Genomic DNA, 144179 nt, shown 5'->3' with positions numbered 1-144179 from the left:
TGGTATCAAAGATTAAGATCCACAATTACCTGAAATGGCAATTAAAATACTCTTTTCCCTTTTTAACTACATACCTGTGTGCAGCAAGATCTTCATCAAAATAACATACAGTAGATTGAAAGCAGAGAAAATTTGAGATATGAGAATCCAACCATCTGAAGACATCGAGAGAATTAACAGTGGCATTCTTCTCATGAATTTGTTTTTTAGGATATATAATTTCCCATATTTAAAAATATGCTAGTTACATTAATAAGTAAAAGGTTAATAGTATTATTTTATATCAGTAAATAATCAAATATGTTGAAATTATCAGTAATAATTTTTAATGTGGTGGTAAATGTCAGTACATATAACTCATATACACAAAAGCCCTTTGAGGTTCTCAGCAATGAAATATAAAGAAAGTCCTGTTAATAAAAAGGTTGAGAACTGCTTGCTGAAAAAATCTAATGAATGAACAATGAGACAACAAGGTAGTTGTCATAGAGTGTTTGAGATAATACCTTGGACATCTTTTGTTTTTACCTTCTCACCATTGAATTCTTGCTTTTTTGGTAGAAGAACACCAGTTTTGCTGTGAAGAGCCATACTGCTTCTCTGTTTTAATTAGAGTTTATCTTAACTCCTAGCTGAGGGATAGACATTCTATCTAGTCATAGCCAATAAATATACTCTATAAGCCCATTTCCTCATCTCTCTGCCAGAGTGATTAATCGAAAATGAACATAAGCCAATGAGATTCAATTCTTAGACTTTTTAAGGAAACATTGGAGAAGCAGCAGCCTGTTTGTGTTGGGGTTGATAAAACAATAGGGTTTTGGTCTAGAACTGTCACTGGCATCATTGTCAACATTTGGAGACATCTTTCTCAGGATGAAAGCATTGCAGAGGAAAGTAGATGGTGTGAGGCATAACTTTAATTCCATCATTTTTGCACCTGGTCCAAGCCATGTCAATTTTGTAAGAAAGTAAGTTTTTAGTTTGCAAAAATTTGATTGAGATAGATTTCTCTCACAACTGTAAAGATTCTATTCAGTATTCCTCCAGAAAGAATCATAATCATGATTAAACAACTATATGCTTCATTTAAGGAAGAAATTTATGACAATCAGTATTTTACCAGTAAGGGATCAAATGGTAATTTAAAAAATTTTTATTTTAGTTTTATTTATTTATTTATTTATTTATTTATTTATTGTCGCCCAGCTGGGGTGCAGTGGCGGGATCTCAGCTCACTGCAACCTCCACCTCCTAGGTTCAAGCAATTCTCTTGCCTCAGCCTCCCAAGTAGCTGTGACTAAGGGCAAGTGCCACCAAACCCAGGTAATTCTTGTATTTTTAGTAGAGATGGGGTTTCACCGTGTTAGCCAGAATGGTCTCAATCTCTTGATCTCGTGATTCGTCCACCTTGGTCTCCCAAAGTGCTGGGATTACAGGCATGAGCTACTGATGCTGGACTTTGTTGTTGTTGTTGTTTTTGTTCTTGAGACAGAGTCTTGCACTGTCTCCCAGGCTGGAGTGCAGTGGCATCATCTTGGCTCACTGTAGCCTCGGGGTTCAAGCAATTTTCTGGCTCAGCCTTCCGAGTGGCTGGGATTACAGGTGCACACCACCATGCTGGGCTAATATTTGTATGTTTAGTAGAGACAGGGTTTCCACATGTTGGGCTGGCTGGTCTCAGACTCCTGACCTCAGATAATCCACCCACCTCAGCCTCTTAAAGTGCTGGGATTACAGGCAGGAGCCAACACACCCAGCCTGTATTAGGTAATTTTGGTGTTGGAAGAAAACTTGGAAAATAAAGGGCTTAACATCTTGTTTTAAAGGTAAAGAAACTGAAATTCAAAATTTTCATGTGATTTTCATATCCCTAATTAGTGGTAAAGAAAGAAATGAGTTCATTGTAACTATACATATGTATAATTATCCAATGACAGTGTTTCAGTGATTGTACAGCTCTAAAGCAGTCCAAAAAATGCTGGTGGGCTGAGCTATATGAGTTTTAGAGACCTATATAATTTCAAGATTATACAAGTAATATTAAAGCAGACAAAATAAAATGGAGAGTTAAAGGAATGATTCAAAAATTTATGGCAAAGCCTATAATTGAAAATTAAAATATAATGGTTTTATTTAAGCAGGCAATTTTGGCTCAGATCTATACAGTCTTGGCTTCATATTATTTATTTTGGTCATTAAAAATTCAGTTCTAGGGATTATTCTTAAGAAAATGTTTAGATTATACTCGTGTGTGTGTATGTTTGTTCCATGTTTAATGTAACATACACTGTAATGCACTTTTAGCAAATTTAGCCATTTTCCTGAATTTATACTCTATATTGAACTATTTTCCAATACATAAGATTTTTTCTAGACAGAAATTTAGGAATTACTTCTTTCATTCTATTAGTTTAATGTGGATTGCCTTTAAATCAACACTAGTTTAACTTAAATTGTGTTATGCATATGTAAATCAGTCATACATTACTGGACTGAAATATAGTAGTTTAAGGATTTTGCCAATTCATGCACTAGATAATGGTATTTCAGCACATATTATTTTATTTATATTCTATTGCCTTGCATTCTTCCTTTTATGCACCTCTGATTTGAATATAATTTTCAATAAATTACAAAGGAACTAATTTATCTTTTGACAAACACATTTTATTCTTCCTAGATATTGATCATTTCAGTGAACCCAATTGAAATTTCACTAAATTAACTTCAGTCTCTTGAAAGGAAGGGCCTTAGGTTCTTTACAAAAGTCCAGTATAGACAATTTTTCTACTCACTGAAATATGATATCCTCCAAGTACATGTATGCTAACCTACAAAAAGACCATATATATTTTCTATTTGAAAACATAAGAAACATAACATATTCAATGAAATGAAAAAAAATAAGGCTTAATACCTTAGGGCACAAATTTAATTTATTTCAGGTTTACCCAGCAATGTTACAATTCTATTGATGAAAGGTGAAGCTCAACTTTGAAGATACAGTTTTGGTAAATCACATTGAGAAAAGAAAAAAAAAAAAAGCCAAGGAAGAGGACAGAGGGTGCAAAAATGCCAGTAATTCTTTGTGTTTGGGTATTTCTTCATTTATAGCAATGGTTCTCAAACTTAGAAATTATTTAAGGGTCATATTAACATGGGGTGTATAAATGAACATCCTGACACAGTGTGCTATAGTGAGAGCCTGGGAACCTGTGTTTTTGACAAACACACTTGGGAATTCAGATGGAGAAACTTCAGTGTTACATTGGCAAAACGAATTTCTATAGTTCATATATGAACTCCAATTGAATCATATAAATTACGTAAATTAGTATTCTAACATTCAGAAAGGTAGTAAAAGGTATTCAAGAAATAATTGCCTAAATGAATGTCAATTCTATGTGCTTGATTTGCCAAACCCTTCAATGGAAAATAGAAGAAATAAACAAAACAAATGAGAGTGAGAAAGAGACTCCTTTGCTTAAAAAACATGAAATACCTTTTCCTCGTTTTAGCGACTTCTAAGACTAAATCCCTTATAAATTGCAGTTGTACTGTAATTGATTTCATTCTTAACAAAATATCAAATCCTCTTGGAGAAAAACAAAGGAAAGTGAGATTAGCTAAGGAAACAGAAAAAAAAAATTCTATTTCAATGATTAAAATTTATGCCTCAGGAATTAAGCAGGCTTGATGCTTTCCTGGATTTACAGCATTTCATTTGTTACTGCCATTAGCTTTAACTGCTTTGGGAAAATTTAACAACAGAGCTATAGCATGGCTTACAACCATCATGAGTTTCAAAGTTTCAAGAGCATGCAAAACATTTCCTTGCAAACTCTGCTTTAATAGGATTACATGGATAACTTCTTCGAATATTTATTTCTGCTACAAATCAGGCAGGACACATTTTAATGACATATTTAAAATGTTGTCATCTAGTGGCTGAAGACAATGGCATTTAGAAACGTGTACCTTTTTAAAAAGTGAATTGCAAGCTTTAAAACTTTCTTGAAAATAGAAAGCTAATTCCAATATGCATAGTGTCTTCATTCAACAAATTGAAAAGCAAAATTTATGAAATAATTGTATTGAGTATCAGTTTAGCAATGCATTTGGAAAGATGAGATTAAACATAACCATATAAGCATAAAGCAAAGTGATCTTCCTAATATTTCACAATATTTGCTATAAAACATTTTTCACTTCTGAAATGACAATTATGATACACAGTAGGAATGGTATCTCTCTCAGTTCTCATGCATAAAAAATAAGCTGCCAATACATAATTAATGCAAATAATGAAATTGGAACAAGATCCCAGGCCTTGTTCAGATTAATGCCAATTGCCTGAATTGTACATGTTCTTAAGATTTTCATCAGATTTTGATTGAATTCCATTAATGTTTTCCTACTTAAACATTTTCAATCTAAAAAATGATGACATGATTTAAATGTAGGCATTTAAGTGTGTGTGTATGTGTGTGTGTGTGTATAATTTTAAAGTCTAATAACTTGCTGGAGTTTACAATCAACATGGAGGTGGCTTGAATAAAGTTGCTAACTAATGAACAAGTAGTTGTTAATGTGAATCTGTGTGTGCTCATCACTCTCCTGAAGGACATGTATTCAGCTTGAGTTTCAAAGCTAATTGGAAGTCATGGTAGGTTGATACATACTGGAAATAAGGCTAATATTGCCATAGCATTTATTCCTATTTTATTAATTTTGTAGTGAAGAAATATCTGAATGTTCTCTCTCTAAATAGTACGTTTCTCATTACATGAGTGAACCACAATATTTATGGAAAATTGGCCAGTATTTGAATAGCATCCTCATGCCTTTATAATTAAAATCCTGCTTCTAATTAAAATTGGAACAACCATTATTCAAGAGTTGTAATGTAAAGAAAGAAATTCTAACAAAATAAAATAAATAGACTTTAAAAACAGAACTGGAGTTTCTAATGCATATTTTTACTTTTTCTTTTTACTAAATTTGACTTCTAAAATACATGTTTATTCATCTATTTAACCACTATTTAAGTGCCCACTTGTATTAGTCAGCTTCATTGCTAAACGAACAAGCCAAACTCTGAGTGTTTTACAATAATATTTATTCCCTGCCTCAGTATGTGTTGGTGACTGTAGGTTATCTGTGACTACTGTGGCTGTGATTCATTCAGGCTGGCTGTGCTCCACAATTCTTCCATTTGAAGACCAAGGCTAAAAAAGAGGACAACGCTTAGGACATGCCTATTCTTTTGGCAGTGGGAATTAGCAAAGAGATTAAGAAAAACTCTACAATCACATTTCAAGCTCCTCTTCAGATGGAATGTATGTCAAATTGGCTTACATTTTATCAAGAAAAATATGTCACAAATTAAGCCAATACTACAAGAATGTGATATGTACTACTGAGATGGGTGTGTGGTAGAATAAAGGGATGCAAATGTGTATTTGCAAACACTAATCAATCTACCACAACACTGTGGGTTCTTTCATATGGCCATTTCCCTAAAGACAGTTTCAGTGTAGAATAGGTGGTTTCCAATCAAAGCAGACATGTATTATTCGAAAAGCTCTCCCTTTAGATTTATCCTATTATACTATTTGTATTCTGGACATGTTTATTTCAGAAAAATTTAAATCTTATTTCTGTCTGTGATTTTATGTAAGCTATGTATTCTACCAAATTCCTCATTGCAAATAATTTCTGTTGCTGATTCAAGTTGTATTTTCATAAATTATTCTAATTCTATATATGTGAGACAACCCAAATTTAGAATCTCAACCAGAGAAAAATCAAAGCTGATTTATGAGAATGAAAGCTTATGCATTGTCACAACATTAGGGGAAGGCTGAGAGACATTAGATCACTCCTAAGTCTGAGTCTCTTTTTGCTGCTCCAGGATGAGACATTTTGATGACTTCAGGCCAGCTACTGCATCCCACCTCACCCACACCAGCCAGTTTGAACAGCACCTTTTCAAGCTTCCCTCAAAGGGTAGTCTCACTAAACTAATCACAATTGGTCTGTGTGTTAGCATCCAGGTAGAGCTACAAGTAATAACACTTTGTCTAGGGTCATTAATTGTTATGGGAACTGATGGCTTTGTAATGTAATAAATCATTGTTTACTCATTAGAGATTACTGCTGATATTTTTTTTTTTAACCAGGAAATGAGAAACCAGGATTCCGCCAGAGCTTCTGTCTCCAACATGGGCACAAATCAATATAATCATGTCCAGCTCCACCTGATAAACCCTGCTTCATTCTCCCTTGCACCTTGATGAGTCCACACTTCTGCTTCTTAATGTGTTTATTCCGTTTAAATTATCAAGATTACACCCATGTCTCTTGCTTTATTTATTTTATTTAAATTAACAAAATTCTAGATGTCATTGAAAGATATATCATGTTATCCATTAAATCTGATGAACATCAATTTAATAAAAGAAATATTTTAACTCCTTTCTGGGTTACAAACTCAGCCAGTAACCACTGTCCTCTATTTTGGCTTGTGTAAAGACCTTGATATTGGTGACTCAATCACCCGTTGATGTAAATAATTCTTCCTGTACTCTTTTCACCAAGTTGTCAGGTCTGGCCCTCACATACAAGACAAATCATGGGACAGAGATTTGTACCAAATTTTACATGTATAAACCTTAGTGAAGCCAAGTAGACTTGCCAGAGTCTCACAGATTACCAAGAAATTGAGAGTGTCAAATTATGTTAGTTATGGATTACTCATTCTTTCAAATTCATTTTGTTAATTTGTCTCTAATTGCCTCATAGATAAATTTTTTAATCTTAATTTTTTGTCTCTCTCTTCATACATTGTAAGTATATTCATAAAACATACATATGATGATATATGTTTTTGTTTTTCACAACTTAAAATTATCAATAATATCCATTTTATGTAAGTTGATGGTCATCGGGCGTTATAAATAAAATTTCACCCCATGACATTGATTTCTTTTTAATTTTAGAGGAATAAATTATCATTTTCACAAAAATATCACCAAGTATTTTAATTTTGTTTTATTTAATTATGTCTTTCTAAACTGTAGAAAGGACTTAATAAAAGTGTTTAATACTTGGTAAAAATCTTTTTTTTTATTGCATTTTAGGTTTTGGGGTACATGTGAAGAACATGCAAGATTGTTGCATAGGTACACATGTGGCAGTGTGATTTGCTGCCTTCCTCCCCATCACCTATATCTGTCATTTCTCCTCATGCTATCTCTCCCCAACTCCCCAGCCCTCACTGTCCCTCCCTTATTCCCCCCCGACAGACCTTAGTGTGTGATGCTCCCCTCCCAGTGTCCACATGTTCTCATTGTTCAACACCCACCTATGAGTGAGAATATGCGGTGTTTGATTTTCTGTTCTTGTGTCAGTTTGCTGAGAATGATGGTTTCCAGGTTCATCCATGTCCCTACAAAGGACATGAACTCATCATTATTTATGGCTGTATAGTATTCCATGGTGTATATGTGCCACATTTCCCTGTCCAGTCTATCGTTGATGGGCATTTGGGTTGGTTCCAGGTCTTTGCTATTGTAATACTTGATAAAAATCTTAAAAATTAATTAGTAAAATGGAAACATAAATGTTGCACTGACTCCTTTCAAAGGTATTAAGGTTAAATATATTTCTTACATCAAATTATCAAGAAAAAGCCAATTTAAACAATAAAATAATTTTCCAGAGTTAACAATAAGTTATATAATATTCATTGCTAATTATGGTGTTATAAAATGTAGATTACTAGTATATGGTATTATTTAAAGGTCATATTTTCTAACAACAATTTGGCTATATGTATCTGAAGTTTGAAAATACTCCTACATTCTGTCCAATTCTACATTGAGTAATGTATCCTAAAAGAAAGTTATATCCACCAAGTTAATTATGGAAGGAATTTTATGTTAATAAAGCAAAATATAAAATTACAAATTCATACATAGATGTAAGCTGCTCCATGAAGTAGGGGTCACATCATTATCTTCATATTTATAATTAAAGCCACCTAACTAACTAGAAGGATAGGCTGATACTAGTAATTTTTTTCAGGTTTTGCATTCCTTTTCTTTGATTAGATCATATACAAATTTGGGGAATTTTGGACTCTGGCTAAAAAGAGGATGTTTCATCTGCCTCTAGCCTGTTTCATTGGAGTTGCCCTCATTTCTCACAAACACAGATCCACAAGCAGAAACATATTGATATCTTTCTTTTTTTTTTTTTTTTTTTCAGATTTTTTAAGATATGATAGCTGTGGCAACAGAGTTGTTCAAACTCAACCTTAGGGCTCCTTATAAAGGACTTTTAGCACTTTTTGCAAATAGGTAGCACTCTTTGCAACTAGATTTTACTAACACCCCTGAAACTAAGTTCAAGGCAGTGACCCCACTAACAAAAAGAGTTAAACCTTTTTAGACTGAAGTCTATTCTCTGTTTTTGTCTTTATCCTACTTCATTTCTCACACAATCCTGGGAATTCAAGTTTCAAGGGATTGTGCTGTTTCCCATTCAACCATCAGAGCTCCATTTGGTGCTACAGGGGATAACCAGGTGATATAGACAGATCTGGATCCTGAAGCCCTTTACTCTTCTTCAGCAGGAATATGAAGACTCATTCTTAAAAGCCCTGTAGCTGGATCTCTTTTTTCTTCATGCTGTGTCAGTTAGTCAAGGTTCTCTAAAATTTGTTGAATGTTTCCTCTAAACTGCACTAGTTTTCTGTTGTTTAACAAATTACCACAAATTTAGCAGCCTATATTGGCATTCATTTATTATCTCACAGTTCCCATTGGCAGGGAAGCTTTTGTTCAGAGACCCATACACTGAAATCAAGATGTTCACCAGGGCCGTAACTTCATCTGGAGCTTGGCATCCTTGTCCAAGACTATGTAGGTTATTAACAAAATCAGTTACTTGTGATTGTAGGACTCATGTCTATTTGTATCTGTTTTTTTGCTGGATGTTTTCTGGGGATCACTCTCAGCCCTTAGAACTCACTAGATGGTTGCCCTCATGGGCAGTTCACAACATGTTTGTTTGTTTTCTTCTAGACCAACAGGAGAGCATCCCTCTGATACTTTACCTTCTTTAAAAATGCTCATCTAGATAAGTTAGGCCAACCAGGATAATCTCTCTTTGGAGTAACTCGTACCCAATTTACTATTAGCCAAATTATGAGAGTGCTTTCCCAGCATATTCACGGGTACTTACCAAAATCAGGAAGAGTAGGCTATACAAATCAGGGAGCAGAAATCTTGGAGACCATACTGGAATTCGGGCCAATGTAGTATATACCCTTTGTCTGAATCAATTGTCTCATTGGATTTTGCCTGTTTTGTTTTGTATTAACACATAAATTGTTACTCTATCACCTTATGGAAGGTTACATTACACTAAAATATTATTAGAGATAATCCCTAGGTGATGAGATTTGGGGTAAGTATTGCCATTTTCATTGCACATGTTTGTTTTGTATGCTTTAATTTTTAGCTTTTATCAGCAGTTGCTGGTATACATTTAACACTGTGTTTCTCAAAATTCAAAGCCCTGATTTGGAGCATTTGTTGATTTCTATGGTGTAAATACACCATGGTCAATTCCAGGCCACCAGTATGTTACTGAATGCACAGTTAGCAGAAAGTACATACACTCTATTGACACTGGCAAACTACCATGACCAGCTACAACATATCTATTATTATTGCATTTATTATAAAAATGAATTATTTTTGTTTTAGAATAAATAGACTTTTTTTGGATAGTATTTGGATATGATAGAACTTTACGTAGAAGTGAAAGTTATTGAAATAAAACCTAGGAATATATCAAATGAGCAATACTAGCTTTTACATATATTCTATCTGAAAGACAATAGATTTTTGCCTAATTGATTACATTGATTCTTGATTGAAGCAGTTTAAATGCATAGTAATTAACAGTTCAATCATAGGATTCTCCTGAGGACTCAAACATCTTGCAGTAGTCTAGCACACTTAAGAAAGAAAAAGTCTAAGTTTTCTGTAAGTAAAAGAAAATTCTTCTTTTAAATCAATATAATCAACAGAAATACTATTTTAAAACATTAAATATTTTTACTTTTATTAAACATTAATTATTTTATAAATCACAATAGTGTCATAACATCTGAAGACAGAAAAACAGGGTAAAAAGAAGTATAAAAATATATAATTTGAGATCATTTTAATAAGCACATAAAACTAAGAATTAAGATAATGATGAATTTGGTACTCAAAGATTAAAAAAATTGTAAACAATGGGACAAATGTTCAGCTACTTTTTAGGAAAGAGATTTTTAAAACATGGAAGGAAATTACTAATAGTAAAAGGCAAACTGCAGTTTTATTGAATTCACCAAATATGTTCTATCAATATTCTGCTAATATGTCAGATTTACTTTAGTGAGAGTAGAATATTCCATTGATGTGAAGACAGATACAGAATCAAAGAATAGGTCTCTATTCCTAAGTAGAGACATTATCAAATCCCTGAAGTAGAGGCTTAGCTGTGTGTAATCATTTGTAAATTAAAAAGAGATAAATTTCAGGAAATGATAAGATCAAATATTCCTCCCTAAAGGGTAAACAAGTTTACAGACTGTGACTGGCATACTCAGTATTGTTTCCAGGAATAGAAGCATAATCAGTCATTGTATTCTAAGCACTCTAGACTAAAACTTGGTGCAATCTATAAGCAGGAAATAATTTGGGGAAATGTGGATAAACAGCGTCCAAAAATGAATAATGAGAATGTCAAGTCAGGAGGGACTAAGAAAAAACTACTCATCATGGATATGACTAGAGAAAAAAGATAACATTTCAAATAAGCAATGAGTTATTCAAACCCTTTATAATTCATGGGGAAAATGGTATGCTTGAATCAGATTAATATTAACTGAAATCTATACACATTTCTAAAGTTTTGAAAATGAACTTAAAGATGTTCTTCCAATCAAGTCCTTTATCGAATCATTGAAGCTACTGGTGCTGTGACAACTTTCTGGTCACTCACAATTGAGAAGAAAGTTCTTGTCAGTTATCGGACGACAGTCACTTGGGCAGCCCTGAAACAACAACAACAAAATGCTCACAGTCTTGCCTCTTGTGAAGATTATTCACTGGCATTAACTCAAGGTCATTTCTGAGTTTTATTTACTGCAAACCCTCTCCAATTCCCTTATTTTGTAAATTGTGATTACATCAGCATCTCCCTGTTGTATATTCTATTATGTCACAGGAAAATGGAATCTAGCATCTGCCCCTTATCCACAGAAGGGACATTCCAATACCCCCAGTGGATAGCTGAAACCATGGATAGTACCAAACCCTATATATACTATGCTTTTTTCCTTATACATATATACTTATGATAAAGTTTCATTTATAAATTAAGCACAGTAAGAGATTAACAACAACTCTTAATAAAATATAACAATGATGTCAATATGACAGCATTCCTATTCTTGAACTATGGGGCCACTATTAAATAAAAAAAGGTTACTTGAACATAAGCACTGTGATATGGTCATAGTCCATCTTATGACGTAGACAGCTATCAATATTGACTAGTGAGTAGGGAGCATCGAGAGCATGAATACACTGGAAAAAGGTGGATTAATGTCCTGGAACATAGCAGGACAGCACAAGATGCCATCATACTTCTCAAACCTGTGTGCAATTTAAAATATATAGGTTTTTCTGGAATTTTCCATTTAATATTTTCAGACCATTGTCAGCCCCACATAACCAACGCCATGGAAATCTAAACTGTGAATAAGATAGTAATATTATACACTTTCCAGAACTTTGATTCACTGGTCTAGCATCAATTGAGTTTCATTGCTGGTAACTTGTAGATCATTTATTGCCTGCCTTTTTCTATGGCCAAATTCTTATTTTAGTGAACTGATCCCAGCCGTGTCCTCTAAGGCCTAGCCACTATTTTTGTACCCAGAAAAGCATCCTGTCTCTGAAAACCAGCCCCCATTTTTGCACTTTCTTCTCTGAAAATCCTGGGAGCTGTTCACTGAATCCTTTCTGTGAATATTTTTGAAGACTCTTTCTGTTCATATTGCTCATCTAATTGTATCTTTCATATTGTTCATTACTGAAGCATCCTTTGTTGACTCCTGCAGGTTTATTTGGCCTTTATATGCAATATTGTTCTTGGTTTAGCATAATCATGACTTAGTGGTACACAATTATTCTTTACAATTTCCTTCCACAAATTATACAAACAAACTTGGGATTCAGGATAGTGGTTGGGTAAGATTCACATATGCTCTTTACAGAAAATTAAAAGGGCCAGGCACAGTGATTCACATCTGTAATCCCAGCACTTTGGGAGGCCAAGGGGGGAAGATCACGAGGTCAGGAGTTCAAGACCAGCCTGGCCCAAATGGCGAAACCCCATCTCTACTAAAAATACAAAAAAATAGCCGAGGATAGTGGCGGGCACCTGTAATACCAGCTACTTGGAGGCTGAGGCAGGAGAATCGCTTGATCTTGGGAAGCAGAGGTTGCAGTGAACTGAGATCATGCCATTGTACTCTGGCCTGGGTGACAAGAGCAAGACTAAATAAATAAATAAATAAAAGCAGTAGACATACTAGATAATTTTCTGATCAAGCTCATTTTAATACAGGCTCATATTTCAGAGCCAAAAGTTGATTTTGAAGACTTGAAGTAGTCTTAGAATGACAGGTGTAAGACAGGGAACTTATGGCAAAGAAAAATACACTAGAAGTACCCTTCTTGCATTTCAACAATTTAATCCCAATGATGTTAACACTGAGCAAAATCCTAAAGTTGGCAAAGCCATGTTTGGCTTGATTCTACTGATGTTTCACAAGCTCTCAGCTCTCAAGATACATGCTATTCACAAAGTACCTGGGCTTGTTCCTTTCTTATAAGACTCCCAACTGCAGAGAAGAGGAATCCCAGTTGAATAGAATTCTACCATGGAATCCTGAGGGGCACCTGAATAAAGGGTGAAGAAACATTCAAGCCTAAGGGATTGGATGGGCCCCTCTGCTTTTGCTGTCATTCATTCTACCTGTTCTATTGGTTGTTATCTCTAGTTAATGGTCTATGAGGGCAGGATCTGCATTGCCATTTATTACCAATTCTTTGTATAATATATGACCTACAGACTGGCGTACAAAGGAATATCAAGTCTAAGAAGTTATCTAGCCCTATTCACAAAAATTTTGACAATTCTTTATATCATGAGAAGTGAAAATAAATCTAATACCCATGAAAGTTGAGCATGAAATCTGAAAAAAAAAAATCTTCTTGTCAAAAACTTCAGCAGGGTTTGATGTAAAGAGAGAAATAAAATATGATATTTGATAAGATGTTAGTTTCATTTTTAGACAAAATATTTTAATTTTGGGTCACATACAGAATGAGAACCATAAAGTCCTCATGTAGTTAGAAAACAGCCAGAGAATTAGAACATTACTGAACTCTGCAGGATAACAAATGATAACCCTGAGGATATAACTAAATGTGAATAAACAATACCTCAGACAACCTTTATAGTGACGCACGACATAAAAGGAAGCTAAGATTATATGTAATGCATATTTATGAAAATTTCATAGGAATACATGACATGGGTAATTAAATGTAATGTTTATCTGGCATTCTTTAGCAAATCTAAAATTGTTAGAACAAACATAGTGGGCAATAAGAAAGGTCTTGTTTACCAACAAAGAAAAAGAAATTAGAATAAGACTGTACTTGGAGAACATAAAGTTGTGTTTTGAGGCCCACTATGAAGTTTATGAGCTGAAGAGATAATATCATCAGATGGATTTTAAATTGTTTGGCTCAAGAGACAAATAAAGACCCTAAATTGTTTGTTGTGCTTGGTACTGCCTAAGCCTTTGGAAAAGAGAGATCGATAAAAGAAGCAAACAACCAGGGAAAGAATGAGTGGGGTTGTTAAGAGATCTAAGTCGAAAGTTAGTGACAGATAAAGTTGATAGTGCTGTATAAAAGCAAAGAAAAAATTCAGCTTCCACATTCACTATGTTCACAAATGTGGAAGTTTTAAAAATACTATGGCATTTTTTTTGTGCAGCGTCCCTAATATTTTTAAAATGACCATTGAATAAAATTATATAATATTTAAATGGTTTAGTTATGATAACTGTAAATGTTGGAAGAAAGACTACCAATGCAATGTCTGGTTCACCAACATTGACTTCCATGAAAGAATAATGAGCTCAAAATCTCTCTCCAATTGGCTTCAGCTCTGCAGCTGAAACACTGTTCTTGTTACGGCTGGCAGCTGATTGTAGCTGCTGATTGCTAAAGTTTCCCATAAGAAAACTGGTGCCTGATGCCCTGGTGGATTCCCAGGAATCATGTATGCCGAGAACATTTTGATGCTGCAGAGGGAAAAGAGTGAAAAATGAATTGTAAAATAACCTACTTATAGTGAACAAAGTCGAATGACTCAAATACTCACATGAACTGTTGATTCAAACCACCCAGTAAGGCAGAAACCAGGTAAACACATGAACATTCCTAGAAGTATTATCAAAAAAATTAAAAAATAAACCTCCTATCTAATTTCAAGAGATTAAAACTATCTTCCTTTTAATAAAACCGAAAATTGTTGTTTAGGTTTCCGATGTCTATTCTCAGGATTTCCAATGCTTCTACTCATACTTATTTTGCTCTCAAAGTAAGTTTTACAAAGACAGCTGTCCTTCAGGTCTACTCCATGTTACTCCAGCAGTCGATTATTTTTTTATATATATATATTTTTTGTAAGATGGTTTTGCTCCTGTCACCCAGGCTGGAGTGCAACGGTGCGGCCTCGGCTCACTGTAACCTCCACCTCCCAGGTTCAAGTGATTCTCCTGCCTCAGCCTCCTCCCAAAGTGCTAGATTACACTCATAAGCCGCCACACTCTGTTGACAATTTTTTTTTATTGTAATGGCCACATTTGCCACAATCGATCACTCATTTTTCATGAAACAGTTTCTTAGCATGGCTGCGGGAATAATCGTCAACCTCTCCTTTATCCTCACAGGCATGAGCCACCACACCCTGTTGACAATTTTTTTTTAATATAATGGCCACATTTGCCATAATTGATCATTCATTTTTTCATGAAACAGTTTCTTAGCATGGTTGCAGGAATAATCATCAACGTCTCTTGTTTATTCTCATAGACCAGTCATCTTCAAACTCCTTTGCTGGCTTCTCAACTCTTTGACTTCAAATATTAGAAAATGTCAAGTCTTAGTTCTTGAAAGTATTCTATTTACGTAAACACAAGCCCAAGCTTATTCTATTCAGTCATATGCCTTTAACAATCATCTGTGTTCTGCTCAGTCACAAAATATGTATCTCTGGACTGCTTTCCTGAACTCTAGGTTTCTGTGACCAATTGCTTAATCGGCTTTGGGTCTCAAATTTAATATCTGTAAATCTGAACTTGAATCCTGCCCTGCCCACAGTCTTTTCTATCTTAGTAAATAGCTCCATCTTTCAATTGCTCAGGTTATGGGCCTTAATGCTATCCTTGATCCATCTCTTTCTCTTAAAGCTCACATCCAACCCATCAGGCAAACCTTCAGAATATACCCAGGATCACTTCTCACTGCCTACTTGGTGATACCATAGAACATGTTCCTATTGTCTCCTGCCTGAACTATAGCACATCTTGTAACAAGTTTCCCTACTTCTGCCTTCATCTTTCTACAACCAGAATAGCCCCTACTATGGTGTGGGTCTATATCCCCACTCAAGCCTCATGTTGAATTATAATCCCCAGTGTTAGAAGAGGGGCCTGGTGGAAGGTGATTGGATCATGTGGACAGATTTTCCCCGAGCTGTTCCCATCACAGTGAGTGAGTTCCTGCAAGATCTGGTTGTTTATAAAAGTGTGTAGCACTTCTGCCTTCTCTCTCTTCCTCCTTCTCTGGTCATGTAAGAGGTTCTTCTTTCCCCTTCACCACCTGCTATGATTACAAATGTCCTGAGGCCTCCCCAGCCGTGTTTCCTGGACAGCCTGTGGAACTGTGAGCCAATTAAGCCTCTTTTCTTTATAAATTGACCAATCTCAGGTAGTTCTTTATAGCAATGTGAGAATGGACTAATACAGCTCCTGTTTTAAATGTTCCGGTTACACTATTTCTTTGATCAAAACTCACAGGTCTTTCTTTCTGATGTAGAGTACAATATACGCCCCTTATAATACAATTTGGCCTCATATTCTACAACTCTGCCCTTTGACTGCTTGGCTTTTGAGTTGCATAGGACACATTACAGTTTCCCAAATGCTACAAAGCCAGGAATTACACATCAGTTTTCCATCTACCCACAATATGTTTTCCAAGATATTTACATGGCCCGGATCCCCTAGTTCTTAGGTTTCAACTCAGAGAGGCCTTTCCTTTTTATTATTTATAAAATGACATATTATACTTACAAACATCTAACGGCCTGCATATTCATATATTTATTTTCCTTGTCTGTCTCTCACATCAGCATTAAAGTCTGGGAGGACAAAACGTTTTTGTTGGTCTCCCCTTAATTGTACTCACTGATATTCCTAGAACCAAGGACAGTGCCTAATAAATAATATATTCTATATGAGTATGTATTCAATGAATGAATGAATGCATGCGTGAATAAATGAGTATTGACTCAGCACAAGGGTGAAAATGTGCTCTGTATCTCTTCTTCTTTTGTTTTATATTAACTTTTTAAAATTAGAAATTAAAATATTATTTTATTAAATGCTTACTACATACAAAAGAAAAATATGAAGAACAATCAAATACTAGTTTGACTTGTAGTCAGATGAGTATCAGACATCATCTTTATTCTTAAAGTAACTTGTGGTCCCTTTCTGATTTAAATTTCCCCCCTTAAACTTAAAAATAACTACTATTCTAACTTATGTCTTTATCGTGTCTTGCTTTTTTCCATCATCTATATAGTGAGCTTCTAAACAAAATATTAGAGTTTTCATTTTGCCTACTTATGTAAATTAAATTTTATAATATGTATTTTTACAATTTGTCTTATTTCACTTAACATGTTTTAAAGATTTTTTTGTCTATCGATTTGTTACAGTTTGGCTGTGTGTCCCCTCCAAATCTTATGAAATGTATCCTCCCACATTGTAGGCTGGTCTAGCGAGAGACACTTGGGTCATGGGGGTGGAGCCATCACGAGTGGCTTGGTGTTCTCCCCATGGTAACGAGTTCACATGAGAAGGCAAGATTTAATTGTTAAAAATAGTCTGGAGCATCCCCCTTTCTCCCTTTCTCCCTCTTTCACCATGTGACATGCCTGCTCCACCTTTGCTTTCCATCATGATTGTAAACTTCCTAAGAGCTCATCAGAAGCTGAGCAGATGTGGGTGCCATGCTTGTAACAGCCTGCAGAACCATGAGCCAAATAAATCTCTTTACTTTATAAATTGCCCAGTCTCATGTATTCCTTTTTTGCAACACAAAATGGACTAACACACTGTTCATGTGTTCAAATATTTCTCATCCTCTTTGTTGCCCACCATTCTTCACTTTTAGATATATCAGTGAGCAAACAAAGAAAGATTCTAACATCATAGGCATCTCATTCTAACAGAGAAAGACAAATGGCAATAAACACAGTAAGCAAAAGAAGTAAGATAAATATGTAGTATATCTCAGGTGAAAATTGTAAAAATATGTAGAACAGAGAATAGGTAATCAGCAGGATGATGAATTCATAGAGGGAAGAAGGGAGTTGACTATATTAAATAGAGTAGCCTGGAAATTTTTAGCAAAGATTTGAAGAAAATAAACAGGCTTACGGATTTATAGGGGAAAAAAACATTCCAAGCAGCAGAAACAACTAGAATAAAGAAATTTCTGCAAAAGTGTGACTGCCCTATTTGAGGAATGGCAAGGAGGCTGGTATGGCTGGAGTGGATACCAAGAGAGACATAAGGAGAAGAAATCAGAGACTAAATGTGGCCCAGAACCCATAGAGCTTTGTAAGCTATGGTAAAGACTTCAGGCATTTCTCTGAGTGAAATGGAACTGCAGCATTTTGAGTGGAGAAGTGACATGGTCTGCCTTATATTTTAAAAGAATTTCCCTGTTGCAACAATGAAAATCAATGGTAAGTGAAAAAGATAAAGGAAAGTATGAAAGCAGTTTCGATGTTATGAGCCTGAGAGAATTTCTTGGCAAATTGGATGTGTGTGTGAGAGAAAGAGAGAAATCAAGAATGGTTCCAAAGCTTTTGCCCAGAATAACTGAAGGATGCAATTTCCATGCACCGAGGCAGTTACACCTATCACAGTTCCATTTAACACTGGCCTATGTAGAAAGCTGATGGATCACAGGGAATGATAGTGGCCTATCATGAGCTCTATCAAGAAGTGTCTCCAATTGCATTTGTTCCTTAATGGAGATAGGAAATATAGTTCTTGACACCTGGAAAATTAGCTATCAAGCTGATTAATGCACCTTTTTCTCAATACCAATAAACAAAGAGCATCAGAAGTCACTTACTTTCAACTAGCAGTGTACAACTGCACTGTTTTGCCACAAGGCTTCATCAATTCCTGGGCTTAACTCCATAATTTAGCTCAGTGTGACCTTAATTATCTTGCTTCCTATAGGAAATCATGCTGGTCCATCCATTGATTGTCTATGCTGATAAGTATATTGATTGGTAAGTACTAGATATACTAGATACCTTGAAAGATACATGCACATTAGACAGCGGAAAATAAACTGAAGGACTTTTAGGTTTTTGCCACTGAAATACATTTTTCGGCTGTTCACTTGTCTTGAGAATGTTGTAATGCTTTCTCCAAAGTGTAAAATAAGTTGCATCTTTGACTCCTTAACTCTAAGAAAAAGGAACAATTCATACTGGACCAATTCGGATATCCTTAACTCTGAGAAAAAGGAACAATATATACTGGACAAATTTGGATCATACATATACATATACATATACAAACATACACACACACACACACACACACACACACATAAATGCTGCTGCAACCAATTTACTTAGTAACCCACAAGTCTGAGAGCTTTGAGTATGATTGTGAAAAATGTAGGCCTTCCAGCTGGTTCAGCTCTAGTGCAAGGAGTGTTGCCACTTATGCTTAGGATTCATTGAATTCAAGAGTGTGTAATGTGCCTCTTGTCAGGCTGTAATACTCTGTGGACACTATGTCAAACACTGGTGGAGAATTGCACTGCGAACCAATGGTGTTTGGGAGGAGAACTCATGCTCTCTGAGTTAAGAATCTGAACTTCTCATACTGAACCCAGTGTCATCTCATTCACCAAGCCATAATGTTGGGCATGTCCAGGATTGTGTGGAAGAATCATACAGAAGAGGCCCAGGAAGTAAAAGTTCCTGATTCTGATATGAATATTCAGTGTGAATGAGGAACTCTCAATGATCAGTTATTTTTAAAAAGACTTATAAATGTCAGCCATTATTTTTACTATGTTAACTTTAGTGCTTGCTCATTGAACTTGTTAAATAAGAGATTAAAAAAACGTGTTTTGCATGAATTTTCCAAAAAGTATCACCCTCCACCCTCTCTGGCTTCTCCCTGACCTTCCTGTTTAATCTGACTGCAGGCATGGCTGAGTACCTGATCTACCAGGAGCAAAGATCAGTGTTCAGCCACCTGGTGATAAGCCAGCCACATTGGATCTCTTTTATCATGGAGAGCACAATAGACAGAATTTTTCTTCAGTGAGTAGATTCTTATAGTAGATACTGATTTGGGTTTTCTGCCTAATTCTGTCAGGCATAACTCTTCAGTAATTAGAAAGCTGTATTTATCATTACAATGTACTATACAATATTTCTTCTGACTAAGGAGCTCAGCATATATAGAAAGAAGAAAGGCAGAGGGTTGATGCCATAATATTCAATGATTTTCCGTATTATATACCCCATCACCCAGAAGTAACTGACCAAGAAGAAGAGTGAAATATTAATAACTCAGTTATGATCACAGCTAATTGTGAGGCTGAGACAGAGAATCGCTTGAACCCGGGAGGCGGAGGTTGCAGTGAGCCAAAATCGTGCCACTGTATTCCAGCCTGGGCAACAAAGCAAGAATCTGTTTCAAAAAACATAAAATAAAACAAACAAACAAAAAAACCTCAGTTATGGCGGCTGTAGATAGAAGACAATACTTTGTGAGATTGAACTAATAAACGAAAGGATGCAGCCTCCACTATATGATGTTTTTTCTTCCTCAGCCAAAATAAATGGACCTGGGAACCTAAAAGTGAAATGGGGAATGGTACATCTATTTCACCTAGTGATCCATCAATGCTGATAACAAATTTATGCACAATGTGCTCTGCTATTTTATACCTATTGAGAAAATAATATTTCCTCTTTTCCTTTAAACTGATAAGATGTAGTATTTAAATACTATATAATTTCAAGGAAAAAACAAGTATTTGTTTATATAATAAACCTGAATATCACCATTTTGGTAACGTACTTTCTAGGAATTTACTCTCTAAATGTCTAAGTGGAATTGGCCATTTTATTTCTTTATTGTTCCTCCTGTGTTAAAATTTTTATCATTAAAATTTAGGCAACACTTAACTTATAAAATTAATTAAGGAGTATTCCTTCATTTTCTCTTCTTTGAAGGAATGAGGTTAAAGTTGAAATTACTACTTCTTAAATGCAAAATGTCCTATCAAACCATATGAGCCTTTTTTATTTGTTGATTTTGAGAAAATATTTTTAATTAGTTAATGAGATTAATAATTATATTATTCAAGTTTTCTACTACTTCTAGTTGAGTAAAGAAATCTGTTATCTATGTTAATATTTCCCAAATTTATTGGCTTATAATTGCTTATAAGAGTTTCCTATTTTTTTATGTTAGGTTCATATACTTGTATGTCCTCTGTTTGCTCATGTCTTGTTCATATTTGTTCCATATGCCTAATGTGTCCCAGACTTTCACCTTCTAAAATGTTTACATATGCAAACACACAACCATTTATACAATCTATCACTCACACCAAAACCTACTTCTCACCTTTCACAAACACCTTTAAAAGGCAGGGAACTTTGTTGGATCCTATGGTAGTTCTATTTTTAGAGGAACCATTATGATGATTTTCATGGTGGCTGCACCATTCTATATTCTTTTCCATAATGTATGATGATTGCAGTTTCTCCACAACCTTACCAACACTTATCTTTTGCTTTTTGAAAATAATCATTCTAATAAGTGTGAAGTAGTATCTCCTTATGATTTTGGTCTGCATTTTCCTAATGATTAGTGATGTCAAGCATTTTTTCCAATCCCTGGTGACCATGCGTGTGAGACCTTTGGAGAAATGCCTATCCAAGTCCTTCACCCATTTTTTAAACAGATACTTTCAGGGTTTTTTGCTCATTTATTTGTTTTTGCTATTGAGTTGTAGGTGATTCTTTTTTTTTTTCCCATTTATTTTATTGCATTTTAGGTTTGGGGGTACATGTGAAGAACATGCAAAATTGTTGCATAGGAACACACGTGGCAGTGTGATTTGCTGCCTTCCTCCCCATCACCTACATCTGGCATTTCTCCCCTTGCTATCTCTCCCCAGCTTCCCACCCCCCACCGTCCCTCCCCTATTTCCCCCCCAACTGACCCCAGTGTGTAGTGCTCCCCTCCCTGTGTCCATGTGTTCTCATTGTTCAACACCGGCCTATGAGTGAGAACATGCGGTGTTTGATCTTCTGCTCTTCTGTCAGTTTGCTGAGGATGATGGTTTCCAGGTTCATCCATGTCCCTACAAAGGACCCAAGCTCATCGTTTTTGATGGCTGCATAATATTCCATGGTGTATATGTGCCACATTTTCCCTATCCAGTCTATCGTCGATGGGCATTTGGGTTGGTTCCAGGTCTTTGCTATTGTAAACAGTGCTGCAATGAACATTCGTGTACAAGTGTCCTTATAGTAGAACGATTTGTAATCCTTTGGATATATACCCAGTAATGGGATTGCTGGGTCAAATAGAATTTCTATTTCTAGGTCCTTGAGGAATCGCCACACTGTCTTCCACAATGGTTTAACTAATTTAAACTCCCACCAACAGTGCAAAAGTGTTCCTGTTTCTCCACATCCTCTCCAGCATCTGCTGTCTCCAGATTTTTTAATGTTCGCCATTCTTACCAGCGTGAGATAGTATCTCAATGTAGTTTTGATTTGCATTTCTCTGATGACTAGTGATGATGAGCATTTTTTCATATGTTTGTTGGCCTCACGTATGTCTTCTTTTGTAAAGTGTCTGTTCATATCCTTTGCCCACTTTTGAATGGGCTTGTTAGTTTTTTTCTTGTAAATCTGCTTTAGTTCTTTGTAAATTTTGGATATCAGCCCTTTGTCAGATGGGTAAACTGCAAAAATTTTTTCCCAATCTGTTGGTTGCCGATTCACTCTAATGATTGTTTCTTTTGCTGTGCAGAAGCTGTGGAGTTTGATTAGGTCCCATTTGTCTATTTTGGCTTTTGTTGTCAATGCTTTTGGTGTTTTGGTCATGAAGTCCTTGCCTACACCTACGTCCTGAATGGTTTTGCCTAGATTTTCTTCTAGGGTTTTTATGGTGTTAGGTCTTATGTTTAAGTCTTTAATCCATCTGGAGTTAATTTTAGTGTAAGGTGTCAGGAAGGGGTCCAGTTTCTGCTTTCTGCACATGGTTAGCCAGCTTTCCCAACACCATTTATTGAACAGGGAATCCTTTCCCCATTGCTTGCTTTTGTCTGGTTTGTCAAAGATCAGATGGTTGTAGATATGTTGTGTTGCCTCTGAGACCTCTGTTCTGTTCCATTGGTCTATATCTCTGTTTTGGTACCAGTACCATGCTGTTTTGATTACTGTAGCCTTGTAGTATAGTTTGAAGTCTGGTAGTGTGATGCCCCCCGCTTTGTTCTTTTTGCTTAGAATTGACTTGGCTATGCGGGCTCTCTTTTGGTTCCATATGAAGTTTAAGGTGGTTTTTTCCAGTTCTGCGAAGAAGGTCATTGGTAGCTTGATGGGGATAGCATTGAATCTGTAAATTACTTTGGACAGTATGGCCATTTTCACGATATTGATTCTTCCTAACCATGAACATGGAATGTTTCTCCATCTGTTTGTGTCCTCTCTTATTTCGTTGAGCAGTGGCTTGTAGTTCTCCTTGAAGAGGTCCTTTACATTCCTTGTTAGTTGTATTCCTAAGTATTTTATTCTCTTTGTGGCAATTGTGAATGGAAGTTTGTTCTTGATTTGGCTCTCTTTAAGTCTGTTATTGGTGTATAGGAATGCATGTGATTTTTGCACATTGATTTTGTATCCTGATACTTTGCTGAACTTGCTTATCAGTTTCAGGAGGTTTGGGGCTGAGACGATGGGGTCTTCTAGATATACAATCATGTCGTCTGCAAATAGAGACAATTTGACTTCCTCCTTTCCTATTTGAATGCCCTTTATTTCTTTTTCTTGCCTGATTGCTCTGGCTAGAACTTCTAATACTATATTGAATAGCAGTGGTGAGAGTGGGCATCCTTGTCTGGTGCCACATTTCAAGGGGAATGCTTCCAGTTTTTGCCCATTCAGTATGATATTGGCTGTTGGTTTGTCATAAATAGCTTTTATTATTTTGAGATACGTTCCATTGATACCTAGCTTCTTGAGTGTTTTTCGCATAAAGGGCTGTTGAATTTTGTCAAAGGCCTTCTCTGCATCAATTGAGATAATCATGTGGTTTTTGTCTTTGGTTCTGTTTATGTGGTGAATTACGTTTATAGACTTGCGTATGTTGAACCAGCCTTGCATCCCCGGGATGAAGCCTACTTGATCATGGTGGATAAGCTTTTTGATGTGCTGTTGCAATCGGCTTGTCAGTATTTTATTGAAGATTTTTGCATCTATGTTCATCATGGATATTGGCCTGTAGTTTTCTTTTCTTGTTGAGTCTCTGCCGAGTTTTGGAATCAGGATGATGTTGGTGTCATAAAATGATTTGGGAAGAATTCCCTCTTTTTGTATTGTTTGGAATAGTTTCAGAAGAAATGGTACCAGCTCCTCTTTGTATGTCTGGTAGAATTCAGCTGTGAACCCATCTGGACCTGGGCTTTTTTTGGGTGGTAAGCTCTTAATTGCTGCCTCAACTTCAGACCTTGTTATGGGTCTGTTCAGGGTTTTGGCTTCTTCCTGGTTTAGGCTTGGCAGGAGGCAAGTGTCCAGGAATTTATCCATTTCTTCCAGGTTTATTAGTTTGTGTGCATAGAGTTGTTTGTAATAATCTCTGATGATGGTTTGAATTTCTGTGGAATCTGTGGTGATATCCCCTTTATCGTTTTTTATTGCATCTATTTGGTTATTCTCTCTTTTCTTTTTTATTAATCTGGCTAGTGGTCTGTCTATTTTGTTGATCTTTTCAAAAAACCAGCTCCTGGATTTATTGATTTTTTGAAGGGTTTTTTGTGTCTCTATCTCCTTCAGTTCTGCTCTGATCTTAGCTATTTCTTGTCTTCTGCTAGACTTTGAGTTTTTTTGATCTTGCTCCTCTAACTCTTTCAGTTTTGACGATAGGGTGTCAATTTTTGATCTCTCCTTGTTTCTCATGTGGGCACTTATTGCTATATATTTTCCTCTAGAGACTGCTTTAAATGTGTCCCAGAGATTCTGGTATGTTGTGTCTTCATTCTCGTTGGTTTCGAAGAACGTCTTTATTTCTGCCTTCATTTCACTGTTTATCCAGTCAACATTCAAGAGCAAGTTGTTCAGTTTCCATGAAGCTGTGCGGTTCTGAGTTAGTTTTTGAATTCTGAGTTCTAACTTGATTGCACTGTGGTCTGAGAGACTGTTTGTTACGATTTCCATTCTTTTGCATTTGCTGAGGAGTGATTTACTCCCAATTATGTGGTCAATTTTAGAGTAGGTGTGATGTGGTGCTGAGAAGAATGTATATTCTGTGGCTTTGGGGTGGAGAGTTCTATAAATGTCTATTAGGTTTGCTTGGTCCAGGTCTGAGTTCAAGTCCTGGATATCCTTGTTAATTTTCTGTCTGGTTGATCTGTCTAATGTTGACAATGGGGTGTTAAAGTCTCCCACTATTATTGTGTGGGAGTCTATGTCTCTTTGTAAGTCATTAAGAACTTGCCTTATGTATCTGGGTGCTCCTGTATTGGGTGCATATATATTTAGGATCGTTACCTCTTCTTGTTGCATTGATCCTTTTACCATTATGTAATGTCCCTCTTTGTCTCTTATTATCTTTGTTGCTTTAAAGTCTAATTTATCAGAGATGAGAATTGCAACTCCTGCTTTTTTTTTGCTCTCCATTTGCTTGGTAAATCTTCCTCCATCCCTTTATTTTGAGCCTTTGTGTAACCTTGCATGTGAGATGGGTTTCCTGGATACAGCACACCGATGGGTTTTGTCTTTTTATCCAGTTTGCCATTCTGTGTCTTTTGATTGGGGCATTTAGTCCATTTACATTTAGGGTTAATAATGTTATGTGTGAATTTGATACTGCCATTTTGGTGCTAGCTGGCTGTTTTGCCCTTTAGTTGAGCTGGTACTTTGTTGTTCCTTTATATGTGTAGAGCCTCTTTCAGGAGCTCTTGTAGAGCTGGCCTGGTGGTGACGAAATCTCTGAGTACTTGCATGTTCCCAAAGGATTTTATTTTTCCTTCACTTATGAAGCTTAGTTTGGCTGGATAGGAGATTCTGGGTTGAAAGTTCTTTTCTTTAAGGATGTTGAATATTGGCCCCCATTCTCTTCTGGCTTGTAGGGTTTCTGCTGAGAGATCTGCTGTGAGTCTGATGGGCTTCCCTTTATGGGTAACCCGACCTTTCTCTCTGGCTGCCCTTAGTATTTTCTCCTTCATTTCGACCCTGGTGAATCTGACGATTATGTGCCTTGGGGTTGCTCTTCTTGACGAATATCTTTGTGGTGTTCTCTGTATTTCCTGGACTTGAATGTTTGCCTGCCTTGCTAGGTTGGGGAAGTTTTCCTGGATAATATCCTGAAGAGTATTTTCCAGCTTGGATTCATTCTCTTCGTCGCATTCGGGTACGCCTATCAAACGTAGATTAGGTCTTTTCACATAGTCCCACATTTCTTGGAGACTCTGTTCATTCCTTTTTACCCTTTTTTCTCCAGTCTTGCCTTCCCGTTTTATTTCATTGAGTTGATCTTCGACCTCTGATATCCTTTCTTCTGCTTGGTCCATTCGGCTGTTGATACTTGTGCATGCTTCACGAAGTTCTCGTGTTGCGTTTTTCAGCTCCATCAATTCACTTATATTCCTTTCTATTTTGTCCATTCTTGTTAGCATTTCGTCAAATCTTTTTTCAAGGTTCTTAGTTTCTTGGCATTTGGTTAGAACATGTTCTTTAAGTTCACAGAAGTTTCTTACTACCCACCTTCTGAAGTCTGATTCTGTCATTTCATCACACTCGTTCTCCATCCAACCTTGTTCCCTTGCTGGCGAGGAGTTGTGATCCCTTTTAGGAGGAGAGGTGTTCTGGTTTCGGGTGTTTTCATCCTTTTTGCGCTGGTTTCTTCCCATCTTTAACGATTTATCCACCTGTCGACTTTGTAGTTGCTGGCTTTCAGATTGGGGCTCAAATCTTTCAGATTGACGTTCTGTTTGTTGATGATGAGGTTATTTCTGTTTCTTGGTTTTCCTTCTGACAGTCTGGCCCCCCTGCTGTAGGTCTGCTGAGGTTCACTCCAGGCCCTGCTTGCCTGGGGTTCACCTGAAGCAGCTGCTGAACAGCAAAGGTTGTCACCAGTTTTCTTCTTCTGCTATCTTTGTCCCAGAAGGATACCCGCCTAGTGTCAATCTGATCTCTCTTTTATGAGGTGTCTTTTTGGATATATAGGGGTGAGGGAGCTGCTTGAGGAGATGGTCTCATCTTTATAAGAGCTCAAATGGTGAGCTGCGAGCTCTGTTGTTCATTCAGAGCTGCTGGGCAGGTACTTTTAGGTCTGCTGCAGCAGAACTCATAAATTGCTTTTTGTTCCCAGGTGCTCTGTCCCAGGGATTTAGGGCTTTATTTATGAGTTTCCGTTATCCTGCCGCCGCCTTTTTTTTTTTTTTTTTTCTTCAGACCTGCCCAGCCCAGCAAGGAGGCAGCCTAGTCACTGTTGGCCTATAGCAGCTTTGCTGAGCTGCTGTGGGCTGCGCCCCGCTGCCGAGTGAACTTCCCTGCAGTCCTGTTTATATGGGTGTAGTTAGAACTGCTTTGGCGATGGTGGCCCGCCTTTGTTGGGGCGGAGTCTCTGCTGTGGCGGGTTGCCTTGGCAAGGGCGGGCTGCCTCGGTAATGGCTGACGCCCCTCCCCCACAGAGCTGGACTGTCCTGGGTTCAGCTGCGCTTGCTGTGAAACTCTCAATTTAGAGTTTCTGGTTGCTGTTCTTTTGTGAGGGTGAGACCAGCCAAGCCTGATCGCCTGGCTCCCTGCCTCAGAGCCTTTTTTAAGTTGGTGTTCCAGTCGCCTGTTGAAGAGGCGCCGGGGTCTGTTTGTTTTCCCCTGCAGCCACTCACTGCGCTGGCTTAAACAGCGGCACTGAGGTTTGTGGCGCTTTTTTTTTTCTTTTTTTTGCCCTGGAATCTCCTGTCCCGGTTCTCTGCTCAGTCCCCTTTTTGAACCAGTGTATGGGCAACTTCCCGTGGCTCCAATCGCCAGCCTAAAGGGCCCCCGGACCAGTGTATTTTGTACGGAGAACTGCGGCTCTGGGGCGCCGACAAAGCAGCCGCGAGGGGCAAAGCAGCCGCGCTGGCCGGGGCTGGCCGGCACAGCCGCGCTGGCCGAAACAGCCACGCTGGCGACCGTGGAGCACCTCTGCCCGGGAGTTTCCTAGTCTGTGGGCAATAAAAACCCGGCGTGCACTCACCCTCTGCGCTTTCACTGGGAGCTGCAATCCTGAGCTGTTCCTAAACGTCCATCTTGGATCAGTCCCTGTAGGTGATTCTTATAGGTTTTAGATATTAATATCTTATCAAATAGATTGGTTTGCAAATATTTTCTCCCATTCTATAGGTTGCAATTTCACTCTGCTGACTGTTTTCTTTGTTATATAAAATTTTTAGTCTGGGGTAGTCCAACTAGTCTAATTTTGGGTTAACAAAAAGAAGAAAATCCTGTGCTTGTGGTGTCAAAAAAAAAAAAAAAAATCATTGCCAAGACCAGTGTTAAGAAGTTTTTCCCCTGTGTTTTCTCCAAGAAGTTTTACAGTGTCAGAACTTACATTTACGTCTTCAAACCATTTTGAGTTGATTTTTGTGAATGATATAAAATAGAGATCCCATTTTATTGCTTTGCAGGTAGGTATCTAGTTTTTTCAGCACCATTTTTGAAATGACTATCCTTTTCCCATTGTGTATTCTGGACACACTTGTGGAGGACTAGTTGACCATATATGCACGTGCTTATTTTTGGGTGCTCTATTCGGTTGCATTGGTCTATGTGTCTGGCTTTATGCCAGTATCCCTCTGTTTTGATTACTCTAGCTTTGAAATCAAGAAGGGTGTTATCTTCAGCATTGTTCTTTTTTCTCAAATCACTTTGTCTATTTGGGATCTTTTTTGTTTCACATTAATTTTATAATTGTTTTTTTTTCTATTTCTGTAAAACAAGTCTTTTGAATTTTGATAGAAATTGCATTGAATCTGTAGATCACTTTGAGTAGTATAAACATTTAGACAATATTAAGTCTCCCAATCTAGAAACAGGAGATATCTTTTCATTTGTTTGTATCTACTCTGATTTTCATGTTTTATAGCTTTCAGTATGCCAGTGTTTCACTTCCTTGCTTATTTCTAAATATTTTATGTGTTTATGTTATTATACATTGTATTATTTTGTTAATCTCCTTTTTGGATGGTTCATTTTTAATACATAGAAATACTGGTAATTTTTGAATGGTGATTTTGCTGAATTTGTATATTAGTCGAATAGTTTTAAGGTTTTTCTTGTGCGGTGTCTTCAGGGTTTTCTATATGTAACAGCATGTCTTCTGCAAAAAAAAGACAATATTGCTTCTGAATATGGAAATCATTCAAACATATATTGACAGATAAACAGATTTTTAAAAAGTGGTATATACATTTAGTGGAATATTACTCAGCAATTAGAAAATGGAGGAAGCTCTAAATCTTATGAAAATGTGAATGAACCTAGAGGACATTGTGCTAAGTGAAATAACCAGTCACAGAAGGATAAATACTGGATGACTACACTTATATGAGGTATCTAAAATAGTCAAAACTCACAGAAGCAGAGAATAGAGTGGTGGTTGCCAGGTGTTTGGGGAAAAAGGAAGTGTGAAATTATTGCTTGGTGGGTACAAAGTTTCACTTTTCCAAGATGGGTAAGTTCTAGGTATCTTCTATATAACATAGAATCTATAGTTAATAAAATATTGTGCATTTAATTTTTGTGTGTGTGCATGTGGGTAAGATAGAAGTCCAATTTCATTCTTTTGGGGGTGGACATCCAATTTTCCCCACACTATTTGTTGGAGAAACTATTCAACAACTTCAACCCTGTCACCTATCCTGTTTGTTAAAAGTTGAGATCTCATGTTGCATTCTTACCACCAACACACACACACATACAGGGAGAAGAACATGGGGATAAATTTAAGATGATTAATATGTTTAATACCTTGATTGTATGACAATATCATGTACACATGCATATGTGCAAACTCATAAAAATGTGTACATTAAATATGTGCAGTTTGTGTGTATCAGTTATACCTCAACAGCAAGTTTAAAAGCTATGGTATAGTATGAGCAAAAATATATTATAAGTTTGGTCATATAATGCTACATTAAAAACTACATGGTGGAATAAGAATGATCTGTTGAACTGCTTCTTGGGATTCTGTAGGTAGGCTGGAAGATTCCTATTGTTGATTTCTCTTAGCCTACTCATGTGTCTGCATTTAACAAAAGGGTTGCATAGACTGGATAGCCTAAGATGTTTTCACTCACATGCTTGGCAGTTGGCTGGGACATGTTCATTCTACTCTGTGTGGCCTCTCTTCTATGCTGGGCTAAACTGTCTTCCTATATTGACATTTAATTTTAGCATTCTAAGGGGTAAAGGTATAATTTGAAAGACCTCTGTGGCCTAGGCTCCAGAACTTGTCATTTCTACTACATTGTATTGATCAAAACAATTCACAAAAAATACCCTAGATTCAAGGAGTAGGGAAAAGTCCTTATCTATTGATGGGAGAAGTTGCAATAAAACTATGGCATTATTTAATCTACTACAGTCTGCCTTCTCATCACAATTATTTATATACCCCCTATATGGAAAATGTGTTCACCTTTCCAAATATCCCCAAAGTCTCAGAAACTCATAGCATCATGCTTGAGGATTTTAATCTTCTAACCTGCATTAGGTCTGGGCGACGCTTCTCAGATGTAAGTTCTCTGATGTTATTTATCTTGAGAGATCTGTGAAATAAAAAGACAAGATATCTGGCTTCCCATCCCCTAACATATAATGGTGAAACAGGAACAGAACTACAGTCTGTCATGTTAGACATTGTCATTTTTTTAAAATGCAGGGTGAAAAGGAAGAATATAGCAGTCAGTGGCCTACCCCATTCCAGCTCTTCTGAAATTTAGCTGGGCATGTGCCATCAGCTCTCTCTACTCTTAGAACAGGAAACAATACTTGAGGATGATTTATTTTTTCCTCAGTTCTTGGTTCTGTTCTCTGGGCTTTGGGCTTATGACCTACGGCAACGGCTCAGCCCTCTAGAGACATTCTTCCTTTTAAAAAACAAGATATGGCTTATGTTTGAAGTTGGGTAGTTTTTCCAGAATCATCTGTTCATTTTGATCTGTCACTATTTCTTTTATCTCAAGTTGATAATGTTTTTGTTGTACCTTTATCTTCTAATCTTCTAGTTTACAATGACATTTCCTCCATGATCCAAAAATTACATCCATAATTTATATTGAGGCAGATCTTTTTCTACTTGAGCAGTGTGTGAAAATTTTAAGGTATAATGCCTTGCTATGGTTTCAATGTGTCCGTCCAAAATTCAGGTGTTGCCAATATGATAGTATTAATATGTGGGGTCGAAAAGAAGTGATTATGCTATGAGGGCTCCTCTCTTGTTAATGAGATTAAGGCCTTGCTAAAAGAGCCTTCACTCAGCATTTGCTTAGTTTGCTCTTCTGCTCTTCTGCTATGTAAGGATATAGCAAGAAGACCATCACTGGATGCTTTTGCCTTGATTCTGGACTTCCCAGTTTCTAGCACCATGAGAAATGAATTTCTGGTATAGTAGTACCAAAAACAACAAGAACAAAAACCACAGGCAAACAAACAAAAACTAACACACATCCTTATGATTCTATGATTCTCATAATAACTTTTTTTTTTCAGTTGAAGGAAAAGGTTCAGGGTCTACTAAGTAGGAATCTTAATTTTCTAAATTGATCTTAACAGCATGAAGCCATTTTTTATTTTGAAGTATCTCTTATGAAGAAAAATAGAGAAGAGAAACAGGTTTATTTTCCAAGCCAGAATATGTAATGAGTCTTCTGAAAATTTCCCTTCCTCCTTGAATTTCAGTTTATCTCTGCATTCTCATATGTTATCATATAAAGTTGTCAGATGCCAGTTTACAGTTTTGACATCTTATGTGCAAATTCCCTTGGGCAGATTCACAAATTTACTGGGTACATTTCTTATCTTGTAAGTGTTTCAGGTGGCATTATTGTAAATTATTCTTCTATTACATGTTACAGGTCACCTTTTCTCAAGCCTTCAATAGCAATAGATACTCTGAATCCACTTACTTTCTCTTTGATACTTTTGTAGTCTCTTTCTACTACCTACTCCCCAAACCAAGGCCATATATTTTAGACTTTGTAATGGCAGCAACCTATTTTTAGGGACAAACTTCTATATCAATTATTGTTGCAAAACACTCTACCTCAAGCTAAGTGGTTTAAGACTACAATTATATATTGATTCTCAGGATTCTTTGCCTTATCTCGGTGTGTCCTCTGCACTTTTGGCTTGGTAGAAGGTGTATTGTAGCTTCAGTACATCTTCAAGAATTAGCTCTGATTCTCTTTCTTTAATAGGCTGGACTAGATCCTTACATGCTGTTTCAGGATAATAGTTCTAACATGGTAAAGGTGAAAGTTGCAAGGTCTTTTGAGGGCTAGGTTCCAGAATTCAAGTATATTCTATGGGTTAAAGTAAATCACAAGGTCAACATAAATTTAAGATAATGGAGAAATAGGCCAGGTTCGTGCCTATAATTCCAGCAAGTTGGGAGGCCAAGGCGGATGGATCAACTGAGGTCAGGAGTTCAAGACCAGCCTGATAACGTGGTGAAACCCCATTTCTACCAAAAATACAATAAATTAGCTGGGTGTGGTGGTGCGCACATGTAATCTCAGCTACTCAGGAGGCTGAGGCAGGAGAATCTCTTGAATCCGGGAGGCGGAGGTTTCAGTGAGCCAAGATCGCACCATCGCACTCCAGCTTGGCCAACAAGAGAGAAACTTTGTCAATAAAAGAGAATGGAAAAATAGACTCTATCTCTGGATAGGGGGCACAGCCAATGCAAAAGACTATACAAACTGAAAAATACTTTGTGCTTATTCAGAGGAAACATTTGGAGCTAACTGCCCAAGTTCAAATTCTGGCTCCATTAATCATGGTACTACTGTATTCTTGGATTAATTTCTTAGTTTCTTTCTGGCTTAGTTTTATCATCTCTAAAATAGAACTAATAATTCTACCTGCCTCATATGGTTATTATTGTGGATTAAATGTGAAACTGTATGTAAAGTGTTTACAACAGGGCCTGATATACTGTAAACACTCTGAAAATGCTTACTCGTTTTATTCCACTTGTTGCTTCCACTTCATTATCTCCCATTCAGTCTTGATTCTTTTGTAGTAATGCTGCTCCTACTATTTTGCTGAGTCAGATTCTGTAAAGGTCATCAGTCATCCCCAGATATGTTGAGCTGCTTTATCATAAGTTGTTAATAATACTCTATTCCTCTGGAAGCATTTACTAATGTTCCTGACTGCTCTATAGCAGGACCTTCCAAGGCCTCCTGTTTCTCTTCCTACCCTCTCATTTTAATTGTTCCCCAACGTTCTATCCTTTTGTCCATTTTCCTCCTTTGTTCTCTCTCACTGGCCAATCTCATCTAGCCCCATTGTTGAAATAATCAACACATATTAATATCATGTAAATATCTATCTTTCTCAATATTACTTCAATTTCTAGCTGTTCACTTGGTATCTCAGCCAATATGATATTCAAATCCACTAAAAATTTGGTGTTAAACTATATTGCATTCTGTAATCCAGTCATGAGAATCTGCATAGTCATCAATGCTATCACCCAAAGTTGAAAAATCTTGTTTACTTTTTTCCTGTTACTCATTCTATACAGCTGCCTAGTCCACATCCAAAACATCAGTCATGGTAACGTTTCTCCATTGGACTATTAGACCCCATCATTGGTCTTTCCATCAACACCAATGACTCATCTTCCCCTCTGTTGCTTCAGTTATTTGTGTATATACCTCTACTTGAAAGTTTTTATTAAAATTCATTGATTGTACAGTTAAGATGAAAAACTGGGCCAGGTGCAGAGGCTCATGCCTGTAATCTCAGCACTTTGGGAGGCTGAGGCAGATGTATCACGAGGTCAATAGTCCGAGACCAGCCTGGCCAACATAGTAAAACCCTGTCTCTACTAAAAATACAAAAGTTAGCAGTGTGTGGTGGTGGCGCCTGTAGTCCCAGATACTTGTGAGGCTGAAGCAGGAGAATCACTTTAACCTGGGAGGCAGAGGTTGCAGTGAGCTGAGATCACGCCATTGCATTCCAGCCTGGGCAACAAGAGCAAAACTCTGTCTCAAAAAAAAAGATGAAAAACTGGCCAGGTGCAATGTCTCATGCCTGTAATCCCACACTTTGGGAGGTGGAGGTAGGAGGATTGCTTGAGCCCAGGAGTTTGAGACCAATCTGGGCAACATGGTGAAACCTAGTCTATACAAAAAAACATACAAAAAATTAGCTGGATGTGGTGGTGAACTCCAGTAGTCCCAGCTACACAGCAGGCTGAGGTGGGAGGCTCACCTGAGCCCAGGGATATCAAGGCTGCAGTGAGCCATGATTACTCCATCGCACTCCAGCCTGGGCAACAGAGGGAGACTCTGTCTCAAACAAACAAATAAAAAAGTTGAAAACCCTTGGGGGAAATTAAATCTCCTTCATGGTCTGTCCTCACCTACGTTGCAACACTCTTTCTCTACTCGCGTCCCTTCCCCTCTGTCTTTATTCTAGTGGGATAGGTATATACATGCCCAGCTCTGATTGTTTCTAATATTGTCTCAGTCCCAAGTTTCTTTCATTTTTTACTCTTTATTCTATTCTGCCTGAAATATATTTCTCTGCCTCCTGCACTTCTTCTTTGAGTGTGTGCAGATTAAATATCACACAATAGAGTGTAAACTCCCTGAGAGTAGGAGAATTTTTAATACACTTTTGTGCACATGACACCTAGCAATGTGTTTGTCTTGTAGCATGCTTGAACACTGGATTTTAAGTGGGTGAAAAACTCTTGGTAGAGAGTCCTTTTATCCTCAGTGGTCATTTGTTTCCCCTCTTTATTCTCAAAGCACTTCATGCTTCTTTCAAAGTTTTTATGGTTGCTTACTTGAATTATAGTTAGCAAAGAATATTCTGTCTTATCCACTAACTTCTGATTTTTTCCATGGGCAGAGGCTGAGTTTTACTCATCCTGACATTGCAGTGTTTAGTATATAACGCCGCACACGTATTGCTGAAGAAATGAGTGAATGACCTGCCAGCCACATGTCCTGGAGTTCACCAATTATTTCTTTGGTCACTGAGTTGCTGGCCACCACAGCGACCAGCACCTCAGTCATAATCCTTATGATGTTCTTCTCTTTCAATCACTGATAATAAGAAAGCATTAAAATAAATACATAAAAATATTAAATAATTGAATTTTATAGAAAATAGTGTTTGAGTACATGTGGTAATAATAACAGAAGTAGTAAGTTAATTAATAAGTCAGTGCCAAAATCAAAAAGCACATAACTGAATGTGTGAAGTAGTAATTTATTTTATGTGAAAATACTAAAAATATATGGAAATATTTAATAATAGTATTATTTCGAGGTGTTGGAACAATAATTATAAAACTAAAATCAAAATAATGTATCTAGCCTTGCAAACTGAAGCTCTTGATATACGTATTAATTGAATATAATTTTAAAAACATTAAGGGCTGAAATTGCACATTTAGAATATTGCGTAATTTCATTCAGCCTTCTTTTAATGTGGAAATCAATGAAAACAAATGTTAAACTTATGTATAAAAAAAGAAATTTAAGCAGAATGCTTTTGTTTTAATCTCAGAAAATGTGTTCTCATAGTGTTCTCATTGGGAATACGATAACTGTATTTGTATAATCTTGAAAAGAAAGAAATGGGTGATGGTCAAAAAACTCTCTTGATAGTTGGGCACTGTTAATTTAAAAGCAGGAAGTCAGGGATTAAAGTTAATGAGGGGGTGAGCTTCCATAAAATGTAGCTAAACTGTTTAACACAAAAGCTGGTAGAAATATGGAAAGAGCGTACTAGAGGGAGCAATAGAAGAAAAGGCTGTAAATCAGTCTATAAAAAAGAAAAGAGCAAAAACAGAACACCCTTTTAGAGGAAATGAGAATCACATAGTTTCATCATTTGATAGATTAGAGCAATCAAAGGGAAGGGAATTGCCAAATTCAGTCATTTGATAGATTGGAGGAATCACAATAAAGACATAAAGGTAAATTTGTATTTCTCATGAGGACAATTAAAGTGGATTATTAGGTACTCCCATGGCTGTTAAATATTATGTTGACTTTAATTTTTCCCTGGGTGCCTGAGAATGTGTCTTTTCTGATCATAGAAGGAGCGAAGTTACTTCTAGTCCTTTTTTTTCAGACTGCCTGGAAGTCAAAACTGTATTACTCTCTAGGAGCAAAAAGCCATTTTCAGAGTTAGTAGTTGCTACAGCAGTAATAAAATTTTCACTACCCACATAGAGTAAATTGAGTCGAAGTTGGACAAGACCCTCAGGTAGAAGTAGTGAAGTAATCTGCAAAAAGAATCATTTCATTTCATTTCTTTTTTATTTATGCAGTTATTTAATAAATATCACATGCCTAGTGGGAAGTTAGTTTAGCCTGTCATAATTCAGTGGTTAAGTGTTAACATTGAATATAGTCAAGAGCTTGAAAAACCAGAGATTTTCAAGATTATCAGGGTTCTTGAAAGATTTTCAAGTCCTTATCTGGGCTTTTCACAGGAGCTTTTTAACATCAGTAATATTTTAAAGGTATCCTTCTATAGCACATATAAGATGCATTTATGCAGCATCAAAACATGTTTCAGTCAATTCTAATTATACTTTGTTTTAAACTGGCTGGTCTTGTGTAATGAATATAATTTACATAGAATGTGTAGGAAGCAGTTCAATAGTAAACTCCTGAGTTCCCATCGTTAGAAAAACGTTGACAATTAGAATTTAGGAGATCTTGCAGAATCAATGACTTTTGCACTGTATGAAAATTGTGTGAGGCCATATTCTACCTGAAAGCAAGTTTTTTCCTGCTGAAGCAAGATATTCTCCTTGTTCCCCTTGTGGGCTGGAACTGGAGTACATGGGCGCTGGCAGGGGCAGAATTCACTCACTTGAACTGGCTATGCTCAACCTGTCACAGGAGGGAGCACGTAGGTGAGCAGGCGCAGGAGCCAGGGCAAGCACTTCTGGGCACTGGCAGGAAGAAATTCCAAACCAGCCCGTAACAGCACATGAGGGAATGTCCATGACCCCTGAAGCCCTAGAAAGAGTGTTACAGTCAGTGAGTGCTCGTTTGGCTTTGCCATCCAAGGATGGTTTAAGTGTTCACAGCTCAATAAAGGGTCAGTGTGACAACCCTGTCCATCCACACCTGAGTTCTCATCTGGTGTCCAGGAGGAATGAGGTCGCAAAAATTGGAGATGGCAAATGTGGCGGATTTTATTGCCAATAACAGTGTTTCTCAGCAGGAAGGGGAGCTGAAAGGGGGACAAAGTGGGGAGGTAATCTTCCCCCAGAGTTCAGCTGTCCCCAGCTGGACTCCTCTCTGAAGCTATGCCATTAAGCTATCACTCTGAAGTTAAGCTGGTTCTCTCCAAAGTCCAACCACAGTCTCCAACGTCCAGCTGCTTCTCCTTTTCTCTTCCCTCTGACCACGGAGCCTGAGGTTTTTATGGGCACAGGATGGGGGGATGGGGTGGGCCATGTGTGGCTTTGGAAAAGGCAACATTTGAGCCAGAAAACAGGAATGTATGTTCTTACTTGGGCCACAGTTCCAGGCTTAAGAGTGGGGCCGTCACCAGGCACCCACCCTCTTCTGCCCAGAATTTCCATGCCTCCTGCTGCTATCACTGCCAAAGATAAGATAGACTATAAAACAGTTATCATCAGAGAGGGCAAACTAGACATCATGAAGATAAAGAGACTTATGGTGCAGCACAGTTTAGATTGAGACTAGTCATCCCCAGGTAAGAGAAGCACTCTAATTACATGAATTTCCTGATCATGGAAGAAGAAAAGTCACCTCTCTCTACGTCATCTATTTTCATTATACAGGGAGCATGAAATTTAGGAATATTAACTTCCACAGAATACAGTAGATATAAATTGTATTTCAGCTGTTAACATTGTGCAATTGCAAAAGACAGAACATTTTGCAATTGGTAAGGAAGCTTGGTAAACAGAGATAGTAATTCTACAGACTAACTTGAAAGAAAGAAAGAATCAGAATACAATGAATGCAGTAAGTTAAAATGGGAAGAGAGTAGAACGACTTATGTCAACTACATATGAGTAAATGTTTTACCAGAGTTTATGAGGAAGGATCAGAAATTAACCCATGTATTATATTATATAGGTAATTATAATCTATGTGTAATTGTTTCTGTATGTCTCTTCTTCTTTACTATTGAGCCCACAAATCTCATTCTGCAATTTATTCATTTATTTTTTTGAGATGGAGTTTTGCTCTTGTTGCCCAGGCTGGAGTGCAATGGTGCAATCTTGGCTCACTGCAACCTCCGCTGCCGGGGTTCAAGTGACTCTCCTGCCTCAGCTTCCTGAGTAGCTGGGATTACAGGCACCTAACACCACACTAGCTAATTTTTGTAATTTTAGTAGACATGGGGTTTCACCATGTTGGCCAAGCTGGTCTTGAATTCCTGATCTCAGGTGATCTGCCTGCCTCGGCCTCCCAAAATGCTGGGATTACAGGGTGAGCACACCACCCAGCACTGTAATTTATTTTTAAAATTAATTCCTTTGAGTAAAACAACCATATTGATTTGCGTAAGTATCTTGGTCAAGTGAATTTGAACAGGCAGCTGTAATCAAGGTTTTACTGCCAAGTCTTATCAACCTAGGTGAACAGTTCCTGTACCTACTGATACCTACCTAGGGCTTTTTCCCATCAATGTATGCGTTAACTTAGTTCCAACTTTACCTTTTTTTTTCTTAGACAAAAGATAAGAGAGGAATCTTTTCTTACTGTATGCCGTGGCATATCCATATAAACCCATATACAGTTATATGCTGACATGCTTCATGTAAATCCTCATAACAATTCCGTTAATTGTGTTTGCTTATTTCTACATGGATGATATGGAAATCTTGTCTATATTACACATCTGAGCAACTTCACACTGTATCATTTTTATATTTGCAATTATAAAAATAATATGGCTGATTTAAAATATGTTAAAATTTGGAAATATGTTGAGGAAGAACTAAAAGTTCCCAAGTGAGAGCTCTCTAATTCCCACTGTCTTGGTCAGAATAAGCTCTAATGTTAAGTGTATGTGTGTCTTTCAAGTCTTTTAATCTATTTAAAAAATATTTCCATTCATTTTACAGATGTGGAAACTGAGGCATAAAGAGATTAAGTAACTGACCCAAAGCCATACATTTAGTAAGTCATGGAACTGATAATTAAACAGGAACAGCTTGTAAAAAAGAGTTGTTTTTAACCAACTGTTTTATACTTACTGTTTGTCTCATATTTAAAATTTTATGAATTTATTTTAATGTAAGTATTTATACTATCCTTAATGCTCTGTGACATGATGTTTACGCTTAACACATTTTGCAGATAAATAAAATAACCTATTTATGTTATTTCCAATATTCAAACGTTATGCCAAGTAGGTGTCTACCATGTATAATTTCACCATGTAAAAATTAATGAGCACATAGGCTGTTAACACTTTTGACTTAACTGAAAAGTTTTCAAGTGAGTATCTTTGTACAAACATTTTTTGAATATATAGGTACGAGTCTGTTTGTAGAGTAAAATTTTAGAATGAAGAATTGCTGTCAAAGTAGGCATAACTTTTATTTGACTTTCTTGAGGAATTAGTGTATCAGAGCTTGTTTTCCCAATTTTTCACCAATGCTTAATATTACCAATTATTTCTAACATTTTGTAAAGCTAATTTTTAAAAATAAAAAGAAAATAAGATTGTAATTTTTCTTTTACTTGTATTTTCTTGGTAATATATGAGAATGTTATTCATTCATAGACATATAAATTATTCGAGTTTTTCTTTTCTTGAAAAATTTGTATCTGTGTTAATTTCTATAGTTCAACTATCTCTTAAAATTTTTTGGAAGAACTCTTTATCTTTTCTACTAATACTTGGTTTGCTGTGTACCAACACATGCATGCTATAAATATGATTTCCCCACCTAATCTACCTTCTACTTTATTGATGATTTTTGTGTTTGCTTTTAGTATTCATGTGCAGTGAAATTTGTCAATCATTTCTTTATATTTGGTTATATATATTCCCATTCACATAAGGGAGATATCAAAAAACCTTCATGGATATGGTAACAGTGTAATTTAGTTTATACACATAAATATAATTTATTCACACCAAATGGTATTCAAGAGGAGGATTCTGGATATAACTCACTACTTAAGCAAAGAAACAGAGATAAAAAGTTGCCTGGTACATTCAGGAAAAATATTAACCATTTGATGTGCTGGAGCTTAAAATGTAAAGTAGCAGTAGTAACAGATGAGGTTGAAAATGATATTGAAAGAATTATGTGCTATACTAAGGCACTTCAAAATTGTGCCTTATAGCAATAAGGAACCATGTGTGGGTATGTGAAAAGGTCATATTTGCATTTAATGGAAGACCCTGAAACTGTCAGAGGGATAAATTTGAGAAAGTCATATTGACGATAAGGTGGTGATCTAAGGAGCTATAATAATAGCCAGATGATGTTCACTCAAAACTAAGGTGCCAGTAGTTGGAAATTGGAAGGGGAAGAAATAAGGTTATCTGTACCTAGAACTAAAAAGGTACTAAATTAAAAAAAAAAAATCAAACAAATAGCTCTTTTTTGTTGTTGTTTTAACCTTTTAGTCTAACGAAAATTGTAATTCCTAAAGGTCTTTAGGAATTTTAAAGATATATTTAGGACTCTTTAAAAATCCTCCATATTCAATAATATATCAAAGAAAGTTCAAATCACTGTGTTATTTTCAGTTCGCAGTGTTTGGAAAGCTTATGTTACCTCATTTGGTAATATTTTGCATAATGTTACACATGCGATTTGTATTTGATTTATAAATAGACACATATAAACTCATGATTTTTTTCTTAATCATTAGTAAAAGGGAAATTGGCATTTTCTGAATCTCTACTATGTAAGTCCACTATTTACTTTATATAGGCTGTCTTCAGTATGAAGACAACACTATGGGAAAGTTATATAATCAAACGTAACTATTTGACACAATAAAGTTTCAGAAAAGTGAGAAAACAAAAGATATTGAATTTTAATCTAGATCTTCAGTTTTATAATAAATTGTTTGGCCTAATCAATAAAGCCTATATACCTGAAATTTAAAGTTTTAGCTTGACTACTTTAATCTAATAATACTTAGTACAAAAAATAGCAGTCAAAATAATTTCCAATTACATAAACTTATTTTTAGGTTCACAAATCTGAAAAATAGGAGGCATTTATTTTCAAAAATATATTTCTACTTTTTCTAGCATTTTTCCATTTGAGAAACTAAATGATGTTAATCTCTTGTTTTGAATTCAACCAAGCACAACACAATGTAACTTGAAGCCACATTATCTTGTTATTTATCTCCAGGGTAATAACAGAACAAATAAATAAATAAAAATATTACATTATTTCTAAACTGAGTAGCATCATATTTTACATCAAAGCACTTTAGAGTTGGAAGTTAATTATATATGAGCATAAAAGTGTGAGTGATGACTTTTCTACTTTATTCTTAAATTGATTTTCTTGGTATGATTATACATGTCCTCTGGAATATATACATAAAACAAATACAAACATCTAATTGAGTAGTAATTTTTACTAACATTAATAAGTTAATTCTTTCAGAGGAAAATTTCCAGTATAAACTTAATGTGTCTTGGGTTCAAAATGTTAATACTTTAAATTAATTTCATGACTTACAGCATTAACAAACTATGTGTGAGTACTCTAGATCACTGCTGACATATTCCCTCCCATACTGAATCTACTCTGCTATGTTTGGCAGTCTGTGTCAGTCCCTAGTTTGATTGGTAGAGCATCCATGTTTTTCCTTGTCATGAGGTTTCTCTAATCAGTCTTCAAATTTAATAAACTTTATTGCACCTGGAAATAAATAACATCATGTAGCAGTTTTGTCTTAAAATAGATCACACCTAAGCTATGAAACAGAAGCATGTTTTAGAGCTTAATATCTTCTGTTCTGATTGGCGGAATTTATCTAATTTTTCTTAATTTGCATGAAATATGCATATATACAGGTGTAATTAAGCAGTTTTAAAATCAATTTTAGCTCCGTTTGAATGATATTAATAGACTGTTGCTATATCTCGTAAGGGTTTGGTTTTACATATATGAAATATTTTTTCCATATCAATGGGGCTAGATTGACATTGCATTTTTTATTTAAAGAATCAAAACAATTTATGTACTATTTAGCCTTTCAGAAGATTTTATCTTAATCTCTATTTTTTCTTTAAGTTTTTTGGGAGGAGTGAGTGATTTTTTTATTTCTCCTGATCAACTGTTGGTGAGTTATTTATTTATTTTATTGTACTTTTGGTTCTGGGGTACATGTGCAGATCATGCAGGACTGTTGCATAGGTATGTACATGGCAATGTGGTTTGCTGCCTACATCCTCCCATCACCTATACCTGGCATTTCTCCCTGTGTTAACCCTCTCCAGCCTCCCCACCCCTTACTGTTCATCCCTTAATCCCTCTCAACAGACACCAGTGTGTGATGCTCCCCTCCCTGTGTCCATGTGTTCTCATTATTCAACACCAGCCTATGAGTGAGAACATGCAGTGTGTGATTTTCTGTTCTTGTGTCAGTTTGCTGAGAATGATGGTTTCGGATTCATTCATGTCCCTATAAAGGACACAAACTCATCATTTTTTATGGCTGCATAGTATTCCATGGTGTATATGTGCCATATTTTCCTTGTCCAGTCTATCATCGATGGGCATTTGTGTTGGTTCCAGGCTTTTGCTATTGTAAACAGTGCCTCAATGAACATACGTGTGCATGTATCTTTATAATAGAAGTATTTATAATCCATTGGATATATACCCAGTAATGGGATTGCTGGATCAAATGAAATTTCTATTTCTAGGTCTTTGAAGAATCACCACACTGTCTTCCACAATGGTTGAACTAATTTTCACTCCCCACAACAGTGTAAAAGTGTTCCTATTTCTCCACATCCTCTCCAGCATCTATTGTTTCCAGATTTTTTAAGGACAAATTAAAAATATAATTAATTTTAAGACTAATAGCCGTTCATGTATTAAATGCTGCTACCAGTCCAATATTTGTTGATTTTCTTCTGACATTTATTTAACATGTTTTAAATGTTTGTATCATATAGTATTTGGTAAGTATTTAATAATATAAATAATGATGTGAATATGAAGTACAGCAAGGTAAAGTACTCACATACTTTACTTGGTCAAGGAACAATGCATATCACATTAGACCTTTTCCATAATCACTTTTTATCCAGATACAGAATACATTATAGGAGAAAACACAGGAGAAGACTGACTGATGTCATCTCCATTACCATCCATTTCCAAAAAGGGTGGCTGGCTGATTTGTTTTTTGAAAACAACTTGAACATTCTTCTCTCATTTCAATTGGAAAGGAGTAAGGTTAATTCACTGAAACCTGTTTTTTGTAGTCAGCAAATAGAATTGTAAATGACTTTGACAAAACAACGTAAGTGGCATGGAAGAAATGTTGCCAGATTGCTCCCAGTCAAGGGGAGGTTTGAGAAATAAGGAGGGGAAAAAAAACCAGACAGGTAATACGTAGAAGTGGCTTTGAAAGAATGGCAAAACATTTAAATTTTGTATTAAGCTAGAGAGACATGAAAACTTTTTTAAAGTGAAAAATTTTGAGCACATTGATAAGCAGAAGGTTGTAAGTCATTGGTGACAAAGATATTTTAGATCGAGCAGAAAAAAAGAATCATTGGCTAGAGCAAAATTCCTGATTCTATAAACTGGAGCAGGACTCATAGCATTTCATAGCATTGGGATATGAATTAACCTTCAACATGGAAAGAGGGATTCCTCTTTTGATTTTATAACAAGAATATCTTAGTCATCTACTTTAATATCTTTAAATCAGAAGACAAGGACAGCTGAGGAAATAGAAAGTCAAGTTGGTGAGAGTCTCCACTGTACAGATGAGAATTTCTTAAAATAAATATTGTTTTCATTTTTTAAAAATGAGATTAATTATGTCACACTTAAAATATGCTACCAAGACTTAAAGAGTAAAATCTCCCAATATTTTATTATTTAAGTTTATGACCTCTTCACACTTCCAATGCACACTTTTTATTTTCTTTTGACTCAGCCCAAATATTATCAAATCAGAATGGAAAAATGAGTTATTTGCTGCCACATGAAATGGAAAGAACTTTTTCTTGTATTTTTTGAAAGAATTTTCCTAATACATGTTTTATAAAATTTAATTCTTGACATCTTTCTTTTTTACTTTGAATTTAATTAAACTTTCCTTGAGATGGTGACATTTTTTCTTTAAGAACTCATTTTCACTCACTGGGAAAAACCTCAATCTCTCCCAGAGTGAGTATGGTTTCTCTCCTTAATGGAATCTCAGTATATGTAATCTATTTTCAGGTTCTAAAATATTTGTTTGTCCTTATTTAAGTTTGTTACCTATTTTCAGACATTATTTAAAGCATTTGGTGTGTATGGTTCTATTACTTACTTGAAGATACTTAGTAAAAAAGCAACATACTGAGAGCTGATTTAGTGCCTGTTTTGTGATATGAGGTCTGAGCCTGTATAGCTCAGATCAATTTCTCTAAGTTTATTTTGAAGGCAACTAGAGAAGTTTTAAGAAAATTTTTCTAAGCAAATTTTATGTCACCCATTGTGGTTACTAATCAACACTTTCTATGTCTGATAAGAATGATTTCAGTATAAGAATAAATAATAAAGGCCGGGCATGGTGGCTCACGCCTGTAATCCAAGCACTTTGGAGGCCAAGGCAGGCGGATCACCTGAGGTCGGGAGTTCAAGACCAACCTGACCAACATGGTGAAACCCCGTCTTAAAAAAAAAAAAAAAAGAAAAGAAAAAGAATAAATAATAAAGCAATCCAAATATACAGCCCATAAAATCATATTAGAATTTGCAGCTGACATCAGGTATATTTACACTCAGTTTTTCTTCTCTTCTTGGGACAGAGCAACAAGAGATTGGTACAAAGGCTGTGTCTATACATCTTGTAATTTCCATCCACTAAATCCAGTGATCTAGATGGTTTAACATAAACACAAAGTATTTAAATTGTTTGATTTTTAAAAATGCAACAGACAACCAAACTATTTTTTTTTGTTTTAAAGGCATTCAGAACAATATGCAGATGACAGTGAATATCAAGTTGCATTTTATGATATAAATTCAAGTGACTTTTGCTTGATAGAGCTCAAGTTCTATTATAAAAATCTGGGGCATGGCAGGCTCCCTAATTCCTGGCTATCCTTTTTATCTCTTTTGCTTTTTTCTAAATGTTTTGGTTTTGATGTCCCCCGTCAGCCCTAACTTCAAAGAAAGAAATAAAAATCTTGTTTAAGAAAGTATAATCATCTTGCTGGAATTTTAGAGAAGACAGAGGCTCTTTAGAAGTAGGACATCTTAAAAGTACATGAAAAAAATTACTTGAGTTTTAGCCTAAGGCCATATTTCTATGTTTCACTTAATGATTAAAGAATAATTTTAAAAAATTATTTTAATTGTATTTACAAATTGATTCCTAAAGACTTTCACATGGCTTGATATTGAGGGTTCAACATAAATGTGAGCCTTTCTAGTCCATCTAATCTGTGATTGTACCCTCTGACCCTGACACATTATAAATTATAACTTCCTGTTTCATTTTATTCATGGAACTATTGCCAAAGTTGTTATATTTATCTATGCGTTTATTATCTTAGTGTCTGTCTTCCCTATCTAGAATAAGATTTAGCAGCCTTACCTGTTTTTAAAAAATCTATTATATGGTGATAATAATTGTTGAATAAATAAGCAGATGACAAATATTAACATGTTTTTGAAAGGGGACGATAAGTGCTAATATTTATTGTGCACTTAACATTTGCCAATAACCATTTCAAGCATTCTATATGTATTAACTTATTCATTCTTCACAATTACATTCATGAGGTGAATACTGTTGTCACCCACACTTTATAGAGGATTGTAGAAAGAGTAAGTAGCTTGCCACATGCCCCACAACTGGTAAATGTAGAGTAAAATTGACACCCAGCAGGCTTTGGGGCCCATGGGCTCCAGTGCTGTGTGGTATGCTGTGATAATTTTGTTTCTCCTACCACAGGAACATTTTCCATGTGCTATAGATATCTGCTTATAAGACAGTGTTAATCTAAAACTGCTCTATATTTTAACATTTAGAAAATAACATCTTATCCCAAGAAATTTTCATTGTTAAAACGGAAAAAATTGTCGTTCAATCGTAAGATTTCTGAGAATAATGTTTGATAAAGTAAGTTGTGATTTACTTCACCAATAGTTGTTAAAGTTTAATAGGTTCTAAAATGCTAGTATCAGTTTCCATTGCCATAACACTGAGATGGGATATGTTCAATACAATTTTTAGAATATTATTGGAAAAAGATAGAGTTGATGACAACTGTAAGCTTTAATTCCAGCTCTGACATTTATAAACCTTATGGATTTATATGAGTAACAATCATTTTAAGTCCCTCTGAATCTTATTTCTATTTTCTTTATAAAGGTTGTAATGATGTCTGACTTGTGAAGATCAAATGAGGAACATGTAAAATGACTAGCACAATGCCTGGTACATAACAGACACTCAGCAAAGATTAGATGCTGTGGCTTTTCTTAGATTCTATTTACTAGGAAAAAGTAAATGAAGAGTAAACTCTTCATTATATATAGCTTATTCCATTCTTTTAGGATATTCAGTCAGTCAATAATTGAGCTGTTTCATAACTAAGACAAAACTATCTGTGTTGATAACATGGAACAAACTAGATAGTATCTTTGTCTTTGTGGAGATTACATTCTAGTAGGGACAAAAGACATTTAAAAACGAATCATAAAGATAAACATATTACATAATGTGATGTAATTTGAAGGAAAATGTTATAGTGATTAAAAGTGTGCTGGGGAAATAGAATATCTCTACTGAGGTACAGGATGCTGTTGGTGATTCAATTCGCTTAAAGAAGGTAGTGTATCAGGGTTATAACCACTCAGCTACAGGGTGGCCAATACTTCTAACCCTCAGGCTACAAAACTAGGATTTGGTATCTATTTGAAATACTGATAAACATCTCAAAATTAACATGCTAATTTTTTTTCCTTATTTATATTGTCCTTTTAACCTTTCAATAAACGACTCTTACATCTACCCAGTTATTTATACAGTAAGCTAGGAAGAAACACTTTTGAGAATGCCCCATCCCTAGCCTCCACATCTTAGCTTTTACCAAACCTCAAAGACTTTCTCCAGTACATATTTCTGATAGGTTCTGGGACTGGAGATCTAGGCTGTGGCAAGATCTCCAGTGGATCTTGGAGTATGGATCAAGCCCTATAATCCATGCTAAGTATTTGAATTCCATTTAAAAGGAGATAGAACGCCACTTAAGTCTTATAAGCAAAGTAGAACAATATTTAATTTATATTTTTAAGATAATACTTTGCCTACTATGTAAATAATGGATTGGAAGAGGTAAAAAAATAGAAGACAGAAGACTGGTTGGAGGATATTGCAATAGTCCCATGGAAGAGACTGTTGTGGCTTAAGGGAGCAGCTGTCATGAGGCTGCAATGTTATCCGTTAGAAATATACATTGGAGACAGTCTCTGGGGCTTGGTAAAAGATTACATGGGGTGGTTGGGAATAGGGAAGTGGTTAAAGCTCCCCTCTTAGCCTCCTGCGTAAATAACTGGGTAGGCAAACGAAGTATTTATTGAAATATTACAGAGAGAGTATAACTAAGGAAAAGGAAAAAGCATGTTAATTTTGATATGTTTAAGAGTAATTCAGATGGATGTCAAACACTTCTCTTTTTGTAAATCTGAATGTTAGAAAGAGTGGTGTGAGCTGGAAATAAAATTTTGGAAAACATTAACTTACCTATAGGAAGTGGTTACAGACATGGGAGTGAAGAGACTATTAGGACCATAATATAAACTGAAAAATGAAATAGTCAGGGACTTGAGTCTTATCTTTGGTTTCTTACAGAAGACAACTCAGAGACAAGGATTTAAGTGTATGTAGTTTATTTGGGAAGAGCTGGGAACACTGTTAGGGGAGGGAGAAATAAGACAGGGAAGATAAAGCAGCCAATAAAAAGTTGATTATTTAAACCTGCTACAACTTTAGAGCTTAATCCTATGCTTCATCCCTTAGAAATAAGGTAAAACACATACCCCAGAATTACCATATGGAGGGGGCATAGGAAGTAGGGTATTTTTAAAACAGTTTCAGTGAGGTATAACAAAAAAATGTACATAGTGTGTGCAATTTGATGAATTTGGACATATACATACACTCATAAAATTGTCATCACAATCAAAGTAAACTTATCCCTCACTTCTGACAGTTTCCTTGTGCCCTTTTTTACTTTCTATTGTTTGTGTTGTTGTTTTTAAAATCACAATATGATATTATCTTACATCTGTTAGATTGGCTATTAAAAGAAGATAAAAGGAGAAAGGTAGCAAGCTTTGGCCAGGATGTGGAGAAACTTAAAACTCTTCAGCATTGTTGAGAATGTAAAATTGTGCAGCCACTGTGGAAAACAGAATGCAGTTGCCTTAAAAATTAAAAATACCTTATGATCCAGCAATCCCACTTTCTAATATACATCTAAAGTAAATGAAATCAGTATGTTGAATAAATATCTGTAATCCTGTATCCATTAAAAAATTATTCAAAATATTCAAGATATAAAAACCGAAATATTTATCAATGAATGAATTGATAAACTGTCTTCAATTTAGGGTCTATAGTCTCCAGAATGAATATCGAGTGTATTATACTGAGTGAAATAAGCAGGCACAGAAAGACAAATACTGCATAATTCTACTTACATGCATAGAAGCAGAGTAGAATGGTGTTTGTTTTGACAGAGGAAATGGGGAGTTTTTGTTCACTGGGTGTAAGTTGTTTTTTTTTTTAACTTTTATGTTTAGGGGTACATGTGCAGATTTGTTATAGAGTTTAACTTTTATCACAGGGTTTTGATGCACAGATTATTTCATTACCCAGATACTAAGCCTAGTGTTCAATAGTTACTTTTAATTCTCCTCTCCCTCATCCCACCTTCCACCTTCAAGAAAGTCTAGTGTCTGTTTATTCCCTTTGTGTGTCCATGTGCTCTCAGAACATGTGGTATTTGGTTTTCTATTTCTGCATTAGTGTGCTAAGGATAATTGACTCAAATCTCATCCATGTTCCTGCAAAGGACATGATCTTATTTTTTATGGCTGCATAGTATTCCATGGCATATATGTACCACATTTTCTTTGCCCAGTCTTCCATTGATGGACATTTAGATTGATCCTGTATCTCTGCTACTGTGAATAGTGCTGCAGTGAACATACACATGGATGTTTATGATAGAATGATTTATATTCCTTTGGGTATAAACTGGGTATAATCCCAGTAATGAGATTGCTGAACCAAATTATACTTTTATTTTTAGCTCTCTGAGCAATCACCACACTACTTTCCACAATGGCTGAACTAATTTATAGTCCCACCAACCATGTGTAAGCATTCACTTTTTCCTGCAACCTTATGCATCTGTTATTTTCTGACCTTTTTAATAATGGCCATTCTGACTGATGTGAGATGGTACCATTATGGTTTTGATTTGCATTTGTCTAATAATCAGTTATATTGAGTTTTTCTTGTAACATATTTGCTGGCTGCATGCAAATCTTCTTTTGAAAAGTATCTGTTCATGTCCTTTGGCCACTTTTTAATGGTTCTTTTCTTATTTTCAAATTTCTTGTATTTCTCATGTTCAAATTTCTTAAAAACCTGTTTACTTTCTAAATAAAAAATAAACAAATAAATTTGTTTAAGTTCCTTATATATGCTGGATACTAGACCTTTGTCAGATATGTAATTTGTAATTATTTTCTTCCATTTTGTAGGTTGTCTGTTTATTAATACTTTCTTTCACTGTGCAGAGCTTTTTAGTTTAATTAGATCTATTTGTCAATTTTTGCTTTTGTTACAATTTCTTTTGTTTTCTTTGTCATGAAATTTTTACTCATTCCTATGTCCAGAATGGTATTGCCTAGGCTGTCTTCTAGGGTTTTTATAGCTCTGGGTTTTACATTTAAGTCTTTAATCCATCTTGAATAAACTTTTGTATATAGTGTAAGGAAGGGGTCCAGTTTCAATTTTCCGCCTACAGCTACCCGGTTATTCCAACACCATTCAGTGGGTATAAATTTTCAGTTATACAGGATGATTAAGTTTTAGAGATCTGCATAGGCGGGTGTTGAACAATGAGAACACATGGACACAGGGAGGGGAGCACTACACACTGGGGTCAGTTGGGGGGAAATAGGGGAGGGACGGTGGGGGGTGGGAAGCTGGGGAGAGATAGCAAGGGGAGAAATGCCAGATGTAGGTGATGGGGAGGAAGGCAGCAAATCACACTGCCACGTGTGTTCCTATGCAACAATTTTGCATGTTCTTCACATGTACCCCAAAATGTAAAATGCAATAAAATAAATAAATGGGAAAAAAAGAAGAATATACTGCCTATTATTAGCAACATTATAATGTACACTTAAAAATGTGATAAGATGATAGATCTCATGTCAATCATAAAAATGGAAGAAAGAAACTATAGTATTCTGTCACTAGGATATATGCTCTCAAGTGTTAATTACCTGATATTCTCTTTCGTTGCAGGTGAGTAAAGCGGCCTTCTTTGTTTTTAAGGATATTGAATTACCAACAGACATAGTTTCTGATCAAAACAAGTGTTGTTTTGGCTCTTCATTCAAAGTGAGTGTTTAGGAAATTAGGATTGCCAGATAAAATACATGGAATATTTGGGATATATTTATACTAAAATATTATTTGTTGTTTATCTGGATATTTGAATTTAACCAGTCATACTTATTTTTTGTTTTGTTTTGTTTGCTAAATCTTACAACCCTCATTGAAATGAGTTGAAGGGTAAATGGAAAGAAAGTATTTGTGACCTCTGAGAGCCTATATTGGCTATGTGTGGAAACAGAAAGGTAGAGAAAAAAGAAACTAATTTTTTCTGTGTGTTGAATAGGATATGATGATAGGAAACATGCAGTTAAGAATGAGATGTAGAAGAAAGACAGGGAAGAGCATAATAGATGAGATTAGGAAAGGTTTCAAGGCATTTGACTCAGTGGATGAAGATGAGTTGAGTTTTGATTGGAGGTAAGACACTTGCATGGTAACATAAAGGATGTAGAGAGTAAAAAAGATACTTAAATAAATGAAGGAAAGTGCCAGGAATTTTGCTAATGGAAGCAAGAATTCCATAGACATAGTGAAATAGTGGAAATGTTTTGGAGACAGGGAAAAAGGGAAATATGGGACTAGGGACGGTATAGGGCAGTGAGCTGATAGATGTCTGATTACCAGAAGAGCTTGCACTGTAGAAGGGGAGTACAGTAAACAGGAAGGGGAGACAAAATACATTCAGATTGGAAAGGGTGGGCTTTAACCTAATACAGCAAATATGCTCACTAGTAGAGTGAAAATCTTTTTAAAAATAACATTCTCAAAGGTGTATCCACACATACAGATACACATATTTATTATCTACTTAAAGATAGGTCATTCAGACAAAATTAAAATACTTTAAATTTTTCAGAGGTTAATATTTTTTTCAAGTTAAATATTTTTTAAAAATTGATAAGTAAAATCCTCTCTAAATATATTGTAAATAAATTAATATCTTCATGAAAGCTTTTAGCTTATTTAATTTTTTAGCAATTTTACTATATACACTTCTAATGGGTATTTAACTCTGGTAGAATTAACTATTGATTTTGAAATACAGAGTGAGAGTTGATAGGAAGTAAGTTAATGGATATAGTTATATAATGACCAGTTGAGTAAATCTTTCTGGACATAAAACATAACAGATTCTACTTACTATCTTTAAACTACAGAGGTATAACCATAGTTATGTCCTTTGGGGTATGATTAATGAGCTCTGTCTTTGGTTGTATTAAGAATCGAGTGAAAGTTTAACTACCAAAGAACACATGCATCACTCTAAGAGGAAGCTGCACTGTGTACAGTTCCCTTGGCGATAGTAGAGAATCTTAAGAAAAATAAGCACTGAAAAGTCAATAGTTGGATGTCTTCTAGGTAAAATAGCCAACTTACTGTGTAATAAATCATCGTAAATTGAAAACTAGAAGCAAATTATAGATTATTTTTTGTTTTAGGCATAAAAATAGTTTATTAGCCAAATGATGCATCCTAGTCTGAAAACTTTATAAAGGAAAAAAAATGGCAGTTCAATAAAAATTCATCAGGAATTATTCTAGATCTTATTTACAGAGCTCTATCTTTATCTTAAAAAAAATAAAATAAAAAATTAAAAAACAGAAAAATATGGAAATGTGTCAACATGTATTTTTCATTTTTATATTTTGCATGCTGAAATATTCTCTGCAATTAAGAAATGTGGCCTATATATGATGTATTTTTAAGCCAAATATCATATTATTAATAAAATATTTAAAAAATTATTCTTGACACCTATCAACAAAATACTTTTGCCATACTATTCAGCCAGAATATTTTTTCTCTAGTAAATAGTTCTTTCAAATGACTTTTGAATAATTGATTTTTACTGCTTCTACCACCAGATATAATAGCAATAAATAGATTAAGCTGTAATTTTAGTGAATCAGCCTTCCAACAAAACAAAATATAAAGTTATACTAGATTAAAAAAAAACTCTACTGTTTATGTATACCAAGAAGCCATCAGGAGTTGAAAGTGTTATTGATACACCCTATTGTGGGGCTTTCATAGGCAGGTGGCATCTAACTTTGGTTTTCAATATTATTTTATCTTTCAGATATCTATAATCTTTAAAATCAATTACAAACAAGGTAATCAAAACATCCTGTATATAACAAATCAATCATTTAATTATATGACATTTTTAAAAAGATGAGTAATTTATTTATTGAACACACACAACCCCTTTTAACCCAATTATTGGTTTAATAGGGAAACCATGTCTAAGTTCTCAGTGATGGTGACCATTTAACTTCACATCTGCAACTAAGGGAAAATTCACATGCTAGCTCAACCATGCTTAAGACAGGACTGCACAGTTGTAAATTACAACTGAAGTTGAAATATCTACTATGACTCATTCGCTTTTCTCTCTCAGACTATCAATGAAATATTATTTTCTTGAAGTACAAGAAATTGTACTTCAATTTTTTAATTTTTCAAAAATCATAACTATGATGGCTATGTAAAGTTGGGAAATTCAGAGTATTAGAATACCAAGACACTAAGTAATAATTGTTGATAAACTGCCTATTTACTTTCTTCTATGCTTGATAATGCATTTTTCATCTATCTTATTGTTCTCTTCAGTCTCTGATATGGTTTGGCTATGTTCCCCCCATATCTCACCTTGAATTTTAATAATCCCCATGTGTCACGGGCAGGGCCAGGTAGAGATAATTGAATCATGGCAACAGTTTCTCCTGGTGGTGAATAAGTTTCAGGAGATCTGATAAATGGGAGTTCCCCTGCACAAGCTTTCTTACCTGTCATCGTGTAAGTCATGTCTTTGCTTCTCCTCTGTCTTCCACCATGATTGTGACGCCTCCTCAGTCATGTGGAACTGTGAGTTCCATTAAACCTTTCTCCTTTATAAATTACCCAGTCTTGAGTATGTCTTTATTAGCAGCGTGAGAACAGATTAATACAGTCTCTATTTAACTTATTTAATAAACTATAGTATTTTAGTGTGCTTACTTCAAAAAAACTTTTATTCAAATCATGATTAGATTTTATGTGACGAATAAGCTACCTTGACATGTCCTTGTTTCATATAATCGTGTTATTTATTATTACTTCAACGTAAAATCCATTGTAAGTATGTATAGCAAAAGTCAGGTTTTGACCATAAGGAGCCAATAGAGAGATTAAGAAGAAGGGAAAGGCTTTGCTTTAATGATCTTAAAGTGATAAATTTAGTTTAACTAGAAGATGACATCAAATACTTTTCTGGTTTAGAAAATAAGACTGCATCAGACTAAGGATGACAATTAATTAGATGTCAAAGTTCAGTTGGTTTTGTCAATTGGGAAAGGAAGAGGAAAAGTAAAGTCAGGGTGTTTATTCTCTGCATCCCTTCCTGAAGGCCTATCTGTACCTGCCTGGATCCTTCAAATGCTCCCCTGTGCACAGCTTCCTTTACCCAATCATCCTGGGTTGACAACGTGTCCCTTCTGTTGTCCTCTTATGCCTGCTGCCTCTAGCCCGAGGTTACTGCAGCATTTCTTGTGGTTTAATATACCCAATTCCACCTTTGTAAATAGTTACTTTGTAAATGAACCCTCTTTACATTTTTAAAATTTGAGTATGGTTTTTATTCCTTTTGGGACATACAGCTCTTAATTCTTTTGGCAATTGTTTTTGAGAGGCATTTGGATGGAAGGGAAGTATATTTGTGGTAGAACACAAATATCAAAGATGTATAAGCAAAGTTCAACCTTATTAAATTATTCAGATCCTCTGTATCTTTACTTTTATCCATTTAATCTATTATGCTCAAAGACCAATAGTTCTGTGTTTAAGTCTCCCTATACATTTATGTATTTGTTCATTTCTCTTTGAATTTCCAACTGTTTTAAAAATAGATGTTATTACCATATATTTAAATATACAGAGAATCTTGATTCATAAATCCTTATTATGAATATTAGTTTGACTTTTCCTCACCTTATTTCCATTTATTTCTCATAGATATGTAATTTCTTTTGGTATTAATATTTATATTCCCTTCTTTTTTTATCTTGACTTGTGTGTATTTTTCCATACTTTTAATTTTTAGCACATTTCATCTTTAGATTTGTCTCTTGTAAGTAGCAAACACTCCAAAATCCTTTCCTTCTTTTAACAACAATAAGAACAACAAATACTTACATGAGGTTGCTATGTGTAGGCACCATTACAAAGCTGTTTCTTATTTATCTAAGTGAATCACCAGGACCCTATGGGTGGATATATTATAATCCTTTTACAGGTGAGGAAACTTAATCACAGAATTTAAAACAATGTCCAACGCAAGCAAGCATTAGAACAGCTTTGAACCCTCAGATTATCTGATCCAGTGTTCTTAGCCACTATGCTATAGTTCTGGTCAGAATCAGAAATTTAAATCAAAGGATGCCATATCTGATAAATGTGGTCTTATACCAATCAATGATATTGTTTTGCCTTTTCTTTCAGTGACCATAGACAAAAAATATATCATATTTTAGCTTCTGCTATTTAAGGGGAATTTGATGTGTTCTTATTCTGTCTTTCTCAATTTAGACTGTGTTAATTTAATTTGGGTTTCTAGGAGCACGAAGTAATTATTTTTAATAATAATATATTAAATATTATTTAAATTGCATTATTTCTTTCAATAATTCTTTTGCTTTTTTGCTTCAGTTTTCCTCAAGATTTTCATCTATCCAAAAGACCTATATTGAAGTATTTCCAGTGTTCATCTTCTTTATATTCTTTGTTTCTAACAGGGTTTTTAGTGTTATTTTGTTTTTCTTATAGGTTATTTATGTAAACATATATTATCTCTACCTATATGTCTATATCTATATAAATATCTAATATAATTGGAAAATAATATAGATATACAGAAAGTAATAGAGGGATATATTCTTATTCCTTATATATTTAATAATCAATTCCCATTGGCCTTCACATAAACTATATGAGAATGAATATAGAATTTTCAGAATATAAACACATTTTCTCAAAATTCGATGTTTCTCAAAATCAATATCTTTTCATTCACCATTTACTATTCAAAGGGAAAGTCTAACACTGGTCAAGTTTTTATTTGTATGCACTTTGGATTTGAAATTTTAGACAGGTAAAATTTACCTTAATTTTTCAAGTACATGAAGAGGTGTGGGATTTTTTTTAAATTATGTTAGAAAAACTATGAATATTGGGAAATAAAAATATTTTTTTATGTCAGGAGGATTTTGCATACTTCAATTTATTCTGGATTATTTTTAAATGACCATTTTAAGGTCTTTTTTTTTGTATTCCCTGTCTATTAAAATTTTGCTTATTCCTTTTTTTAAATTGCATTTTAGGTTTTGGGGTACATGTGAAGAACATGCAAGTTTGTTGCATAGGTACACGCATGGCAGTGTGATTTGCTGCCTTCCTCCTCTTCAACTATATCTGGCATTTCTCCCCAAGCTATCTCTCCCCACCTCCCCATCCCCCCGTCCCTCCCCCATTTCCCTCCAACAGACCCCAGTATGTGATGCTCCCCTCCCTGTGTCCATGTGTTCTCATTGTTGAACACCCGCCTATGAGTGAGAACATGCAGTGTTTGATTTTCTGCTCTTGTGTCAGTTTGCTGAGAATGATGGTTTCCAGGTTCATCCATGTCCCTACAAAGGACACAAACTCATCGGTTTTGATAGGTGCATAATATTCCATGGTGTATATATGCCACATTTTCCCTGTCCAGTATATCATCAATGGGCATTTGGGTTGGTTCCAGGTCTTTGCTATTGTAAACAGTGCTGCAGTGAACATTCGTGTGCATGTGTCCTTATAATCCTTTGGATATATACCCAGTAATGGGATTGCTGGGTCAAATGGAATTTCTATTTCTAGGTCCTTAAGGAGTCTCCACACTGTCTTCCACAATGGTTGAACTAATTTGCACTCCCACCAACAGTGCAAAAGTGTTCCTATTTCTCCACATCTTCTCCAGCATCTGTTGTATCCAGATTTTTAAATGATCGCCATTCTAACTGGCATGAGATGGTATCTCAATGTAGTTTTGATTTGCATTTCTCTGATGACCAGTGATGATGAACATTTTTTCATATGTTTGTTGGCCTCATGTATGTCTTCTTTTGTAAAGTGTCTGTTCATATCCTTTGCCCACTTTTGAATGGGCTTGTTTGTTTTTTTCTTGTAGATCTGTTTTAGTTCTTTGTAAATTCTGGATATCAGCCCTTTGTCAGATGGGCAGACTGCAAAAATTTTTTCCCATTCTGTTGGTTGCCAGTTCACTCTATTGACTGTTTCTTTTGCCGTGCAGAAGCTGTGGAGTTTGATTAGGTCCCATTTGTCTATTTTGGCTTTTGTTGCCAATGCTTTTGGTGTTTCTTAATAGCACTCAACAATATATATCTGTAAATTGTACCCATAAATTTGTAAATGAGCTGTGGCTCTTAATGCAAAATTTGACTCTAATGAATCTGATACTAAATACGCACATTTCATGAATGTTGCAGATTGCACATTCTGACAATGAGTAGTTAGGTCAACACATGTTTATTCAGAATGAAGTAATAATGGATTATAAGCCATATGTAAATATAGACAGTGATCTCTACAATAGACATTAATAAGCTACCTGGTTATACAAAGAATCAGGGTCAGCTCAACTTTCTACTTCTTTCTCCTCAAATACAAGACAATAGATAATACTCAGAGGTATTATTTATTACAATAAAATGATAGATCTTCTAGGACCTAAAGTATGATCATTTGTTCAGAAGTGGGTTCATCTTTCTTCCTACTTTCTACCTAATGGAAAACATACATATCTAGAGTGAAGACGCTGATGAGACCTTTAAATTATTATTTTTTTAATTATTATTTTTTTTACCAAGTTAAGGCTTATATACATTGAACTGTTATCATTTTGTTCTGAAAAATAAGTAGTCCATATCTGAATTTTAGAAGAAAAATCTAGAACATTCTCTGAAATTATTATTATTCTTAAAAATAACCATTGCACACGATTAAATGTTTTTTTTCTGATGCATAGCTGTGGGAATCTCAGATCTTGCTCTAATACTTGAATGTATTTTTTCAGCTCTTGAAATAACACACAGAAATTATGAATACATAGGATGGCTGTCATAGATCAATATATAGTAAAACATTAACATAGCATGATTGTTTATAATATATATGGTTAGATTTCAATTTATAACAAGTTGCAAATAAAAGTCTACAATGAATGCAGATCTTGAATAAAATGCTGATTGAACTCAATGAATAGCTTTTGTGCTTTTAATCTTGTTTACTATGCCATGCAATATATATATATATATATATATATATATATATATATATTGCATGGCATACACACTCACACACATACATATATGTGTGTGTACACATATATATATACACACAGAGAGAGAGAGAGCCATAAAAATGATTGGGTACAATATTACATAAAGAGACTTAATCAAAGTTAAACATTTAACTTAATATAATTTTCATTTGTATATAAATTAATGCCAAGAGACTAAATATAATTGAGTATATAAAATGTAGTGGGCTTTTGTTGAAAACATTCTACTTTTGAAAAACAGTATTGCTTGACTAGGATAAATCCTAAAAAATCGATTGCTGTTCAATGTGTGGCTTGTGCAATAATCACTGGTGTGGGTGTAAATTTTTGTAAGCTTTGAAACCTGTATATTGAATGATGTGCTGTATAATTTCTAAGAAATCTTGGAAGTTTTTCTGATCTTAATTTTATGTACCTACTCCCTTAGACCCAAGCTCATAAATTAGTTATTTCTGTGACTACTGAACTATATATTTCCAGTTATTTTTATCAGGAAGTTTCCCACTACTTTCAGGAAGCTGCTCGCTATTACTCACTGCCATCATCTATATCTGAAGAATATCACTTGGCCATTTCCAACAATTTAGCATAAAATAGCAGAGTGGTGCAGCAACAGCAATACATACATACAGTTAATTAATAAAAGCTTGATTATTAATTTGGATAATTTGTTGTTTTTAGGCAAGAAGTTGAATGTATGTGGAAAATAATTATTATAATGATGAATCTAGAAAACTAATATAATCTGGAGGAAAATAATTGAAAATGAAATTTACTGGAATCAGTTGATTTGAGTTCTGAGTAAGATAAAAAGATTATTGCAGAGGAACATTGAGCAAAAGAGCAAGAAGAATGGATGAACATGGTCACAATATTTGGTTGGCATCATGTTTGGCAATACTGACATTCAGGATGGGACCACAGCAATGAGAGCCTGAGATGGAGTAGCGGTGATAGTGGGGCCAGAGTGTAGAATGGGTCATCCATGTGGATATAATATTATTTCAAGCACCCTATTTAGTATCCGTTCTCATTGTATCTAAATCCCACTTACTTTACTTGCCTCTAATTTTTAGGCCTCTACTACACCTTTCTCTAAGTCATCTATGTTGGAATTTGGTTGCATTTCTTTGTTTAAATGCAAACACTATTAAAGTGAATTCTTAATTTTTTGGATGTTTTTTATTTTGTTTATCCTTTGAGAATAAGCTTTCTCCAGTGGCTGTCTGTAGATTGTATGTTCCCTTTCATTATTTTCTAGAGGATGCCCTCTTGTGTAAAAGCCATGTTGGGTTTGCCTGTTTCTTCAGTCTTACAGCCAGATAAGCTCTTTGTTGTTGTTTTTGTTGTACTGCGTTAATTCTGAAAAGTGCACGCAACTCTCTCTTACAGGAAGACTTCCTGACTTAGTTTAATTTTAAAAATTCATTTTCTCTGTTATATTAAATTGTGACACATTCTGTGTTACCCTCTTTAATATTCCTTTGGCCGTAATAGTTCAGAGATTTTACCATTTAATTACTTCCTCATTTCTATCAAGAGAATTAAATTTGCTCTACTGAATGGTTTCACTGTTTCCTTCAAGCAACACCAAAAATTGCACTGAATAATTTTGTTGCAACAAGATCTCATCAAGTTACTGAAATTCTTTATTATTTTTGGTATCATTGCTTTCTGTAATACTGATGCTTTTTATGGCTTTAATTTGGGACAACTATCAGGAAACATTATATTTGATAAAACTAAGATAGCCAAATAGATAAGAAACCAAATTAAGAAAAGTTCTGAATTAAAAACAAAATGATAACTATATTCCTGGTAAAGAAATTAAGTATAATGAAAATAGAGCTCACAAAATTATCCTTCTGAGAAACAAATCTGATTAGGTTACTTTACTGGCTTTAAGAAAAAATACAAAGGTTTCCTATGGCCTAGAGCAGTTGTCTATATATCATTTTTTTATATAACTGTATTAGTAAAACTATGTTGAAGAAGCATTTCCAATACATGTGTAGGCATTTAAAATTAAATTATAGCCATACATTATTCTACAAATATACCTGAATAATATAACCATTTTAAATGATTTTTTAAAGTACAAATAAAAGTTTTTCCCCCGGCCACATTCTAGAGGTTTCTCTGGCATAAACCCTGACATACAGCCAGTGTCCTTTGACAACCATGGACAACAGATGTCAGCAAACTATGGCCTGCAAGTAAACTCCAATCTCTCCCTGATTATATAAATAAAGTTTTATTGAACAAAGGCCATGCTTGCTTTTTTATACATTGTGTATGGATGCTTTCACACTGCAACAGTAAATAATTAAGGGACCACATGTCCCACAAAGGCCTGACCTAACTTCTAGATAAAAGTTCTATCTTCTATTCTGTCAGCTCTAATATTCCATTTGCAAATATCTACAGTTCCAGTGTTAAGGTATTCCTTGTTGCTTTCAGAGTATGCATTTGTCACACAACTGCAACTTTGGACATATTTTTTATCCCTTTGGAATGCTTTCATAAAAGTCTTTCATTTAGTTCTTTGTAATGTTTCTTATTTTGAAGAAAATGTCTCTTACTTGTGATTTTTATGGGGCTATCAATTGTGGTAAACAAACTTTGTCTGATTGATTATAAAACTTAAACTAGGCAAATGTAACTCTGTCTCAGGAATTTGAATCTCATGTAGAAATTTAGAGAGAGAGAAAATGCAATTACAGTAGTTAATCAATGGTAGTGCCCTAATTGAACAGTTCACAAAATCCCACCATTGCAATCCTGGAAATGTCTTTATTTACATCTTTCACAAGTTCTGGTAATTTAACTCTTCCTTTGATTTTGCAAAATATGTACTATCCTTCTAATATATTTATGCTTTACTTAGACTGGCCCTTTTCTAATATTATTTATAAATGCAATCAAGTCTATTTGGATCCAATTTGCCCATTAGAATTTACCCAGGCTCTTGCAAGAAAGTTACCAGTAAGAAAATTCAGCATATATAGCTTGCCATTTAATTATTTTGATAAAATTTTGGACCAATTGCAAGTTACAAGAGACACTAAAGAATTCTGTTTTCTGTAGATGCTTAATTTTACACATTTGGAAAAGGTGTGGAGATGGTCAATGTTAATCGTAGTTGTAAAACCCGTTTACTTACTGTACATCAGATATTGGATTGAGAGAATCACTGCTACTGAGTAATCAGAAGAAAAGCTAGTACAAATTATTTAAAGACAACCTAGCAAAGGATGGTTTTCTGTAATCTTCAAATAGCTTATTCTTAAACAAAGTAGCATATACCAGAGGTCTGCAAACTTTTTCTTCAATGGGCCAGATAGTAGACATTTTTAGCTTTGCAAGCTATACACCATCCAGCTACTCAGGTCTGTTGTTGTAATACCAAAGTAGTCATAGACAGTATATAAATGGACATTCATGGTTGTGTTCCAGTGAAACTTTATTTACAAAACAGACAACGTTCTATAGTTAGTAACCCCTTTTATAGACCAGAATTTGTGTCCCTTGCTAGGCTTCTTTCGCTGAGGTGTCAATTGTTACACATTGTTTTAATGTGATTTGAGTTCATTTGTTTATGAACTATAGTTCATATACAAATATGAACACCATAGTGGACTGAACAAATAATTTGAGGCCCCATTCTGCATCAGATAACATGTTCAAGCTCAGACCATGCTTTAAATCGGTGTAGAGGAAAAAGCCTGTGTCCCAAAGCATTATCAAATGTAAATGATTCCTCACATAATGCACTAGAGAAATGTCTATTAGGAATCCAGATGTACAAAAAGATTACCTGATGGCAATAAAAATCTGAGTTCTGATTTTTCTTCTGAAGGTTTGAATGTATGCATCTTGGAATCTATATTGATAGCCACTCTAAAAACCATCCCCAAGGCCTTCTTTTCCTTTACTCTATTAGAAGTTTACTTTGCTTGTTTTGTGGTCTGTTTGTTGGCTTTTATATCTAAACAGAAATACGAATATAGATTCATAAACTTAATAAAATGTTTGTATGATTTTATCTTGAAATGCACTATTATGACACTTTTCAAACTTGACAGTCCTTAATGAGGCAAGAGCTAGAAGCAAAAACAGTAGTTAAACCTGAGCCTTGAAATTTTATGAAGCCTTCAGATTTGCTGGTATGCTTTGAGAAGAAGCCTTCTATCACGGTTGCTTTTACACTCTGATCTTGCCATTCAAATAATGAATGGAAACAGACTGAGAAAAAGCTATATTAAGGGTCAAGATGAGGGAAGGAGTAATTGCTTTCAACTTCATTTCAGAATAATGTCTTATCAATAATAATTGTAAACAAGAAGTTTTCAGCCTTTAAATAGTCAAACACAGAAGCCTCTTCTTTGAATCTATGAATAGTATTCTTTCGTTTTAAAGATTATCTTATAGCTGTAATCAGGTTTTAATTTATTTGATAACATATTTTCGATTGTTTCCATTGTCATCATTTTCTTTCTGACAAAACAGTTCCCATCTTATTTACTCCTGTTTTGTACCTTATTGATTTGTTGTCCTTGAGCAGTATATATGTGGGTAAATTGCAATTCCTTAGTTCATTATATTGTTTTGTTGAGCTTATAGCCTTAATTTTTTTAAGAATAATTTTTGTTTCTAGCAGCTTATGAAAGTAGTCAGACACATGAGCTACTATGTTGAAGCCTGTCATCTAAATGTATATCTGTCTTGTTCATTGGGCATAGAGATCAGGGTCATTGCTAAAGGAAAAAAAATGGTATGTCTTCTCTACTGAAGAACGCAATTAATTTCCCTCCAGGATTTACTGTCAGGTGTAAATAAGAACAAGATCAACTCCAGAGAAATGGAAAATTCACAGTAATGATTCTCCTTCATTTTATAAATAATCAATGTATGCTTTGGTGTTACATGGTGGTTTTCTTTTCACTACCTGTCTTTCAAGTATTTACAAAAAACTTTGATGTAAAAGCAGTCAACATTAAAATAACAACATTTTATTTTATTGTAACGTCCACAAATAAATCTTAAAAAATTCAATTTTAGTATATTTTTAACATTTACAAATAAGCTCAGAAACAAAAATGTCCTATAAGCCAAAAGAAGAAAATTCAAAGCCACTATATTAAACCTGAAAATAAATTACGCAATTACAGTTTATTGTCCTAAAAAGTAAAACAAATGCTAAATTTAATTAGAATAACATATGCAGTCACATTCTCAGTGTCATTTCTTACAGGAACATAAAATTAAGTTATTATTGATACCACATGGGTTAGTAATTAGAAATTGTTTAAGGAAAACCCCCAAAATGGTTGTAACCATGCTCATATAATACTGCAAATAGCCTTCTAATTGCATAGCTCACATTCAGGTTAATTGTGGTACAGGCATTGGCTTAGCTGTTCTACTGTGAAGTTGATATCTGTAGTAAACATTGTATAGTTCAAGATTAAGTGTTACTTGTTACTATAGATTCTAAATGGCTCATTATAGGTTAATTAAATGTTTCTTTGATATATTAAGCTTCAATATTATTTGGAAGAATTTTCTTTTTTTGTTGTTATCTTAATATAATTATTAATTTTGTTTTAATACAAAAACATTGGTGGTCAGGAGGCTGAGCAAAATGGCAGCCTGCCATCCCCTTTACATGCTCTGCAAGGACACCAAGTTCCCAACTATCTACACAGAAAAATCAACTTCATTAGCACCAAAAACTAGGTGAGCATTCATAGTATCTGGTTTTAACTTCATGTCATTGAAAGAGGCACAGAATACATAGAAAAAAAAAACAGTTCTGAATTACTGATGCTACCACACATCCCCAACCCCACCCCACCCCTTGCAGCAGTGTTGTGGAAAGAGCATCTCTAGGTTCTGGGGGAAGGAGAATATAGCAATTGTGAGGCATCAAACTCAGTGCTGTTCTGCCGTAGCAGAAAGAAGAACCAGACCAAACCCAACTGATACTCTCCCATGGAGGGAGCATTTAAATCAGCCCTAGCCAGAGGGGAATCATCAATCCAAGTGGTCCAAACCTGAGTGCCTATAAACCTCGCCACTGAGGGCTACAGCACTCTACATCTCAAATAAACTGGGAAGGCAGTCTAGGCCATAAGGACTGCAACTCTTAAGTAAGTCCTAGTGCTGAACCAGACCCAGAGACAATGGACTGGGGGTGGGTTTGATGCAGTTGAGATTCTGAGACATCTGCTGGAGCAGCCAAGGCAGTGCTAGCATCACTCCTACCTTAATTCCATGCTGCACAGCCTGTGGCACCAAAAGAGACTCTTTCCTTTTGCTCGAGGAGAGGAGAAGAAAGAATGAGGAAGACTTTGTCTTGTATCTGGGATATCAGCTGAGTCACAACAGGATAGGGCATTGGTCAGAGACCTGAGGCCTCCACTTGAGGCTCTACCTCCCAGATGAGATTTCTAGACACACCTTGGTCAAGAAGGGAACCTACAACCTTGAAGGAAATAACCCAGTCCTGCTAGCACTCATCATCTGCTAACTGAAGAGCCCTTGGGCCCCGAATAACCAGCAGTGACACCCAGGTATGACATTGAGGGCCTTAGGTGAGCAGCCAAAACTTTCTGGCTTCAGTTAAGACTCAACACATTACCAGCTGTAATGGCTATGGGACAAAACTCCTTCTTAAGAAAAGCAGAGGGAAAAGTAAAGGGCTATTTTCTTGCACTTCAGGTACCAGCACAGCCACATGGGGCTAGAGTATCAAGGGAGTTCTTGGCATCCCCAATTTCAGGATTGATGCTTAGACAGTATTTCTGGACTTGCCCTGGGCCAGAGGGAAGACGACACCCTGAAGGGTAATCCCAAGCCAGACAGTATTCATCACAGCTGATTTAAGAGACTTTGTACCTTAAGAAAATATTGGTAGTAGCCTGGCAGTACTCCTCATGTCCTGGGGTGGCAGTGGCTATAGGGTGAGGCCCCTCTGCTTTTGGAAAAGGGAGGGAAGAGTGGAAAGAATGGTGTCCTGTGGTTTGAGTTTCAGCTCAGCTGCAATACAGTAGAATATAAGGTAAGCTTCTAAGATTTTTGACTCTAGTCCCTGACTCCCAGATGGCACTTCTGGGCCTACCCAGAGCCAGGGGAACATTGCCACTCTAAAGGGAAGAACACAGATTTGGCTGGCTTTGCTAACTGGTGACTGTAGAGCCCCAGGGCCTTCAGCACGCATAGGTAGTAGCCAGGAAATGGTTACAGCAGGTCTTGCGTGAGACCCAGCTCTGTGCTGGCTTCAGGTCTGACCTAGCACAGTCATAGGAATGGTGGCCAGAGAGGTGTTTGTATTGCTCCACCCCCAGGTTTAAGTGGCTTAGAACAGAGAAGGATACTCTGAATGTTGGGGTGAAAGTAAGGGAAGGGAACTAGAGTTTTTGTCTGGTAATCCAGGTAATTCTCCCAGATCTTGTCCAAGACCATCAAGGCGGCACCTCTATGAATCTGCAAGAACCACAGCACTATTGGATATGGGATGCCCCCTAAAGAAAATACAGTTTAGATCACAACACCTAAATTCTGTTAAATATCTGGAGAGCCTTCCCAAGAAGGACAACTATAAATAAATCCAGACAATAAGGCTAAAATAAATACCTGACTCTTCAATGCCCAAACACAGATGAACATCTGCAAGTATCAAGACAATCCAAGAAAACATGACCTAACTAAAAAATCTAAACATGGCACCATGGACCAATCCTGGAGAAACAAAGATATGTGAACTTTCAGACAGATAACTCAAAAGAGCTGTGTTTAGGAAACTCAAAGAAATTCAAGATAGCACAGAGAAGGAATTCAGAATTCCGTCAGATAAATTTTAAAAAGATCGAAATAATTAAGCATCCAGCAGAAATTCTGGAGCTGAAAAATAGAAATGGCATACTGAATAATGCATCAGAGTTATTTAATAGCAGAATGGGTTCAATAGAAAAAAAGAATTAATGAGCTTGAAGACAGGCTGTTTGGAAAGACAGTGAGAGAAAACAAAATAAAAAACAGTAACAAATGAGGTGCACCTACAGGATCTAAGAAACAGCATGAAAATGACAAAGCTAAGAGTTATCAGCCTTAAGAGGAAATAGAGAAAGGTAGGGGTAGAAAGTTTATTAATGGGATAATAACAGAGAACTTCCCAAACCTAGAGAAAGATATAAACATATAAGAAGGTTATAGAACACGAAACATATTTAACCCAAAGAAGACTACCTCAAGGTGATTAAAAATTAAATTCCCAATATAATTGATTAAGAAATGATCCTAAATGCAACATGATCACATAAACAAATAACATACAATGGAGTGCCAATACATCTGGCATGAATGGGTATGGGATGCCCCCTACCAAGTAGGGTATGTCTTGATACTTGCAGATGTTCATCTGTGTTTGGACATTGAAGAGTCAGGTATTTTTTTTTTTATTATTACATTTTAGGTTTTGTATTACCTATCCTTTTCACTAGAAACCTTGCAGGCCATGAGAGAGTGGCATGACACATTTAAAGAACTGAAGGGAACAAACTTTTACCATAGAAAAGTATATCTGGAGAAAAAAGCCTTCAATATGAAGGAGAAATAAAGACCTTCTCAAACAAACAAAAGCAGAGGGATTTCATCAATACCAGACCTGTCCTACAAAAAATGCTAAAAGGAGTACTTTGGTTAGAAAGAACATGGCATTAATGGACAACAAATAGTCACCCGAAGGTATAATGCAGAACTCACTGGTAATAGTAAGTGCACACACAACAAAACAGATTACTATAACATTGTAACTGTGGCATGTAAGCTGCTCTTATCTTAAACAGAAAGACTAACCAATGAACCAATCACAAATCATAACTACAACAACATTTTAAGACACAGTACAATAAGATATAAATACAAACAACAAAAATTTAAAAAGTGGCAGATGAAGTTAAGGTATTGGTATGGTTTGACTCTGTGTCTCCACCCAAATCTCAACTCGAATTGTAATCTCCATGTGTTGGAGGAGGGGCTTGGTGGGAGATGACTGCATGATGGTGGTGAATTTTTTCCCTACTGTTCTCACAGTGGTGAGTATTCTCATGATGGTTTTAAAGTGGCACTTACTCCTTGCTCTCTCTCGCCTGCCAACATGTAAGATATACCTTGCTTCTCCTTCCGCAATGATTGTAAGTTTCCTGAGTATTCCCCAGCCATGTAGAACTGAGTCAATTAAACCTTCTTTTCATTATAAATTACTCAGTCTCAGATAGTTCTTTACAGCAGTGTGAAAACAGATTAATACAGGTGTAGAATGCTATTAGTTTATTTTTTGCCTGTTTATTTTATGCAATTATTTGTGTATTTGTTTACGCAAATAGAGTTAGGTTGTTTACAGATTAAAATAGTGGGTTATAAGACAATATGTGCTAGCCTTATGGTAACCTCAAACCAAAAACATACCATGGATACACAAAAAATTAAAAGCAGGAAACGAAACCACTTCACCAGAGAAAATCACCTTCACTAGAGAAGCAATAGAAGGAAAGATAAAAGGATGAGAATGAGATCAGGTTCCGGGGTGCAGGGGAGGTTCAACTCCCACCTAGGATGTGTTGTTCCAGGCTCTTGGTCCCTCACTCACCCAAAAATGGGAGAGAGGACCCCATCGGGCATGGTGTGCTCGTAAGCAAATATTGGACCCCAAAGAGTTTGCAGAAAGTGATTTATTTAGGCAGAGAGACAAGTAAAGGAGAAATAAATGGATAGACAGAAAAGCAGCTTTCACGAGGTCATGGAAGGGGATTCAGATATGGAGTCTACCCAGATGTGGGGAACAGGGACTTTCAACCTGGGAGAAATTCCCACCCCATTCAATTTTTCCTTCCTATGAAGTGAGTTCCTTTAAACTTCCACTGGAGTGATTGAACTTTGATTTTTTCCCATGTGCACAAAAGTTTAAAGAAAATCTTCTAGTCCCCAGATGGAGATGTGGGTGGAAGTATGGCACTGGAAAGTTCTTGCCTTTGAAACTATGCACCTTTGTGGACCTGGAAGAGAATACATTCCCTCAAGAAGAACATAAAACAACCAGAAAGTAAGTAGCAGAATGGCAGGACTATATTCTTACTTATCAATGATAACATTGAATGTAGATGAACTAAAGTCTCCATTCAAAGGACATAGACTGGCTGAATGAATGAATAAACAAGACCCATAGATCTACTGCCTACATGAAACACACTTCACCTACAAAGGCACACTTAGACTGAAAATAAAGGGATGGAAAAGATAGTTCATATCAATGGAAACAAAACAAGCAGAAGTCATTATAATTATACCAGTCAAAATAGATTTCAAGACAAAAACTATAAGAAGATAGAAAGAAGGTCACTATATAGTGATAAAGGAGTCAATTCAGCAGAACCTTCTAAAAATTTTAAATACATATCCCCCAAACACAGGAGAATCCAGATATATAAAGGAAATATTATTAGAGCTAAAGAGAGAGACAAGTTCCAATACAATAACAGCTGGAGACTTCAATATCCCACTTGCAGCATTGGACAGATCTTCTAGATAGAAAGTCAACAAGGAAATATCAGACTTAATTATGTTCTATAGACCAAATTATGTTCTATAGACCAAATAGATCTAATAGTATTAGAGAATATTTCATCTAAGAGCTGCAAAATACAAATTCTTTCTTTCAACACATGGATTATTCTTAATAATAAACCGTATGTTAGATCACAAAATAAGTATGAAAATATTCAAAAATTGAAAGAATATTAGGCATGTTCTTTAACCACAGTGGAATAAAACTAGATAATAATATCAAAAAAGTTGGAAACTATACAAATACAAGAAAATTAGGTAATATTCTTTTGAATTGCCAGTTAGTCAATGAAGAAATTAAGAAGAAAATTGAAAAGCTTATTGAAATAAATGATAATGGAAACATAACATACAAAAACCTATGATATACAACAAAAGAAGCACTCTGATGAAGGTTTACAGCTATAAGTGCCTACAGAAAGAGAGGAAAAAAATGCAAATGAACAATCTAACAATGCATCTTAAATAACTAGAAAAGCAGGAGTAATCAAAACCCAAAATTTTCATTATTATTAAATTATTACTATGAAAGAAAAGAAATAAGAATGAACAGAGCAGAAATTAGTGAAATTGAAATTTAATTAAAAACAACAGAAAGAGAGAGATACACAATGGCAGGGAGTTGGGGCAAACAAATTTAACATTCCTTTTCATGCTATTCACATTAAAAAAAAAAAAAAGAAAAAAAAAAAAAAAAAAAAAAAAAAAAAAAAGAACAAAGAAAAAAAATAAAGAGAATCCAGAAGAGGGTAGTTTCTGAATATCAGATGTCACAGAGCAAAGAAAAAATTTCATAAAATATTTTGTGCATGATAAAACCTTGATTATTCAAATATTTGGTATATAGGAATAGCACATATATTGCAAAATAGAAGGTGATTAAGAAACAAGTTATTTAATTTTAGAGGGCAGTCACACGTATGAACTCTACACACACATACACACACACGCACTTTTTCTCTCCCTGGTCTTAACATTCTTCACACTCCAGAAAAAAAAAAAAATCAATAAAACAGTTACATTTTTGAAAACAAAAAAAATTGACAAAACTCTAGTCAGACTAAGAAAATAATTGACAAATCTGTAGCCATTCTAAGAAAAAAAAAAAAAAAAAAAAAGAAGATCCAAAGAAATAATATCAGAAATGAAAAAGGAGATATTGCAACAGCTGCTGCAGAAATTCAAAGAATCATTAATGGCTAGTATGAGCAACTATATGCCAACAAATTGGAAAATCTAAAAGAAATAGAAAAATTTCTGAGTATGTGCAACCTACCAAGATTGAACTAGGAAAAAAATAATCCAAAACCTGAAAAAGATTAATAACAAGTGATGAGATCAAAGCCATAATAAAAAGCCTCCCAGTTTAAAAAAAAAAAAAGCCCTGGACTTAATAAATTTATTATTGAATTCTACCAAACATTTAAAGAAGAACCAATATCAGTTCTATAAAAACTATTCTGAAAAATATGCGAGGAGAGAATACTTCCAAACTCATTGTATGAGGCCAATATTACCCTGATAGCAAACTCAGACAAAGATACATTTAAAAAAAATGAAAAAAGAAAAAAAATTATAGGCCAATATCTTTTATGAATAGTGATGCAAGAATTCTCAACAAAATACCAACAAGTGGAATTCAATATTTGAAAGATAATTCGTCATAACCAAGTGGGATATATCTCTGGGATGCAAGGATGGTTAGACATAGGCAAATCAATCAGTGAGATATATTTTATCGACAGAAAGAAGAATAAAACCCATACAATCATTTCAATTGATGCTGAGAAAGCGTTTGATAAAATTCAACATCCCTTCATAATGAAAACCTCAAAAGGAAACTGAAGATAGAAAAATTATACCTCAACATAATAAAAGCCATATATGACAGATCCACAGTTAGTGTTACATTGAGTGGAGAAAAAACTAAAAGCCTTTCCTCTAAGATCTTGAACATGGAAAGGATGTTCATTGTTAACCACTACTTTTCAAGATAGTACTATAAGTCCTAGATGGAGCAATCGAAGAAGAGAAAGATATAAATACATCCAAGTTAGAAAGGAAAAAGTCAAATTATTCTTGTTTACAGATGATATGACCTTACATTTGAAAAAAACTAAAGACTTCACAAAAAAATCTATTAAAACTGATAACCAAATTCAGTTAAGTTCCAGGATACAAAATCAACATACAAAAATCCGTAGCCTTTCTATGTACTAACAGTGAACAAGGTAAAGAAGAAATTTAAAAAGTAATCCTATTTTCAATATCACACGTAAAGTTAAATATCTTGAAATTAACTTAACCAAATAAGCGAAAAATCACTATAATGAAAACTACAAAAGAAATTGAAATGGACATTAAAAATGAAAAAAGTTCATATTCATGGATTGAAAGAATCAAGATTGTTAAAATGTCCTTATGACCCAAAACAATCTACAGATTCATTTAATTTAAATCCCTATCAAAATACCAATGACATTCTTGACAAAAATAGAAAAAAAAGTCCTAAAATTTATATGAAACCAAAAAAGACCGAGAATAGCCAAAGCTGCTCTGAGGAAAAAGAACAAAACTGGAGGAATCATATTACCTGACATAAAACTATAGTACAGAATTATAATAACCCAAACAGCATGCCATGCTCCTGGTATAGAAGCAAACACATAGACAAATGGAACAGAATAGAGAAACCAGAAATAAATCCACATACCTAAAGTGAACTCATTTTTTGACAAAGGTGTCAAGAATATACACTGGGGAAAAGACAGTCTCTACAATAAACGGTGTTGGGAAAAATTGTTATCCATATGCAGAAGAATGAAACTAAACCATTATCTTTCGACATATACAAAAATCAAATCAAACTGGATTAAAGATTTAAATCTATGACTTTAATCTATAAAACTACTACAAGAAAACATTGGGGAAAATCTCCAGGACATTGATCTGGGCAAACGTTTTTAGAGCAATACTCCACAAGCACAGGCAACCAAACCAAAAATGGACAAATGACATCACATCAAGTTTAAAAGCTTCTTCAAAGAAAATAAACAAGTGAAGAGACAATCCACAGAACTGGAGAAAACATTTGAAAACTATTCATCTGACAAGAAATTAATAACCAGGAGATAGAACCTCAGACAATTATAGAAAAAATCTAATAATCTGATCAAAAATAAGCAAACGATATTATTAGATATTTCTCAAAAAAGACACTCAAAAGGCAAACAGGCATATGAAGAGGTGTTCAAAATCATTGATCAGGGAAATGCAAATCAAAATTATAGTGAGATATCATCTCACCCCAGTTAAAATGGCTTACATCCAAAAGGCAGGCAATAAGAAATGCTGGCAAGGATGTGGGGAAAATGAAACACTTGTGTACTGTTGGTGGAAACGTAAATTAGTACAACCACTATGTAGAACAGTTTGAAGGTTCCTCACAGAACAAAATCTGAGCTATCATGTGATCCAACAATGCTACTGCCATGTACATATCCAAAAGAAAGGAAATCAGTGTATCAAAGAGATATCTGCACTAATTTGTTTGTTGCAACACTGTTTACAGTAGTTAAGATTTTGAATTAACCGAAGTGCCCATCAACAGATGAATGTATAAATAAAACACGATACACACACACAATGAAGTACTATTCATCCATAAAAAGGCATGAGGTTCAGTAATTTTCAGCAACATGGATGGAACTAGAGATCATTATGTTAAGTAAAAGAAGCCAGGCACAGAAAAGCAAACATCTAATGTTCTCACTTATTTGTGAAGTTTAAAAAATCAAAACAATTGAACTCATGGTCATAGGGTAGAAGAATGGTTACCAGAAGCAGGGAAGGGTAGTAGAGAGCTGAGGTGGGGAGAATGTTGGGATGGTTAATGGGCATAAAAAATATAGTTAGAAATAATGAATAAGACCTACTATTTGAAAATACATTAGAATAACTATAGTCAATAGTAACTTACTGTATATTTAAAAATAAAGAGTATAATTAGGTTGTATGTAATTCAAAGGATAAATGTGCTTATTTCACATTGAATGCCTATATCAAAATATCTCATGTTACCCATATATATATACACTTAATATGTACTCACAAAAATTAAGATAATAATAAGAAATTTAAAAAGTCAATTTAAGGAAAAATTATAGAAATACTCAAGAGGCCTATGTGATTCTTAAAAAGAAAAAAATAGTAAAATGTGGAAATAAAAATATGAGTTTAAGAAGGTATGAAGAAAGACTTACTGCAATTGTTGGATCTAAAAGCTGAACTGGACTATGTAATATGCTTACAACAGGAAGGCCACTGAAGACATCCCAGGGTGTGGAAGACCCATGGAAAAGATGGCTTTACTGAGAGCGTTGTGTCTGCATAGTAGAAATGAAGCTTTTGACTACATTTGCCTTTCTCGTTTTTTGTTTTTGTTTCAAAATGCTTTATTTTGGAAATTTTTAAAGTGCAAAGAAAAATTAGCCCCTCATTTCACAGAAGAAATTGTGTCTCACACGGGTTAAGCAATATGTGTTAAGAACAATCATCTAGCCTAGCAGTGTCCTGATAGTAGTTGTATTCCTTTACCCCGAGTCTATGGATTTTATTATTATTTATAGAAGAAATTACATATTTAATTTTAATATGAAAAATAATGTATTACTATTTATTGGGGAAATGTGTGTTTGTGAATGTGTGTGTGCATGCAGTGGAGTTGGTACATGTTGAAGCTTGTTCATCTATACTGGAGACAGAACTCCTCCCCTTTGGTCATTAATAAAATGTGCACACAAATGAATTTATGTAATGCGTATATGTAAGTTGTAAAGAAAAAGAATTTTAAAATACTACCTTCCCAAACTTTGTTGTTTGGAATATAGGCTATTTGAGGATGTTCCCTAAGACTGTTTCAATTCACACGCAAACTATTCAGAATTTAATAACTTTAGAATTTCATGTACACCATAGGTTGTCACAGATCACTTCCTGTGATAGGAGCATATGAATCAAGGGAAATATGAAAGAAAAAGTGCTTGAAAGAAGGAAAATTCTGAAGAAGTATCCATTATGAAACAACATGCAGATAATTCACATGATTAAGTCAAATAAGAGAAAAATAATCATTGGTTATTTGACATTAGGTCAAATATTTAAATTTGAAAGTAGCATAGTGATTAATTTCCATAATAAGATAATTTAAAATTCCATATTCTTTCATATGCACCCAGTGGAACTCCACATAAAGGCCTCAGATTAAAAATGCAAGCTCATTTAGTTTCTTCTATACGTACCCTTTGACCTGCCTTCTAAGAAAATTCTTCTGTAAGTTTTAATGGACTGATACTCTGACTTAAAAAAAAAAAAAAACTTTTAATGTGGGAGCCATGTCAATATATGTTTCATAAGACCAATTTTATATATCTTTATCTATATCTGTATATCTGCAGGCTTCCTTAATCTTTATAGTGGGTAACAACAGCTTCCTTTATCTTTACTGAAAAGGACTAAATCTGTTCTTTGGGATTAACAGCGAAGAATACGCCATAAAACTCTTTTGTCCCTTTGAGGTTGTACAGGGTCTGTTATGCTTTCTTGCAATCTCCCCGTTGGCAAAATTAAAGAGCAAATGCTGATTGCATGAGACCTGAACAAAGAAGTCTCAGGTAGTAACAAGCACAGTAAACTGAACCCACTACCATTTAGTTGTTAAACCCAACCCTATAAGAAATGTTTAAACCTATGGTGAACTTTATTCTTTGTGGAAATACATTAAGAGAAATTTTACTAGTTCTCCTCAGATTCCTCTAGAGAAAATGCTGAATTTATTCTCTGCATTAAATCACTGAAATAATTGATTTTTAGGCTTCCTTTTTATAACTTGATGTTTTCATGATAATGTGAGGCTGGAGAGAATGAATACAAAGCCCCTTTCAATTATTTATATGTTATTAGTTTATTAATATTACTAGAATTTCAGTATACTATTTATGGTTGTCTGGTTAGAGAGGGAGCCAAATATATGGATGGCTAGATCACTGGTTGTTTTAAAGCTATGTGTTGACTATATCACTCTATATCGATTTTGGCTATGTAAAGATGTCTTTTTTTAATAACTCTGTCTGTTAGACATGGTTGACCTGTTGACCTGATATCCTTGGTGTAAAAAAAAAAAAAAAAAAAAAAAAGCTATTATTGTAATGTTGCAAGATAGAGGACTTTTCTGTATTTCCTTCTTAAGACTCCATGGAAGTGGGAATGGCACAGAAGGCTCAACTATGTCATTTACTAGCTGAGTGGATAGTTGTATTATTGCCCCAATTATTCATTTCTCCCTGTGCAAATTTCCTTTTTCATGTATGTTGGCATGCATGCGCATCATGGCTGGGGCATACTTTACCCCTGGACTTTTTGTTTGGCCATATAGAGTGGACAGAAAAGACCATAAGCAAGTATTGAGTCAAGGCCTCAAATACCATTTAGATTTTCATTTGCACCCTTATGCCTCCATCTTTGTCAAAAAAGAAAGAAAGAAGCAAACAAAGAAACAGGCCTGGGTTAATTTGCTTTTCTTAGAAAGAGGACAGATTTGTTAGGCAGAGTCAATGTCCCAACCAAGCCTAGCCTAGATTAGCTAACAGCCCCACTGCTTGGCAATCTCTTTTCACAGGGGAAAACCCTCCCAAGATTATCAGAACTGCCCTACACAAGTCAACCAATACTCAGCCAAAGTGTATGTAGATGACAATAAAGTATTATTGTTTTAAGCTGCTAATTTTTGAAGCAGATTGTTATGTAGCATTTTTGTAGCACAGCAAATTGATGATCTCATAACATAAACAGTATATTCTATCCAATTACTTATAAATCTATCTATTCATTGATCTATCAATCTAGTGCTTACATATTGCATATAATGTGTAAATAAAATATTTGTCTGTGGTATAAATTGGCAGCATTAAAAATATTTGGAAGTTTTGAAGAAACACAGGAAAAAATAAGCCTGAAGGTTTCCAAAAGCAACTGAAAGTAAGTGTAACCTCAGTGGGAAAAAGTAAAGAAGAAAATTCAGACAGAGATTTCAGTAATGAGAGTATTTGCTGATGAATCTCTCCCCTCCCCTACCCTCCCTTCCCCTCCTCTTCCCTTCCATCCCCTCCCCTCCCATCCCATCCTTTCCTCTCCTAGTTACAGAATCTCACTCTGTTGCTCAGCTGGAATGCAATGGCGCAACCTCAGCTTACTGCAACCTCCACCTCCTGGGCTCAAATGATTCCCCTGCCTCAGCCTCCCAAGTAGCTGAGACTACAGGTACCCATAACTATGCTTGGTTATTTTTTGTATTTTTAGTAGAGATGGGGTTTTCCCATGTTGGCCAGGCCAGTCTGAAACTCCTGATCTCAAGTGATCCACCCACCTCTGCCTCCCAAAGGACTGGGATTACAGGTATGAGCCACTGCACTCAGTCTGCTGGTTATTTTTGAGATATATCCTACAATAACAAAAAGAACTAGAAAAAAAAATACACTTCTTAAAGATGAAACACCCCAGGAAATGAAAATGAACCTTTGTTAGCAATGTCGGGTTGCAACACACTAGTAAGAGAGGATGGTAGCAGAAGCAATGGACCCAATTTGCTTTTAAAAAAAGAAACAGCAATAGAGTTCTAACAAACATTACAATGCCAAGACATATTTGCAAGTGGCAGTCTATCCCATACACATGAGAGGAAAAAGGTATGAAAACTAGTCTCTGTATGTCAAATCATATATTATCTATTGTTGTGGTCTGAATGTTTGTGTCTCCCCAAAATTCATTTGTGAAAATCTCAATCCCCAAGGTGATTGATTAGAAGGTAGAACATTTTGTGAAGTGATTAGGTCATGAGGACAGAGTCTTTATGAATGGGACTAGAGCCCAAGGGAGCTCATTCATCTCTCACTATGTGAGGACTTAGCAAGAAGTTACCATCTATAAATGAGAAAGCAGGCCATCAGCTAGCAACATATCTGACAGCACCAAGATATAAGGCTTTTCAGCTTCTTGCATAGTGAGAAAATGTTTCTGTTGTTCATAAGCTACCTAGTTGAAGGTATTTTGTTGTAGCATTCCATACAGCTTAAGACACCTGTATTCTACCATTTAAACCTATAAATTTCCTATTGTTCAACCTAATACATGACCTTCTCTCTATATTCCACTCAGGAAACCTCATTTTAGTATGGTAATTAATAAATATAAATCTATACAAAATTAAATATGATAATTAACAAATATCAGTGTAGACAAAATTAAAAGATACCAGGAAAAGAAAAACAACAAATAGAGCAGAAAATAATTTACCAATAAATTGAGTATAACATCTGCATTGGATATTTGCTATTTGCCTTCCCTGATACATGCTTCATTCTTCTCTAAGCTGTTCAGCATCCATGGAGGCTGGTCTTTGTGAATTGACTCAGCTGTTCTTTTCTGCTTCTTCAGATTGAGTTTGGCCACAGGGATTGGTGGGAGAACTGGTTGGAGATTTTTGCAGGAGAAGATTAAGGTGAGGACATTTATTCCTTAGCTCTCTTCCAGCTAGGTCACTCATGTGCTGTGTCTGCTTACTGAAGGTTACAGCTCCTGTTATGTAGCCGTCTTACAGCTATCAGTGTTTTCTCTAGTTTCAATCCCTTTAGGTCTGGGTAGTATGTTTCTTCTACTGTTGTGAGCCTCAGGTCCTTCATCATCTTAATTCACTTGCTGTAATAATCATTTTATTAAACTCTCTTCAGATACCTCTTTTGAGTAGATCTTTTGTTTCTTATTGGGAGTTTAATTACTACAACCAGAAAGTAGAAAAGCAACCACTTAGCACAAGGTAATGACATAAAGGCTGATCAAAATCTTCAAACCTGTGATGTAAAAGAGAGATAAAGTGACAGGGTAAGAAATAATTTACAATGAAGAAAATTCAGTAAGGGACGTAATAGATATACATAATAAAGCTAGTAAAAATTAATTGAACATAAAATAGTGTTAAGTTCTTGAAGAGAAAAATGACAGATTTAGAAGTCTGGCCAAAGATAACTATTTGCTTTGTCTAGATTCCCTACACCTTCAAAACCTACAAAAGAACTATGAGACAACAAATATTTAAAATTATAATTCAAAAAAACTTTTCAGAAATTAAACAGGGCTCATGCTTACATATTAACTAAATACAGTGAAATAGGAAAATGGACTCAGATTGCCAATGTCAAGATACATCTTAATTTCAAAAGTAAGAAAATAATTATTTTGGAAACAAAACCGAAAGTTCAAGTTTATTATGAAGAAAAACAGAATTTTGCTAGTCTCAGAATTCTTCCCAGTTTGCATACCAGAAGGCAGTGATATGGGTTGGCTCTGTGTCCCTACCCAAATCTCATCTTGAATTGTAATCCTCACATGTTGAGGGAGGGACCTAGTGGGAGGTGAATTTGATCATGGGGTTGGTTTCCCCCATGCTGTTCTTATGACAGTTAAGGAGTTCTCATGAAATTGATTGTTTAAAAGTGTTTGGCAGTCTCCCTCTTACTCTCTTTCTCTCCCTTTCCTGTTGCCATGTAAGATGTGCCTTGCTTCCCTTACCCCACCTGTCATAATTGCAAGTTTTCTGGGGCCTCCCTACCCATACAGAACTGTGAGTCTATTAAACCTCTTTTTTTTTTTTTTTCTTATAAATTACTAAGTACTGAGTAGTTGCTTATAGCGGTGTGAAAACAGACTAATACAAACAGGAACAAAGTTACAAGCCACTAAAGGGATAAAAGTGGAATTATGAATTTCATCTACAAGAACAATATTCTTCAGCTGTAAAGTCTGAACATATAAGAGGCTGGCAAATTTTTTTTTTCCCCAGTGGTACTTCTTAAGAAAGCTACTGAAAGAACTTTATGTGAAACCTCAGGAGATTACGTGAAAGATGAGGTTGTGAGCATTAAATACATGTAATTGTGGAATACATTCTAAAATATATTTTAGGAATATAGTGACAGAAAAAAGTGTAAAAATGATATGCCTCACAATACAGAAATAGTTAAAGTAAATCAAAAATGTGGAAGAAAGATAATGGGAATAGAGTAAGTAAAAAAACTGCTGCATCCAAAGAAGGTGGTATCTTTTGATACCAAGTATCATTGGCAGTGCAAAGCTAAATAATATGAAGATAATACTATTGATTAAAACCAGATTTGGGTGAGAGGGAAGGGAGAAAGCATTAGAGAAATAAAATAAAATTATGATTTTTCTTGATGTAGAATTAATAAAAGATTAAAGGTTTTAAATTAAGACATGGCATAAATATAAAGCACTACAACCACATATCACTGTTTCTTATTGAAAATGAATATATTAAAAAATAAAAATCAAAATTTTAAAAATTTATGTGACATAAAATCATATGAACAAATATTGAAAAAGCTAATAAATATGAAAAAGCTAAACTCACCTGAAAAAATAATTTCCTATTTTTTTTTTAACAAAGAAAACTTCTATACAAAACATTTCTAATGAAAGTAGCTTGAGGACAGGTGCAGAGGCTCACGCCTGTAATCCCAGCGCTTTGGGAGGGGAGACTGAGGTGGGCAGATCACTTGGGGTCAGAATTTCAAGACTGGCCTGACCAACATGAGGAAATCCTGTCTCTACTAAAAATACAAAAATTAGGTGGGCATGTCTGTAATCTCATCTACTTGGGAGGCTGAGGCAGGGGAATCACTTGAACTCAGAAAGGTGGAGAATGCAGTGAGCTGAGATCATGCCACTCTACTCCAGTGAGGGCAACAGAGCAAGACTACATCTCAATAAATAGATAAATAAAAGTAGTTTGAAAGTAGAAGGATAAGCAAAATACCCAAGCAAATGAATAAATGGAATTCTGGGGATATATCAGTGAAAGTGAAAAATAAATAAAATTGAGTAAGTAGTATTATATCATAATAAGTAACATTTTTAGAATATTAAAGAAAATTAAATTACATAAATAACATAAATAACAGTTGATTTTAATTCTTTCTTTTGGAGGTCAAATGGAAAAAATAATAACATAGAATTAAATCACTTAATAATGTAGTACATGTTGATTAATATATGCATATGTTAATAGTATAATTTGATTTTTGTGTGTATATATAACATATAAATACAAAATATATTTTATATCTAAAACTTATACCCTAAAATTGGAGTTATAATTTTTTTCAGAGTGTATTACTAAAAATTGATTACATATTAGACCAAAGATAAAATCTCAATGTGTATCAAAAAAAAAATACAGAAATTATATTGTGACTACAGGTCAATAAAACTGAAAATAGTAATATAACAAAAACAACATTGTATTAACTACAAACTGTAGTGCTATATTTTAAAAATAAATATTAGTTCATAGAGCAAATATAAACCAGCATCACAATATATCAAGGAAATATTGCAAATGAAAATAAAAGTATATTTAAGAATATAAAATAAAAGTATATTTAAATATATTTAAGAATCTGAGATTTTTCTAAAGCAATTTTCAGAGGAAAATATGTAGCATGCCATACCTAGAGCAATAAGCAAATAGAATAATGGAAAGAGTAATTAATATCTAACTCAAATATTAATAAATTAAAAATAAGCAACAAAATAAAATAAAACAAAACAAAAATTGACTAAAATTATTAAGACAATTTAAACAGTGTGACAACAGATAAACTAAATAAGACAATGTGATAAAATCATGAAACTGAGGAAATCAGCCAATAAAAACAAGAAAAAACACATACATTTAAAAATGGGTAAGTAGAAAATAACCACGAAGAGAAATAATATTTAATATGTAGTTTTATATTAAATTGCACTGCTCAATTCTGTGTAAATTCATTTGAAAGCCTGGTTGAAACTAATGTTTATCTAAGATAATATAGTTTATAAATTTGACTAAACAATAAATAGAAATCTTAATGATCTAATTTCTACAGAATAATTAGCAAAATTTTTCAGACTTATTCCTCAAAAAAGTACCAGTTCCTGATAGTTTGACCACATTTTTAGAGAAGAGAATGGTAATGTTAATGCTAATTGACACATTTCAGGGCATGGGAAAAGGAAGAACCATTTTTATGAATCAACACAAAGTGATTGTATTGCCCCCATTGTAATAAAAAAAACTTCAGAACTCACAAGTTTTTGTAGATCCTTATTTAATTATTTTACTAATAGTGTATTATAAAAATTTTAAAATATCATTTAGTAGAGGACAGGTTAAGTAAATGATGTGATATCTTGCAGTAGAATACTATGCAGCTATTAAAGAAATTAGGACATTATGTATACATTGATACTAAAACTTAAAGTAATTTATTCATTAAAATGTTTACTCAAAATTATTCATTTAACATCTAATATGCACCAGACATTGATGTGCATGCCAGGCAATATTGAAATGAAGAAAGTAAAGTTTTCTACTCTTTTGAAATTTGCCTTCTGGTGAAAGGAGATTAAAAAGTTAAACAATACATTTATAGTAAGTTAGACATAAATGCTCAGAAGAAAAATTAGACAAGAGGAGCATGGATTATCAGGGTGGGTTATTAACATTTTAATAGAGTGGCCAAGACAAACCTTAATGAGAAGACGACTTTGGACAAAAACTTGAAGGAAATAAAGAAACAATCATGTGGGTATTTTGGGGGAAGAATATTCTAGGCAGAGAAAATGATGTGAAACATTGAGTTGGTAAAGTGTCTTGTATGTTAAAGGAACAGACAGAAAATCCATGGGACTGGAACAGTGAGAATCAGAGGAAGATTATTAAAGATGAAGTGAAAGAAGTAATGATGGAATGCAGATGACATAGGCTCCTACAGGTTAATGGTAAAGATGTTGGCTGTTGTATTGAGAGTAGGCTTTAGGGAGCTAGACAGATGGAAGACAAGCTAAGAAATGAATGCAGTAATTCAGGGGACAGTTGATGGTAGCTTTTACCAGTAAGTGTTGGTAAGTAGAAATGGCAAGCAGAAGTTGACTTTCAGACATATTTTGTAGTAGTGCCAATGGGATTTTCTGTTTGAACTAATGTGAAAGAGAAAGGGAAAAAAGGAAAAGGTGACACCATGTGTCTGAGCAAGAAGAATGAAGTTAGCAGTGACTGAGATGAAGATAACTAGGGATAAAGCTGGTCTGAGGCTGGACACCGTGGCTCACGCCTGTAATCCCAGCACTTTGGGAGGATGTGGGTAGATCACCTGCACTCAGGAGTTCAAGACCAGCCTCGCCAAAATGGCAAAACCCCGTCTCTACTAAAAATACAAAAAATTAGCCAGATGTGGTGGTAAGAACCTGTAATCCTAGCTATTCAGGAGGCAGAGGCAGGAGAATTGCTTGAACCTGGGAGGTGGAGGTTGCAGTGAGCAAGATCGCGCCACTGCACTCCAGCCTGGGTGACAGAGCAAGACACCATCTCAAAACAAAAAACAAAACAAACAAAAAACAAAACAAAGAACTGGTTTGGGGGAAAGTCAGGAGTCAATTATAGAAAAGTTCCTTTTAAATTATCAATTATATATTCAAGCACCAATGTCAATTAGGCTGGTAGCTGTATGGGTCTAGAATTGAGGAAAGAGATCTGTGCTATAAATCTATAAATCACCGTGGATCTGCTGTGCACTTGTTGTATAAAAATAGGAGGGGTAATATATACACACCTCTACTTGTATTTATATAAAAAATCTTTGGAAATCTATGTAAGAATTCACTAATGGCCTGCTACTTGTTTGAGGGGATGGAACTGGGCAAATTGGAGGGCAGCGTTTGGTGGGAGATATTGTTTTATATACCTTTTTGCAGGAAGTATTGTATTGTATACATTTTTACACTTAAAAAAATTATCAGACAAGTGATTGATGATCCTTTTAATAAAAAATAATGGAAAATAAAATTTAAATTAAAAAGCTTGAAATATAAAATATTACAACCAGAAATAAATAAAAATAAAATATTTACTAAACGAATACGTGTAACTTTGTTTTATAATTTTACTTAACATTTCTTAAAATACAGTACAGTATATCAAGCATAATTTATTAAATTTTCAAATTGTTTAAAACTATCTCAAAATATTCCAGAATGATTTTTAATACTTTGAATTGGGTCACCCTAAGGAGATGTTTAATAACAGTAATTGGTCATAGTCTTACTTATAGTTGTTAAATAATGAAAACTCAAATGAAACTTTCTTTAAAGAAACACAGATGATTTTTTAACTCAGCTGCATAGTTGCAGACACAACTGAGTTTCACTGCTCAAAAATGTATTAGAAATATTTTTCCCTTCTTCCTGGCTCTTTTCCATGGATTCAGGTAGCTCTTTCTCCTTATATGCATTGGTAGAAATGGCATCTTGTATCTCCAGGATTCCATGTTCTTAGCCTTTGTGAATTTAGAAGGGAAATGTTCTTTTCTATATAGTTCTGGCTAAATTGCCAGAAAGGAGACATTATACCTAACCCTGAGACAGTGTTTGTGCTCAGGTATGTGGTATGTTCTGCTTCAAAAACTAGAATTCTGTGCTATAACGGAGAGTAGGGAGAAACTGTTCCCTAAAGGAAAAAAAAATGCAAGAGAGAAACAAAACAACAACAACAACAACAAAATAGTGTAAATCTGAATAGTACGGATGAAGTGTAGCGAACACGAGTAGGATGTCCTACTAACAGTGTGAGGTGCTAAATCCAGGCCTAAGATTATAGTCATAGAATTGGAGATGAATCACTTCTCTTTTTTCCCTGGAAGAAAGATTTAACTACACATGAATTCAAATGTTGCCAATTTAAATGTGTTCACATAACCTTCTTAAGTAAAATGAAGCTGCTTTCATTTCGAAGAGCCAAAGGCAGTATGCTCATATTTGCAGCAATCACTATAACAAAACATTTTTCCAATGGAGCCATACTTTAAAGAATGACTCTTATATTCCTTTCATAATGGATACTGCCCCTTTAAGTAGCAGAAACAGCTTTAGAAGATAATAGTCGTTATTGTGATTGTCAATCTACCCCAGAGCTGCTATTCTGCATTGTGTTGCTTATAGTCATAAATAGCACTTTCCGCCTGAGAATTCTATTTGTCCCAAGCCAGATTGGCAAAACCCTGATGAATGGGAAAAGGATGATATCTGAGGGGGGCGGGGAGGGAGGGAGGGAGGGAGAGAGAGAGAGAGAGAATGCTTGATGCTACCTACGAAAAGTAGGAAATAGTAGGGAAGAGAATCAATCTAATAGTATCTATCTTAAGTTGATCTCTTAAAAACTGATTAATCACAATTAACTGAAAACTTTATCAATTCATTAGAAATGATATATCAAATTAGCATGCGGATAATTCACTCTACCATAGTCCTGATATCATACCTTTGAAATAATTTATTTTTTTTCTTTGTCAGTGATACCTTTGGTAACATGCAGCTGATATTTAAGTATAGGCATTGATGGGGTTGAGGATACTATCTCGAAATATGGCTACTGAGCATTTCTGGAAAGCAAGAACGTCATTTTCTGATTATTTCCTGCTCTTCTCTCCTAAAACAGGCCATAAAACCTAGAGAAGAATCTTCTCACCTTTCCTGAAGCAGGTCATGTGACAGGTGCTAACCCTATACTTGGAGAAAAGGAACATCCCTTTCTCTGAAAACACAGGGACACAGAGAAGAATCTGAACAAACAGGACTTTCTAAGCTCCTTCAAGTTTATTATTAATAGACTCTACCCTCTGTCCTTCAATCATACTTCTTCACAATTATCCACTTCTTCATCAGACTTAGCACAAAAATACACAAGTTTATCTGTGTCTTTGGGTCTTCATTCGGAAGGCTCCTGTTTGGTGTGTGCTCTTATCTAGTAAATCTGTCTTTTGTCATAGGAACCTCAGGCAGGAATCTAAAATGAAAAGAAGAAATATTTATTTTCCCCTGCAGCACCATTTTAATTGATCTGAAACCATCACCTCATTAGACTGTTGAGTAAACAGCAAGTAAAATAGTCAAAGCCTTTGGATTTTTGTTTTGAGCAATTTGTACTTGTTTTGACTACAAACGTGCATCTTATTTCCTTGTCAATTTATGTGTTAAATGGATTTCTCAATATTTATGAGGTAATATTTTAGAATGCCTCATGAAAAAAAATGCCATAAAATACCGTCTTTAATCTTCTAAAAATATAAAATTGCTGTAATGTAAAAGTCAGTTGATTTTCCTTAAGAATGAGCTACAGGTTCATCTCAGGATAATCTCCTTTTAATCATTAGTTTGTCACCCAATAGTGTGGACAATTTCTCAGGGCTTTTGCTTTAATGCCCATACATTATCTAGGATGAGATTTTATTAACTCAGTATCACTATAGTACTGCTATGCGAGACATATTTTCAAGAATTGAAGAATAAAATTTGAACGCCTTTTCTAATGAAGTGAAATGTGTGCCACTGGGAAGTAGACAGTGCAAAAAACATATACTCCTCAAAAAATAATAAAAGTGCCCAAAAATATTGATCATAAGTTGATCTAGGAGGTATATTTATTAAATTAAAGAGGATGCTCATGGTTGAAAACATTAGGGCTAGGAAATACTGCATCATAATTAAAATGAAGGAGATTATGGAGGAGATGGGAGAAGTTATTTCATAAGAGGGAAAAAAAAAATGAATGGGCTTTGAAGTGGAAACAATCTTGTGGGAACTTCTGTTCCATATTATTATCCACATTATTTGGGCCACGTTTAGTAATCTGAGCCTCTGTCTCTATGCCTGGAAAATGGAATAAGAGGGTTTCAGAGACTCTTTCAACAGTTTAAAAAAACATAACTGTAAGCAAAGTGCTAAGCTCAGTCCAGAGCATTATAGTAGTTTTCTAAGGGCTTATTTGCTTCCCCTATAAAAGACAGATAATGGAACAAAATGTTCAAAGAGTCATATGTAAGCAGGTAAAATACAGATCATAGTAAGTGAAAGGGCTTTCAAGTCGGTTATATATACTTTTTTAAAAAACTTTTTTGAAGAATTGTATGGCTTGAGTTCTAATCCCAAATGTGGTAACAGTCTGCTGGTTAGACTGGAAAACAATTTAAACTCTTCAATATGTATAACTCCAAAAATTAAAGAACGTTTGGTAACTAAATTCTAAAATCCCATCCATTTTTAATACGGACAATTGGGTGATTATATATATGCTTTGTTAATATTGATAATTAGAAATTTCCCTAATGTCTGTAAAAATTTTAACAACTTGGAAAATAATATTAGCTAGGTCATAACTAATGAGTTATCTAACTAATATCTCTTTTGGGGAAAATTTAACTTAAATTTTCTATAACAATTATAGAAAATAAAGAACAAAATTTAATCTATCAGATGCTGTGCAAAAGTGAGAATAAAACCAGTCTAATAGACTAAGAACACAAATCAAGCAGTTAACAAGAACAGAAACAACAAAAAGAAAAAATAAATAATATTGGATAGTTGTACTAGTTTGCCTAAAGATTACTCTCATTGTGGGTTTTGACTTTATTAAGATAGTTTGCAGATAATTAACTTGACAATGTTCTTTATTATTATTGCTCCAGAATTATCAGTACTTTTTAGAGGATTATTGAAAGAAGATTTTTGTGGGAAACAGAAGATTTGTATTCTAGTTATAATTTGTTAGCAGTCAATGGCTTATTTTCTCTGAGCTTTGTTTTCCAATGTACAAAAACTTTTAAAGTCTTCCAGTTTTAAAACTAAATTTTTGCCTTGAGCAAGTATTGAGTGATTTTTTAAATTAATTTTAATGTCTGTTTTCAGAATGCTTTACAGTTTTTAACTTCCCCCTACTAAATCAGTCTGTTAATCATTTGTTATACCAGTAAATAATGGGCTATGAGCCAATGATTTGGTAGATATGGTGTTAAGCAAAATTGTTCCTCAGCAGCATGAATCTTCTTACATAGGCCCATGAGTCTATGTCCACAGTGTGAGTGTGTGTAGAAGGTACACTACAGAGATAAATGGCTCAACTCTCTTTGACCCTGGAGCAAAATAAATGAGAGTAATAAAGTTCACCCCTTTGAGTTTTGCCTTGTTATCAAATATTCCCCAAATCATGAAGCCAATAAAAGTGAAATAGTCTGTCAGGGGAAAAACAACACAAAAAATACTTCCCGTTTTTCCCTTCAGGCACTTCAAGAAAACTTCAATTTTAGATGTATGAATGAAATTACTTCTAAAAATTAGAAAATTCTATCAGCTCAGAAAACATGAGTATCTTTAGTGGAAGTTAGACCTCCACTTCAAAAACAATAGTATTGTGCTGTTTCATGACTTTTTTTGTCTTCACTATAATAAACTGGGAAACAGTGTTTCACTTCATTTTCTCTGTTTTAGCTTCTTTTCATTTACATCCACATATTAATAAACAGAAAGAAAAGAAGAAGAAAAGGTTAAAGTGGCTCTTTAGATAACTCAACATTTCCCTTCACCAGGTAGAATAAGATCATAGCTGAAGAACTGTCAAAATATTTTTAATGTATTAAAATTACTTTACATAATGTATATATCAATACTTAATAAATGAAGGCATGAGTGCCAGAAACCAGGGCCTACTCCAACGTTGAACTGCTACCATGGCTTTCGAGATTGAGACTCTCCCTCTGCTGTCCTTGCTTCTCTTTTAGGCTCTACTTTTGATCCCATTTTTGTGACTATTTTACTAGGATTTTCATTGCCTATTGCCTCTGTACTCTCATCACACCAATCTCATGTTTATTGGTCCTGCTGCCAGGCTGCCTAATGTTCGAGGTTACGTGAACTGAGGACAATTCCCACCACATTTATAAGCACTTTGACTTTCTTTAGAAGCTTCCTGCATCTCTCCATTACTCCTGCTCCTATTTTTATACCACTTTTCCAAACCTGTTCTATTCTAGGTTACCAGTTAAGGAAAAAACAGAGTGTCTTCAACTTCCCTTTCCACTTCACATTTTCCCCTTATCTATTAACCCGCACCTGCTACAATCCATTACAGAGTAAATGGTCCTCTACTCACACGAGGGCTGATTCCCTTCCTGTCTCCTTCGGCATTTTGCTTCATGGCTGATGCCCCATATTTCTTTATCTTCATTGCCTGTCTTCTCTTGATCCATCCCCTCAGTGTTGGTTGTTTGTCACTCTGTTACATGAATTTTACCCTTCAAACAGATCATCCATTGGCTTCTCCTTGCTTTTCTTCAATTATTAACTGTTTTTTCCTACTTATATATCCCTGCTTTCCCTGTAGTTTAAAAGGTTCTAAATGTAAGTCTCCTCAAACATATAATTTCGTGCCAATTTTATCTTCCTTTAAAAATCTCCCCTTTATCTAAAAATCTCATCCAAAAATCTTAGATTTACTTATAATTGCTATGTTAATAATTTCCTTGTAAATTTATATATTTAACTCTTGTTTCTATTCTGAGCCCAGTGCCACATTTTCAAATGCTACGTCATTAACTTCAGATTCACACCTTTTTTCCTCCAACCTTTACTTTTACAGTATGCCTTCACGCTACTCCCACTCACCTCACTATCTACACTTACCCGGCAACCCTTAATCAAAATATCAGAGTTCTGATTCTATTCCTCTTTTTTCTTGCCCCCTATAGCCAATGAATTATCTAGACTTGTCAACTCTATCATAATACTACTTTTCCCATCTTGTAGAAGTCCATGGAGTACCTAAGAACAGGAAATAGAAGGAATACAGTTGTGTAAATTAATTTGCAATTCCTCCATGTTCAGTGAGATGCTTCTCATAGTTTTTCTAAGCACAGATAGAAATGAATACTTATGACCTTTTCCTCTGCACACCAAAGGCCAGATGTTTCTTTTTTAATAATATAAAGAACAATTTTATACTGCTATTTGACTTATAACTTAAATTCAAATATTTCATTTATTTTCTGAAGGTGTTCATTAAAGAATATTCAAATAGGAAAATATATCCTTTAATCCCATTCTTTAAAATTTCCTGAGACATTTTTTGTTGGCATCTGTAGGCAGTTTCCCCCTTGATTATACCAAATTCTAAAGCCCCTTATTTTGTGAATTCCTCCTGAAGTTAATATAATAGGTAGCATTACAATTAATTGCAGTAAGCTTGCAGATTAAAAAATAACCATGCATGAATCTGGATCCCTTATTTTGAATTCAATTTAGAATCCAAATAAAGTTTAGAGATTTCACTATCCATTTTAGATTGAATTATCTAACCATGTACTTTAGATGACATAAATGTTACCAAAAATAAAAATCTTGCTTGAAAGAGCTGTAAAAATTTAACACAATTGCAAATTTTCCAAGGTATTTTGTTTTGTTGTTCTATTAGAGCATTTTGTAGCTAAAATTCTTAGTGATGATTATACAACTTCATTTACATTCACCTCAGAATTCTATTTTAGTATCAAAGTTCTCCCACACTGAAAGCTTCTGGAATGTATTCTTTTACGGAGTTACCATTGATCCTATCCTACAATTTACTTAGTGCTACAAAGTAGAAATTATATTTAATTGAGCTGAATGAGAGAATCACACAACAAAGTGCTCTGCTTTATTCAACTCCCAGATATTTCTTATGTGGGATGACTAATCAAATATAATTGTTGGTGGATGACACATATTAATTTGATACATAGTTTTAATATAAAACACATATTTTATCTGCATGCTAATTAGGTACATTTTCAAGCACCTAACCCATTGTTTTCAACTAATGGCAAAGATGTCAGATGGAAGAAGAGTTCACACATATTAAGAACTATGAAGTGATATTAAATAAATAGGATGAACATTTCTCCCAGTCAGGTATAATTATTCTGCATTTTCTTCTTGTTTATGATCCCGTGAACAAAATTCATTTTTAATAAAAATTTATTGTTTTATTTCATTACTTCCTGCATTCATTCGTTTAAAAATGGTTCCAGCTGACATGCAGTATGCTGGGCTCTAAGCTATTTGCTAGGAATGCAAATACTTTACAGTCTATTGGCATTGTCAATATTTATAGTTTATGTATAAAGTCTTCCTGGACCTACACTAGGGTAGAGGAATTCTATTATGTTACATGCAATTACTTCATTCTCAATTCAGCATCTGATAGTTCTGATAAATCTTCCATTTATTTCCACGAGATTTATATATTTACCGTATCTGTTGCCACCACAGTCACTGATCCTTCTTGTTTTCGTCTCTGCATAAAAATGTTTTTTTTTCAGCCCTCTGGATACAAGGTTAAGTTGGTGTTATTAGATACCTTATCTAATCACAAGGCGTGCTAAGAGATACTGCTACCTAGATGGTAGATCAAAGGACATCCTCCCACAATTATCTGGTGCAAATTTCTGTAAAATATACCTGTTTCAAGTAGCTTTGGCTGGCTAAGATAATGCTGCACTTTATGAATGAATTGCTTAGAGCCAAAGTAGTAATCCCATAGCAGTGTTATGTGGACATGCTAATGTATGTTAGGAAACAGTCTACCTCGCTAGAATCCATGGGACTCACCACCATTACCTGATCTGGAACTGAGAAATACAACCTACATATTTATTGAAAAATTGTTTTCACTGAACATTTTCCCTGCTTTGGGTTGATACATGAACTCTGAGCTTGTTGTCTATTTGTTTTTGCTCTTAGGTTGTACCATCTAGACTAGATAAAATCTAAAAGAGCTCTTTTGCTTTCCAATGCTCTTACTATTTTCTAGAATGCAATGTATTTTTAAAGTTGATCACTTTTATTGCCCTAATGAATGTACAATTAGTTATTTACATAGACAATACTCAGGTTTCAAATGCCTTTTACTTACATATATATAAATCCCATATTTCTGTGATTTAAAAATTAGGTCAAAGTTTTTATGTAGACACTTCAGATTTTTTTTATTTTATTAACCATTTAATTCTGACCCAGTTGGCATACTTTTCTTCTTAGTCAAAAGCAGAAAGATTTGCCTATAGCAATTTCCATGTCTCTTATCTTGCTACATTACATATGGAGAGAAATGATTAAGGTAGATTTTTTAAGGTTTAATTTCATAACTTTCCAATGAAAAGCATTATGACTCTTTTCAGGTTTTCTTCACATTTCTCAGAAATTCATATCTGTCAAATTCAACATTTGATCTTTAATTTCTTGAGGCTATTTAATACTGACATATGTGCTAACTGACTGTCTTTAATTCTTCAGAGTTTGGTTTCATCTATTCCATCAAGTATTTTAAGAAGTTTAAAATTCTCCCAGGATCGTTTTTCTAAAGGGACTTACAGAAAGACAATACTAGTAGGATTTTATTATATACCATCTGAAAGAAAAATTAATTTTGCCTCAGGTCTCAAATGTAAATGAGAGCTCTATCATATAATGAAAGTTTGTCTGAATAACCTAATTGAATCAAGATATAAGAAATATTCAGATATTTCATGCCAAAGATTTGCTTTTTTCTAAATAATTAAAATTTAACATTTAAAATTGCTCCAATTTACTAGTCACACAATTTTTCACTTCTTTATTGTACATCCATGGTACATTCCTTATCATATCTTTATGCAAATGATATAATGACACCATTTTCTCTCAGAATATGACAGTTGAGCAAATAGACTGAAATGAAGAATGGAAAAGAGTGACTTGGAAATTATATTGCTTTGTTGTCACTCATGTTTTTTTTGGCACAATAATTCTGCCAAATAACCTAATTTACTAAATGACCTACTCTTTTTACTTAATAATTAGATTCTATTCTAGTATAAATATAAAAACCTCCCTTGGAGTTATGGCTAGAAGAATACTTAGACAATGAATGAGATATCTTTTCTTCCCATCATTTTTATGCACAAATACTCAACAATTGCCCAACATAAAAATATGTAGTTTCTGGCATCTGATATCAAACTTTGCACACTAAATGCAGTGAGATTTTATTTTTTTTTCTGAGCATACTCACTATATATTATCTGGGACACATGTTTGATATTATCTGGAAAAATAAAAACAATGAGTCAATGACTTAAGATCTAACTTGACACTGAAAAGGAGTTTGGCTCTGCAAACTGTTTCTGAGAAGAATATTTTACTCTGAGCATAGCCACTAAGGTTCCATTATTAATGTAAATAAACGAGAGGAAAGAGGGAAGCCTTGATGATTGCAATAGTAAAAAATTAAACAGCCCTGAGACTGTCAATTAGAGTTGACTTTAGTAAGTGGCTGGGAATGCAGACATTTGATCCAGCATACACTATTACCAGAAATCACACTGACCAATCAGTATCCTCTCCTAAAATGTATTTGCACTCTGAGGAATTGCAATTTCCCAATGGCACATTTGAAACCTCATAACTTTCTGGAAAGTGTTCTTTGAATAAATGCCACGTGGATTTTAGAATAAACTTGAAGCAATTTCATTAGACAAAAATATACCTTTTTCCTTCTTCAGCTAATATATAGTTTTAAATCATTTAGAGGAGTTATTCTGATCCTAGACTACACATTAGTTTACATACTGAGTTGCAGGTCCCCATATAAACATGGCTAAATTTCCTGGACATCAATTTTATTTAATGATAATAGTACATTAGTATGAATCTGCAGAGCAATGTTCACATGTGATTGGAAATCACATTTGTCTGCTAAAACAATGAAGAAAAATAAATAAATTATACTTTAGATTATTTCTAATTGTTCTTATGTTAGGATATTAGTCATAAGTCATAGAAGAAAAGTTTCCAAAATGAAGATGTAGACAATCTTTGCAATCTTTGCTGACTCAGGAACAGCAGGGGGCATCAGCTCCACTTCCACCAGCGTGCATGGTTACATCCTGCAGTTGGCTCAGGAGTACTTGTGGAGACTGCAAGAACTCTTTTGATGAATTCTCCAAAATCACCCAGAAAGTCTTTGTTTCACACAAAGAGTTGTTTGAATATGACTTACAGCAGAGGGAAGCAGCCACTAAATCATCCCCAACCTCCACATTCACTGCCAGCAGTACCATGCCTTATCTGTCCTGGGCTGTGGCCACACATCCTCCACCAAGTGCTACGGCTGCGCCTCGGCTGTTACAGAACATTGTATCACACTACTTCGGGCCCTGGCCACCAACCCAGCCTTGAGGCACATCCTTGTCTCCCAGGACCTTATCTAGGAGCTCTTTGATTATAATCTTCACCCAGGGGCTGAGGCCATGTAGGAGGAGGTCTGCCAGCACATGTGCCTCCTAACTGGAGACAACCCGGAAGCCACCCAGCAGATGAATGACCTGATTATTGGCAAGGTCTCCACAGCCCTAAAGAGCCACTGGGCCAACCCTAATCTGACAAGTAGCCTGCAGTATGAAATGTTGCTGCTGATGGATTCTATCTCCAAGGAGGACAGCTGCTGGGAGCTTCGGTTAGGCTGTGTGCTCAGCCTTTTCCTCATGGCTGTGAACATTAAGACTCCCGTGGTGGTTGAGAACATTACCCTCATGTGCATGCGGATCTTGCAGAAGCTGATTAAACCACCTGCTCCCACTAGCAAGAAGAACAAGGATGTCCTCATCGAGGCCCTCACCACAGTGAAACCATATTGCAATGAGATCCATAGCCAGGCTCAACTGTGGCTCAAGAGAGAACCCAAGGCATCTTATGATGCCTGGAAGAAGTGTCTTCCTATCAGAGGGATAGATGGCAATGGGAAAGCCCCCAGCAAATCAGAGCTCTATTTGACTGAGAAGTATGTGTAGAGGTAGAAACAGTTCCTGAGTCATCAGGGGAAAAGGATCTCCCCCTTGGATCTCAAACTGGGGCATAACAACTGGCTGCGCCAAGTGCTTTTCACTCTAGCAATGCAGACTGCACGCCAGGCAGCCTGTACCACTGTGGAAGCTCAAGCCACCATTCCCAGCCACAAGCAGCAGGTCCTGGATCTGCTTACCAGTTACCTGGACAAGCTGAGCATAGCTGGGGAGCGTGTGACTGAGTACCTGGCTCTCTACCAGAAGTTCATCACTTCCGCGCACTGGAAAGACTACTTGGCAGCTTGGGAAGTCATACGCTATGTGGGCAACCTCATCACTAAGGAAATAGCCCGTCTGCTGGCCCTGGAGGAGGCTACCCAGAGCACTGATCTGCAGAGGGCTATTCCCTTAAAAGTCTCACAGGCCTTCTCTCCTCCTCTGTTGAGGTGGAATCCATCAAAACACACTTTAACAGTCGCTTGGTGGGTACTGTGCTGAATGGATACTTGTGCTTGCAAAAGCCGGTGGTGCAGAGGACCAAGCTGATTGATGAGATGCAGGACATGCTGCTGGAGATGCTGGAGGACATAAGCACAGGTACAGAATCAGAAACCAAGGCCTTCATGACTGTGTGCATTGAGACAGCCAAGCGCTACAACCTGGATGACTACTGAACCCCGGTGTTCATCTTCGAGAGGCTCTGTAGCATCATTTATCCTGAGGAGAATGAAGTTACTGAGTTCTTTGTGACCCTGGAGAAGGATCCCCTGTAAGAAGACTTCTTACAGGGCAGGGTGCCTGGGAACCCGTATAGCAGCAATGAGCCAGGCATCGAGCCACTGATGAGGGATATAAAGAGCAAGATTTGCCAGGACTGTGATGTGGTGGCCCTCCTGGAAGATGGCAGTGTCATGGAGCTTCTAGTGAGCAATAAAATCATTAGTTTGGACCTTCCTGTGGCTGAAATTTACAAGACAGTCTGGTGTACCACGAATGAGGGAGAGCCCATAAGGACTGTTTATCGTATGCGGGGGCTGCTGGGCAATGCCACAGTGGAATTCATCGAGTCCCTGGACTCTACCACAGATGAAGAAGAAGATGAAGAAGTGTACAAAATGGCTGGTGTGATGGCTCAGTGTGGGGGCCTGGAATGCATGCTTAACAGACTCGCCGGGATCAGAGATTTCAAGCAGGGATGCCACCTTCTAACGGTGCTACTGAAATAGTTCAGTTACTGTGTGAAGGTGAAAGTCAACCAGCAGCAACTGGTCAAACTGGAAATGAACACCTTGAATGTCATGCTGGGGACTCTAAACTTGGCCCTTGAACAAGAAAGCAAGGACAGTGGAGGCACAGCTGTGGCTGAGCAGGTGCTTAAGCATCATGGAGATCATTCTCAATGAGTCCAACACTGAGCCCCTGAGCGAGGACAAGGGCAACCTCCTCCTGACAGGTGACAAGGATCAACTTGTGATGCTCTTGGACCAGATCAACAGCACCTTCGTCCGCTCCAACCCCAGTGTGCTCCAGGGCCCTACCTCATATCATCCAGTACCTTTGCTTTGGAGAAGTGGAGAAAATGCAGATCTTGGTGGAGCGATTCAAACCATACTGCATGAAGATCACAGTGGCCATGATAAAGTCTTCCTGGACTGCTTCTGTAAAATAGCTGCTGGCATCAAGAACAACAGCAATGGGCACCAGCTGAAGAATCTGATTCTCCAGAAGGGGATCACCCAGAATGCACCTGACTACATGAAAAAGCACATCCCTAGTGCCAAGAACTTGGATGTTGACATCTAGAAAATGTTTTTGTCTCGCCCAGCCTTGCCGTTTATCCTGAGGCTGCTTCAGGGCCTAGCCATCGAGCACCCTGCCATCCAGGTTCTGATTGGAACTGACTTCATCCCAAACCTGCATAAGCTGGAGCAGGTATCCAGTGATTAGGGCATTGGGACCATGGCAGAGAACCTGCTGGAAGCCCTGCAGGAACACCCTGATGTAAACAACAAGATTGCCACAGCCCACAGGGAGACCCAGGCAGAGAAGAAGAGTATGGCCATGACATGAGGCAGAAGGCTCTGGGCACCCTGGGCATGACGGCAAATGAAAAGGGCCAGGTCGTAACCAAGACGGCACTCCTGAAGCAGATGGAAGAACTGATCAGGGAACCCAGCCTCGCATACTGCACCTGCAGGGAGGGATACAAGTCTCATCCCACGAAGGTCCTGGGCATTTATACCTTCACGAAGCGGGTGGTCTTGGAGGAGATGGAGAATAAGCCTGGAAAGAGCAGGGGTACAGCACCGTGTCCCACTTCAACATCGTGCACTACGACTGCCACCGGGCTCCCTTCAGGTTGGCCCTAGGCCGGGAAGAACGGGAAAGTGCCGCCTTTCAGAATGCCAACACCAAGGGCAATGCACTGCATCCAGTCTGGAGGCCTCACGTCCCTGAATCAGCTTTTGCCACTTGCTTGGCAGGACACAACACTTACCTCCAGGAATGTACAGGCCAGCGCGAGCCCACGTACCAGCTCAACATCCATGACATCAAACTGCTCTTCCTGCGGTTCGCCGTGGAGCAGGCGCAGACACCTGCGGGGCGGCCGGGAGAGCAACATGCGCCTGATCCCCTACGTCATTCACACTGTGCTTATCGTCCCGAACACAACCCGAGCAACTCCCGAGAAGAGAAGAAGCTCGAAGGCTTTCTGGAGCAGCCCAAGAAATGGGTGGAGAGTGCCTTGGAAGTGGACGGGCCCCACTATTTCCCAGTCCTGGCCCTTCACATCCTGCCCCCCGAACAGCTGAGAGCCACACGGGTGGAAATCTTGCGCAGGCTGCCGGTGACCTCGCAGGCCTGGGCAGTGGCTCCAGATGGAGCCACCAGGCTGACGGATAAGGCAGTGAAGGACTACTCTGCCTACGGCTCTTCCCTTCTCTTTTGGGCCCTCGTCGATCTCATTCACAACATGTTTAAGAAGAAACCTACCAGTAACACGGAGGGAGGCTGGTCCTGCTCTCTCGCTGGGGGCATCTGCCACAACGACATACCCAGCTACGAAGCTGCCAACAAAGCCCTGAAAACCTCCCAGGAGGAGTTTCTGCCGGTGGAAACCTCAGTTCCTCGACGTGGCTGGTCTTTGATCAGAAGTCACCGATCCTGAGAGCCTCCTGAAGGGCCCGTTGAACTCGGTCCGCTGACCACCACACAGGAGCTACAGTGGCGAAGAGAGAAGCGGGCCTGCCTTCCACCCTCTGTTCTCCCTCCTCGTGCGCGGAGTTCCCCCCGCGGGATGCTGCATTGTGACCCCGCACTCCCCTCTCTCATTTTTCCTTGGGGTGGCTTGGGGTTTTTAGGGCTCCCGTTTTATCTCGTGGGTGTGGTGCACCAGCTATGAAGCCGCCTGTAACCGAAGCCTGTACATAACTAGGAGCTATGAGTTGGCCCGGCCAAGTTCATACTTGAGTGTGCACATCTTGAGGAATAAACAAATGACTTAATATTCCAAGCCTTGCTGTGCAGCGGACCCCACTGAAAATGAAGAAGATCGCAAGAAGGCTGTATCCAACATCAATACACTTTTGGACAAAGCTGATGGAGCGTATCATCAGCTAATGGGACACCGGCCACAGATGGAGAACCTGCTCTGCAAAGTGAATCAGGCAGCCCCAGAAAAGCCACAGGATGACTCAGGAACATGTAGGCAATCTGCAAATCAATTTATAGATTAAATCTGTAGATATGCTTTCTTCTAAGCACTAAACTGTAGCATGAATACAGTGACAAGTGGATATTACACTGACATTGGTGTCATTACTGCTGTATATGCATATGAACACAGGTGATCTTACACACAAATACATTAGTGCACACATATATACACAAATTATTTCTATCAATTCAGTCAAGTAATTTCTCCTAAATATTATGTTTATTGTACCAGTGGAGTCCCATCTGCTTGGTACCAGAACAAATTGTTCAAATAAACTCATACTTTTATTAGTTTCCAAAAAGAAAAAGGAAAAATTAAATGTGAATGAAAATATGAAGGTCATTAGAAATTTGTTTGTTTTCTACTTTCTAAATATATAGTTTTTTCGAAAGATTAAAAATGATGTCACAAAAAAGTGATTTGAAATCATGATTCTTTTTCATGATTTCCAGTTAACTAACTTATTCTTCATAAGAAAAAGATAAACTTTGACCTATTCAATTCAGAATAAAAGGAATTAATGGACAATTGAAACCTGATAATTCAAACCCATTATTGCATTGTTACTGCCTGACTACATACAAATAAAGATCATGTTGTTTTATGACTTTAAATTGAAAAAAATTTAAAGGTCTAACAATAACAAATGTCAGAAAGTATTTGAATCCATATGATTTTTTTTTTTCATTTCCGGATGAGGCATACATACGTAACCATGTATGTGCAGGTTCAGTGTATATGTTAAGGTTCATCATGACTGTTTTTAAAAGATTAATGCTATTTGAAAACTATTTGCTTTGCTGTAGCCTCCACATTTTTCAAAAGAAATATAAGACTACTTACGGTTTTTCAAAAAACAGTTTTCAAATGCCTTCTTTTCCTCCTAAAATTGTAAATGAAAGAAATAAATAGTGTTGAGATTTTGCTATGCTTAAAACAAAAAAAAAATATCGATATATCAAATTGTTTCATTTTCACACCTGCGTGATGACTGAAATTTCACAACAGAGAAGTTTCTCTTGTTTCTTTATCTTCCAGGCTTCAAGAAGAATTTATCTGGGCATCATCAGACTTTCATCTCATTAATTGTTCTATTTTACATATCACAGAATAATAGTGTACTCTTAACCAATAGCTAAAGTTGAAGGAGAATTGAAGCAATTTTGGGTCAGTGGCCAGCATCAATCCCGGCCTGGGATACTGGCATTCTGTCCCAATTACAGCTCTCTCTGCCAATCTTAGGTTCTCCGGCATCATTTTAATATGACTTGGATGTGACAGATGTACATGCTTTTGTGCCCAGACTTTGTCTTGGAAAGGAGGACATTGTCTTTTGGAGAGCAAAGAAAGAATAATGGTTGCTAACCGTAATTAAAAGTATAAGAGCAGAATTGAAATATTGTAGCCAACTTTTAAAAATAGACATATGTTTTTCCAACCATTTGGCAATAGTTTATAGTCTTTATCTCTGGAAATGATCCACTAGGGAGAACATCATGGATAGGGGGACATGGGGCCACCTGTCTATCTATGTTGTCATTGGCAGGAAGTAAAATTGTTCTCAAGGGGTTTGCATTAGCATCTATGGTTCTCATGACCAGAAACTAGTGGATCAGCAGAAAAGTAAGTAAGCAGACATCTCACATGGACAGAGTCCATTAGTATTTTATTAAAACAAAATTCACTGGGTCAGAACTCCTTAGCAAAACAAAAATGAACTTGCTCTCTTTGTAGATAAACTGCACATCTTTTTTATTTTTAATTCAATATCTACCTTAAGGTAATTAGATTAATATTTAAATGTTTGAATAGATCAATTAAGTTAGTGAAAGAGAATTCAATATTTGAGAGAAATAGAGTACAATTTCAAAGTATATGCAGTACTTCAAACTATAATTTTAAAATGCCAAGTATCTGCCTTAATAATAATAGTATCACATATTCCAAAGCAATTTATATCTTGTGATACTTTGCCTAAAGCTGAATGCCAAGAGACTTGGTTTTGAAGAAAACAACTTTCCTCTCCCAGACATTCTGCAAGTTCAAGAGAGGAAGGATTAACGCATTTGGGATTTCATGGTGTGTTCTATTTTGTACATTTTCTGTGACCACCTGGTGGCCCTGATATGAGCAGCAGTTGCTGAGTACATAGGTGGTGCTACCTGTCGTCATACCCTTCCTGGCTCCCACAGCCATCATCCAATATAGCTTGAAATATAGAAAAGGAAAAGAAATGAATTATTTTACATTATCCCTTCTTGTTTGGCCCAGTTTGTTTTCTCCTCAGTTTGAACATTTATTTCAATCAAGATCTTTCGAATTGAATTTAACAAATATTTATTCAATTATTGCTCTCTGTCTATGGAAGGAAAGTAAGTTATTTACTGGAGCATGAGTCTACGTCAGCTGGCATTTTAAAGATAATTTTTGTTTAAAATTTCCATTCCATTCTCACAGAACAACAAAAAATATCTTTTACAAGCAATTGACAGTTATTTTTTTTAAGGATATTTATTGAGGGCAAGGAATGTAGAATACACTCCTAATCTCTTGTTTCAATTTGTTTCAACATAACATAAAGACAGTGTTATAAATCTTATTTTATTTGAAATAACCCAGAGTGTTCATTCAATAATGTACAGTTGCAAACTTGGTATCTCCTGGATACTTTCTCTATCAACATCTCAAACACATAAATTGTGTTTAAGGTATAGTTCATTATATTCTTCTCCCCATCTGTTCCTATTCTGTCTTCCTCATCTTAATCACCATTCATTAACTCATCCAAGCTAGAACTGGTCAGTTTTATTTTCTTTCTTTTCCTTAATTTTTGCACACCAAATACCACACTGAATCTTGTTAAATCAACTTTCAAAATGATTCTCAATCCCACATTTTCTTTTCATTCTTACAGACCCTTGATTGACATCTTCATCATTTCTAGCCTGGACTACTATTGTCAACTTTTTACATGTAGGTTTTTAACATTCTAGCATGGAAAGCAGCTAGAATTATCATTCTAAGTGCAAATTTGATAATGTCACACCCATGGTTAAAATAACTCAATGTTTGTTCATTATCTGTAAAATAAAGTGAGATTTCAGGGCTGAAAGGACAATCCCCAACTTTATCCTTTTAATTCTCCATATCCATATTTCCACGTGTCAGCCATACTAAATTATTTGCTATACCTTATAAATTCCATCTGTTTCAGGATCCTTAGATTATGTACTCAGCTATCCCTGATCTCACCTCTCCTCTTCCTTTGCTGTCTGTCACATTTGAATCCTTCAACCAGGTAATAGTAGAGTTATTATATATGTGGGATTCCCTGGTTCAGTTCTGGTTTATGTCCATTGTTTCAGAGTAATCATTAATAGCATGCCCTTTCACTCTCTATGGTGGTGGCCTGGATGGTAAATTAGATGATTACCTTAGCCAAAAGCCACCTTTTCTCTACAACATGCCTTTAATTATCTAGAAGCAAGTAGTTGTTCTTGAAACACTGTAAATATTTCTACATAGTACATGTCACATGGTAGTATAACAAATAATGTGTTTAAATGCCCTGACAAGTTATACATTTTATAATAGTAAAAATAACAGATAATCTTTAATGTGTGCATTCTGTGTTATTTCAAATAACTTAGGGCCTTATTGTTAAATTTTATTTATACTTTACAGAAATCCAAAGAGAAAAGCACTCTGATAGTCTTTATTTTCCAGATGAAGAAACTAAGGCAAAACAAGTCTAAGTATCTCAGCCAAAGTCACATACCTGATATGTGGTAAGAAGTACTGCTGCCAGGTAAATTCATGCAATGGTTTCAAAGTTCACACTGCAATGAAGTACTATGTACACTCATCTTTGTGACCCTATTGCCTTAGCCTAAGTATCTAAAAGACGCATAACAAATGGCTTTGTAAGTGAATATTATTTTTAAATAGAGAAATGTCACTTCAAATATGCCAGTGAAATAAATTCGTATAGTCTTAGTTTTCTGGTTGCGTCAAAAATAATACTTTCTTTTTTATTTTGTAAAAGTCCTGTGATACTGATATGGAAATTATATTCTTGACCTCCTGACCCAACAGCAAGAACAATAAGTGACTACCATTGAAATTATTTAAATTATGCAAATCGCTAAATAATTATATAAAATAGTTTTTGGCAGTTACAATGGCTAGCTTTACCATGCTTTCTAACTTTAGAGCTATTTTTGTTCATTTTTATTTTTGCTTATTTGTTTACTTGATTTAATAACAGCAGTAGATTAGGCATTAGCATGGTATTACATAATCTTGAAATAAAAATAAGTGGATAAAACAATTTTTTTTTCACATTGTATGCCTCCTGGGAAATGAAGGGATTGCTAAGACTTTGACATAATTAATGAAAAGTAAGTGACTATAATTACCTAAGTGGGTATTCAACTTTTTACATGGGAGAAAACCTGCCTCAACAATTGGTGATTTCTTGAACTCTTAAGCAGGGTAATTCCTTATTTTTCGACATAATTAGATTTGTATGTTAAGCTTTAGAGAGAAAAAGTGCTAATGCACACTTTGGAATTGAATGTAGTTCTGGGTAATAGAAGATATTTAAGGAAGTGAGCAGAATTATATGCATTAAAGAAGAATTAAAGAAGAATCTGTACAAAGCATATCAATACTCAATCCTCCTATTCGAACCTGTATTTGATTTTTTAATCAAATGAATTGCCTGTGTATTGCCTGTGTGTATGTTTGTGTGTATCTATGTACGCACATATGGGTATATATACACACGTGTGTGTGTGTGTGTGTGTGTGTGTGTGTGTGCGCGCGCGCCCGCGCGCAAATATATATGAAGTTTTCTTTGGATCACACCATAGGAAAAAGAAACTGATATACCTTGAGTAACGGGCAGACAATTCTTCAGATCAATTAAGCAAATGAGCTTTATAAGAAAAACATTAAGCAAACTTCTTCCTGGGTTATTTTTCAAAAAGAAAATTTCTTTTGTAATTGATACCTTGAAGCCTAATTGAAGTTTATGTCAAATATTTGGCAGTGCTTCAAGGAAAATGATGTGGTTCACCTTGATTCACTAATTGAGATGTGTAGGGGTGCTTTTCTTCTTTTTTATCTGGAATAATTGTGGTGACATTGTCTACATGGGATGTTTCAACTTGGGTTCTCGCTTCTTTTCTTGCTGAGTGCTAAATTGTTTTTTAGTCTATCTGGCAATCTGTTATTTTTTCTTTCTCCCCCCACAGGGTTTAGTATTTGTCCTTGAAGAGTTGTCAACTGCAAAACACAAAGAAAATTGTATATCCAATTAAAGTAAGGCGAAACACAACTGTCAAATAAAAGCCATTAACCCCCTGAGTACCATATTTTCTGGTATATCTGACAGGTTTCTTCTCAGCTCCTTCAACTTTAGTCATTTCCAATTCCCTTCCTTTCTTTTCAAGATACTGCTTATGGGGCAGTTTTACCATCTATAATGTGTAATGTCAGTAAAGTTTTGTCAACAGTTATAATCCAAGCGTAAGCAGCATATTTACTAGACCCATTTTCAGAGTAAATAGTTTATTTAGACGTATAGTAGTTAATCCTTATTTTACCTGTAGATTTTATTTGTATTAATTTTTTTTCTTTTAACTCAGTGTGCATACAGAATTCTTACTACTTTTCAGGGACTATGTTATCCACTGGATATACAACATCGAATAAAGCAGAAAAAATTCTCTTTCTGACTTTATACTCTAGTGAGAGTTATAAGCAACTAACAAACTCTGATTTAACTACGATTGCTTTACGTAACATGACAGAACAGAACAGGGTGTTATGAGAGCAAACAATTTTGAGAGAACAGCCTTGGGCTGACACTGAAGGGTAAAGAGAAAGGGATTAAGCTGTTAAGAGATGAGGAAATGCTTCATGTGAAGCTTTTGTGAGGCTATAAGAAAGAAACAGAAATAATAATGACGATGATGGTGAGGGGGAGTAGGAGGATGAGGAGAAAGGCAGTTAACATTTGTTGAAGGCTTACTATTCTCAATTTTGATGGCTTGCAGCTGTAGGTTGCAGAAAAGAATGATGCTGATCAGCTTTAAAAATAAGAAAGCGTATTACCTCTCACATAGTTCAGAAGTAGGGAACAGCATATAGGTTGGAATTACCAAAAACTGAGGCTTTGCATCTCCTGCCCATTCAAATCAGTGTGTGAAATTGGCTTTGGGCTGACTCCACTCATGGTTGCAAAGTGGCAGCCATATTTCCTGGCATTATAGCCACACATGACAATATTCAGGGAAAGACAGTTTCTCCACTTCATCTTTCCTTTTAGAAGAGAAAAATCTTTTTCAAGATGACCTGAACTTACTTTCTCTTATATTTTTATTAGACGGAATTGGGACACATTGTCTATTCCTAACTGAAGCATTGAAAAGGAGAATGGAATTGACAAGTGATATGATAAGATTAGGAATGGAAATTTGCAAGTCAAGTCCCATGACCACTTCAAATATTCTAAACTAACTTCATGCCACTTAATGCATAGTTTGAAAACTCTAGATACATGTCTTCTTAAAGGAGTCTTATTAGTTAAAACATATTTGCAGCGTTAAAATGAAATTTTCATAGTAATTTAATAGCAATTATTATTAACATATCTACTACTTAAATTAATAAACAGATTTTGAGAAAACTTTCGTATTTTAGGAATTTTGTTGTTAAAGTTCATTTATATATAGCATTCTAAATATGAAGAAAAGGAGACTGATTTTATCAGAAGTGGTATATTCTATCTTCCTTACCATTCCCTGTGACAATGAATATTATGTCACATTGCCTTTACCAACATGAGAAATCAGTCACAGAAGAAACCAAAAAAGGAGAAAATTAAAAATATCACAAAGAAAATCTTTGTATTGACTATACCTGACTACCTTCTTATAATATTGATAGAATAATTATAATAATAGTTACTGTTCATTGAAACATAAGTGTCTAGTGGGTGTTAGACATTTAGTATTTCAACTCTCATAAAAATCACTATGTAGGGTGTGTTTTTACTCCCATATCAAAAATGAGAATCTCGGGGTTAAGAAATTTACATACAGCTGACCCGTAAGAGAGGCTGGCAGGATTTACACTTATCTGTCCTGCTCTAAAGCCATTCTCCTCTTACACAAACACTATGCCTGGTATTGTCTCAACCCTGGAAATTCCCTGAGGAATCAGAATATGGCTTTAACAATCAATCGCTTTAGGAAATTCCGTGATAAATTTTCACCTATAATTCATCTGTCAATAAAACTTTAAGAAGTTTAAATTTCTGCTTTTCCTGAATAGCACCCTAATTAAAGTAGATTTACTATGATTTCTCTTTCTGGCAACTTCAATTTGAAAATCTTGCTACTTTTCTTTAATTATCTTAAGCTTAACTTTCTAAAGACTGAAGAGCACATGAAAAGACATTTATTTGCCATGAATTTTTATGCTTCATGCTTGGCTTAAGTGGAAGAGTGTGTTTTTCTTGGAGGGAAGTTAAAGATATTTCTGATTTTGAGTAGGGTATATTGGACTTCATTTTTTATTCTGATATTTTCCCACAAGTTTTTATATACTCACTCTCTAGTGTCCTTTTGTATGAGATCTCTTTCATTTAATCTTTTGAAAAGAAATAGTAATAATATCATAAGAGTAACTTCAAGTGAGCTAAACAAAATCTAATCAGAAGGCTTCAGTCTAGCTTATTTTCTTTCAGTTTAAGTCATTGCTTTTCTTGTTGTGCACCTACTCTCCCATAGATTTATTGAGGAAGTGACTGTGCTGGCTGAGTCCCACTGCTGTTTCTGCAGGTAGGTAAGGGTATTTTAAGATACAGAAATGATAGATTAAACAGATAGTCTCTAAGATAGATAAGGCATATAGAAAACAGTAGGCTGTATTTCCCTTCCCCGGGGTTGGCCTACTTTTGGCGCTGAGTTTATGTTTCAGGGAAGCCAGGATTCTAGCTCCTAATTCCCATAATGCCTTATAGTTAGTATGAGTTAATAAATAAAAATTCAAGACACCAATTAAATTTGATTTTCACATAGACAATGAATGATATGTTAGGAATATGCTCCATGCAATACTGTGGACATGCAAAAGAATAGCCACGTAGTGCCCATGTAATATAACCCTTACCACAAATGACCCAAAGGCCAGGACTATGACCTTCTCATCTATTTAACTTATCAGAGTGCCTGGCCTTGGTAAAGACTCAAATATTGGTTGGTATTGGTGATTGACAGGAGTTGTGGGCCCTAGTGATAAGAGAAGGCAATGGGGAGGAGACAAAAGTATTTGCATGACAAATGTCTTTGAACTGAATGAAATGTCTCAGATTCTGATATCAGAGCTTGAAGATGTTAATATTTATTTGTACTCCCAAGAAACCGCAACTAACAAAAGATGCTAGAGCACCTAAAAGCCCTGGGCTATGACATCATATCAGAAGTGGTTATCAATGCCATCAAACACCTAATCAATTTCATAACGTTAGCATACAAAGACTGATAGTATTACCAAAGATCATTCAAAAGTGGATTCTATTTAATATCACCTAAAACATTTTCTACTACATATTACCTTAGCATTTTGGTAAAATTGTATAAAAGCTATCAATTTGTAGCCAAAAAGATGATTTGCTTGATTAAGCAGGTGACTACCTAGCAAGTACTAATTTAAAGAATTCTCTAGAATAGTTATCCGGAATTTATAGGAAATTGTCTGATGTAAGTTTTAACAGAAGCAGAGCTTTTTTTGATGTTCTTTGCAAATCTTAGAGAAATATATACTGACAATATCAATAAATGTTGTGACAGTTTTTTTTTCTTCTATGTGTAATTCAGAATCTGACTGAATAGTTCATGCATGTTGCTTATGTGATATGTTTTGATTTGTATCTTTTAAGATGTAGAACCAGAATCAAACTGACTCATGATGCTTCCTAGTCATTCATAGCTCCTGTCACTATCCCTAGTACGTGTGACATTTCATAGGCAGTTAGTTCACTAAAATTCATGCACACATAAAAATCCTAAATATATCTGAAATATTGGAGACAACTGCAGGTTATGCCTGACTACAACTCAAATATTCTTTTCACAACAATATGCTATGTTTGTCTGGACTACCCACATGCCATTTGAACTCTGAACCTTGGAAAACTGTCATAGTTTACAATATAAATATATAAGCAATCATATCTGAATATTTCTGAGAGAAAAAATGTTTACACTTTATGAATCCTTAACATTTTCTATGAGGTTATATTTTCTTGAGGCGGCATTTGCCTTTAACTAAGAAAAAATTAAATGTACTACTACTAATAAGAAGTAATGTTTTTAAGTGTATTACTACTAATAAGAAGTAAAACTGTAGTGTTATAATATTCCAAATACTGATTGAGAGTCATTTTGAATTGTAAAAATAAAGTACAAGATATACTAAACAAAAGCAGAAAATTAGTGAACTCTGAGTCCAGAAACTAGACTCTATTTACTCAGCCTCAGTTTCCTCATCTACACAATGAGAGAACTGATTTCCATATTGTTCAATATTTTCATAATCCTATCATCTTAAAAGCAATATTGTTGATTTTAAGCAATATAATAGCTTTAAATAGGATCTGAAATTGTATTATTTTTATTAATTAGTAAGGTTGATTAATATGGCATTCATATGATCAATCTTGTGTGATGATCTTTTAAATGAAGTCTTTTCTAAAGTTTTGAAAACTTTAAGAGTAATTAGCCTTTACAGAGTCTGACTTTGTTATTCAGTTGTCACCAAAACATTTGAAATAAGTAGCACAAATATTCATGTATGAGGAGCCCCTGTGTTTTCAACCTCGCATCTTATGTTGTAGTCCAATGGCTTTGGATATTTCCAGCTAAGTGTAGTAAAACACATGATAGTTTATGCTACTGAAGAGTTAGGCGTTATGTTACTCAGCAAGGTGTCTCTTTACAGAAAACAATCAGTAAATGGCAAAACAGACTATTCTAACCCTAGAATTCTGTTGAACGAACTTTACAATAACAAAGAAATAGCACCTCTAACTTCCTTTCCTTATCACTTAACTTGGAATAAAATAAAATAATGTAATATAATATGGTAGAAGTAAAAGGTACATTATAAAGCTAATTAACCTATCTCATTCTCTGGGCTCTGTCTTATTCTTGACAAATAGTGGGATTGAACACATTATGATTCAAAGTTTGTTTCAACGTATAGCTGGCTTTGAGTCCTGAAATGTGAGCAGAAATAGCATACACCACTTCACTGCAGAAACATTTAGAGTCTGTACTTTGTTTTTTTTCCACTGCCACAGGCAAAAAAAAAGTGTTCACAAAGAGTGTCCCCTCATTAACCTACATTCTGGAGTAAGGACAGAGTGAAGCAGAGCTTGCAGGTTATAGACTGTCCAGGGTGGCATGTGAGAGATACAGAATGTTGTTTTAAGTAACTGAGGTTAACCTAACACAATCTACAGACTCGTGGACGAAAGTAAGTTCCAGTTTTTGCTTTTTACAAGATAAAAACTTAGATAGGTGGAAAGTAAAACTATAAAAAAGATACAGAAAAATAATAAGAAAATGCCCTGTATTGGAAGCCCAGATTAATGGTTATATACTTAACAGCTCATAACATAGAATTAAGGGAAATGCATCTTAGATGAAGATAATCATTTTTTAAAAAAATAAATATTTAATTAATTGACATATATAACAAATGTAAACTAGTATATTTCCTTCATAATATATTCTGAAAGTAAATATAGCCAAGTATATATAATAACAAAAAACTTGGCAAATCTTTCATTATAAAGGAAGATGTTAAAATAAGTTCCTTACTATTTCATAGATCAAGCAGACAATTATTATATAAAAATATAAGACTTTTGAAAAACAAAACTATCAAGACTATTTTTAAAAAATTGAATAGAGTTGGGATCTCACTATGTTGCCAGGCGGTCTTAAACTCCTTATTTCAAGTGATCCTCTTGCCTTGACCTTTCAAAGTCCTAAGACTACAGATGTGAGCCACCATTCCTGGACTCAAGGCTTATTTATTTACTTATTTTTTTCAAAAAATTGATGGGGTCTCACCATGTTCCCTAGGCTGTTCTCAAACTCCTGAGCTCAGGTGATTCTTCCACCTTAGCCTCTCAAAGTGCTAGAATTACTAGTATCAGCCACCACAGCTGGACTCTGGACTTATTTAATGGACATACATAGAATGGAAAAATCATAGGATAAAATACCTTCTTTTCAAACCCTTAGGATACTGTACGGTTTGATCATATACTCATTTATAAACAAAATCCTAATAAATATTACAGAACTGATATTATATACATAAGACGATCACTAAGCTAAAGTTCATTTGGCCAGTAAAAATTGAAAAACATAAAAACGCATAAACTTCTATACTTAAATGCACATTAAGTTATTCATCAGTCAAAAAAGTCACAATACAAATTTTAAAATAAACTCCAGAACAGAACACTAATAATACTATGCCATTTTAAGCTTTACAGAAAGCAAATAAAGGAGTAATTTGATGGCAATTGATGTATATACATGCTTATATTAGAATGGAAGAAATGTTGAACATTGATGACATAAATGTTCAACTGAAGGGCATGGAAAAGAATAAGAGAATTCATCATAGACACAGAAAGAACAAAGTAACAAATACAACATCAGAAATTCATGAAATAGAAAACAGAGACACGTTAGAGAATCAACAAAGTTAGTTCTTAGACATGACTAGAAGAGTAATGTTTTTCAGAATGAGAAAAATATCTACAGATGCAACATATGCTTGATATTTACGTAGAGAATGCTACAAAGAGCTTTCAGCTAATGTATTTGAAATTTTAAAGGAAGTTAAAACCCCTTCAAGTGTTTTCCTAACAGCAGTTTGCATAAAGGTGAGATAATACTACTTAAATCTTGGAAAGAAAAACTGGAAAGTAACAGGCAGCAAACTTCTGGCATTCACATAGGTCTTAGAAAAACTTGTGTTCCCACTATCCAGAGGGAATAGACATCATAATATACTGGAACGTTAAGTGGAATTGACAGAAATGTAGTATTGTAGTGTTGAGATAAATTATTCTTGAACACAACACTAGTCTGGACCCACCCTTAAAAACTTAGCTCATAGCAGACCAAAACCAAACAAAGAACAACAAAAAAACCCACTAAATCTCTATTTATAGAAATATAAGAGGTAGTAACAAGTAACTTAAAATTCAGTGTTTTCTATACATTGCATCAAATAAGAAAACAGCAAGGCATGCAGAGAAGCAGAAAAATATCATCCATAACTAGGGACAAAATATCCAATAGAAAGAGACACTGATGATCAAGCTAGAAGGCAAGATATTAAGCTATTGTATGCATTGTACATTCAAGATTGCAGAAAACACAGGTTCTTGACAAGTGTAGAAATGGAAGATTAAAAAGAAAACCACCCCCCCAAAAATAAAATAAATAAAAAAAAAGAAAAAGAAAAAAAAAAGAAAACCACTCAAAAGCAAAAATATAATCTCTGAACTTTTAAAAATTAACTTGGTTAGAATAGACATTAGAAATTCTGAAATTAAGCATTTGGTTATATAGTGTTAGAAACTATCCAAAATGAAGTAGACAGAGAAAATAAGGACTGAAAACAATGACATCAAAGTATAACAGCAATTGTTTTAAATGTGTAAGTGAAGTCTCAGAAAGAGAATAAAGGGAGTAGGTAAACATTTACCATTTTCTAAAATTGATAAAAAACTATAAATCCACATGTGCAAGGCACTTAACCCCCAGAAGAATAAACAAAGATATCCCTGGTAACATCCTAATCAAACTGCTGAAATTCATTGATAAAAAGACAATTCTAAAAGCAGCCAGAAAAAAGACAAATTATCAGAGAGAAAGGAATGTAAAATTACAGTATGCTTTTCATCAGAAACTGTACAAACTACAATATTGAGTAACATTATTAAAGTGCTGAGAATAACGTCAATCTACAGTTCTTTACCTAGCAAAAATATAGTAATGAATAAGAAATAAAGGCTCTTTCAGACAAACAAAAGCTAGGTAAATTCATTTCCAGCAGATTGCATTATAAGAAATGATAAAATAAGTCCTTCAAATAGATTTAAAATTATAGCAGATAAAAATTTGCAACTAAATAAAATATGTGGGGAAGTAGAAAATAAGCTTTTAATACTGAACTTTTTTAAAAAAATAATTGACTACTTAATGCAAAAATAAAGTATATGGCAACAAAAGTAAAAAAGGCAAAAAGAGATTATGAATGGTAAGGATACTGTCATAGATTTTATGTTACATGTGAATTGGCTTAATACCATTGAAAAGTAAACTTTCATAAAGATGTATATTATAAATGTCAAAGCAACTGTTAAAAAATTAAACATAAAATATTGATACAAGATCTGAAATACAGGTAAAATTAAATCATAAATATTTCAATTAATCCAACATAAAGCAAGAGAAGATTTAAAAGTAGCAAAGGGCTGAGAAGAGAATATTAACTAAATAGCAAACAACAAGATAAATAAATCAATTAATTTAAAATGTCTAAACATCCCAATTAAAAAGCAGATTAGCCTGGTAGATTGAAAAAACAGGACTCAGCTATTTTAATATCTGTAAAAAGCCACTTAAAATATAAAGATACATGGCTAAAGTAAAAAGTTGGAAGATAGTATACAATGTAAACATTAATCAAAAGTAAGCTGGAGCGATTGTATTAATGTGAGACAAAAAACATGTAAGAATGGTGAATATTACCAGAGATAGAGACATTTTACAATGACAAGTGAAGTCAAGGCATAACGATTCTAATTGTGTATGCTAGTGATAATCAGTTTGAAAATATATGATGTAAAACAAATAGAAATGAAAGAGAGGTAGATAAAGCCACATTTCTTCCTCAGTAACTAATAGAACAAATACACAAAAGTAAGAATACAGGAGACTTGAACAATGCTCTCAACCAACTAAATCTAATTATCAGTTATAGAATACTATAGGCAACAACATTAGAAGATACCTTGAATAATAGATGGGACATTTACCAAAATAGTTTATATTGTGGGCCATAAAACTGGGCTTAATAAATTTCAAAGTATCCAAATCAGATAGTTGGTACTTGGAAAATAGTGGAACTAAATTATAAATTATAACAGAAAGATCTGTGGAAATCCCTGAATATTTGAACATTTATAAATGAAAGCATATCAACATTTGCAGAATGTGTTTAAAGCATTTCTAGTATGCTTGTAAGTTTAATAAAGAGTTTTAAATCAGTTGCTTAAGGGTTTACTTTAAGAAATAAGAAAAATAAAAGCGTTCCAAATAAACAGAAGAACAGAAATAGTAAAGATAATTCAGAATACAAGAGCACTGCAAACAAAACTCACAGAGAATATCAATGAAACCAAAGGTTAATTCTTTAAATAGTTCAATAAAATGATAAGCTTTTAACTAGAGTGATTAGGAATAAATCTATCAATTAACAATTTGTGCTAATACATTCCACAACTTAGTCATTATATGTAATATATTCTACAACAAATTGCACGAAAGACAGAAATCAGAAAAGCTCTTTCAAGGAGAAATAGAGAACAAAATAGTTCATATTTATTAAGTTGTAGGTTAAAATTTTCTCACAAAACAAGAAACAAACAATAAGAAAATGTTAAATTCCATGTTCAAAATGTTAAATGCATGGCTTCACTGATAAATTTATATGAAATATTTAGGTAAAGAATAATACTAGACATAGCGGAGGAGAGAGTAAAACTCATTTTATAAGTCCTGTGTTTTCCTGATACTATTGTAACACAATGATATTACAAGAAGAGAAAACTGCAAACTAATATCCCTCATGAACACAGTCACAAAAACCTTTAATATAATTTTAGCAAATAAAAACCCTCAATATATTACAAAAAGTAATATAACAAAAAATAATTCGGGTGTAATTTATCCCAAGAAAGTAAGGTTTATTAACCTTCAAAAATCAAGTAATATAATTTAACATCTTAACAGGCCTTACAAAATGGAAATACATGTGATAGTATCTATAGAGGCAGAAAAATCATTTTAATCAGCACATTACCCATTTATTAAAAAATGCTCTTAGGAAACTAGAAATAGAAAGAATCTTCCTCAAATTATAAACAGTATCAACTAACATCATGTCTAATTATGAAGTATTAATGCTTTCACTCCTTGTATTTTTTATCCATTTTGACAGAATTTTAAACAATCTCAGTATAATATCAAAGAGCTAACATTTGTTTTTGCTCATCATTTTTGTGGCATATATATAATATACATATTTTAAACATTGTTATTAATATAAGTTAGAGTTGCCTAGTATTTTAATAACACTCACAAACACTTCAAGGTGATTTTTTTTCCCAACAGAATCTAGAATGTGTATATGTTGTATTTAGTAGCATATCCTTAGAGCATATTCATTATCATTTTGATATTTTTATTTTGTTTTAGCAATGCAATCTTACCTGATTTGTTTGCTCTACAAAAGATCATTTGTTACGTGTTAGGGGAAGACTGCAGTATAATTATCATGTGCCCTTTTATTTTACTTTCTTTACTGTTTTTTAAAGATGTCTCTTATATATGATAATTTTCTATGGGTAATTTGACATGTATTTGTAGCTTCATCAAATTCTGTGCTTACCCAGCTCAATCACTGCCTGTTACTACTAATGTATCATATCATCCTCAAATTATTGTTTTCTTTAAGAAATAAAATATCAAACTAGCAATATTTCAATAAATCAATATCTGAATACTAAATAATGCACCTAAAAATGTGTATTTAGAACTTGGTAATTAGTGAACATTTTACACAATATCTGTTGGGCCTCAGATCTGTAGTACTCAATCCTTTCTTAGGTACATACAAAGAAATAAAGTATAGCTGTTAATTATACCTAAGAAGTAGTTATACACGCTTCAAATAGGGTTTAATTAAAACAAGATTTAGATAAAAGCTAATAATTTGAACAAACTTTAAGATGAAAAGGGTAGATTTAAGAATGAAATATTTATTTTGGTTATTGAAAAACCATTTTAATATCTTAAATTCAAAAGATCGTAATGTAATTTTACATGCTTGCTTTCATTTATTATTTCCTATTTATTTATTCAGCTTATATGCATTAAGCATCTTTGATATCCAGTACTATAATATCATTGAAAGAAATTTAAGAGTGCTACTGAGGTGTCAAAGAGAGCTTCAAAATCCACTTCACACTTATTTTGATACAGCAAGTTAGTACACTAATCTGTTGGAATCCATTTTTGAATATTTGGAATTTTGCGTCATAATATTATTTTTAGAAATGTGATGGATAGTGTAGAATTAAAAAATAGATCTTTTTTGCTGTAAAAAAAATTGCATAACCATAACCACATCAAAAAGGTAGGAAAAATTAAATATACGACAAAAGCTTATACCTAAACAAGGTTATGTCCTATTTATAAATAGTCATCTAAAGCTTTAACAGAGGTCGGATACTGAGAATTTATTTCACCATCTTAATTTGCCAAATATTAAACAAATAATAATAACAAATATTAAATAAATTCCATATAAAGACAGATTTAGAAACACGTCAGTATTTTCCTAAAATTCAGTATTTTTTATTTTTCTTCCAAATTTACCTTTTTATATTTAAGACACAATTCATTATTTATGGCAGGGGCTATACAAAAGTGAGTTTCACTAATTGATGATACTTAAGTAATACATGAATGTATAAACCTAATATATTTGGAATTGTAAACAAAGCAAAGCAATTACATTTCAGATTTTTTGTGTGCTGAATAATTTTGTGACATAACTTCCTATGAAGTTATGGATGAAATGAAAAGAAAATCTTCTAAGATATCAGCAATAAAACCCCCTTACTATGTGGTATACAAAAAAAAAAAAAGTATAAAGTGAAAACAGTTTAAAAAGAAGAAACAATTAGAAACATTAATCTTTGAAAGACCAAGAAAGAAATAGGATTTGAAATAGATTACTTTGAAAGACCAAGAAAGAGACAAGATTAGAATTAAATGATGAGTTTACTTGTTTAAAAAGAAATTAAACTTTATGCATTATTAAATGAATATACTCGTGGTACAAACTATCAATCACATAATAGGCAATAGAGAAAAATATTTTTAATTGTCAAAAAAAATAATTCCACAAAATGCTTTTTTTCCAGAATCACTTAAAATTAATAATGTATATTAATATTATAAATAAAATTACCTAAACATGAAAATTTAAACATACATGTTTTATATATGTATACATTATTCCCAAATAATAAAATAATTTTTAATAATGAGACTGTGACTAACAAACATCAACACTGTTGTCATATAATCAAAGCTAGAGGAAAATTTTTATTATTAAATATAGAAGCCATAAAGCAAATTTATTTTATATACAACTTGAGAATTCAGAAAACACCAAAAACAAACATGAGAATAGTAGGATCAATTAATTTTAAAACATGAAGATGAAATAAATACAAGAAAAAATAGAAAGTAGTAAAGAGTCATTTAGTCATAAGTGAAAAAACTGTGACTCAATTGACTACATCGATGAGAAAGTGTAAGATCTTACAAACATGAAATCCAAATACATAGCTACCCCATGCATTGTGTGGTTGGGGATCCCATAATAGTGTTGGCTCTACCTTCCTCTGTATGATAAATTTTATTAAATACAAGCTCTACTTTTGGATACAATATGGCTATAACATCTCTGGGATCCCTCTTCCAGACATGCCAACATCTAAATGTGTACTTTTTGTGTCTTTTTTGAAAACCAATCAAAGAGATCCCTTCAGTATGTTTTCTCTCATATCCTTTTGGTCATAGTTGTATATCCAGCCTATATATCTTTCAGTGGAAAAAGAAATGAAACAAAGATGGATAACTTAGCTCAATCAGGATTCAAGCCTCTGAACCAGCTCAGAAGTGCCCTTCCTGAAGCACCTCATATTCAGAGGAGGCTGGATCCTTAAACAACACACAGACACTATCTGCCATAGGAGAAAACAGTTGATGACTAAAACAAAATTCTATATATTTGAAGAAAAAGTCTGTCCATTTGTAAGCATATATCAATTTTAATCAGGTAAAATATTCAAATGCATACTATGGATGATTTTATAATACAGAAGGGATAGAACATTAGAATACCATATAACTTGAATCAAGGGAATAAAATGGAAGAGTTTAAAAATAGTAACTATAACTAACATAAAGAGAGGAGTATTTAAACAAAGAAAAAAAATCTGTCCAAAATTATTTCTAAAACTATGCTTGACTATTGCAGGTAGATGTTTAATTTGTTTCAGAATTAAGGAAAAGATTGAAAGCATCCTGATTACTCTGCAAAATTAGCATATCTTATATCAAAAACATCACATAGATCTTTTTTAAAGTGGAAAATTATAGACCAATCTCACTTATGACTATGGATGAACCTAATCTACTAGGATTAGGTTTAAGTGAAGGAGCAAAAATGCAAAATCACAGTCACTTAACATAGAAGTGTATTTCTTTCATATAAATGAAGTCCAAATCTAGGAAGGTTGGGACTTGTGTGGCAGCTACAGAAACACCAAGCACCCAAGTTCATGGTACCTTTCTGCTCCACTGTCCTAGTGCCTGAATGGTTGCTACAGCTCCAACAATAGCATGGAAGTTCCAAGCTGAAGAAAAAGAAAAGGGGGAAGAACAAACGTGTACATCTCCTAAGCAAATTAAATCCATTTAAGATTTCCTAGAAGTGACACACAATACTTTATGTAATGGTAAGCACAACTTGGTTGCAAGGCCACATCTCAATACAAGAAAGGTTTAGGAATATAATCCTTTAGCTGGACAAATTGCTGCTCAAATAAACCCAAACTCTTTAATAAAGAAAACATGGAAATTTCTGCCACATGTGTAAAAATTTTAAATAGGAAACTAACAAATCTAATGCACAAATGTATTTAAAAATTAAAACATGATTTAGTTGACTTTATTCCTCAATGTAAAGAAAGTTAATATTCTGCAGTCTAAACAGTTTAAATGCTATAAACTAGCATTTATCATATCATTAAATCAAAACAGAAAAAATATTTCAAAAGATCATATTTAGCTAAATTAAACATCAGCTCCTGGAAAAATTATAATTAAAACTAATATTTAACATAATAAATAAAATCTCTAAAAACAAATAACTAATGTTATTCTTAAAGGAAAAAGAAATTAGCCTTTTACTTTATGCCTGAAACAATTCAAAGACGTCTACTTTCATTAATATGTATCACTCTTCTGAAACTGCTTTTTATTTAATACTTCTTAAAACGTTTCTTATTATCAAAACAAATAAGATTATTATATAGGACTTTCCGTGATTAGAAAAAAAGCTTTTCATAGGATTCTTGCCTATTTTCACCCAAAGCCTTTGGAGGATTTACCTCTTTAATTTAGAATCACTGCTCAAAATAATTAAATTTTTTTACAAAAGGGAAAGGGAACCACAATCATAACTATTAGGGATTTTTTTTCTCTGCAAAACTTGAAAGGCAAAACTGAAAGAAAAAACATGTAGAATATTGTTATTGTATAATCTATTAACCACAAATTAAATAAAACATTACTTTTTATATCCCTGATAAAAAATTAAAACAACTCCATGCATGATAACAACAGAACACCAATTGTCTAGAAATAAACCTAACTAAAGTAAATGGACCTTATTTGATGAAAACTATAAATTTTAAGGAGAAATATCAAGGAATATTTGAATGTAAGGTAAAGAATATCATTTTCTTAGGTGGAAAGAATTACTTCATTCATTCATTTAACAATTATATTTTACCTTCTATTATTTGCCTTGTACTATTCCAGGGACTGAAATACCATAAATAATACAGTATTTAACATTATGTTCTCAAAGAAGCATACTATTAAAGGGCATCAATCAAACTTTACAAATAACAATACCAAATAATAACAAAATTCAGTATTTGTTAAAAAATACGTAGTGGGCAACTTGAATTTGAAAGTTCAGCATGATTCTTCCTCAGTGGACACTCCAATTGGGAACTTAATGACTAGAAAGAAGAAATGCTAATATCTGAGTTAAGAAGATTCCAGCAGAAGAACTACCAAGTATGAAATCTTCAGGTTAAAATAAATTCAATTCAAAGAAAAAAGCGTAACTTTTTTTCTAGGAGTATATGAGAAGAAAAGCTTTTTGAAATTATGAGAATTAAGAAGTAAGAAAATAAAAACATTTTCAAGAGAAGCAATTGACAGAATCAGAATTGGATATGAAGCAGATATTAGGGTTAGCAGATAGAGACTTTAAAATAATTATAATTAATATGCTAAGATATCCAGGGAATAAGGTGAAAACATTTATAAACAAATGTAGAAACCTAGCAGACAGAAACATTTTAAAAAACTCAAATAGAAAAGCTAAAAACAATACAAACCACTCTACTGGAGATGAATAATTCCTTTAATTAACGTATCAGTAAACTCAACACAGCTGAGGAACAATCAGTGGCAACAAAAATCACAGCAGGATTTTATGTAAAAATTAATATGCTGATTCCAAAATTATATGAAGAGCCTAAGGGTGTATAATAGCAATTTTGAAAAAATAGTAACAATGTTAGAGACCTACACGTTGGACCTGTACCTGGATTGAAGGTTTTATAATCAAAACAGTATTACATTTTAAAAATGAGAATCACATCACTCAATGGAAGAGAATCAAGGGCGCAGAAATGGACAAACATATAGTTGATGCATTATTTATAAAGGCATACAGGTAATTCTATGGAAGAAAATAGGCTTAATAAATGAAGCTGGAACATTTATATATATATATATATATATATATATCTCCATATATATATATATATCTATCTCCATATATATATATATATCTCCATATATATATATATCTATCTCCATATATATATATATATATATATATATCTCCATACCTCACATCATATACAAAATGGATTCAAATCCATTATAGAACTTCTGCAGAAATCATAAGAAAATATGCTTATTACCATGTATTAGGCAAAAATGTCTTAGCTCTAATATCATTCATATGAATCATATAAGAAATATAGGTCTAAATTGGAAATTGTTAAGGGTAATGGAAATCTCTATCTTCATTGAATAGTAATGGCTACTTTATGTTTTCATCAAAACTAAAAAAATGAATTTTACAATCTGTGTATTATTATACCTCCAAAACATCTCCTATACTTGACCTAAACACACTCACACAAAGAGAGAAACAGAGTTCCATTTATTCTAAGCCTATATATGCCCTCTGAACAAACATGGCCTCAAATGCAAAACATGCCTGCCTCCGTATCCAATTTTTTTCTTCATTTTGCCCACGAAATTCTCTCTATTTTGTGTATGCTCTTAAAAAGTTGTGCACATTTTCACCTATATTTTAGTTGTCTGCAGCTACCATTACTGGAGACAGAAGTCAGGTGTATTTGTTCTACATTCTCTCAATAAACTAAAATATATTACATGCATCCAATGCAATGCCATTAGCCAAACTAAATTACATAGGAAGAGACTGCACAAGAGACCTAGAGAATTGTCTATAGACATGAGGTTTTCCTCCATCATATTTTTGGCTTGTTGTACATGAATTAAAATGAAACTATCTTATTGCTATTTCAGAAGGAGTCTGATGGGATATACCTGCTAATATGCCTGGAATGTTATTAAGATTTCAGAAATAACTGCACCTGCAAATCAATTAGCAGTGGCAGAGTAATTATAAGAAACAAGATTTCATGTATGACAAAGAATGCATCTGTACTTTGATCTTTTGATTTTGCCACTCGATTAGAATGTTTTATTAGTTTTTGTTGTAAAAGCCAAAAATATGAAAAAGAATTGTTAAGAGGTAACACTATTTAATTTCTGTAATCAATTCTCCATTCATATTACATTTTCTATTATACATACATAATTGATATCCTCTGCGTATTTATAAACAAATCAAAATATTCATTGAAATCCTCTTTATGTCATTCAGTGTGGTGGGCACCAGAAATAAAACAAAAGATTTAATGAAAAGGAAATGTTTCCATCCCTAAAGGAGCTTAAAAAATCCTGTGAGGAAACTTACAGACCCACAGATAATTCTAAAACAATAACAATGTAGAAGGTGATATGATAGAGGTTAGAACAAAAGAGCTTTGCTTAAAATGCCAAAATAAAATACAAGTATTTCACAAAATATTCAGTGGGAATGTGTTTTTCCTGATATGAATTTATTCCTCAATTAGCCCCTGAAAAACTTATGTGGAAGAGATCTTCCCACTCTCAGGAGATCCCCTGAGATCACTCTAAAATGGAGGTCTTCAAATGCTGGATCACAGAATGCTACTGGTACATGGCCTGTTAGGAACTGGGTCACACAGTAGGAGGTGAGCCAGGTGAGAGAGCATGATTGCCTGAGCCCTGCCTCCTGTCAGATCAGTGGCATTAGATTCTCATAGCAGCGCAAACCCTATTGTGAACTGCACATGCTAGGATCTAGCAGCTTGAAATGAGAATCTAACAATAAATGTTCTTGGATCATCCTGAAACCATCTCTCTAACCTATCCATGGAAAAACTGCTTTCCATGAAACCAGTCCCTGGTGCCAAAAAGGCTGAGACAACTGCTCTAAAAGACCAAGGTCCTTCCTACCCAGTGAACAAAAGCGTTACTAAATGCCTCATTGATTCCACAAAACCCAATATTTAGGAGCCATGCTTAAAAATATCTTCTAATATTATTACTCGGTACCCAAGGCTAGTTATTCTTAGGCTGTGGTCTGAACAGAAAGATTGAAAATAACAGCTTGCAGACCAGCTAGAAACACTGTTAAATAAGTTAGTCCTTAATAGCTTGTGTTTGTTTATATTTTGCCTGTGTTCGTAAACACTGACTTAGGCCAGTGGTGTGCTGGAGCTGGCTTGTACCAGCTTGTGGCAGCTAACTGTACATATCTCATCCCAGCTCCATCATCAGTGATGACTTCCTGGCAGTACAAAAGAGGGGACATTTTAGACGAAAATTGAAAAAAGTTAAAGCTCATTAAGGTTGTTTCAAAACACTGACATTTTTTCACCAATATATATTCTACTTGATGGCAGACTTCCCATTATGAAAATGTATCTGAAATGAATGTGAAGACATAATATAGCTTTGCCAAATTAGAATATATTTTGGAAAACCTTCAAAAAACACTTATGGAGGCCATATGTTAAAAAAAAAAAAAGGCAATTATCCTATGGCATGCAAAGCACTTTGAACTCTGAAATAAGATGTTAGGTGTATGAAAATAGAATTTGCAAGTCAAAAAGTCTAAAAATCTCTATAGATATATTTTCCATCCTTTATATGTACATATAGGTAGGTATATATTATTTAAACTTTATATAATTGAACTTTGAATGATCATTATCTGGGAACAATGTCTAGGAGGCACAAGAACACATACAAAATCCTTTAGGGCAAGCGACTACGAACTGTTGGCTCTTGGGCCAAACCTGGCCTGTGGCCTATTTCTTTTGAGCCTCAACCAAGATTTTTATGTGTGTACTTCTAAGGGATCCTAAGGAAGCAAAAAACAAAATAAAGCCAAACAACGAAGAATACGTGTCAGAGACCATATGTCACTTGTAAAGTAAAATACTTACTACTTGGCCCTTTGCAGAAAAACTTTGCCACTTCCTACTTTTGGGCAAGGAAAGTAAAAGAACGGCAATTAATTATGTAATTAGAGGAGACCGGTTTTTCTAGTAATACAGATGACTTCAGCATGTAATTGAGCCATTACAGAATTGTGGGGTAAAGAGAGAAAGTTACTCAAAATGAGCCCTTTTCCTAGAGGTAATGTTTTCACAACTTTTCTAAATCAATTAGTTTTAGGTCAGTTTCTAGGGCATTGCTGTCATCGTAGTATCTAAAAGGTGGACAATCAATTTGCTTTATACTAAATCAATTCAAAGGAATGCTTGCCTATTAACCCAAACAGTCCTTGAAAGAGATAGCTGTGTGTTTTTGCAGAAAGCACTTACTAGAAATCTATAAAATAGTCTCCAAAATCATTTTATAAATCCTTTCAATGGGGAATAAAGCATGCTCACTAAAGCAGCCAGGGTTTGAGTTGCATTTTACCATCGCTGATTGTATGACCTTTGGCAAAATAATGGAAAATCTCTTTCCTTCAGCTCTCTTCCTCATCCATATAAAGTGTAATAAAGTAAAATCTATATATGGCATTGGGCTATAATCAGGATTAAATAATATTATAACAAAAAACACAGTCACAGAATTAAGTGCTCAATAAGAGTTTGCAATTATTACCAATAAAGGCATCTCTAGGTTAGCCCCTCCATTTGTAGTTACTGATGCATTGAAATCTTTCCCTTGACTGATAGACCAGTTTAGTTAGATAGGTGTACATATATTGTTGAATAAGAAATACTTTTGTTTCTCTATTTGCACTGAAATTTAAAAAAGAATTAAGAATATGACTACGTTTGATTTTCAGTTAAATAATGCACACAATTGGCAGGGTGCAGTGGCTCACGTCTGTAATCCCAGCACTTTGGGAGGCCAAGGCGGGCAGATTGCCTGAGGTCAGGAGTTCAAGACCAGCCTGGCTAACATGGTGAAATGCCATCTCTATTAAAAATACAAAAAAAAAAAAAATTGGCAGGCATGGGGGTGCATGCCTGTAGTCCCAGCTACCTGGGAGGCTAAAGCAGGAGAATCACTTAAACCTGTGAGGCGGAGGTTGCAGTGAGCCAAGATTGCACCACTCCACTCCAGCCTGGGCGACAGAGGGAGACTCCGTCAAAAATGATAATAATAATAATAAATATTATATACATAACTTTAAAAACTGGTACTTGAATTTGCTGAGAAGTTATGCATTTTAAAAATTACTGTAAAAGCATCCCTGTCTTTGAAGAGTTAAGAAATGCCTAACACTTTTGGGTTTTATTTCATAATGTCAGAAATCACAAAACTCACCACTACTTAATGTATTGTGTTTTCCCTTTTTATGATGTTTGGATATCCATAGTTCTTTTTGTGATACGGCTAAGTGCTTAAATTGTTTGACTTCAACTGTCTGTAAAGCCTCTGACAATGCATGAAAACCAGAGACTTAGACACCATTATTATCCAACTAAGACACCATTATTATCCTTTCAGAGCTTTCCAAATAACTTAATGTTGAAGAGAATTAGATTAGAAAAATAAGTCAGTCTGAAGAAGTCTGCTCATCTCAGATACTGTACCTCAGTATGACTCGTTCAGGAGAGAATTTAATAAGTCCCCAGTACCAAAGACAATGTCACCTTGTAACAAATGACCGTAATTGAAGCTTAGGGAAAGCTTCATAAAGAAGCATGTCCTTGCCTGGCCTGATTCTGCAACTGAAGGGGAACAAGAGTACAAGGTCCTTTGTGTATTCAAGTAGAGTAAACACCATCAGACCATTATAAAGGGGTCATAGATTCCTGCCTTTCTCTGGAGTTTTGACCATTTGAAATGAGAAACCTGTCAGGTGATGTTGAGTATTCTGAATTTCAAACTCTATTAGATTTCCAGGGGAGTGCAGTAATAAGTAGTTTTAAGTTCAGCAGTGCAAGGCAGTGCCACGTGGCTTGGATTCTGTTAACATAAGAGTGATCTGGTTAGATGGAATGCTCCCTGGGATGAAATTTTAGTTTTCCCTTTTGGAGTTGAAAATAAAAATAATACTATTTTCTCTCTCACTGAGGTGCTCTTTTGTAGGCTTTTCTGGTGAAGTTACAATAAACCCATATGGATGAAATAAACAAGTTTCCCATTCAGATCCCCTGTGCATAATCCACATCAACCTAATGTTTCCAATTGACTTAAAATAAAATTCAGATGCTTGAAATCCATAACCATGGGAAGAAGGGAAATAAGAAAACCTTACAGAATGCATAGAAGACACAAGAAAACATATAAAATTCCATACTGCATTTTCACACTTTATGACAACTTGAGGTCAAATAATATCTTAATTCTGTGTGCTGAAAACTGGCAGTTAAAGGAAAATGACTTAGACTACGTATCTATTCCTTGGGGAAAATAAACAAAGTTTGATTAAACATCTAGCCTTGGTTTTCCTTGAAACAGTAGAGATCTAAAAATAGTATCATAAAGACACAGAGTTTGAGAACAGGAAGGGATTTGGAGATGGTTTATTCCAACTCCAGCATATTACATTAAAGAAATCAAGGCAGAGTCCTAAGTGACTCTGGTTTGCCCAAGTTCTTTTTAAATTTATCTTTTGTAGGGAAGAAGATTTTCATCAGTCCTTTTAGGGTTCCTGGCTGGTCTGAAAAGAAAACTGACAAAGATAAATTAACAGATAAAAAGTATACAAATTCATATAAGTTTTACATGACACGGGAGCCTTCATAAGGAAATGAACATCCAAGGAAACAGGAAAACCTGTGTATTTTTTTATACTAGGTTTGATGAAGTGGATAGTCATGGAGAAATATGATTTGGTAAACACAGATGATCTGATAGTGATAAACTGTGGGAGACATAGTATGGCCTGTTTGCTCAGATTCTTCTCTGCGACGCTTTGTCCTTAGAGATGTCCTTTTCTTCCCAGTAAAAGAAGGAAGTATATCTCAATAAAGTTGTTTAAAAATCACAGTTTGATGAATCAACTTCATCAGAGGCAGTGGAGTCTGCAATTGGATTTTTCTCGCTGGTGAATGGCAACAAATAGGAGTTTGTGTACCGCAAAAACATTACAGTAGTTGTCTATATGATTGCAATACCTAATTTTTTGACATGTAAGTAAACTCCAAAATAAATTATATATACATTCAGGGTTAATATAATTTCTGATGTTGCTGAAATTTGTATATTGTTTTCCTTTACCAATGTAAGATCTGCTGGTGAGGGGAAATGACTGTCTGGTTTTACTACTGTTTATACATTTATAAATGAGATATTTAATTCTGTAACAAAATGAAGCTTGCCAAATTTAAAAGATAACAATTTGATTAATTTAAAGTTTTGAGGTTTAATTGATAAGTAATGTGATGAAAGCCAAGCTTAGTAAAGTCTATCTGCATAAATGTCGTGTTATCTGTTGAAAAATAAAAATTAAGCTTAATTATCTAAATTTTTAGTATTCTTTATAAACATTATTTTAAAAATTTGATTTTTTTTTCTTCAAAAAACGTTTAGGGTAAAACAATTCCAGAACTGCATGTTGAGACCCTAAATTTGCTAGGCATAGTAACAATTTTCAGTTTCAAAGAATTTGATTTGCTGAACTTGATATGCTAAATATGAATATTGTTACTCAAGTTATAATAGTTGCTTTTATTAATCTAAATCTTGTGCAACTGGTTTAATAATTTTCAAATCGCTCTTGTCTATTTTTTTATGAAAGCATCTGACTAGGTCTGCTCTTAAATGTAAAGTAGGTCAGTTTCATTGAGTTTAGTTGAACCATATACCAAAGAGAAACATAATGACATAAAGCACTCTGTTGACATTTATCAGGAAAAATATAACATATGTTATCTGAAAGACTCAGTTTTGACAAAATTTTAATTCCTCTCTTCCATAATGGATGAATATAATCATATAAGAAAATTGATGAGTAAGAATTATTCTGTCTTTTCTCTTATCTGTATCATAGCAGAAATATTAGAAAGTTAATAAAGTAAATTTTACATAGTAAGACTATTTTACATAGTAAATTTACATTATAAGAGTATAAGAAGAAGGGATAGGATTTATCATCTGTAGAAGACTAAGACATGACCTTTAAATATATCAGATCCCAACGCCTGGAACTTGTACGTGTTATCTACCGGGAAAAAGGGTCTTTGCGGAAAAGGATCTTGAGGTGGAGAGATTATCCTGAATCATCTAGGTGGGCCCTAAATGCAATCACAAATGTCCTTATAAGAATGAGACAGAAGGACTTAGACTTAAAGAGACATTAGGCAATTTGATCACAGAGACAGAGATTAGAGTGATGTAGCCACAAGCCAAGGAATGTTGGCAGCCACCTGAAGCTGGAAGAAGCAAAGAACCCTTGAGTCTCCAAAGAGAATATAGCCTGATGACACCTTGATTTTGGATTTCTGGCCTCAGAACAGTGAGGGAATAAATTTCTGTTTTCTTAAATCACGAAGTTTGTGTTAATTTGCTACAGCAGCCACAGGAAACTAATATATCACTGATGACAAATTATTCCTGAATCAAATGTTTTAGACACCTTTTTGCCTGGAGGTAGCAATAGAGGATCACAGGAAACCCCTTACGGGTTTTCAGATTAAAGGAAATCTCAAGGCATCATAGTGCTAAATCCTTACCCACTTTCAGTTTGTCTTTGTCCTAGACCCTGGACTTAAATACCCCAGCAACAGAAAGCTCAAACTCCTCAGTCAGTACATACCACCTATGAATTGCTCTGTTTTCTAGAAACCACTTATGTGTGTGTTTGTGTGTGTGTTAACAAATCTGAACTGAAACATATGTGTTTTCTTTCCCCCTCATTGGTTAATCCTAAGGGACACAATTAACATGTTTAATCTGTTTCCCAATTTATTGGTCCTTAATTATTTGAAAGCAGTTCCTCAAATCTTCCATTTTTGAGTCTAAATGTTGGAAATTAATCATTAATTTATCATTTGATGTCAACCTTTAACTCAGTCATTCTTAAGTGGTTTATCTCAACCTATAACATCAGCATCACCTGGAAATTTAGCAGAAAAGCAAAATCTTAACCCCATCTGACATCTACTGAATCAGAAACCAGATGACAGGGCCTAGCAATCTGTTTTGAACAAGACTTTGAAGTGATTCTGTCTGCTGAAATTTAAGAGCCATTGGTTTTACCTATCCTATACTACCAGCATTATTATTATCGAGGGTGCTGAAATAATCAGAGCTACAGTATTAGGTAAAATTAGATATCATTCAAGCTTTTTGCCACATTTTTAAGGTTAATTAAAAAAAATGTAAAGGCTTTCAAATGACAATACTCAATATTACTTGTTTCCATTGAGCTTCAATTAATTTTCACTCTGTAACCTCAAAGTATATTTAAATGTGTGCACTTCTCTCTCCAAGAAAACATCAGTGTCTGTTCATAAAGGTAATCATCAGATAAATTAACAACACAGAAAGGGGTACCTTTGAATTTGTAGGGCAGTAGCAGGTATACCAATAATATCACATCAATATTAACTTAGACACTTAGTAGGTTAATCAACTAATAGCTGTTAAATTTAGTGTGCTGATCTGATTATACTCAAGTCAAAAGAGGAATGTTTTACATAAAGGAAAAGTCAACCCATACAGCTCATTCAGTGACAGCATAGTATCATTTTGTATGTCTGCAAAGTACAGTAATACTTCATTGTTGAGTTCCATCAACAAATACTCATTTAATTTTAAGTCTGTTCCAGACCTTTGAGTCCAGGAATCATGAAGGCAATAAAATAGACAAATGTCCCTGCTGTATTATAATGGTGAGAGTATAAGTATTTATACTTATTAAGCACATGCAATGTGTCAGACATTTTTCTAAGCACATCACAAACTATGGGGGTAAGTACTATTATTATTTCTTTAAACATATCAAGAAACAGGTGCAGAAAGATTTACTAGTTTTCCCAGCTAATAATTGGTGAAGCTGTGACTAAAACCCATTGAGAGTATGTATATCACATTCTTTGCCACTATACTTCATTGCCTCATAATTCAGAGAATTTAAAAAATGATCTTGGTTGCATGAAAGGAAATACCATGGTCTCAGAATAGTGAAGCATTAGAAGAAAATGGTATCAATAAAAAAATAGTCATTAAATAATGAAGGCTTAGGTTAAAAAATACCTCGTTTACCATGGCAGTTACCTAGTGTAGTTATGTAGATCACTTCAAGGTAGCAAGTTATATAATATTAGTGACAAAACATTAGTACCTTCAAAACACATTATGTGGTTGTTGGTTTGGTTTGGTTTTTTGAGGGGAGCGCTAGTAAAAAAAAGCTATGCATACAGTTTCTTTGGAAAAGCTTTGTGCTTAAAGAGAGAATGACGCAAGCAAAGGCACCATGTGGTAAGAGCAGATTATTTAGAATCTAAGTACCTGGGCGTTTCTTGAACCTAATCTTATTGAGAAAGCCCTCATTTTTAACCACCAAATCATGTTTCAGATATTAATCAAGTACAAAGGATTCTCAAGGAAATCATGGGAGAACAGAGACCTCAGTTTGCGAAACCAAGGAAACAGGCAAGGGGGAATAACAGTTTGCAAAAGCCCACACTTAATTCTGTAATTCTGCTACTGTGGACCTCTGATAATGAGGCCACTTCTAGCCTACACCCTGTTTTGGCTCAGTAATGTCAGTGTTGGGTTTCAAAGTTAAAGCAGATGTTATATTCTACTGAAATGATAAGGCCGAGCTTGAGAGAGTATGGGAAAAACACTTGGAAGAACTCAAAAAGGTGACAGAGAGAACTTCCTAGAAGAATATAACACTGATTTAGAGAGGGGAGTGGAGAAGAGTAACTACTTAAATATTAAATAAAATATTCAGTTTAATGGAAAGAAAACATAACATCATGGAGCTCCTTACTCCAACTCTGCAGCAGCTGTTGCTGGTCTGTGGATAACACCAAGAATACACAGAGCACAGACTCAAGCCATGATGTATCTGTGAATATTTGTATTTATTTTGGGCCCTCAAGTTGCTAACATTGGTATCTTTAGCCCCCCATTTTGAAGCAAGTAGGAACAAATTTCAGATTCATTTCTCCGTTTTAAACTTTCAGTTAATACTGCCTCTGGTAGCATCCCTAATATCAACACTCTAAGAAACTGCCTTCTTTCTTCATTCTCATACAACTTATCTCTTTGACACAGTGCATCATAGCAGAGTAGCTTATCTGTAAAGCACAGGATCATACAGACAAGTCCCCTCATTCACTCGGCTCCCGACCTTATCCCTCTTTTCACGCTATGTCGTACACCAGCCTAACACATCTTATCTTCCGCTGACTACTATCCATGATTTTCTGTTCGTCATTGCTCCCTGTTTCACATCACTCTTAAACTGCCTTTCCCTTGCAGCCACATTCTCAGCTTTCATTTCCCACGTGTTTCCTAGCACAGTACCTTGAAAGTAACAGGCAAACAGCAAATATTTTTGAATAAGTTAACAAACCAACAAATACACTCACTTACCTATTCCTACTTAGAAAAACTGGACAGTTTCAAAGGCAAAGAAACCAAATGAGTAAGGAGCATTGTTACTCTAGCATCCCCCATGGTGATGACTAGTAAAGGAAGTCATCTGCAGGGATAGAAATGCTCTCTGTTTTGTTTGTGGTGTTGGTTATGAAAGCTTATACAACTGTCAAAACTCATTAAACCTTAACATCTCTGCAGTGAATTATATCTTAATTATACATCCATTAAAAGTTAAAAAGTGAAAGTCACAACACCCTGACCTCAACAACTCAGCAAGTTCATGTTAAATTAAGAAGAGGTTTCCCAACTACTGGTGGTGAACTCCAGATGGACTCAGTTATTAGTGGGCATCCACAAACCTCTATGTGAACTAGGCATCCTCTGTAGATCAAATAAATATGTTGACATACTACAATTTTTAATGTTTAAGAAGATTCACACTGTTGTGATCCATTAAATAGAAATGTATATAAAATTGTTTATAGTTTATCTGTAATTTAGTTTTAAAAATCAACTGATAGTAATATACAGTGGTTATATTTACATTTGTTTTACATTACAAAGGGTTGTATTGTTGAGATGCTGAGGATGATTGGTCTCAGGTAAGTTGAAACTGTTTTGTTAATGATACAGAATCACATACATCAAAAGTTGCCATGTTCACCAGTGACTTCGGAAACTTGATGATTACTTGCACACAAATATTTCAGTTTCAGAAAGGAAAACATGTTCAGCTGCTTAGCAGTTTTGGGAACTATAGTTGACAGGTTTCTGGCACTAAAAGAGACAAGATCGTATGTCTTTAGAAGTTCTGACATTATTTAACATACATTCTGCCTAGCATGTGTATGAGAGAAACACTGGCAAATTGAGAAACAAATGGGAAGTAATTAGTTCTTCTCCATTATATTCTACATGGAGCACAGAAGACCTACCTTTTCCTCCCAGTTGTGCCACTAACCCACTCTGTGATAATGTGAACAAGTTAGTTAAATTCTTTGCGATCAAGTTATCCATATGTAAAAACACATAGCATTTAAACATTCTACGGGACTCAAGTGGCTATTTTCCTATGACTTTTCTCATGTGCTCTGAACTACTCATTTGGCTAATGCATGGGTATTACTTTGTATTATCAGTAAAAGTTCTCCTGCCTCAACATTGTAATATAACACTGGAAAACAAGTTGTGTTATGTTTGACTTTTACTTCTTCATAGCTCCATTTTAATAAGAAACATGCAATCCCTCAGCCTCTGGAAGCAGAGCCAACAAAAACTAAATCCACCAAATAAACAGAGAGGTAACACTGATGCTAATTCTGGAGACAGTTACAGAATTGTGGATTTGGCTTATTGAGTAAGATATTTTAAGCTGTTATCACATTTTTCAGGTTCAATAATCTCAAACTTATTTCCAAAGGAAGAAAAAACAGCTGTACAAAACAATTTATTTAGACAATCATTAGGTCTTTGTGCATTGTTATTATTCTAAATAAATTTGAACAAAAACATTTTTATCATTGTACTTGTTTTAATAAAATGAGCACATTTTTCTTTATGACTTAAAAATAGCAGAATAAAGAAGGTTTCCTTTTTTAAAGATGATAAAGTAACAAAAAATTATCCTCTCAATCAAGTATTCTATAAGTCTAGTCAATGCTGTGTTTAAAAATGCAACAAAAAAAATGAAACGTAAAGATAGATTTTGTAAACAGCTTGAGAGATAACAATGATAACATTTTGGGGATCATTTACCAAGTAAAATCACATAACAAAAGTTTATTTTGCTAAGAATATGTGCAATATATATGTGCAGAAAAGGTAACTGATTTACTTTAAACATAAATCACCGTGTTGTTAGCAGTTAAATTCATTACAGGTGATAAGACATTCTAGATTTTCTAGATTGAAAATAAAGAGAAGGCAAGTTACCAGATACCTGTTTCGTATACCCTAAAACTACCTCTGAAGAGCTTAAACAAGATCATAATATATTTTGATTGGATTTAGAGTATCAAATACAAGAATTATCCTTCCTATTGGCTTTACAGAGAAATTTAACAATTTTGTAATACTAGAAAATATTTTCTTATAGTATAAAGCTTTACATGCTTATTTAAATGTTTAATAAATATTTTTATAATATCCAATATGAAGTTTTTTTAGAGAAAATATTTTTGACTAAGAAAATTTGATGACAGCACTGATGTTATCTATTTAAAGATAATGGGCATACATCATAGAAAAATGATTATCACAGCTCGTCTGCCATAATCTTTAGAAAGCCAGATATCAAATACCAAATAAATAGCCTTCAGATAAATTGAGAATCAACTAATTCTTACTATAAAGTGTTTGAATTTATCTGGCAGAAAGAAAGGCAATTAGCCTAGAGTAACTTTCCTTAGCATCGGACTTGGGTTGTGTCTGCAAAACACACCTGATGTGGAGTCATTAGACCATCACTCAAAATAATACTATCATCTCCAGAGTTAATTTCTGTCCTTTCTCCTGGGCTCCAGGATCTCCAGCTGTAGCTGGGTCCTCAGCATCTAAACATCTCTTTTTTAATTTTCTGTAACATTGCCTACATGTCATCAAGTTTTCTTTAGAATCTGATTTCTAACTTTCTTCTACTTCCTGACTAGATCCTGACTGACACAGTGGAGCGTCTCACTGAAGGAACATAATTTTACAAACATCCACTGGAATTTCAGGAGGCAGGCTCATACTGGACACTAAATTTCAGAAGCAAGGCATAGAGTGGGAGTTGGAACCAAGAGAATAATTTTGATTACCCAGGTAGAGCAGGTAGAGTATGTAAAAAGGCCAAAGAAAGAAGATATAGAGAAGAGACTAAAAAATGCAATCATGGCATGAAGAGAATTAGTAGAAAATGATACTTAAATAAAAAGCAGGGATTTACAAGTAGGAGTGAATTACCAAAAGTTATAAATAATAAAAAAAAGAGCAAACTATATGCATATGCAAAAGCAATCATTGAATCAGACGAGTAACATGTTCCTTTTTGATTGCCAGAAGGTTTCAAGAAAACTAAAAATCTGGAAAACATATTTTATACAATAAAGTAGGTGGAAAGTAGAGTTAAAAAGAATTATTTTTTGTAAGTCCTGGTGTACGTGGGAAGAAGAGAGGCAGAGTGCTGGGCGTGTGATAACTAATAGAAAAAGAGTATTTGGGGGGAAATAAAGGAGAAAAATTTTAGGAAGCACAATTCTATGTATACATTTTCGATTTCTTTTCCTTTTTGTGTGTGATTTGATGTCTCTCTATGTTGCACAGGCTGTTCTAAAACTCCAGGGCTCAAGTGATCCACTCGCCTCAGTTTTCCAAGTATTTGAGATTATAGGAGTGAGCCACAGAACTTGGCCATTTCTGTCTATTTCTGATAGTAAAAACCAGGGAAATATATAATATTTTTTGCTCTCAGCCCAGCATATCTTAATTAAAAACCCCTTATTTTGAAAAAAAAAATACCATTGGCTAATCCAGCTTCAAATGCTATAATATTTGACTATAGAACTTCAGAAACCATAAGAATCTATTTAAAAATATATCAAACAATTATACCCCTGGAATAAAGAACATTTCCTTAATTCAAAATGATAATGTTGACATTTTTGATCTCATAAAATGGGTCAACAGTCTCACAAGTCTATCACAAGTGTTCACAGGCTTCTTCACACACACATGAATGCACAGAAATGCAAACTACTGCAGGGCTATTCTAAGCTGCCAGAAAAGTACCCCCTGTATTCTAATCAGGCTTTTATCTGGTCCAGCAGGCCAATTTGATGCTCTCATCTAGACTGGTGCTGACCTTCCAGAAGTCTTATTCATGTTCTAAATGAGTCAATTGACAAATGTTTATCAACATCTGAGACTTCTTTGCACTAAAATATCTTGAGATATTTATATAATATATATATGACTAGGCTCTTTTCCAGACCATCTTAATTAAAATTTATTTTGATGGGATCAAGAATCTTCTTTAGCGAGGTTCTTGCTATATTTGTATGCACAAAAACATTCTGAGAAATATTGCCCTCGAGTAGATACAAATGCAGACGAATTAAATAGCTGGGAACTCTTGTTTGACTAGGAGTTGCTTCTCTTCTCTAGTAGACCCTGATGTATTATGTTTCTTTTGAATAAAACATCTATTTAAATTATTTCAAATTAAACCTAAACTAAACAAACACCAATTATAAATTGTCATTAATCTAAAAAGTAAAAATACCCTGCTATCCGGGAATCAGGATACGAGTTATGAAGGAATTGCTTGTTTTAGAGTCTCAAAGCTCTCCTCCATGGCTAGATTCCTGACATCGCTTTTGGCAGCGTAAGGTGTACAGCTAGGGGAGACAACACAACTGCGACAATTACCGGGGAGCAAATGGAAGTACTCTAATGTGTTACCATTATTCAGCAGGCATCTGGCTTTTTAAAATTCCCAGATATTGAAGTTACTGGGGGCTCTTCTACAGACCACAGATGTGAATACCATGAAGGTAAAATGCTGAAACAGAATTATTTTAGTGATAACTGATAATAGCAAAATGTCTCTAAAACAATAAATATTTTACTAACAGTACAATAAACAAATGTCACAGCTAAAAGTTACATGTTTGTACATTTAGGAATAGATAGGTAGCTCTAACTGATGAATGCACTATTAGTTTTACTACTTATCTTTGTGGTTGTCAGGGTCCATTTACTTGAATAATACATATAAGCCGAGTGTGCTGATTCTAATAAACGTATCTGGGGCTTCAACATCATGTGCAAACCATCTGAGCTATTCTTTACAGTTGATGTTAACCAGAAAACCTTAATAAAATAAAAGCATATTATTCTTACAGCTACTCATAGTTTATTCATTTTGAAACACAATCTGCCCTTAAATACTTACATGCCCATCTTGTTGAAAATAATGGGATTTGTCTTGGGTAATGAAAGTCAGAATATGGCTAAATAGACATTATGGAATTTATATCAATTTATGATCATGTATTTTCATTACTGTATAAAGTGAAGATAATTTGGCTTTCTGTGATCAGTGTTTGTCTTGACTCTCCAAAAATTTTTTACAAAATATGGTACATAGAGTATAAACTGATACAATATATCTGAACAATAATTACCTCCATTATTGCTGTACCATCTGCCCTTTTCATGTACCATCATTTCAACTAATCACTTATAATAGTGTTCAAGATGTCTACAGTGTCTGAAGTTAAGTCATCAGAGCAAAATTTGTGGTTTAATAAGCAATGCCAGCGGTAGAGAGCCCTGGGTGCTAATAGGGCAAGGCCTCCCCTCCTCCCACTGCCTTTCTACTCCCTTTGAAACAGTCTACAGCAATCTGGGAAGAGGGAATGTATGTAAAATAGGGCAGAGTGCCTCAAGCCACTGGCACAAGAGAGCATCCTTCCACATAATTCCAATCTATAGGCCTCACCTCTTATTTCATGCACCTCTCTCTACTGCATAACCCTTTCACCATCTGGGTCACCTTCACAGTAAAGACATTTCTCCAGAGAAAAAAAAAATTCATTACCAGAAATGATACCAGCCAATATCATACACACAAAGAAAGAATGGCTTTGGTACATTAGCCATACTACAACATTTTAGCTAGTTAATGCTTTCTGCCTACTTTTTTTTGAAGCAATGTTTTATCAACCATTTTTGAACACTTACTGTGTTTTTAAACTTTTTAGTATCTGTTGTCCTTCTACTTATCTAATTTATTTATTTATGCTCTACTTCTCTATTTATTCATTTCAACGTTTTTACTTAATATTACTGAGAAAACTTAAAATTAAAAGTGAGGAGTGTCTGATATTCTTCTGGTTAAATGTCAAATGTAAAAATATATGCCCTTTGTCTTTATGTGCTAATGTAAGGTAATTTAAAAAGTATTATAGTCAAGTTCAACTGATAGACTATCTGTCTACACTCTACAAGAGAAATTAAGTTCTACATAATCTACATTAATCCTCTGCAACTCAGTACTGAAATATAAAGGAGCTACCTTGTATTTGAAATGTTTTGTTTGAGTTTTGTTTTCGCATTTAGGGGAACTGAGGCTTAAGTCTTTTAGTCTTCTTTTGTCTAAAAACCAATGTTCACCTTTGTGGATAATAAGAACCAAACATCTTTAACTTAAAAGCAGGCCATGTTCTCATCACAATGTGAAATAGAAAACGATTGCCTTTGGCTTTCTGTCCCCTTAGGGGCTCCACGTTCTCCTGGCATTATTCTGTGACCTATAGAAAACTGCTACCAGGAAAGGAGTTAAAATTGACCCATGGGGAGTGATAAGTGACTGCATCTAATCAAATGATTTTTATTATTCTGCAGCAACTTGCGAGCTTCATACTGACTCTGATCTGAATCATCACTGATACGAAGACAGTTATTATTTTTATTTTGAAGTGAAGTAGATCTCTCTTAAAAAAATCTAACTCTGCTAATGGGCTAGATCTGCCCCTTTCCTTGCTAAGAAAGAAGGCTACATATGCATACTATGTATGTGTAATTCCATCTGCAATCAAAAGTAGGTGATATTTCACTTCATTCTCACAGTCATGCTCCTACTTGTAGATACAAGATGAACAGTGACATCCATAGTGTTACTGTAACAGTGTATCCTTCGTGTTTTGGAGAAAGTTTGTAGAGAATTCTGGCAAAATTATCATACCAGAATAAATGTACTTTCTAAAAAAATGCATTGTTCTATTCCTTTCAAGACAATGTCTTTTTGTTGAGGGCTAAATATTTTTATCTGAATGTAGGTAAAGTTAACGTTGTCAGATAGATTCATTTATAGATTAATCAATCCATCTCTTCTCAGCAGGTTCTTTGCTTCTTCTGTGGAGCAAAATGTTCTAAAATGTGTTTATAAGTCAGTATTTAGGAACTAGACTTGGAATAAAGGGAAAACCATATTTTAAAACATTTTTGTTGTTGTTGTTGTTATTGAGACTGAGTTTCTCTCTTGTTGCCCAGGCTGGAGTGCAACGGCATGATCTTGGTTAACTGCAAACTCTGTCTCCTGGGTTCAAGAGATTCTCCTGCCTTGGCCTCCTGAGTAGCTTGAATTGCAAGCATCTGCCACCACACCCAACTAATTTTTCATTTTTAGTAGAGATGGGTTTTCACCATGTTGGTCAGGCTGATCTTGAACTTCTGACCTCAGATGATCCAGCCACCTTGGTCTCCCAGAGTGTGGGGACTACACATGGAAGCCACCACATTTTTAATGGTAAAATGGCTACATACTTAAGTATGAACATCTTTAAGCTAGGTATGGTGACTCACACCTGTAATCCCTGCACTTTGGGAGGCCGAGGCAGGTGGATTATTTAAGCCCATGAGTTTGAGACCAACTTGGGAAACATGGCAAAAACCCATCTCTACAAAAAATATAAAAAAGTTATCCGGGTGCAGTGGCATGCACTTGTAGTCCCAGCTGCTTGGAAGGCTAAGGTGGGAGGATTGCTTGAGCCTGGGAAGTTGAGGCTGCAGTGAGCTGTGATTGCAGCACTGTGCTTCAGCCTGGGCAGCAGAGTAAGAGCCTCTATGATCCCCCGCAAAAAGAACAAACATCTTTGAACAAAATACCTGATTTTCTCTAGAATAATACATACCCTTTGAATACATGTATATGTGTATATGTATATATTTCACCCTCATAGTATGAAATACATACATATTGGTTATGTTACATTATGTTATATATGTAACATTGTTAAATATATAAAAATGCCTATTTTACTAAGAAGAAATATTCTGCAAAACTAGAATTAAATTTAAGTTTACAGTTACACTCTCTTTATTCAGAATAATTATTTATTTTGTACGCCTCAGGATATCATAGATAACTCAAGATGATAGTTCTTGACTACTAGTAATATCCACTCAATATCAACACCTGTAAAGAAGTCAAAATAGTTTCTAAAATGAAGAGTTTAAAAAGTCCTTCCTTTTTAAGGACTGTTAATTTGTAGTCTTGAATATTCTTTTAGAAGCATTAATTGTCAAGATGTTGAAAAAAACTGTTTTGCATAATGTTGCTACCTGTTCTGGAGGAGCAACTTAAAATCAGCATTATTTCCTTAAGTAGTTATTCATTTTTTAAACTATTAATTATTTAATATGCACTGTGACTTTTGTTAGTGCCATAGGACACCTACAGGAGTTATAGTCTCTATTCTAACCAGAAATATTTTTAATTCAGAAAAGGCAAAAGGTAACTTAAAAGATATGAATACATTAGAAAAATTTTGCAAGCGCTTAAGTGATTCTTTAACATGATTCATTGTTCTGAGCTTATTATAAATAGATTATACAATGAATTAAACTTAATAAGTAAAAGTATTAACATATCTTTTTCAAATTACAATTAGTGGCCTTAAATTTGAAAGAACATTTGTGGTTCATACCTATAATAAACCAGTCAGTAATGAAATATTGCTACAAACTGTTGCTAAAGTCTACATCATTAGTATGAAAATTCTTTCAGTGTGTTAACAGTAACTCTTTCATACCCTACTGACAATTTCAGTTTCAGTGGTTTCTCACGTGTAAGATGAGCTTTCCTCCCAGAAGCAGGCAGAATTCTTGGTCATTTCATTCCTCCTTGTGAATCTGATTCAAGCTAAAAAAAAATTGTAAATTTTACCTTTTATATAAAGTCTTTTTTTATCTCTAGTTCTTATCTACCTCTATATTTTTCCAGAGTCCATAGTATTAATATTTATACATCTTTCTTTAGCCTTAATTTTTATCAGTCAGTGTTAAATGTAAATATATAACTAGTATACAAACAAAGTTGTAAACTAGCTTTATAATCTAGTTTATGCTCTTTTTGAAGAGTGTGAAATTTCCATCTGAAATTTCAACTGTTTCCACATTTCCTAGTGCCATGCTGCAATATTCTTAGTTTACTAGCAAACATTAGAGTTGTAGTGATCAAGGCATTCTAAATATTAGCAGAACAAGTTATATTTATTTTATTAACTCAAAATGTAAATTCTTGTGACTTCTGAGTTCTGAGAAAATATAGAATAACTGTCTAGGCTTCCTATTTTATCAGCAAAACATATTCATTTCATTAGATTCTCCCTTTTCTGATTTCAGCAGCAGCATCCTACTCAGATTTATGTTACTTCTTTCAATTGTTTCCTAAAATATGTCTGGGAGAACTGAACATAGATTCCAAATGTGGTTGCCAAGAACTGTGAAGAGTGATATTTCACCCTAATTTTAAACTAAAATGTTAGCCTGCCATAGTATCTTGGGTGCTAATAGAAGACATGAGGCTCCTATATAAGAGACAATGGGCCGGGCGCGGTGGCTCACGCCTGTAATCCCAGCACTTTGGGAGGCCGAGGCGGGTGGATCACGAGGTCAAGAGATCGAGACCATCCTGGTCAACACGGTGAAACCCCGTCTCTACTAAAAATACAAAAAATCAGCTGGGCATGGTGGCACGTGCCTGTAATCCCAGCTACTCAGGAGGCTGAGGCAGGAGAATTGCCTGAACCCAGGAGGCGGAGGTTGCGGTGAGCCGAGATCGCGCCATTGCACTCCAGCCTGGGTAACAAGAGCGAAACTCCGTCTCAAAAAAAAAAAAAAAAAAAGAGACAATGGACTTTATTCCTCAGCGCAAAATGAGCAGTTGAGTTTTATATTTTTTTCAATCCCCCCTGTACTCGTCAAACAATGTTGATGGCAAATGGCCCAAGTAGATGCCGAGTAGGCAGAAAGATTTGTGTTACAGGTAAGAAACACCAAAATTAGGAAATACCAATTTTTATATTGGGCTGCAAGTGAACTTTTCACTGGAGGAAGACATCTTTATTATACTGAGCAGAGAACGAATCTTCCCTCTGCTCCTGAAGAAGACACAATCTTTGTATACTAAGATAGGCAAAGATAGATAGAGGACGTTGCTATGCAAATGTCCTTGAAAAGATAGTACAGAAAAAAAAAAAAAAAAAAGCTAACAGTTACTTTACTTGCAAGACGTGCAGACATATGAACTCTCTCCCAAGGGTGGTCTCATTAACTCAGAGCAAAATGAAAGTATAGATACCTTTTTAAATGTACAATAAGTGATAATAATTTGCAGACAGTAGATAAACTCCCACACATTTGTATAATATAATATAATTAATTCTGATTCTTACACATGACAGTGTCAATTGATACACGATTGCAGTAATATTTTGGCTATTTCTTGGCTGCCAAATAGAAATTCAATAATGTAATTGCATTTAGACCCAATAGAAAAATTTCCCATTAGACCCATACAATTACATAATGTTGCACAGGTTCAGTTTTCCAAGAAATTGTGTCCTAGCTAGAGTAGCAGATACTTAGAGCTTGTTTTCCAGCAGGTATCACACCAGTCAATAGTCTCCCAAAAATCTAATTAATCCTGTATCATTGAAAAAGAAGAGTGCACTATTTGACCAGATTTCACGGGACCGTAGTAGGACATTTGAGGAATCATATGGGAAGAATTTTGTTTCTAAAATTTTTTACAATGATTATAGATCATTTTAATCATTTGTATTTCTTTCATGGTCTTGATGCCTTCAGAACCATGGCAGCACACAGAATACATTGACACCTAAAAATAATAACAATAAATTGTATGTATAATAATGTTTCAGTTAAGCTTTTAAATTAGCATATAGGTTGATAGAAAGTTGTAGGAATGAAAAACACATGGCTCTAGAGTGTCTAACAGTCTGCTCCAAAGCAGGGATATTTCTACTTTGAAATAGTTAAAGTAATATTTTACATCTCAAAAACTTTCACAATATACTTTGGACTTGATTGCTTTGTCAAATGTCTCCAATCTTGTGAAAATATTCCCTGATATTTAATTAACTGAAAACTTTATTCTCTTTAGATGTAACCTCAATTGTAATTAAAAATGCATGTGTCAACATTTCTAATTAGTGGTGGTAATTAATATTTATTGAGGGTGCACAGGGCAGGTGGTGATGTTCTAGACCCTTGAGTAGCATGAGCAGAATTCCAGAGAAAAATACATAATGGCTGCATACATATGGCAAAGCGCACTTACAGGGTTTAGAAATTAAAGAATGAGGGGTCAGTTTAGTTACTGTCATGTAGCTCCAAATATGTCATGATTTTACAATAGAGAAGCAAGCCACGATGAAAACGATATGGCCAACATTTTTCCCTCTTAAATTTGTACCTCACTTCTTGCAACTTGGTTATCTAAAGACTAGAACTAATTAAGATTTATAACAAACTCATTGAGGCAGGTGTTTGGATAAGACAATGATGATTTTGGAAAAGCAACAACTACAAATAGGATTGATTATTTGTTTGAAAAATCAACAAACACTATGAATACAGAAAATTCTGAAATTAGTAAGCTATAATGGCAAATTATATAGGTTCAATAAAGGTATGTTTATACCAAGTCTTAATTTCTTATGATCATTATCTGACATTTCACCCTGGAGATGTTTATACTATGAAGTACTTTGAAGTTTCATGCGTGAAAAAGTACTCTGATGCTCTGTAGTTTTATTGAAATTTGAATGCAAATAAAGAACAAAACAGAGCCAAGAGCAATAATTATTAATATAAACTATAGAATTAATATTCAAAACAAAATTAGATGATTATGTAGCACAAAAGCTAACAAGATAGATTGGAATAAAACAAGGTACAATATTGTATTTAGGTCCAAAGATTAAACAAATAGTATTATATATCAAAACAAGTTTAACTTTAATCATTTCAGAATATATTTTAAAAGCATAAAGGTATTTGAAATATAAGGGAATTGTTTGATTTGCTCTGTAATTAAAAAGGATATAAATAAAAAGAATAGTATTTAAATGACATCAAAATCAGAATAATTTTTAAAATCATAAACTTGAACGTTTTAAAATTATATAGACATACATTACATATGTATAATGCATTGGTATGCAAATACTATATATACTTGCAGTAAAGAACTATGAAAAGCAAGTGACAAAAAGCAAAACATATAAAAATGTGAAAGACCAAAGGTTATCCTTAAAATACTATTGTTGTTTCTAAAGAAAAATAGTAACGCTGAAATAAGAAAAAAATAAACAAGTGGCATTCATGGGAAATTTACAAAAAGAAAATACCAAAAATGAACAATAAGCATGTAAAAATATGTCTAGAGTCATTTAAAACTGAAGAAAAAAATTCAACTTAAAAATAGCAATGAGGCTTTTTTGACCTAGTACATTAGTACATGTTAAAATGTTTCAAATTTTGTTTTCATGTGTTGAGAACCTGCTATATTTATATACTGCTGTTGGGTTGCTGAAAATTGGTACCATTTTTTTGATAGACATTTGAGTCTATGTATCAATTCCACTTCTAGGTATTTCTCTGAGGAGATAATCAGCAACTGGCCAAAGATGAAGTGACAAAGACTGGAGCAGTTCCCAAAGTAGCAAAAACAAAAAACAACATGTTAGTCAATGGCAAATTTGTTAAATAAATTATGAAGTACTCATTCACTTCTATAATATGCAACTGTATTAAATATTTAGGATGTAATGCATTGATATGAAATATCAATCATACATTAAGTATAAAAACAGATTACAGAAGAATATATAGAGCAAAACCCAAGCAGTATTTTTCAAAGCATGTTAGTAGAATAATACTTCAACAAAAAAGACTTATGTAATCTGTATAATCAAATGGTTTGGAAAATGGTGTATATTTTGTCCTTTTTTTATAGAAAGTCATAAGGCATGTGAGTATATTACAGGCTCTGAAAAATCTGGCCACAAAACAATTATGTTTAGCCCAAATTGCTTGCTAAAATTATTTTGTGTATTTTGCATAATTCCTTGGAATATGTCCAGTCTAGTACTTCATATTTCACTGTGGAAAATGTTGCTGTGCATGCATATAAAAAAAAAATCTGTCAAGAGAGATACAAAATTAACAATGGTCACCCTAGAGAATGAGAAATTTAGAAACTTTAATGTTCTAATTTGTACATTTCTCATATTGTACCATATTTGTGTGTGTGTGTTTTTTTAACTTTTGTAATCAGAAAACTAAAAGTTTATAAAGAATGAGTGAGTGAAAATGAACATAAATGCAAGTTTCTGGTTTAAATAGCACTTTCCATATAGTCTTGTAGACTCCCCACTTAAATATCTAATAAACTTTTCAAAAAATTACCAACTCTCAGAACAGCTAAAACTACATTTTACAGAAATATTATAATCAGAATCTCTGGAGTATTTACCCTAGCCATAAAGTCATGGGCCTGAATATAGAAAGTACACTCATGTTTTATTTTATGAACTATAATAACATGGTCAGCCTCAATAAAGGCGTTCATTTTGTTTTTTTACCATTGCATACTTTCAGTGCCAGAGTACCAGCTTCATACCAACCAAATGCTGCCACTTCCTATAGCATGCTTTTGGAATGGCCAGAGCATTGATCATGTGCTGCACCTGTCTCCGGCAACTTTAAAGTCCATCTGGACATGGTAAGTTTCTGGAAAAAAAGGTCAGAAATGAAGTTAGCCAGTGGTGCTTGCATCTAGTCTGAGGTGTCATTTCCACCAGTAAAGTGTGGTGGTCCGAAAGGAGAAGGTCAAACTACTGAGAGCAGGGTATTGTATGAATTAAAGATAATCATCGATGCCATTAGTTCAGAGAATCCACCAACTAAATAATGAGGATATTAGGAAGCATATACTCAGTTTAGCAGAGGCACAGAGAAAACTGACGACTGAGCTGGTTGCTACATAGACCTACCATGCTCCATTAGTGGTTAACCTTAAAAGAGACACAGAGTAAGGTAAAAGGCTTGTCATACCCCTTTCAATTACCAAATATAGGGCCTATGAATAAAAAAAGTAAACAAACATGGGACCTTTGAAAGGGAAAAGGGACATCATCTTTGTGTTCCTCCACTTACCTTTTAGGATGGTGGAGGAACTATAAGAAAATTTTGACAGCTACTTCCTATCTTCCTTTCTCCACATGAAGTGAAGGAAGCCAGCCATTTAAAAAAAAATGATGAGGTAAAAATGTCTCCTCAACCATAGCAAAATAAATGGAAATGGAGGAAAATGAAACTGGTTAAGAAGAGGTAAAACTTGCAGGAATCCTAAGCTGTGGGGATGAGAGACTACATTGGGTAAGGTAAAGAGCACAAATAACACTGCACATGCTCTTCTACTGAACACAGATATTGATTCTGATGTACAATAGGCCTTACTCTGAATGTTGAGGACTCAGGTGTAAGCTAAGCGAAGTCTGTTTAAAAGTATGTTGTGGAAGATATAAGGAACTTCTAAAATACAGACAAAAACGACAGAGGTTAAAAACTCAAAGGCAAATGATAGATGCGGGCAAGGAAGGTGAACCAAAAAAAAAGATGATAGGTCTTTACAAGGGGGTGGATGTGAAACTATTCTCTCAGGAAACAAGGTCAGTTATCCAAGAAGCAATTAAGATACACTTTCTTTGGATTACAAACAATAATACATATAAAGGCTTAATATTTTACTTGAACACAAAAGATTCAAGGATGAAGAAATGAATTATACTACAAGCATTGCTTCAAACTTCAGATCATATCAAGAACACCTCACTTATCACAATGCCTCATAAACTTTGACCAGCCCAATAAGACAAAAAACATAAAAGAAGCACAGGAATTGAAAGTTTATAAAACACTATTCTTTGTAAATTATTTGATTTTTTCCGAAAGCAAAGGAGAACCAATTGGGAAATAAAAATCATTAAGATTGCTAATTAAGGTGGCTAGTCACAAAATAAATATATACTACTAAGAATTTTCTTAATTTCTTTACAAACCAGAAATAATTTGTGATAACTTTTGGCTAAAGGGATTAAATCCACTATAAGTACAGTATATTCAGCCCTTTTGTTTTATTACTGTTAATCATATATATCTAATAAGAGTAAAAAATAGTATTAGTTAATGTACCAGAACTATTGTTTAGCCACAAACACCCATTTTTGGAAAACTTATAATAATATAGCCCAATATTACATTAAGAATAAAACAAATATATCACGTTTTCTAATTTGTCATATAAATTTATAAAACATATGTTCATAGAAAAAAAATGAAAAGCTTTCCTATCTTAAATGGTGAGATTAAAGGCAATTTTTATATTTCTTAACAATAATCATGTTCTACTTCAGAAAATTGTGTTATTTTAAAGATAAAGCTTATGTAACTCTAGAGATAGAAGAGATGGAACTTGCAGTTAAGTAGCTGTAAAAAACATTTTTGTTTTAACTAAATAGTAACTAACAATCATTCAATAGCAAATAGTCTGTTGTGGCCCTT

General features: G+C 34.6%; 1 pseudogene; it reads left to right on the top strand.

Annotated features, from left to right (window-relative positions):
* The first annotated feature begins 27321 nt into the window (after positions 1-27321).
* Positions 27322-96823, top strand: LOC116549107 (annotated as a pseudogene).
* Positions 96824-144179: the final 47356 nt, after the last annotated feature.

Source organism: Sapajus apella, unplaced genomic scaffold (assembly GCF_009761245.1).
Source record: "Sapajus apella isolate SASKATOON/1434 unplaced genomic scaffold, GSC_monkey_1.0 scaffold6, whole genome shotgun sequence".
Classification (NCBI taxonomy): domain Eukaryota; kingdom Metazoa; phylum Chordata; class Mammalia; order Primates; family Cebidae; genus Sapajus; species Sapajus apella.
This window is presented reverse-complemented; position numbering and strand designations above follow the sequence as displayed.